At 38.1% G+C, this 127,968-nt stretch overlaps 2 protein-coding genes across 9 annotated transcripts in view; both read right to left on the bottom strand.

Annotated features, from left to right (window-relative positions):
* LOC135214455 (caskin-2-like) overlaps positions 1-5,949 on the bottom strand; it is a 57,197-nt gene extending 51,248 nt beyond the window's left edge. The window contains exons 1-2 of one of the 8 annotated variants that reach the window (XM_064248762.1): positions 5,858-5,949; positions 1,706-2,282 (exon numbers count right to left, since the gene is read on the bottom strand). In XM_064248762.1, coding sequence (XP_064104832.1) covers positions 1,706-1,777 — 72 coding nt within the window. In that variant the 5' untranslated portion in view covers positions 1,778-2,282; positions 5,858-5,949. Of the gene's footprint in view, positions 1-1,705; positions 2,283-5,784 lie in introns of all 8 variants that reach the window. The other 7 variants (XM_064248758.1, XM_064248761.1, XM_064248757.1 and 4 more) reach the window with 7 other exon arrangements.
* A 45,876-nt stretch (positions 5,950-51,825) lies between these two features.
* LOC135214122 (neuronal acetylcholine receptor subunit alpha-9-like) lies at positions 51,826-99,050 on the bottom strand. Its single transcript, XM_064248221.1, has 8 exons — positions 98,922-99,050; positions 91,690-91,813; positions 90,262-90,348; positions 79,439-79,573; positions 79,204-79,318; positions 63,033-63,108; positions 62,681-62,897; positions 51,826-53,051 (listed from the first exon to the last, which is right to left on the bottom strand). Exons 1-8 carry the CDS (start codon positions 98,928-98,930, stop codon positions 52,690-52,692), a joined length of 1,125 nt encoding a protein of 374 aa, XP_064104291.1. The 5' UTR covers positions 98,931-99,050; the 3' UTR covers positions 51,826-52,689.
* Positions 99,051-127,968: the final 28,918 nt, after the last annotated feature.

Here is a 127,968-nt window from a genome sequence, read left to right on the forward strand (position 1 = left end):
CTATTCATTAGGAACGTCAAGAAAGGATATATGTACAACACAAGAAAGAGGAAAGGATATGGAGATGAACAGAAGAGAGGAATAAAGCCAAATATTGACGAGTGAAATATTAAAATGGGATGTACGGGTGTACCTGAAAAGTGCATCAAGAAATATAAAAGGTCGATTGACCACTCTCGGGTCGCATACCGTCAGCAACATGAAGAATTTTATTGATTAGTAAACTATTGATCAAATTAACAGAAAAATTCCCATCTTTCGCAAGGTTTAAGTGATGGAAGATCCTGCACCCATAACCGGATCATTTTAATCCTTGATCGACATTTCCTAGACCCATACATCATCCAATCACAAAATTCCATTAAAATCCGTCCATCACCTTAAGATATTGTGTTTCAATTCCTGAATGGATCCAGACCTATCTAAAAATCGAGACAACTCCCCCCCCCCCCCCCCTAGAAAGAGCAAATCTCCCTAAGAAGAAGTTTCGCTGAAACACAGCAAAAACTTTCTGAAAAATCTCGTGGAAAGACAAAGGACGCCGGTGAACGCATAACCTCCTTCTAACTTCGCCGGTAAATGCATTGAGTAAATAAGTTGGAGAGAGAGAGAGAGAGAGAGAGAGACTTAACAACCAGTTGACGAGAAGGTCAGAGGAGCAGTAAGGAAATATGAGTAATTACGAAGGATGTCAAGGGGTAGGGGGTGAGGGAGAGCAGCTGAAGGGAGGGAATGGCTGATGAAGGGGGAGGTGAAGATAATGGGAGCTGGGAGATGGAAACGAAGGTAGTGTTTAAATGCTGACATCGAAATTGCGGAAGATGACTTCCAGGTTACGGTTTTTGTTGTTATTATTACTGTTGTCATTGTTGCTGTTGTTGTGAAATCCTTTATTTATCCAATCATGACTGATAGTAAAATGGAAGTAGTTATTAGTTATTGCAGAATTTGAGGAACAGGAGCAAATATTTTTATGTATCGAGTTTTTGATGGAGATAATGAGGGAGAGGAGGCAAGATGGAGAGAAACGCCTATCCATTGTAAAACAGTAACATGGAAAAATCAAAGGACTGTCCTTATGCTTGCCACTTCTACTCTCTCTCTCTCTCTCTCTCTCTCTCTCTCTCTCTCTCTCAAGATCTGGCTGTAAATAACCATCATTATGCTGTGGACGGTTTCTTAAAATAAAAAAAAGAAACAGAGAGAGAGAGAGCGAGAGAAAGCGGAATAAACAAGCAGGAGTTGCTTTGAATCCATAAAGAAACAACTAGCACCCAAAGATCTGAATTAGTTCAGAAATGTGACGCCAAGAGAGAAAGAGAGCAATTACAAAGAGCATAAAACCAAAGAATTTAATCCTAGTGCATTCACGTTAAAAAAAAAAAAAAAAAAACATAACTTACGATGCATCCAGTGGGCAAGCGTCAAGAAGATTCAACACAATAATTTGCACTTAGACATCTCTTTAGTGTTTTTGTTTGCATCTTGATGTTTGTAGAGCTCTCTCTCTCTCTCTCTCTCTCTCTCTCTCTCTCTCTCTCTCTCTCTCCGTGACACACACACACACACAGACACTCATAAAATATAAGATATCAAAGCCACTCATCTGCAACCCCGTTAGATTCACTTGTTCTGAAGATCAGCGAGACCTTACTTAGTAAACAACTGCCGACCGAAGCCACTGAATATAAACATTTTTCCTTACCTTCTGCGACAGCGGAATGTCTCTACAGGAGGCCGTTTTCGTCAGGGGCGCCGGGTATCGGCTTCTATACATTAATATGCAGCCGAGGGAAGTCTTCCAAGGAGAGCCATTAGGAAGGAGCTGCTGCTGTAACCTCCTCGCGATCTACAAGTTTGTTTACAAACACAACTTGTGCTCTTCTTGTTTTTAAAAGCGGGCGTTGGGTTGACCAATCCTCCTGATGTTTGCTTCTTCGTTTAAACGTGGTTCAAGAATGATCTTCTTGCACGACTACAGCTTGCTTTTGCTTACTGAACAAATCTCTTTTTACTCATCTCTTTACAGCTCTCAGCTGTGCTCCTACTTCCCCACCATGATTAAAAATTTCGCTTCACGCAACCGAATTTTCTGACACTGCTGTGGGCCAGTAGTCAATTCTTTACGTCTTGTGTTTCACAAAATGCATCTTTCGGACTTGATCAGTCGGTTTTGATAGTCTGGACCACTTCGTTTTTGAGAGGGAACGTGCTCTCATCACTTTTCATGGGTTTCGGGATACTCAACACTATTTACTTACATTTTGTTTTTACCTGTACTACTGAGAAAATAAGGACGAAATCTATATAATTATGTATATAATAATACTAATAATACACACACACACACACACACACACACACATATATATATATAATATATATATATATATATATATATATATATATATATATATATATATTAATTAAAATAAGTAGATAGACAGATATGATACGTAAACAACAAAATCAATGTTTCTATACTGAGCTGTATGATCAGCGTGCAAGGTCATCTGAAGAACCACTTTGTTCAGGCGGATATTGTAATAATGCATGCAGGTCTGGAAAATACTGATACGAGATAAAACTAATGGCTACCATAATCTATTCATTGGACGTCTAAGATGTTTAGGTCAGTTACAACGTCGGCGGAATGCCCTATCAGAACTGGTCATCTCTCCCGTGTCTATGGACTTGTTTGTCTCCTAAACTCTCTCTCTCTCTCTCTCTCTCTCTCTCTCTCTCTCTCTCTCTCTCAAGTAAACCCACAAAACAGTCACCGTCACAAAGAAACCAGCGGTAGCCGTCTCCCGCAAAATGAGCGGCTTTTTTTTTTTTTTTTTTTTGCATCATTTCAAAAGGTTATTTGATTTGCCAGTAGTAATGGCAGGACGAATGAAGGTCTTTTCCCGTAATTGAAATACAGAATGACGACAGCAACAGCGAATTGCGCTCTCCGAGTTCGGTCTACGAAGGTCGTTGTGAAACGGAGTGAGGATGGAATTCTAATGGAGCGTCATAGCTCGTCTGGTTCATTTTCAGAAATGAATAAAACTGTATTCATGTGTGTGTGTATGTAAATAGCAGATAATTATATATGTATGCAGATATATATCAATATTGACATTTACGTGTGTATACACACACACACACCGATATATATATATATATATATATATATATATATATATATATATATATATAGTATATATATATATATATATATATACATATATCTATATATATATATATATATATATATATATATTATGTGTGCGTTTGCGTGTTTGTATATAAATGTAGGTATGGACTGGGCATGTGCTTGGGCGTTTATATACTCATATACATAACGGTTCTAAGAGTGTATATATGTGTAATACCTAATTTATTTAAGTATGCATATTGTATTATTTCAAATGTACAAGTTCATGATCTGTATATGAAAACACCCAAGTATTTATTGGGAAGGAGACCCTTAAAGCTGCCCTTCCATTCAAGTCATAATAAATTCATACACAGACACACACACACACACACACACATACAGAGAGAGAGAGAGAGAGAGAGAGAGAAATATGTTTGCTCTAGGATTTATCAGATTGCACTCTTCGTTGAAGAGTACAGCCACCATCATTTGGCTTGGCACTTGTCTATAGTCTCTCTCTCTCCCTCTCTCTCTCTCTCTCCTTCTGAAAAAAAATATAAACTCCTCCCCCCCCCTCTCTCTCTCTCTCTCTCTCTCTCTCTCTCTCTCTCTCTCTCTGACGGTTGGTTGTAAATAATGGGAACAATTCGGTTTTTACAAGTCAGCTTTTTCAGACTTGGAAAGAAATGTAGGTCGTTTTGCGGTGTGAGGAAAATGGTTTATTTTTGTTTCCTTGATAACACGGATGTGAAGTGGTTTGCATCTAATGATTAAAACAATTGTTATTATTGTTCTACAGACGATTAGAAGTTTTTATTTAATAATAATAATATAGTAAATGCAAATGAAAAGAAAATTCATACACAACAAAATTAACATATGTCGAAGATAATAACTACTTTAATGACTGTCAGAATGTTAAATAGTATAATGACAGTTTTGATTATGATAATGATAACAAATTTGCTGCTAATAAGCTTAGTACAAACCTTCTCAGATTGTCGAAACCTTTGTCAATAAAGTTTGATCAATCTCGAGAGAAAAAATATTATGAGCCTTACTCTTAGTTGCAACGAAAGGTTGGAGTAATAATAATGATAATAAAAAAAAAAATAATAATAATAATAATAATAATAATAATAATAATAATAATAATAATAATAATAATAATAATAATAATAATAATAATAGAAGGTTAAGCTACAACACAAATAACCACAGTAAATGGCCGATAAGCGTAACGATATCTCCAAATGTTATCAAAGGATTTCAATTACATTTTGTGGGGAAGTTGGCGATGGGCCCAGGAAGATTTGGTGAGCTTTTGAGATTGATTCTGAATTAGATTCGAATGCAGGACTTTTTGTGTAGCCAGGCTGCTTTCTAGTTTGCTTTTAAGTGTGAGATCAAAACTATTATTATTATTATTATTCTGTATCGTGGATGGATCCATGTAGAACATTTCCAGAGCATTAGCCCCATAATACACCTGCACCAAGGACCCATCAGCAACGCGTCCAGACCTGCAAACACACATTGCGTATTTCACTTCTACTATCTCTCTCACTCTCTTGCCTCCTCTACGCCCTATTATTATTATTATTATTATTATTATTATTATTATTATTATTATTATTATTATTATTATTATTATTACTACTACTACTACTACTACTATTTTTAAGCCACAGCCCTTTTGCTTCTTCCTCCTTGGTTTCTGTATTAAAGAATCATTCATATAAAAATAAATATACTATAAGATAGATAATTGATATAAAACAAATAAATTGTATAAACTATGGCAGTGATATCGATATCAAATGAGATATATAAACTATATGTCGTCACCAAATATTGGGAAAGTTTCATGCACCTCATTGCCACGTAGAAGACAGAACGTGAATGGCTGTTATTACATATAGGCTGTTTTTTTTTTTTTTTTTTGGGGGGGGGTACTTTTTATTATTTCTACTCATTTTTGTCAGTTACTTAAAGGAAGGTAGCTGAATCACACAATCCCAAATCACGAATAAGCGTCTTCTTAGATGTCCGGGCGAACTATTTAAGTTTTGTCTTTTCCTGTCTAACTTCGGGCCTGGACCACACAAGAACATTGGGTTTGGGCGTCTCATTGGCCCTATATAGCCTCTCAGCAGATATGTTTAAGGTAACATAAACATTAATCAAGGTAAAACTTCGGTTTTGCCGACATGTAATTCGTGTTTCTCTTTCGTCACTGATTTTAGACTGACGCAGGCCATCTTGAAATTATATTGTCTGTCTACGTCAATAAGAATAAATGAAAACATTTACATACTAGATTCATGTCATATCATTCATATTTTATGCAAGTTATGAAAACCGAAACCAGTTTACACTCGTGCAAAACTGCCAGCACAGCACTGATCAAAATAAGAGGGTCGCAACCCTCCATTCCCTAAATCTCACGAACTTGAACTATTACAAATCTCGCCAAATCACAGCACTTTGGGCTCAACCACTTCCTTGGAAAACACCGTTTAATTCATTCGAAATGAATTTCTTGGGTAGATCATCAGCTATAATGCAGAAGTAACAAAGGAAAAGCACATATCACCACTGCTAACTATGGTGAAGACAGGAATAAGTTTTCAACAAACCACTTCGCGCACGCACCGTATAAAGTTGTCGGTGCTCGAGATATAATAATGGAAAGGGCCCCTCTGTACGGACCGGTACACTCCCTCCCCCGACCGAGACGCGTTGCCAATGAAGAACATAGACTAGCATAGCCAGTGGCACGGCACCGTCGCAACACGCGCACACACACACACATACACACTCGCACGTACTCACACACACACACGCGCGCGCGCGCACTCACATAAGCGCCCGTACTAACGCACGCACACACTCACATTCATCCTGGTCCTACCTCTCTCTGTCTGCAACTGAGTGAGCACCCGAAGTGTGGATCAGGTCGGTTGTCTTGCAGCTCGGTAACGCCGAGCCGAGAGGGCGGTGGCGGCGCATTCTTTTATTCCCTTCAATGTTAATGCAGACTCTTAACAATCTACTTTCGGATTATGCTGAGAACTAGATTGCTCTAACCTTCTAGCGCCACTCTTTCGGAAGTTTCTGGGGAGGGGGCGGCTTTTAATGCTGCTTATGTGAAAGTGTGTTACTTATTTATATTCCAGGAGTCATCCACACTTTTGAATTTTGATTGAATTAATTTTCTTGAATTTTGTGATAAATTAATTTTGATTTAATTTTATTTAATTGATTCAAGAATTAATTAAACTTTACTTTGTTTTCAAGTAACAGTAATTTTCCCTGATATTGTGAATTTCCCTTATAAATTTTGAGTTTAATAATAAATTTTTGTATTTAAAATTTTTATAAGTGTTTTCTTTATCTTACACCAGTATATTTGCATTTAATTATGATTATATTGATGTTAGGTAGAAACATAGAGTGGTAATTGATCTGTTTTCCTTCAGTTTACTTGAAGTGACTTAGAACCAGGGAAGTACTTAGACTTATGAAATCAGGGAAATACTTAGACTTTTAAAGTTGTTGATGGAGTGATGCCCTTTGATTAATTTAATTACTTACAAGATTACCTCACACCTGTTTTGATGAAGTTAGTCTGATTTTCTGCAATACTGGTAAGTTGTTAAGGGATCACTGTTGCCTTTAGAGTATTCAGTCGTTTAATACCTGTGATGAGGGTTCATGTGTCTGGCTTTTGTGACGTATCAGTTAATGAATGGTAAGTGTAGTAACCAGATCTCTGGCCACTTTCCCCCCAAGTAATTAATGGTAACCAGATACTTGGCACTTCGTCACAATATATATATATATATATATTATATATATATATATATATATATATATATATATACATACATCGAGCTACAAATGTCCTTTAATATCTAATTCACTCTACCTAGGAATTAATATATTTTCATATATGCTTAACCGAAGGGGAATTTTATTAGGCGATAATAGAATTGTCGGCGCCCAGGCGCGAACCCAGGACACCATACAAATCCAGGACGTTAGTGTGAACTTTCACCCACTCCACCACCACCGCAAGAGGCGGTGGTGGATTGGGTAAAAGCTTCACTGACGTTCCTTGATTTGTATGGTGTCCTAGGTTCGCGCCTGGGCGCCGACCAATTCTATTATCGCCTGATAAAATTCCCCTTCAGTTAAGCATATATGAAAATATATTAATTCCGAGGTAGAGTGAATTAGATATTAAAGGACATTTGTAGCTCGATGTATATATATATATATATATATATATATATCTATATTATATATATATATATATATATATATTATATATAAGTACAGGACGTTCGAAAATTAGAGCACCCCTTCTACAGCATAAACAAAAGTAATTTAAAACAGGTACCATTTATTTAAGTTCCTCTCTGAGTATTTAATATTTTGTGTGACCTCCATCTGCCTGTACCACAGCCTTCATTCTTGAGGGGTATGATTTCAGCAAATCGCAAAAAACTGAGACTCAAACAGCACTTCGATCACTTCTCTTCGCAGTTCATCGAGCCTTGATATACCATCGTAGTTCACTGTGCGTGCTTCAACACAATCCTTTAAAATGCTTACACACACATTAAGGTCAGGGGAGCTACCTGGAAATTCACTTGATGAAAAGAAATCGATACCACTGTTTCAAAGCAGCTCCTGTGTCTGAAGATCATTGAAACATGGTGCCTTATCATGCAAAAATATGACTTCTTCAACAGATAACATATTTTCAGGATCTTTGAGGAAAGGAAATACTCCACTAGTAAACACAGTTTCTCTGAAGTATTCGCTATTCCATTACTGACCTTTTTCTTTGACGATCCACATTAACCATTTGGCTGTGAAACAGAGAAAAATTCACAAACATTCAGGAAATTTCACAACTTGGCAATAGCTCATGTCATTGCTGATATTATCCAACTTTGCAACCCAAATGTCATTTTTATGATTTGGCTTCCTGAGTGTAAATGAAGAATTCATCTGATGCCAACATGGAGAAAGTCAGCTTCATCCCAATCTTCAAGAAATGAACCACAAAACCATGCACAGTCTTCTCTCTGTTGCTGAGTGATGTTGGGCTTGCTGATAACATGAAATCAACTCATGATTTACAGCACTTTAACTTCTCTTCTTTCCCCTTTTTGTTTCTAGTTCAAGCGTCAATTTACATAAAGACTTTCTCAGTCTACCCACTGCCTCATTTATGATGTCTTTTGACTGCTGAGAAAGGACTTCAGGCCTTCCAAGATTCTCACAGTCATATGGATTTTTGTTCCAGTTTCTTTTAACAAAGGATTCAACTCTTTTAATGTATTTAGCTATCCGTCTGATTTCCTTCGAGTCGTTAGCCATGGCTGTATCTAACTCCACCACTCAGTCTGAAAATACAAGAAATGTAAAATGAAAAATAGAAACCCATGATAATATACTTGGATATAGGCTATAGCAGAAAACTTCATAACTTTCCATTTATCCTGTGGATGGGGGGGGCGCTCTAATTTCGAAACACCTGATTGATATATATATATATATATATATATATATATATATATATATATAGTATATATATATATATATATATATATATATATATATATATATATATATATATATCTTATCTCCCGCTTGTACACTTAGTATAATGGTGTTAGACAGATTGTATGTCTTTTCTTACGACTGTTATTCGTAAGCTTTGTGGGTTCTACTTCTCTGCTCGTATACGTGATATCTAGTTGGTTCTTCTTTAGAATAAGGGAGATGACTCAAACGGATGATGTTTAAACTTAACAGCTTTATTTCTTAGCGCCATCACTGGAGTAGAGAGATAGTTTTGTCGGACAACCGATCCGTTGAGTAACTAGAAGAGAACTAACAATATATGAGCATCGTGTCAATAGTGGAACACTAGCTATCTCAGCGATTTACATATAAAATGAATACGTAGGCCGCCGGCTCGGAAGTCATGAGTTTCCGCTGCGGGTTAACAGGTCAACCGCTTCCCATGGAAGGTGTTGTGAGCTGTTGACAAACTACAGAAATAATGATATATCCAAATGCAAACCAGGCTACTGCAAGCATTGCACAGCGTGGTCCAGTTTCACATGGTCACGTAGGACGCTCCTAATTCACCAATGACCCCTTAGGTCGTGGGTTCTATTTACAGATATGTAATTTATCTGTATTATTAAATGTAATTATTACATTAGGCTCGGACAGCTACCATTCAAGCCTTGAATAACAAAAGTTACGTTAAACATGGTTTTTTAGGAGTGTGCCCGTAACATATATTTAGTCATAATCATAAACAAGTGATTAAGTGCATAAAAGGTTTTTTACATACACTTTTTGGACATATTCATAAATAAAGAAAAATGCATGGAAAATATAGATCCATGTTTGATATATATATATGGTATAATGTAAATAATGATTATTAGGTACCAAAAAATTAAAAGGTTAACATGTATACATGAAGATTATAGTAATAGGTAACCCGATTAAGAATAGTTGTTACCCTGTAAAGATACATAACTAATACATGATCATGGATAACTGTTCAAGAGTATTTGTTACTCTTTGTAAAGATAAAAAGATAACATATGATTGTGCACAAAATATAGATTCCTGGTACATACATGCACCAACAGTTTAATATATAGGGCTTCAATATTTTATTAGGTGCCCGAAAGATACTTTTAACTGTTCATATAAAAAAAAAATATAAATGCAAAGGCTTGGAGTCTCTTGTCCTACATATTGCCAGCGTACAGACCGCTTTTCACACATAACACAATTCCAGACAATTTTCCTCTGAGTCAGGTGAAATGGCCAGTTTCAGATGGCTCTGACCGTAAAAGCTTTTAACGCAATAGGAGTGTCGTCTGGACGCGGCAGAACGTTCCTCTGAAGATCCATCTGTGTTCGCCTCAACCTACGCCAAGCAAAGATGTTAACGGCGATAATAATAATTACTGTAACACAAAACACGGCTAACAGCACGTAGAAACGAAGATTTTCTCCTTCTGCATAAGTCGGTGACGTGTGGTCCATCTCAGCCAGTTGCGTCAAGCGATGAGCCACCTTCGCGTTGTATGGGAGAGGTAGTGATGGGATAACTGTAGTCGCCCACGTAAAGTTGCCGAAAAATGCACGTTCACGGATTATAGTGTTAACCCCTCGGACCGTGTAGTTCGTAGACGTCCCGGTACAACCGTCGGCTGCAACAAAGACCTGGGAGTGGGCCACGGTCCCGTCCGGACATGCCACTTCAAAGCCGTCCTTGTCGTATCGGATCCACGAGCCATTGTTCAGTCTGTAATTGAACTTATTACCGTCAAAAGGATAAAGTTTTTTCAGACAACCTTCGTGTGTATGGGAGAGAGAACCATTTAGCACTATGCCTAACTCACATGAATCCATTGATATAGGATGGAATTCAAAAGAGTCAGCCGTACAAACTTTATTATTCATGGCTTCTGAACAGTGAGTGAATTTATCTAAGTCTTTAATGATTGTATATGATTCCCTATCAGGGGAAATCAATACGTGTCCCGTCAAATTGGATATTACTGGACTTGAGTTATTCGTCATGAAAGTTGGGAACGGTGCTATTTTGTATGCTTGCCAGGCATCAGAAGAATCAAAGGGAATGGTAATCATGATCCTGTAATTTTCAACGCTTACCGATATTAAGCTATAATAAAACTCTATCTTATGGGCGTCTAACAAAGGAATATAACCTAGTTTCTCCCGTCCGTTCTCCAAAGTTAAAGTCAGATCTTTAATAGGCATAAGATGAGGGGATAAAACACCCTTTGTTGCTAGCGTAATAGCTTCTACATAGTCCTTTGATTTCTCAATAAAATGTGATATTTTGGTACGGATATGATCTATTTTCGAACTATAATAAGCTAACGTAGCCAGCAAGTGTTGTACTTCCATAATCTGATCGATATTACTAGAATTTTCGTTCACCAAACTCATTATTTGATTGACTGAGGATAACTGGCTATGCAGTAAGTTCGGACAAAGCTAATTCGGTTTTATGTTGCAAAAACTCAATTCTCTTATTTTGATCATTTATTTTAAGGCGATTTGAAATTCCTAAGCCTAAACTTGCAACAGATCCAAAGATGTTTAATCCAGCAAAGATAAGCGGGTTGCGACATTCGAGATTATTGTGCCGCACAGACCACATCAGCAGATCTCGAGCCAGATCTTCTGCCTCGGTGGTTTTATTTTGCAAGTCGTATGATAACATTTCCGCGACGCTGATTGTTTGAGCTAGCGAACCCTCTGAGTTAATGACGTCATCCTCAGGAAGAAAGATCGCCTTCATTTCAACTTCTATGACTATATTGCTTGCGGTAATGAAAACGTCTTCTGTTCTTTCTACAATAGTGCCATGAGTAAAATCTAATTTTTTTGTTTTAGCGCTCTTCCCACACGACAAAGATGTCTGAACGAACAATATCACCCCTAACAATAACAGATTCATTTTGGAAACCTGCAATGAGTAAAATATATGTAATAACTCATGTTAAAGAAAAATGTTTACATACAAATATTATATATATATAAGTTATTATACAAGTTTCATAGATACAAAAATTTCCCTCACTTCCTTCTACCCTTCTTTTTAATTTCTGATGTGCCCCAATAGAACGATTCTCATATCAGTGGGTTGGGATACGTTTTGAACTCTAAATCTATTGGCCGTTAATATTTCTAAAATGTTAAACGGGCCTTCAAACTTAGGTGTCAGTTTGTAGTTGATTCCTTTGCGTACGTATACTTGTATGTATACCTTATCGCCCACGGCATATGTTTTAGTTGGCTTAGCTATTTTATCATGATTTCTTTTCATTATGATTTGTGATTCTTCTAGATTCTTACGAAGTATATTATAGCGACTTATGCTTGCATCCATAACATCCTTTAGAGGATTTGATAAATTCGTTGTAGGCGTTAATACATGGAAAGGCGTTCTAGCTGGGGTACCGTACAGTGCCTCGTGTGGCAACATTTTAATAGATACATGATATGAGTGATTAAGAGTGCTTAGTACCGCAGGTATGGCAATGTCCCAGTTGGGGTCCATCCCCCCTAAGGTGACCCTTAAAATGTTTAAAACCTTACGATTTGCTCTTTCCACTAGCCCGTTAGACTCTGGGTGGTAGATCATGGTATTGATTTTCTTTATGCAAAGGAATTCACACAATGAGTTAAGGAAGTGATTATTGAATTCTCCGCCAGAGTCGCATATTATCATGTGTGGAATTCCATGTTTACAAATGTAGCACTCGTAAAACTTCCTAGCGCACTCGACTGCGGTTTTAGTTTTAAGCGCTATCAGTTCGGTATATCGAGTCAAGGCATCTATGATTACTAGGATGTGCTTATTTCCTCTGTCTGACTCATAAAACCCTGTTAATAAATCTAAGTGTACTCTTTCAAAGGGTTGATTGGGCACGGGATAAGCCCCTAGGCTGACAGGTGTCTTAGTGTGCCCTTTGTGTTCTTGATAAGTGCGACAATTAGCTATGTGCTTTTTTATATCTGTAAGCATCGTATGCCAATAAAATAAGGATTTGGCTTTCTGTGACATGATGGAGAAACCCGGGTGGCCATGCAATGGATTTGCATGCAACCAATTTAAGACCGTGGGTATAAGTGAGATCGGCACCACCACCTGGTCGTTATTCAGCTGTGGTGTGTTGCGGGTTTTCCTCGTCACGGATCTACACAGGATATTATCTTTGATTATATAATTCTGCTGCTTATACTTTATATATTCCTTTTCCTTAGGATTTCTGTTTAAAGCGTTAATGATTTTTTCTAATTGCTGATCTTTTCTTTGTTCCGTCTGTAATAGTTCAGCACTCCAGCCCAGATCTTCCTGTTCAGATATAGTTTTAACAATAGGCATGGATGTTGATATATCTATTAATTCAGCTAATGGTTCCGTACAAGATGACGCGGTGTTGCGTGATAATGCATCAGCAATGATATTTGCTTTCCCAGGTAAATACCCGATCCTCGCGCCAAAGTCCTGGATGATCATATGCCACCGAGTTCATTTGGGGCTGTGACTAAAGCCTTTAAAGAAGTCGGTTAGGGGCTTATGATCAGTGAGAACCCAAACGGGATAACCGTATATTATGAACTTAAAATGCACTAGTGAATTAACAATAGTGAGCCCTTCCTTGTCTATTACTGCATATTTACTTTCGGAAGGTCTCAGTTTACGTGAATAAAAAGCTATAGGGAAAAACTGTTTGTCATATTGCTGAAGCAATACCCCACCTACTCCTAGGTCTGAGGCGTCTGTTGCAATAAAGAATTCCTTACCGAAGTCAGGAAATTTTAAGATAGGGGAACTACACAGTTCATCTTTCAATGTATCAAACGCCTGTTGATGTTTCTCAGACCATATGAAATCTACACCCTTCTTTATAAGATCGGTTAGGGGAGCGGCTATGATTGAGTAGTTGCGTATGAAACGCCTGTAGTACCCGCTACACCCTAGAAATTGCTGTATTCCCTTGACGTTAGTAGGTGTCGGAAAATTACGGATAGCCGATACCTTATCATGGACTACTTTAAGACCTTGACTAGACACCGTGAAACCTAAACAGACTAGTTCTGTTTTGAAAAATTCACACTTACTTATCTTTACCCTTAGGTTATGCTGCCTTAGTCTTTGTAGCACTAGCTCTAATTTACGTAGATGTTCTTCTAAGGTATTAGAAAAGATTACAAGGTCGTCCATATAGGCATGTAGGATATCCCCTAACAAGTCTCCGAACACGATGTTGATCATTCTAGTAAAAGTTATGGGAGCACAACATAAACCAAAAGGCATACGCAAAAATTCATAATGTCCCCTGGCTGTGCTGAAGGCAGTGTATGGGATACTCTTCTTTTCCAACGGTATCTGGTGGAAACCATTGAGTAAGTCCAAACTGGTAAAATATTTGTTCTGACCTAATAAAGATAGAATATCGTCTGTACATGGCACTGGGAATCGGTCAGGGATCGTTTCCTCATTTAAGCGACGGAAGTCTACGCAGATACGCCAAGTTCGATCTTTTTTCGGTACAACTATTAACGGAAAATTATAAGGGCTGTTTGATTTCCGAATGACTCCTTCCTTTAGCATTTTACCTACTTCCTCATTTATCTCATTCTGGAATTTCATAGGGAGTCTGTACGAAGGTACATAGATAACTTTCTGCTTGTCTTTTAACCTTATTTGGTGTTCTATGACATCCGTTTTTCCTAAGGATCCATCCGTATTGGAGAAAACATCATGATATTTAGTTAAAAGATCAAGAAATTTCTGCTGAATTTCCTCTTCTTGAATGTCTTTATTGATTTTATTTTTTATAGATTGCAAAAGGGATTCATCCGCAACTGATTGAGCGTGATTGATCTCAGCTACGGTAAGAATGCGATGTTTATAAACTTCCACATCCAAGATATGTTGATTTTTGTGAATTACTATAGTGGTATTCAAATGATTACAGACTTCGATGTTACATTGTTGTTGTGAGCCGACTGTATAAATGGCTTGTGTGACGGATAATCCGTGAGTTTTCAGAGTGTCGGAAAGGATTGACATTTCAGATCCCGGCAAGGTTTTCTTTACACGCTCGAGAGTTTGCGTGCAAGCTGATATTACGGGTGAGCGAGAATTCTGTTGGGTCGCATGGATGATTTCTTGAGTCATGAGACAAGTGATTGGTTCTTCAACGTACGTTACTATCCTATTTGTTGTCTCCTTGTTATCTAAAACTGATTTTAAGGTGTTAGAAGACTTATAGCATTTTCCTTTGATATACACGCCGTGTTTTGCAGGGGCTAAGGTAATGTTTTGAGTACCCCTAGACGGGTATCCTATAATTACAGCGGGATACATATCAATGTTTTGTACAACGATAAAGGTATTGGAAAACGTGCGCTTACCGACCTTGTACTGAACATGAGTTACTCCTACCACATTTAATTCATTATTTCCTATACCCTCTCGAGAGCCTTACTCCGGACTTCTCTATAGGGAAGTTTGAAAACAATATATGGTGAGTCCGCAAATCCATGATATTACGTGGACTACCAGAATCAAAGAATAATGTAAATGACTTATGATCTAAATTTACTGCATGTAAGGTTGGGCGTAACTCATCTTGACTTATAATTGCGTGAATTTGTTGCAAATCTACGGGAACCTGCACTGATTTTTTGGATTCGGCCGTGTGTTTCATAGGAAAATCGATTGCCTCACAATGATTTGGTAAATGATTAAATTGATTATTTGATACAAAAGATGTTGATATGAATGACCCAACATCGTCCTCTCCCCCCCTGGAGCTTACTACATGGTATGTGCTTTCTTTTGCACATTCGGAAAATTCGTCTGACCTTGCGAGTTCTGGCTAGACGGCCCAGGAACAGTTACTTCAAGCACAATTTGTTTGTTTCTGCTGTTGAACAGCATTACTGTTCGCCTGCTTCTTTTTAAAGTACTAAGGACCCTTCTTTTTGTTTGCATTGGCAACTGTTTGCATGTTTTTGGGATTCTGCTGTTGATTCCGCGAGAAGCACCGATTATATGAATGAGTGGAACCGTTATGAATTGAACAAAAACGCGTCCGACAGTCTGAAATCATGTGACCTGGTCTTTTACAGTTATAACAAATCATCCCTGCAGCTTGATTATTATTGACCACGTTTACTTGTTGTGGCTTATCCTCATTTTTTGCAAAAACTTGAGTAAACAAGGGATCAAGGTCAGTACATTTAGATATGTGTTTTTTGATCTGTTTATACACATCTAGTTCTGTACTTTTGGGCTGTAGCTTTTTGTCAAAACACCGCACTAAAGCTTCAGGCAACATGACTGTCATACACGTGAGATAAATCAAACGTATGAAATCTTTCCCGGCGATACTGGATCTTGTAACCCATGCGGAGTTACTTAAATTAACTTGATATTCATTTAGCCGGTCGGCAATTACCGCCGCCCGTTCTACAACATTAAGCTGAGTCATAGAGGCTTGGTTAAGGATGTTCCTTAAAGCCAGCACTACATCTAAAGCCTCTTCACTGCCATATACAGCACGTAACCTAACTTTGAAATCGACCCATGTAACCGCCTCTTGGAAAGAGACTCCTCTAAGATATGCACTTGCGTCTCCTTTAGCAAAGTCTATGAAGCTTTTGGCTTCCTGTAATTGTACAGATGGGTCTGTGATACATTTTGCATTTAAATGAGCGTCTACAGATGAGATCCATGACTCATGTTTTGAGGCAGGAACCCATTGACCCGACCTTGAAAAGGGACTATTGCTGACCTAGCACTGACGAGAGTGACTACATTGGGGTTACCCGGTGCGAAAGAACCAGCCACAGTAGTTGCCATGTTAACTTTTACTTTTTTCTTACCACTACGATTTCTTGCGATCCTATCAAAATATTTATAAGAGTACACACGACCACTACGTAAACGCATATGCAATATAAAATAAAAATGTGTTGCAAATAATAGGAAAATCCCCCAAAAAAGATAATATTAATACAGATAATTTGATAAAGATATTTTCAGGAGAACTCCTGGAAGAAAAAGCGATTAGCAACAACGAGGAAAAGGAATCTGCGGGCGAGAACTCGTAGTTGAAGAATGATTCCTGTAATGAATGAAGATTAAGATTGCGGATAACTCACCCCAGGAATACTGGACGATTGACTCTTGATGTACAACACTTCACTGAAAAAACCTGAATGGATAAAGAATGTACTTAGCTTTGGTATATATGCGGAAAGAATGTTGACGTTCCGATGACGTCACAGCCTCTCTCTCTCTCTCTCGTTGCAGGTGGAAGTGGTGGTGTCGTGATGACGTCACAGCCTCTCTCTCTCTCTCTCACTTTGCTTCCTCTTGACCTAATCTCTACGTCTTTGCTTGTGATCGCGCGTTGTTTTCTATGATGGTTGATTCCTCCCCGTTGATGGTCCGATGCTGCTTCGCGTCCGGTTTTGATTCTTGGAGATATGTGATGACAGTCGTTCACTTAAACGTCGATGTTGATGCTCGAATTCGTCTCGATGAAGGACATATCTTCGTATTCATAGGATGTTTACAGTTGCATGTTGATTGAAGATCCCGTTTCCTCAGTTTATTATTGATTTATAGCTGGGATTCGATTATTCGTTTCTTCGGTAGACGTATATGGTTCTTGTGTAATTGTAGATTTGAGCTGCCACCATTTTCTTATCTCCCGCTTGTCCACTTAGTATAATGGTGTTAGACAGCGACAGATTGTATGTCTTTTCTTACGACTGTTATTCGTAAGCATTGTGGGTTCTACTTCTCTGCTCGTATACGTGATATCTAGTTGGTTCTTCTTTAGAATAAGGGAGATGACTCAAACGGATGATGTTTAAACTTAACAGTTTGGTCGGACAACCGATCCGTTGAGTAACTAGAAGAGAACTAACAATATATGAGCATCGTGTCAATAGCGGAACACTAGCTATCTCAGCGATTTACATATAAAATGAATACGTAGGCCGCCGGCTCGGAAGTCATGAGTTTCCACTGCGGGTTAACAGGTCAACCGCTTCCCATGGAAGGTGTTGTGAGCTGTTGACAAACTACAGAAATGATGATATGTCCAAATGCAAACCAGGCTACTGCAAGCATTGCACAGCGTGGTCCAGTTTCACCTGGTCACGTAGAACGCTCCTAATTCACCAATGACCCCTTAGGTCGTGGGTTCTATTTACAGATATGTAATTTATCTGTATTATTAAATGTAATTATTACATATGTATATATATATGTATATATATATATTTATTTATACATATATTATATATAAATAAAATATATATAATTATGTATATATATATATATTTATAAATATATTATTATATATATATAATATTATCTATATATTATATATCATATATGATATATATGTATATATATATAGTATATATTTATAGAATTATATACATATATATATATTAAAATATATATTATATATATATATAATATATATAGAATATATATATATATAATATAGATCTTATATATATTATATATATAATATATATGGATGGCGACGCATCCCTAGCCTCTCTGATTTCGAAAAACCTGGTATATATATATATATATATATATATATATAATATATATATATATATATATATATAATGGAACCGAGATACTAGGATGTATTATGCTAACATATGTATACACCAGGAACCTGACTATAAAGGAACGAGATTCGATAATGAATATGGGGTCCATAATGGAGATGGATTCGTATTACAGATAAAAGCAAACCCTTGGTTCTAACGAAAGAACCTGGTAGAATTTATGTCATTATGCCAAGTGGACAAATGAAGTCTTCCAGATGACCAAAACTTTCAAAACCATATCAGAGTGCTAAGATTAATTCGAACAGTCTCTTGGAAAGAGCCGCCTGGCGTATATCTAGCGTAGAGATTCAATACTCCTTTGTTTCAAAGGGGACGCGCTAAAACCTTAGGCGCCTCCTTCGAAGGGCAAGGCCTACCAGTCTTGACCAATCGGGGTCAGCAGTGCCAGACCCCTAAGGATGACCTATGGAAAGCCTTCACCGATGCCCTGCATGAGTACCCAAAGAGACACCTTCGAGGGTCGGAGTGAGGAACAAGGAGGCTTTTTCAAAAAGGAGAAATATCAAATGAACAACTTGGAGAGAAGACAATAGGTGTTCCAAGAACATGCCCCTCCCACAGTCAAAATAAGACATCCAGAAGAGGTGCTAGAAGGTTAGATGAAAATAAAAGGATCAACACAGAAGAAAAGGGGAGACTACTAGAACAAGAGAAAGGGCACCAGTAGAAAGGGGGAGCGTCCCAGTAGGCGAATCAAGTGATATTCGCAAGTCTCAAAAACTTAAAAGTTATTACCCGTAGGCCAAGAAATACTATGAAGGTACAAGTGCCTTTTCTGGAAAGACTCGGTCCAATTACCCAACTATAGTGGGAAGGATAAGATTTTAAGGACAAGAATTAATGCATTTAGGGGTCATATATTCCATTTTCCCCAAGACCAGCAAACAACTTAGTACGGAGGCAAAGAAAGGATCCCAATTACCAACACTGTTCCTATTATAGTACATATATATATATATATATATATATATATATATATATATATATATATATATATATATATATATATATATATATATTTATATATGTATTTATATATGTATACATATCTATACATATATACATACATATATATATATATATATATATATATATATATATATATATATATGCGTGTGATAAGAGGCCAGGATGAAAAAATAAATACTCTTTATTAAATTTTTAATAATTGTTTCCAGAATGAATGTGGTCGTCTTACTTTTTTTTATGATTACATGTTGCATTGTTACTTTAATGACGTAATGGTCCAAATTTTTCGAGATATTACTACTAATTTATTTAACTCTAAATCATTTGTATTATAACAAATAATTTATTACCAGCATTTTAATTTTGAGCCATTGTAATACTTTATAACTCCGCATTTAAGAGATCAGGACAGATCCTGTGATTAATCATATCGTATATCAGCATTACTGCTCATTGCATTAGCACAGATAATTCAAATTAGGTTCCTTGCAGCGCCCCTTCTGCACCTAGCTGCAACCCTTTCCATTCCTTTTACTATGCCTCCGTTCATATTCTTTTTCTCCCACCTTACTTTGCATCCTCCATTAACAATGGTTGCATAGAGCAACTGCGACATGGTCATCCCGTTACGCCTGTAAAACCACCTTTACTCAATTTTATTTTTAGCGCTGTATGACCTCATAGTTCTCAGTACTTGGATCCTTACCTGTTAAAAAAACCCGTCCCTGACAACAATGCTGCGAGTTTCCCGGTTGTATTAGTGCATGTTTCAAGGGGACTTTCGTTTGTTTGTCGTTATGCAAGTCATTTCTGGCTTTTCTTACGTAGTTCCTGTATTTGGATACGTAAATATGTGGGGTATTTCACACTTACTTCGGTGATTAAACGGATGACTTGGGATGTAGTAAATCCAACAATGCTTTTGTTACTAGTTTAATACAGGACAGGCTCTGCCTGTAGTAGTTTTGAGTTCTTCAATGTTGCTGTTGAGCGCGTGGTATGGACGTTATGCTATTTGCAGATGTGCGCGAGCTGAAATGCGAATGCCTTTATGTAATTTACAAGTGAACACGAGCTTAGTATGCTGTATTTACCCATATACTGCTTACGTCGGTCAAGTTAAATAGGACCATCAAATTTTCTGTTTTACGGCAAGGGATTGCCCTTTTCTAGTAAAACCATTATTGTTAAAGTGTTCCTTCAGTTTACACTTGGAGTTTAGTACATACTGATCCGTAGGTTAACAATTTTGGTTAAATTTTCGTAAGTTAAAAATGTGCTGTAGGTTAAACAAGGCCTATTAGCTTAAGTTTAAGTATGTCTTCCGATGTATTTTTAAAGGTGGCCCTGACCTGAAGAATTAGTATATGTATCGTTAATGAGTTTTTACCAAAATAAATTTCATTTTAAAGTATCATCTTGAAAGGAGACTAGCATTGACTTGTATTTTTTATTGTGTAGAAGTTATATAGGGTAGATATTCAAGTGAAAATGGTGGTTAATAGGTTGTGAACTGGTAGTGAACTGGTAACACCAAGCTAATTCTCAGGTTTATTGGGTAAATTAATCTCGAAGTAGCCTAATTTAAACTAAACATTAACCCTTGCATTATCCCTAAAAGCCCCATATACAGTCCGGCTAGATTGTACAATGTTGGTGATTATGCAATATCCAATATCGGTTTGGCCATACACTATTAATAGATTGCGCAAGCATCCGTTGTCTGTTACAGTATGAGCAGTAAAGATGGGCTCCTTCAGATAAGTCAGCATTTTCAGTGGACAGTGAGAGGTGAGGTCTGTCAGCTAGAGGAGAATGGAGCATGGACGACATTGATGAACACTAGCACAATCTTGCCTATTTAAAAGGTCCTTTGGTCTTTCTTGCTTGACAGGTCTCTTAATAGGAGCAATTCCATCTTATGGAATTCCTTAGTCTGGACGAGGACTGACACTTTGGAAATTAAGGACTCCTCCATTTATTATTAAAATGTTCTTGTAAGGTGCCTACAAGAACGGCAAAGGGCAAGGCAACCAAGCCTAACTGGGCAGCTGTGCCATGATGTTGGGCCGCATTAAAGGATTGGGGTCCCAACAGCTCTCTTCCTCAAGAAAGGGCCAGGATTCATCCTGGAACTTTCATCCCTCCCGACAGGAATTTGGCAGGAAAGGAGAGGGAATGAGGTAACTAAGAAAGTCAGCCCTTATCTCTTGTTGCCAAAAGTTGAGGGTGCCTGTCACCCCATTGGGCATTGGGCAGCATCAAGGGGCAGAGCCTGGGGTAGTCCAGGTCCTGTAGAATTAATACAGTCCACATTTCAAGGAGGACTACCTTTCGAGGAAGTGATGGAAAAGATCTTGGAAGTTGTAGATACCCATTTTCTAAGTTCATAGTCTTGTTATCCTAGTGGAGAAGTCACAAGAGGCTAGAGGCATGCCATTGACTTCTCTTCTCTGAATAATTTCACATGGTAAAAAACTGTTCAAGAAAGAACCCACTTATTCTGTGTTGGTTTTCATAAGAGTTGGAGAGTTTATGTTATTCATGGGTCTAAATTATGTGCACTTCCAGGTGCCTGTTTATTTTAGAGTTAGCTGTTTTTCTTCACTGGAGCATTGTCCAAGTTGTTTGGTTTGACCATTTTGTATGCTTACATATTTAGTAAATCTTGTTGGTTTTGCCTATTTATTGTTTGATACCTTTGATTAGGAAGGTTACGGTAAGTACCGAATCACTTTCGCATTGAAAGGACTAGGAATTTGGTTTATTCTTTTCAGAATAATTTCTTCAGGATGTCTGATCTTAAAACCTACTCTCAAAACACCATGTTATCAGAAGGTTATGGATATTTATAATCGTATCGAGTCTTTCTCGACTCCCATAAAAGGCTACTTATTGAACTGAATGATGAGATTTCTTCCCCTTAGAACTTTGTATAGGATCAGTGAAGATGCTAGGTGGCCAGAGATTGCAACCTGTAATGAATATTTTGATAGGATAGAGGTACCTAAGAGTCTTTTGCCAGAACAGTATAATAATTGGAATTTTTTTTTATTTCTCTTCAACTGTTAATTTGGGTCTTTTTGCCTGTGGGATGTAATAGTAAGAGAGTGATATTAATTTTCTATTAAATTTTGGGTCCAGGTATTTTTTATTTCTTTCTCCCTCCATGTCCGATGGAGAGCGTTTCCTGCTGTGTCAGTTGGGAGGATTTTGCCCAGAAAGTGCTGCGATGAGTTTTGGGGCAAAGATGGTACATCACTTCGTAGGTTTTTGTTCTCTCTCTCTCTCTCTCTCTCTCTCTCTCTCTCTCTCTCTCTCTCTCTCTCTCTCTGTTAGTGAATTAATGAGGTTCTTAAATTTTGAGCGCAAAGGGTAACTGCATCGTCAAGAATGATAGCAGTCCAGTAACAGGAATTGTCTTTACTGAGGAAGAATAGTCGTCATTAAATCTCCTGACTAGGACAAAAATAATACTGTGATACTTTTCAATCTGGTGTAAAGATATCATAAACGGTTTAGCCTCGGATACGATTTAGAAAACCCTGAATCCAAGTTAGAAATGGTGAACCACCTCTTAACTAGCCGTGATTTAATGCGGAGTGCAGTCAAGCTACAAGCAGGCAATTCACTTACAAAACTTTTTGACGAGAAATATTCACTCGCCACTTCTCCCACCTAGGGCCAATAGACTTGAGTCAATGCAATAAAAATGCCTCCACCAGAAGTACGTTCTCTTTGGATTATGCTTAAACTATAAAAATATTTATAGACATTATGTAAATCTAATGGGACATTATTGATAACATACACTAGAACATACAAGAGGTAAAGATTCAAACTGCAATATAAACTGAAGAGTCTAATCTTCGTTAAGCAGATTTTGCAGCCATGTCTGCCAACATAGTTCAGCCATTTTCCTTGCTCAGGAAAACAGCAACGATGTAGGTGTCTCACAAGAATCGTGTATAATAGGACCATCTACCGCTGTTTTATTTAAGATGTTCCACAGATATCTAGGTTTCAGAATTGTAAGTCATAGGTGTCCTGGTAAAAAAAAAAAAAAAAAAATGAATTTTCACATATCAAATTGTATAAATATGAGAAAAATTAGGGATGCCCAAGTAAGCATTAATGGAAATGAAATGGTCGATACAGCAGCTAAAGTTGCGCCTATGACGTGAAGATCATTTTCATGGTAATTGTGTAACCACTTAAATTCATAAACGACAAGAGTTTCTGGAGTTTGTCACTCGTTTGACTGATGGATTTTTTATGAACTGTCCTTATGATCTAAAATTCCTATGTATAGGAAGACTAATAGCTGAATTTTTAGGTGTGAATGTCCTAAATATAATCTATGATGAGTGTGAAGTTTGGAGATTTTTTTAGTATCATTCGAGTCAGACCATTACAAGTTCTAATCAATCCACTTCATATAATATTATTCATTAAGGGATTAGGTATAATTCCGCATATATGATACTTTCAATTTTATTAAAGGAAATGTCAAGAACCTTATCCTAAAGAAAAAAAAATCTCAGTTTTGCACCATCACTTAAAAAGAAAGTCGCGAGTAATAATTAAAATTTGGTGAACAATACGAACAAATGTTAAAATCTTGCACTCGTTTTCGAGTGATCAATATAAAATTGCGTTTTTCATGGTTTTCCATAGATGCGAAAAGACGAGAGGCATCCTAACTTGAAAACACCCGAGGGAGTGTTCCAGTCATATTACTGGATATTCTCCCCAATCACCTGCAATGGGATAAGTAAGTATATCTTAGTTTAACCAGACCACTGAGCTGATTAACAGCTCTCCTAGGGCTGGCCCGAAGGATTAGATATTTTTACGTGGCTAGGAACCAATTGGTCACCTAGCAACGGGACCTACAGCTTACTGTGGGATCATCCAAAGAGGGACTTGGCAAAATGGTCTACTGTCCTAGGTCAGGAAGACCTGAATGACCTTCATGGGTCCCAGTGCTTGGCCTTTGGCCTAAATCCCAAAATGCATTATTGACCAGTTACCACACGATGCTGTCACTAACATGGAGGATGTAGGCCAGAAGATGAGCCTGGCCCTTTGAACGAAGACCAGAGGATGACCTATGTTTTGAAATAGAAAATAGTTGACTTTTGTTTGGATTCCTTGTGAAATTTCTGTAGAGCTTTTGTCAGGTTCCTGTAAACATTTCGTTCAGAAACACATCGGAGAATGTATTTCACACTTTGCGAATATATATTGTAAACGAAAATGTATAAACTGGCATTAAAATTACCATCCAACCAAGCAGTCTTATAGTTTTGAATTAATAAACTTGATTTTGTTCAACTCAATTTTCAACCAAATATTGTTGATAATTGTCCAATACTTCAATTTTTAGAAAATTTTCCTTACATAAGCACTTTACAAACAAATAAGCAATATGTGATGAAATTTGCATGGAAAAGGTTATGCATAGAATTGTGTAATCAAACGAAGTCAGATGAGAGGATTAAGTGAAAATTTATTTCTGCCAAAAATTTCAACTACGTATGTCATAATTACTAAAATGCTTCCCAGTTGGGTAAGCGGCAATTTAGTGCACTGTAGACAGACCTCACGGTTCTTTTCCGCGTCCCTTCGGCTTCTAGCTGCAACCCCTTTCATTTCTTTTACTTCCCCTCCATTCATATTCTTACTTCCATCTTACTTTCCATCCTCTCCTTATAATTGTTTCATAGTGCAACTACGATGCTTTCATCCTATTACACCTTTAAAACCTTGTTACTCTTAATTCGTTTTCAGCATTGACTGACCTCATAGATCCCAGCGACATTTGGCCCGAGTTTTATATTCCATTCGATTTAACAATTCCACGCCTATGTGCCTACTTACTTGTACGAAAATCTTACCCTGATTCGCCATTGATTACCGGTGGAGAGGTGGGATTTATAATTACATTTTCGTCGCTAGTACTGTTATATATATATATATATAATATTATATATATATATATATATTATATATATATATATATATATTTATTATAGATATAATTTATATATAGATATATATATATATATTATATATATATAATATATATATATATATCTATATATATAGATATATATATATATATTATATATATCTATATCTATACTATATGTATGTATATACTTTTTTATATTACGAACTATAATTGACGATGTCACCCTTGAGATTTCAAGACCTTATCAGCTTCGTTGACTTATGGTTAATTTTTTTATTCGAGATTTTGCGATTTTGTATTGAAAGTCAACCATCAGTCCGTTGAAAAAAATTGATTAGTTTTATTTCCAAAGGAGCTCAAAGCGATGTGGGTCATCTACACCATAGAGAGAGAGAGAGAGAGAGAGAGAGAGAGAGAGAGAGAGAGAGAGAGATAATGTTCAAGATGTTGATGATTTGGTGCATAGCAAAGTCATTACAGTTTAAAACTTTTGTTCTTTCCATTGCACCCCTCCCCATTTATCTTCTTTTTTTTTTTTTTTTTTTTTTTTTGTTGAATTAACCCTTAAACGCGGAGCGGTAAATAAAAAAATGACTCCCGTGTGCCGGAGGGGTTTGAGAGTGAGCGCGTAAGCGGAAAAAATATATTTTTTTTTCATAAAATCACAGCGCGCTTAGTTTTCAAGATTAAGAGTTCATTTTTGGCTCCTCATTGCTTGAAGTTTAGTATGCAACCATCAGAAATGAAAAAAATTATCATTATCATATATAAATAATGCGATATATGATAGCGCAAAAACGAAATTTTTCATCCATATAATTGTATTCAAATCGCGCTGTGCGCCAAACGGTTAGAGGTAACAAGTTACTTTTTTTTTCGTTGTAATGTGCACTAAATTGCGATCATTTTGATATATAACACATTGTAAAATGATAAAAGCAACACAGAGAAAATATTATCACAAAATGATGCATGAATTCGTAGCGCGCGGATGTAAAAAAATATTTTTTTAAAAATTTCTTTCACCATAAATCGAAATATTGTTATAGAGACTTGTAATTTGTTTCAAAATGAAGGAAAATGATTGAATATTACGATACTGTAAGAGTTTTAGCTTACAAATGCAGTTTTTTACCATTTCGAACGAGTTAAAGTTGACCAAATGTCGAACGAGTTAAACGTTGACCGATGGTCGAATTTTTTGTTAAAAAAAATTTTTTGTTTTATATGCCAAAATCATAAGAAAAATGAGAAATGCTAACAAGACCTCCTCCAATAAACTTTTTGTTGTTATATTGTGCATGTTGTTTTTGCGCACATTTTCATATGTAAAAACTTTAAAAAAAAAGGGCGTAATATGAAAAGGCTCAAATAATTATAGGAAATAAGCTGACCTACGCGTTTTTCCGAGAATTTTCGGCCGAGAATCGGCGCGCGGACGGAATAAAAATATTTTTTTTTCAAATATTCACCATAAATCGAGATATTGTTCTAGAGACTTGCAATATGTTTTAAATTGAAGATAAAATGATTGAATATTACTAGACTGTAAGAATCTTATGTTACAAATGCGTTTTTTACCATTTCGGTTGAGTCAAGTTGACCGATCGTAGTTTTTTCGTACTTATCGTACTTTATATGCAAATATTTAAAAAATGATAAATGCTACAACTTCCAATATTTTTTTGTTTTTTGTTATATTTTGCACGTTTTTGCGCACATTTTCCATATATAAACCTCTAAAAAAGCGTAATATGAAAGGACAAATTATTAGGAGAATGTGACCTACGCGTTTTCCGGGAGATTTTCGGCCGAGAATCGGCGCGCGACGGAATAAAATATTTTTTTTCAAATATTCACCATAATCGAGATATTGTTCTAGAGACTTGCAATATGTTTTAAATTGAAGATAAATGATTGAATATTACTATACTGTAAGATTTTTATGTTATATATGCGTTTTAGCCATTTTCGGTTGAGTCAAGTTGACGATCGTAGTTTTTTTCGTACTTATCGTACTTTATATGCAATATTTAAAAAATGATAAATGCTACAACCTTCCAATATTTTTTGTTATATTGTGCATGTTTTTTGCGCACATTTCCATATATAAACCTTTAAAAAAGCGTAATATGAAAAGGCTCAAATATTAGGAGAATGTGACCTACGCGTTTCCGAGATTTTCGGCCGAGAATCGTCGCGCGGAGGGCAAAAAAATATTTTGTTCAAAAAAATTCACCATAAATCGAGATACTGTTCTAGAGAACTGCAATATGTTTAAAATGAAGATAAATGATTGAATATTACTAGATCTGACTAAGTATTTTATGTTATATGCAGTGTACTGTTTTTTTACTTTTCGGTTGAGTCAAAGTTGACCTGATCGTAGTTTTTTTTTCGTACTTATCGTACTTTATATGCAAATATGTCAAAAATGATAAATGCTACAAGCTTCCAATATTTTTGTTATATTGTGCATGGTTTTGCGCACATTTCCATATATAAACCTTTAAAAAAAGCGTAATATGAAAAGGCTCAAATATTAGGAGAATGTGACCTACGCGTTTCCGAGATTTTCGGCCGAGAATCGGCGCGCGGAAGGGAAAAAGGGAAAAAAATATTTTTTTCAAAAATTCACCATAATCGAGATACTGTTCTAGAGACTTGCAATTTGTTTTAAAATGAAGATAAATGATTGAATAATACTAGACTGTAAGATTTTTATGTTATAAAAAGCGGTTTTTTGACCTTTTCGGTTGAGTCAAAGTTGACCGATCGTAGTTTTTTTGTACTTATCGTACTTATATGCAAAAATATTTCAAAAATGATAATGCTACAAACTTCCAAGTATTTTTTGTTATATGTGCATGTTTTTGCAACATTTCCATATATAAACACTATAAAATAAGCGTAATATGAAAAGACACAAATAGGAGGAGAATGACCTACGCGTTTCGGATTTTTTCGGCCGAGAATCGGCGCGCGGAGGGAATAAAAATTCTTTTTTTCAAATATTCACCATAAATCGAGATATTGTTCTAGAGACTTGCAATTTGTTTTAAAGTGAAGGTAAATGATTGAATATTACTAGATGTAAGTAATTTGCTTACCCCCAAAAAAATATTTACAATATATATATATATATATATATATATATATATATATATATATATATATATATATATATATATATATATATATATATATATATATATATATATATATATATATATATATATAATTTTTTTTTGTACGTAAAATATATATATTACATTCTTCGATTCTGGTACAATACATAAATAAAAGGAATGCAGGTGACACTTCTCTTTTTGTTGCATACAATGAAATGTCTTATTATTATTTTATCATGCACACATTCAGATATATAAAAAATTGTAATAAATATAAACTAAATATAAAATAAATGCAGAATACTCACTCGTAATCCTGACTCTTCGTTCTATTCTTGTTTTCTCCCTCCCTCCATTGAAGAGTCTTGCATTTTTTTCCACTCGACATGACGAGGTACAGGTGGAGGAGGGAGACGCGCGCCCCTTTACTGCTGATGGACCCGGCGGCCCCGTTGCGCGCCCTCCGCTGTCGGTTTAGGGGGCGCGCTCCAATACATGACCTTAGTGTGATACTTTCGGTCACACTCCCCTATCCTGCAAAGAGCAACTTTGCAGAGACGACAGAAGAACCGGGTGTCTCTCCTTCTGCCATTCATATGGCACACCTGGCACCGTTTCTGCCTTCGCCCTTCTAAGGCCTCCAGTATGTGTTCCCCTGGCTGCAGCCGACACGCAGGGTCCACTACCCGACGAGAAGCGGTGATGGCGGGGCCGGCAGCAAGAGGGGCGGTCGTCAGCAGGGGCGGCGGCAGCAGGGCGTCGTCAGCAGGGCGGCGGCAGCAGGGCGCGGGGCATCAGGGGCGTCGGTCCCAGCAGGGGCTGGCGGCAGCAGGGTGCGGGGTCGTCAGCAGGGGCGTCGCCAGCAGGGGCGGCGGCAGCAGGGCGTCGTCAGCAGGGGCGGCGGCAGGTCGAGCGAAGTTGGCCCTCCTATCTGCCCTTTCCTCTAGGGGCAGATCTGCAGCTTGGGGCAGGGGGTCAGTTATGGAAGGCCACTCATCGGGATCGAAGTTGATGAGGGCATTCCCGGCTACCTGTAGGAACTGTATGTGGGTCAACCTCGGAAGATTGTCACCGCAGTACCCACAGTACAGTATGTAGGCATTTTGGAGGGCCAACTGAAGGATGTATTTGAGGAGCTTCTGTGTCCACCTTCTGGTTCTCCTGGCGAAGGGATAGTACTGGATGAGCTGATCAAAGAGATCAACTCCTCCATGTGCCTGTTGTAGTGCCCAATGACAGTAGGGACCGCTCGGTACGAAACTCCTCAAACACAACTCGGCCCTGTCGAACGGTGTTATTCTTCCGCTGTACGATCTCTTCTTGGATGGGTTCATGACTCGTCGTAATCATGGGGACCAAGTCGACCCAACCCTTCCAACAGATGACGAAGAACAGCGCCCTTCCGCCGCCACTCTGTCTCTCCTCTTGCCAGGTGTTGCGGATGACTAGCGAACCTCTTGAGGACATCGGGGCCCCACGCACCAACCGAAGGGTACCACTGACGTGAACACCTGCTTCATACAGTTCCTGGGCCAGGGATACCGAGTTATAATAATTATCCATAAACAGGTGATACTCCCTGGTTACGGAAACGTCCCACAAGGTTGAATACAGTGTCACGCAGCGTGGAGAAGACCCCGGTATACACTGAAAAGTCCACAACGTATCCAGTGTTGGCCTCGGTAATGAGAAAGAATTTCACACCATATTTCTTTGGCTTCTTCTTGGGGTTATACACTTTTATACTAAGACGTCCTTTGTAAGGCATCATCCCTCATCCAAAGACAGGTTCTTTCCAGGAATCACGAGATTACTACACCGCTCACGGATATAATCCAACACTGTACGCACTAAAATGAGGCGATCACTGTTATTCCGGGGTATGGCCCTTCGGTTGAAGGCGTTGAAGTACCTGTCCATCGCCAGGAAATTATCACGGGACATAACGCCAGGCACATTCGGCATACATAAAAAATAATTTCTCCTCCAATATTGCCTGACGTCGACAGCAGGTGTCAAACCAAAATAAATGTGGAGCCCCAAAAAATGTGCCATGTCAATGAGGTTGCAACCCGCCAGTAATACGACAAGGTCGTCTTCAGCTCGTACCGGCAGTACCGAGCGTAGTCCACCGTCTCGTGTACCAGGTATTCCAGCAATTCCCGCGTCAGGAAAAGCTGGATGAACCCCAAAACAGTCAGGGGTACTGGTACGGTCATCCCAGGGGTTGCCGTGAAGGGGTGCATGTTAGGAGGGGTGGGGTCCTCCGTCCACCCCTCGTCACTCTCCGACGACCGACCTTCACCTTGGCTGGCGCGACGAGCCGACCTTCTACGTGCCCGTGCGCGCGCACGCGCACGGGTGCGGGCACGATGCACACTACCCCCCCCGTTGGCCCATCACCCTCACTTAGGCCCTCACTTTCTGTATCGTCCTCTGCGATAAAACTTGAGCCCGTATCCCCACCCTCCCCCTCCTCCTCAGATTCCCCCTCGTATGCACTGAATTCGAGCTCACTTTCGGGATGTGAGCCTCGAACGGACAATGGGGGCAAATATTCATCCTCACTTTCATCGGGACTGATGTCCTCATCACTCGATGACCATCCGCCATCAAAATGAGGACTTGCGACATGTTCCCGATCAAGCTCCGAAAGATATTCGTCTATGTCCCTTGGTTGGAGGCCTCCCAAATGCCTACGAATGCCCCTAAGGACGCCCACATGCTTCCTAGGGGTAACCAAAGGCATACGATGTGTTCCCGAAACACTTTCAGCCACACGTGGCCGCACAGAACGGCCTTGAGGCGCGGGGTCATGCTGGGTGCTTGGCCCCTCGCCAGCATCCAGGTCCAAAACTCGCCTTACACGATCCCTTCCGACGGGTAAAACGCGCCTTTCACGGTTCACACGTCGTTGAGACATATCTAGGAATGTCCTATAGCAATACAAATGCTCAAAGTCTCGCACAAGTCCAGAAAAACACGCTTTTCACGAAAGATCGCTCTCGGATGGTGCGCTACTGATGCTGGCTGGAGCGAGAAGAAGGGATATCGCGCATGCGCACCTGGGTCACGCTTCAAAACAAAACAAGGCCTTGATCCGCGAACTCCCAGCATTCCCCAAGGCGCGTGATTCAAAAGTTTTAGGCTGGTAGGCCTATAAGTATTTTTCCGCGAATTTAAAAAAAAAAAGGGTTAATATCTAATTTGCTGTACCTCGGAATTAATATATTTTCATATATGTTAACCAAAGGAGAATTTTTGTTAGTTGATGATAATTTCGTCGGCTCACAGGCACGAACCTCGGAACCAAGAAATCAGGACGTGCAGTGAAGTGCTCCATACTACACGGCTATCATGAGAGGTATAAGTTAATGTTGCCTCTCATCTACAAATCCCTATTACGCTCAAGTATTTGTTGTTTTGGAGTTGGCTTCAACGCACCTCGGCCTTGATAACTGTGTATGCTTTGGTCGCACGTAGCCATATTATGAATCTCTGCCACATCATCGTGGTTCATTTATACTTTCGTATGTCGACGTAAAATACGTCCAGTCGGCACCCGACAGACAATTTATCTCGACGTAAAATACGTCCAGTCGGCGTTTAAGGGTTAACACTGACATATCAGAGCAAATGCCTGGCATGAGGTATACCTACTATTTGGTTGTGAAACGACTGGGAAAACGTGGCCTATTATAGAAGGCTGAGGAGTAGAAATTTCAATTATGGCTAAAGAGAGCGTGATGAAAAAAGAACAAAATAGATTGCAATACTGCTTCCATGCATTAATGGGTTTCTGGGGTAGTGGCTGCTGTCATGGCTAGGGTGACCATACGTCCCCCTTTGAGAGGGACAGTCCCTCTTTTTGACTCTTTATCCCCAAAAAATTGCGGTCTTGGGGGGACGCCCTAATGTCCCCCTTTCAGGCTTTCTTTTTTTTATGTAATTACTACAATTTTCCCTAAAAATTAGAGAATAATTTTTATTTGAAATGTTAGCAATAAATAACGTCTGAATAAAAACTATGTATTGATAAACCTAATTCATCATTACCTGTTATATAATATACTTAGTGAAGATCAAATCAAGCCAAAAATACGCCAAAGGAGGATGTAAGATTATTTCTTTTTCAATAGTCTGTAATTTTCCTTAAAATTTAAAGAATAATTTTCTGTTTAAAATGTCAGCAATAATGTCTGAATAAAAACACTGATTGATAGACGTTCTCATTTATCATCACCTGTAATTGAATATATTTATGTATTAAACTTCTGAATTTATAACGACTCAACATAAGTGCAAGTGCGAATGGGTTTACTATATACTTTTGCCCCCCTTTCGCAAGTCAAATTAATGGTCACCCCAGTCATGACTCGTGCGTCGAGGATTCGCCATCAATTGCCGTCGCAGAAGGAAGGGTCACCCAGGGCATCTGTGGTGTACTGTTTTGGAAAGGAAACTGCCAAACATTCCTCCGAGTACTTTGAGCCAAAGAGAAAAAATAAAACCAAGCAATGCTAACTTTGACTAGTTTGGTTGACCGTTCTCTGTTCAGCTATCCGTTGTCTTCTCTCTATTATTCTAGTTTTCTCATAAGTATTCCAGTTTTTGGCAGTTGCTTTGCTTTATAATACATTTACTGCAGCGTTACCATTAACTGTATAGGCTGAGCTCACAAAATCGAGGACATATCGCTTTTATTGACGACACATTTATACAGCCAATTTTCTTGCATGATGAAAAATGTTTAAGTCAGTCCTTTATTTCATTTTCTTTATAACTCAAAATTCCTCTTTTGAAGAAAATGTTACGAAAATATATGTGGGGGACAAAAGAAGATTTCATTTTCATGGACCCGCCACGTTCTCACATTTAGTGGTTAGCAAACTTTAAGATTGGTGACGTATATATTTTCACGAATACGCACACTTGCGTTGAGCGATCTGTTTAAAGGCAATTAATTTACCAAGACTCATATACCTGCATGGTCACCCGCAGCATAGGTATTTCCCAATATTTAGCAAATATATATATTATATATATATAATATATATATATATATATATATATATATATATTATATATATATAAAATACTGTTATATATATATACATCCTATATATATTATATATTTATATATATATATATATATATTATATATATATATGCAGTGGAACTGCAATGCCAATTAAGTGAACCAAGATGCGATCAATAAAAACATAGAAAGTTACATTGGCTTTTTTTCAATAGTCCCATAATACTGTTCAAATATTTCTGGAAAGGACAACACAGTTCTATACTGTATACAAATATTATACAATACATAATGCTGCCTTTAATTTACTTAAACTGAAAGATTACATTGGTATAAGCCACGAAGGAAAGACAAACAACGGATTTTCTTTCTTTTGTGGCTTATACCTTTATTTATGGATTTATCACGTTCCAAACTCGTGATTCAGTTATACATATACCTATTTTATATATAATGCCATATATATATATCATATATATATATATATATAGAATAAATAATTTATTATATATGATATTAATTAATAAAGATAAATGCCACGAAGGATCTTCCTGTCGGTATTGATGTAAATGATTTACTCTCTAAATTAAATAACCAGGTACCATCGATTAAGTTTACTCTAGAATTAGAAAAAGACAATTGCCTCCCTTCTTAGACGTTTTGATACATAGAGAACCATTTCAATGTAAATTCAGTATTTATAGGAAACCGACTAACAACTTAACTTATGTTCATTTCTTCTCAGGCCACCCATCTTAATATAAAAATATCAATTTTTTCCTCTATGTTTTTACGAGCATTGCGAATTGTCAGTCCACAATATTTGGATCAAGAAATTGAATACATAAGAAAAATAGGGAAAGATTTATGCTATCCTTCACATATATTAGACATTTGTTATAATAAAGCCCACAAAAAGTTTTATACTGAAAACAACACACAGAAAGAAAATTCTAAGAACATTCTCAGTTTGCCTTATTTTAACGGATTTGAAACCATTAAACCATTGTTAAAAGCTTTCAATGTCAACCTTGTTTCTTCCTATAATAACACACTAAAAAGAATGTTAATAAAAAATGGCCCCTGAGAAAGCAACAACATAATATATAAAATTCCATGTATGGATTGTCCCTCATTCTATCTCGGACAGTCCAGCAAGGGCTTAGAAGTAAGCTAGCCAGCTAAATACTCTGGTAAAAACTGGGCAAAAATCTAATGCATTATTTATTCATTTAAGTGAAACAACCACCGAATTAATTGGATTGACAGTTCAGTAATTGCACGGTCAAGAGATGTCTTATCACGAAATCTTTTAGAATCTGCTTTAATACAACTTACTTTTCATTGTAATTTCAATGTTAGTCGTGGCCTTTTTCATTTAGACCCTTGTATCTGTAACATGTTAAGAATGACCTCAAATATATAATTACTGACTTAAATAAAAATCAGTTGCCTTAGAGTTATTAAAAAAATTTTTTATTGTAATGTATGTCTGTCATGTTTTGTGAATATGGTTTTTGTTTACCGGGTTCCGTTTAGCTGTCACCTATAATCCTGTAATTGTCTGGAGATTGTATCTGAGATGATTGTCTTAAACCTTTCATTGCACCCTTTGTTTATGCTTGTTTGGGAAGGTTTCTTATCCTTCCAGGTGTGTCGGATTCTAGGCACTAATCCTTTTATAATCCCTATCTGTCAGTTATACGAACCTTCTTGTATTGTCTTTTCTCGTATTTTTGTCAGTAACTGCTTCAGTAAAGGGCTTTTAAGCCGAAAGATCTCGCAGACTCCTTCGTTTATTTTTCCTTCGTGGCATTTATCTTTATTTATGGATTTATCACGTTCCTAACTTTCGTGATTCTGTTATACATACATATATATCATATATATATATATATATATATATATATATTATATATATATATATATATATATATATATATATATATATATATATAAAGGTATACGTTTCTCATGCATGTCAGTTTGTCTGCTAAGTAAAGGACGTTGAGTCGAAAGATCTGGCAGCCACTCCATTTTTCTTATTCCTTCTTGGCTTATACCTTTATCTATGCATTTAGTTATATTCCAAACTTTCGTGATTCAGTTATACATACGTACATACATACACACACACACATACATATATATATATATAATATAATATATATATATATATATATATATATATGAATAACTTGATCACAAAGTATATAAAACGTGATGCTATGTATAAATAAAGGTTTTTTGCCACGAAGGAAAAAATGAAAAAGCGAGATAGCCAAGTAAAGGGTTCGAACAGGACCGAAAGTACTTGGCTATCTCGCTTTTTCATTTTTTCCTTTGTGGCAAAAAACCTTTATATATATATATATATATATATATATAATCTATATATATATTTATATATTTATATATATATACATATATCACACACATATATATATAATATATATATATAATATATATAGTATATATATAATATACTATATAAAATTTTCCCAATCTTGGAAAATATGCTGCGGACGCCCATGCAGGTATATGACTCTTGGTAAACTAACTGTTTTCCTTTTAAATAAATCGCTCAACGCAAGTGTGCATATTACGATACCACAGTTCGCCCCACCCCGTCACTACCAATACTACAAGATCTTGTAGGGAAGTGGAAACAACCAATTTATTTTAACTTTGATGAGGCAAATCTAAAGCAGTTACTATTAGAAATCATAATGCATGTTGAGGCTGTTTGTTATCCCATTGTTGCTGTTGTTTCTGACATGGGATCAGCCAATCTTCGTATGTGGAAAGAATTTGGCATTGATCCTCTTGTCAATAGGATTTCATACAAGAATGCTGACAGGGAGATATGTTTTTGCCGACGTTCCCTATTAGTTTTCTAAAAATAGTATAATCAAGGCCACCAAAAATAGATCAATCTTTCGGTGGTCTCGGTATAATGCTGTATGAGCCGCAGCCCATGATACTTTAACCATGGGCCACTGGTGGCCTGGCGTATATCGTTGCCAGAAGCACGATTAAGGCTAATCTTAACCTTAAAAATAATAACAACTACTGAGGCTAGAGGGCTGCAATTTGGTATGTTTGATGATTGGAAGGTGGATGATCAAAATATCAATCTGCAGCCCTCTAGCTTCAGTAGTTTTAAAGATCACGAAAAAGTGTGGACGGACAGACAAAACCGACAAATTCGTTTTCTTTTCAGAACACTAAACAGGAACACAGGGGGAATGGGATAATTAACTTCAGACGGATAACTGAAAGCAGACGAGAGAAGGATTAACAGGACAAAGGGGACACAGAGGGAATAAGATGATTAACTTCAGAAGGGTAACCGAAAGAAGAAGTGAGTAGGATTGACAGTCCTAAGGAGACACAGAGGGAGTGGGATGATTAACTTCAGAAGGGTAAATGAAAGAACATCAGAGAAGGATTTTGAAGGAAGACAGAAGGATTAACAGGCCAGAAGGGACATAACAGAAGTGGGATGATTAACTTTAGAAGGATAATTGAAAGAAGAGAGAAGCTTTAACAGCCCAGAAGGGACGCCAAGAAGTGGGATTATTAATTCTAAAAGGAACCGAAAGATGAAAGGCGAAGGATTAGTATGCCAGAGCAAATGTAGAAAGAGCGGAGTGATTAACTTGAGAGGGATGATTGAAGGAAGAAGAAAAAATAAGTATCAGCATAGGAAGAACAATCCAAGGGGTGGAACAAAAGAGAAACAAACTTTTATAATGGAGAGAAAATAAATGAAAGGTTGACATATTATACCAGAATAAAAGGGAAGTCGGAAGAAGGCGGAGACTGAATAAATTACAAGGTAGATGCAAGGAGGATAGAGGGTATGAAACACAAAATGGATAAAGGACATAGTAGAGCAAATGGAAAAGAAAAAAAGGGAGGATTTTAGATGCGGGCAAAAGGGGTGAATATGAGGGAGAAATACAAGATAGTGAAATGAGGAAAAGGAGAGGGAGATACAACGTGGAAAAAAGGAAAAGTGAGGACTGAAATACAGAGAGAGAGAGAGAGAGAGAGAGAGAGAGGACGGATTCGATGGAGCGAGAGAGAGAGATAGAGATAGAGAGAGAGAGAGAGAGAGAGAGAGAGAGAGAGAGGTCAACGATACAACCCTACAGGTACAGAATGGAAATTGAGAAGGAAGACACTACACAAAGGCAAAACTGCCAAATCGATATATAGGAAGAGCAGAAGGAAACCATAAAGAAAAGAAAATACCAATATAACCTGATGCTAAAAGAATGATGTAATGTAAGAGAATTAAAATAGGGTACAATAAGAGAAGGATAGGGCTCGGGAATATACTCAAATAGAAATACGTCAAAAAGATACATTAAGACAGGTATAAAAAGAGATACAGTATTTATTGATAAACAGGTATATAACAGGATCTAGCAGAAAAATTTTTTCACTGTTCAGAGAGAGAGAGAGAGAGAGAGAGAGAGAAGAAACCCAACGACTTTTACCCGGAGCACTTCCTCGACGAGGACGGCAAACTGTTGACAATAAGGAAGGGATTTCTGCCCTTCTCACTGGGTGAGTTCGGCTGTCTGGCAATGAGAACACTTACTGTGGAAACAAGATGTAAAAAATACATTTCGTTTCCAACTGTGTTTTCATATGTAATTAGGACTAAAAGATGTGGCTGTTTTTGTACCAAGGGAAATTCTCTTTGACGTCCAATCAAGATAAATATTTTTGGGGTAACTAATGTTTTTTCTTATGAAGTTTTGGCCAAAATGCAGTGCTATCCACTCTTTGGACTATATTCTAATCAATAATTACTTCCCATCATGACCACGGAGCACATGATATTATACCTAACTTTCTAACATTTTGAAATCACGGAACAATCTCAATACCTCCAAAAAATGTAGGTTTCTCGTCTCTGTAGTGTTTACATTACTTGGGGACACAGCAGTGAACTGTCCACGAGGCAAAACTTGATTTCAAAGGGTCAACTTTCAAAATGGCAATCAAGTATGTACAATTAAAATTATTATTCTTAGGGTCTTTGCCCACGCCAGTGAGGTTAAAGCGTTCTCTCAAATTTTAATGAACTATCTCCCGCTTTTATGCTCATTTTGAAGAGTTCTAACTTTCCTTGGATGTTTTCTTTCCATGTCACCGCTAATTTTTAGCCGCTGCGATTCCGATTTCCTTAATTAAATGCCTACGTTTATTTACTATGACTGGCCATAAGCAAGTGTCAGGCAAACTACGAGAGAAAAAAATAACTTTTTCAACTCTCGTTCAAACATACAACGAGGGTAATCAGAAGTGGAGAAGCTGTAAGGAGGGAAAACAAGTTAGACGGCGCAACTTGCCCATAGACCATGGGTAATCACACTCGAAGGAGCCAAAATAGTAGCAGAGAGGGCAGAACGCCCAAAACGTTCATCCTTTCTTAATAGTCTGAACCGGTTTTCCCCAACAGGACGGCGTCAGTGCCTCGGCGAGAGCCTGGCCAAGATGGAACTCTTCCCGTTCGCCACCTGTCTCTTCAAGAGATTTTTCTTTTCGGCCTCCGAGGGCTCGCCCATCCAGACGGAGTCCGATCCAGCGAACCTGATACTCAGGTACATCGGGTCTTACAAGGTCGTCATGGAGAGGAGGGAGTGACAAGGGCCGAGGAAAAGAGAAGAGCAAGAGGAGGGAAAGTAATGGAACTTTATGATTTCCTCTGTATTTACCGAACAACCGCCCGCCTCTCTTGCAAAGCTCAGAGCGATCGTGTCTTGAATGTCCTTTTCGACTTGAATATCTAAAAACACAGAGCCTTTATAACTTAAAAAGAAAACATAATCACTTGTAAAATAAAAGACATTTGAAGTTTAACAGGCACAGCAAATGAAATGCAAAGAAATGGTTGAAAAGATGAACAAATAAACTGATTAGGCACCAGTAAGAAAAACAAACAATGATACCGAAATAAATGAGAAAGTTTACCGTAATATCTTGACGTTCAGAGAGTTTTTCTAACCCACAAACCGCGTAATAAAAAACGAATCAGGTAAAACATTAACGCAAATGAAAACGCTACGACGTCCCCTTTTCTCACGTAAAACTTGAACCATAAACACGAGGGTCTGATAAAATGAGCGCAGCATAGGGTCACACCAACCCTGGGTAAATAGATGATTAAAAACTTCTACAAAAGCTTCAACTAAAAGCTGTAATTACAGAAGCGGTCACTTGTGAGGCCTTTCGAAATCCTTTAAAAGCTCGTCAAGAAAGTGTCACAGATTCAGTCCTCTTGTTCGAGAAAGCGAAGGCCACATTTTCCCACAGCACCGAAGAAGGTTAAATCCCGTTTGAAGGATATTAAAGAAAAACAGCAGAATTGTAATTTATTGTGACTGGCTGTCCACAACATGACTGGTCATTACAAAGACATCGTGTGGTGCGGTTGCTCTGTTTGTGCCTTGCTACACATATACCAGAAGAAGAAATACTCGTTTTCCTTATCCTTTTCCCAAATTAAAGAACTACTACTCACCTAATCACCAAGTACATCTAGTATTTTTGTTTTAGGTTGCTCGGGTTAACCGACACTTTAAAAAAAAATGTTCTGAAAGATGAGGATAACATTTCCAAACAGAAAAAAAACGTACAAAAATAGATGAAGCAAATGAAAACTTATCTTTAATTTGGTTTCCAACGTCAATGACGGAACAACCCGAATTCCCTGAAGTGCTACGGCCGCCTTTTCTTTATTATTATTTTTTGTTTATTTATTTTTCATTCTGGCAAGGGAGTCCATACATTCAGGTCAGTCCTAATAGAAGGTTTATTAGGAGTGTTGGGTCACAACGAGGCCTTGTACACACCAAAATTGTCTTAAAGTTTAGGACCACTGTCTAGTTCCGGGATTTTGTAAATTTTGTGAGAATACTTTCCACCGACGAATGAATAATCAAATCTCACATGCAAACAAAGAATCAGGACAAAACTGAACTAAATCAAGATTTGACACTTAGGAACATTTTTTGCAGTTGGATGAAATGTTTTGAAAAATCAATATTTTTAAAAGCACAGACAAAGGTGGAACAAATAAGGAATGAAAAAGAGGATAGAACATAAAAAAAAGGTGGGGCACTAAAAGCCAGCCGAATAAAAGGCGGAACGAAAAAAAAAAAAGGCAGGAAACGAGAACTTACCCGAGAAACTAAACAAAAAAGGTGGAAACAACAGAAGCTACTAAGAAACTATGGTGCACATGCAGCTAACAAAAGAATAAAGAATACAAAAAGGTACTCAAAAAAGGGAGAGCACCAACGCATACCTAAAATATTGGAGCATTGGAAGAAAATAAAAAATGTTTGGACACTAGATGTTACATAAAAAAAAAGATGGAGCACCAGCATCAACCTAAAATTCCTAATCATTTGGAAAAAAAAAAATTGGGACCATAGAAGTGACCCAAAATAGGTGTGGATCACCAAAGCTACCTAAAATTGTGGAGCATTGCAAGGTAACCAAAATCGTTGGGGCATTTAAAGTTACCTAAAACTTGTGCAGCACCGAAAGCAAAATAAAATTATGGAGCACTGGAAGATAAAAAAGAAGGGACACTAGAAGGTACCCAAAAAAATGAGCACCAAAATCTACACAAAATTGTGGAGCGTTGGAAGATAACCAAAAATGTTAAGACCATAGAAAGTACCCAAAAAAGATGGAGTACCAGAATCTACCTAAAATTGTGGAGCATTGGAATATAACCAAAAATACTGGGACACTAGAAGGTACCCAAAAAGTGTGGAGCACCAAAAGCGACCTACGATTGTGGAACATTGGAAGATAATAAAAAATGTTAGGACCATAGAAGGTACCCAAAAAAAGTGGAGCAGCAAAAACTACCTAAAATCTCGGAGCATTAGATGATAACCATAAACCGTTGGGAAACAATAAAGGTGGAGAACCAAGAGCTATTTAAAGCGACCTAAAATTGTGGAGCACTGGAAGATAACCTAAAACGTTGCAACACCTGAATGTACCCAAAGAGGGTGAAGCACCAAAAGCTATCTAAAATTGTGGAGCACTAGAAGATAACCAAAGAAGTTGGGACCCAAGAACGTGGAGTACCAAATGTTATCCAAGACTTGGAGCACTGGAAGACCACCAAAAAAGTTGTGATACTAAAAAGTACCCAAAAATTGTGGAGCACCAGAAGCGACCTAAAATTGTGGAACATTGGAAAGTAAAAAAAAAGGAACACTAGACACTACCCAAAAAAGGTGGAGCACCAAAAGCTACCTAAAATTGTGGAGCATTTGAACATATCAAAATCGTTGGGAAACTTGAAGGCACCGAAAGAAGGTGGAGCACCAAAAACTATCTAAAACTGTGGAGCACTGGAAGATAACCAAAGAAGTTGGGACCCAAAAAAAGGTAGAGAACCAAAAGCTACCTAAAATTGAGGAGTACTGTAAGACGACCAAAAAAGTTGTGATACAGAAAGTACCGTAAAAAGGTGGAGCACCTAAAGCGACCTAAAATTGTGGAGCAATGGAAGATAATCAACTAAAAGCTACCTAAAACTGTGGAGCATTGGAAGATAACCAACTAAAAGCTACCTAAATTATGGAGCACAAGAAGATAACCAAAATATTTGGGACCCCAAAAAAGTGGGGACCAAATGTTACCTAAAATTGTGGAGCACTAGAAGATAACCGAAAACCTTGTGACACTAGAAGGTTCCCAAAAATGGTGGCGCACCAAAACCCCAGAAAATTATATGAAGCACAATCAGCTAACCTAAAAATGCGTGCTTAAAGCTAACTAATGATAGAGAACACTAAAATGTAACCAAACCCAAAACTTGAGCACCAAAAAAAAAAAAAAAACAAAAAAAAAAGAAAAAAATATAAAAAAAAAAAAAAAAAAATAGTATATATATATATATATTATAATATATATAGATCTATATATATGTATATAAAGAAAGAAGACAGAGCAACATAAGTTAAAAAATTAACAGTAGAAAAGAAAATGTGGAGCTCTATAAGTAAAAATCAATTACCAGGAGATCTGTAATAAAATCAAATTGGGCATCAAACTAAAATTACAGCAGCTGAACATCCACCGTGAATAACATTCTAAGAAAAGTCTGACGGGTTTCATTAAGGGTTTCCACAGATGTCTACATATCATTACATTAATACGAAGGTTGGATGATTGTATCTTATCATATTACTTTTGAGTAACGAGGTAATCTGAAACACTTATGAATATACATTATGTCTGATTCCTTAATACACTTCCCCATACAGCTTCAAGATTACACATAGCAACTAGTATAATAATAAGAGGAACAAATAATATTTCAGTGTCTTTACGTGAAGTATGTCATTCCTTGATGGCAAACACTAAAATGTGGCAAGCAGAACTTGCACCTTACAGATTTAGGCAATGAAGCCAGCTTGAGGAATTAATTCAACCAAGGTCTGTTCAAGAATTGACAAAAACAAGAAAATATGCAACAAGGTTTGAAGTAGCAGCTTCAAGCTCGGCTTCCTATTGCCAATTTCATCAAGGGCCAAAACCTCAGTCTCAGAGATTACGGCATGAAAATATAGTACAAGTTCAGTGCCTGTATTTGACTGGCTTCATGAACAAGAGAGCCAGATTCTAAGATCGTGACGTTGAGCCTTTCAGCTAAAGTGCAGATCTAATTACTGGACAACAAAGTACTGTATGTGATACAGAGACATTGATAGTACAATAGCGTTTGTTATTTGAGTGACATTTAAGTATGTCTAAACTTTACATATATTTGCCTACATCATAGGTGAGGGGAGATTACAGCTTTAAAGGTATTTGAGGAAAGTGTACCATGTAATTGCTTTGTTTCTCAATAACGCTACAGAAAACCCATCACAATAAGCGGGTAACACACAAAGATAAAGTTGGAGAAAACATAAAAGATATGTGTAATGTCTAGTAGATGATGCGACTTTGAAAGACAGCAAATTACTATAAGTGTAAAGTGAATTTTAGTCAGCATGGGGATTTATATTATATAGCATGAGTGTTGCTGAGTCTGTGAATACATAATCAAACATTGGATTAGAGAGGAAGACTGAACCTCAGGGTTGATAGAAAGGCAAATGAGGCAAAATCATTCAGGCAACAGGTACCCTCAAAGCCTATAAGTTCACGACAAAAACCCTGAAAAATGAACCAGCCTTCAAAACATGAGTTGGAGATGACTTACTTACCAAGGAGATGGACAGAGAGGCGTTTCCCCATTTGAAAACTATGAGACAGTTTCAGAAAGACGGAAAAAAGCAATAAAGCAAAAAGCTATCGAAACTGAGTATCACAGGATGAGGAGTACATCACAGAACTAAAATGACATTTTTATAATAAAATAAGGTTTTATATATGCTCACAAATTAATTACATAGCTATAAGTTTTACTTTATGTGGCGGCTCAAAATTCGAAAATTAATGTAGTGCTCTTTGGTTTTGTGTGTAGATAGTTTGACCAGCCCACGACCAGAGAATAATAAGTACACCACAGCTATTATCTAGCATCGTGAAATGGTTGTTGTAACCTTACCTATTGAGGGAGCTACAGTAGACATAGTGCCTCTGGTTGATGCTCCTCGCAACTTGTGGTGCGACTCTACTTTAATGAGTACTTTGCAATGTGGGAGTGAACTGCAGGTTGCCAAAGCTAACAATAATATATATATAATATATATATATATATATATATATATATATATATATATATATGTATATTGTCATGGTAATTGCTCTATAGCAAGGAATTAAATATTTAAGGAAATGAAAATGCATTTTCTTTAAGTAGGTCTGCAGCCAGGATGCATCCGTGCACATGTTGGAGGCGCCTGTTCTCCTGATGGTTCGAGAATCCCCAGGTGTGTCACAGAAACTCAACAGGCACCAACGTGTCGTCAGAACACACGACGAAATATGATGCAATATTTCTTCGAGATCCTTCTAAGACGTTCCTGTTATCTCGGGAGCCTGTGACGTTCGTTGGTAGGCCCCGCCCCCAGGTAGCCATATATGTATATACGACTGACAAAGTAGGAGAGATCAGATCATCAGTTAGAGACCAACAGAGCAACAGAGATCATCAGTGAAAGATCATCAGAGAGAGAGACAAGAGTAGAAGGAACAGACGAAGGATAAGAGTAGAAGGCACTCGAGAAAGTGGTCTGAGTCGAGTCAAGTCGTCCACAGTGAGAGAGAGAGACAGAAGTTAAGTCGTCCGTAGCCGGAAAGGGAGATATTTCGACGTTGAGCAAGTCTTCAGAGAAGAAACGTTCTACAAGGGGTTTCGAGGAGTTCCTGCCCTTCGAGTATCAAGAATAGACATTGTTTTCTGCAATTCGGAGTCAAGAAGATGTCTGAAGTTACAGTTCTTCTTTTGTGAATCCATCACTTCGAGCATTGATTTCCGACAGCGGCAAAACTGGCCAGCAAGTATTTTCATTACCTCACTGTTTCCCAAGTTCACGCATTGTAAGATTTTACCTTTTTATGTAATTAGGAGAAACCATTCTGCATTTACCTTTGTTAGTAAGATTGTAAATAAACCTTTGTTCTGTTCGTAACATACATATATATATATATATATATATATATATATATATATATATATATATATATATATATATATATATTATATATATATATAATATATACATATGTATACATATATATATATATATATATATATATATATATATATATATATATATATATATGTATATATATATATATATATGTGTGTGTGTGTGTGCACGTGACCTTGTCTGTGTGCAGTACAACAACAAACGACGAGGGGTTGGGGGGGGGACTCATAACAGATAGTGTTCACAGGCTTCCCATGAAACACAGCAATCCTCAAACAAGAAGAGGGGATGGCAAAAAAATAGGATTTCTCGTATCCTTTGTTTCTCATAGACTGTTTCAATATAGTGAAGGTAATGCATAGCAAAAACCGACTTGCATCACCAAAACATGGATTGCAAGATCATGGGGAGAGAAAGGTTCCACTTGAAAGCCAATGAAGTGCAACTGCTCTTTTTTCATGAGCCTTGACTCTGCACTAATGGAGAGTATTCTCTTGAACTTTCTCACGCTCTTCTGAAATCACGGTTCTTAAAAAGGTTAAAGCATTCTGAGCATCAAGGACTTTGTGAGGGACCTCTAATCCCTTTAGATCTCTCCAAACAAATCTTCAGCGATCTCACTGGGCAAAGCACTTTCTCCTGATCTGCTGGGCACAGGATATCCACTAAATTCTTGATAAAATGAAAGAGGCCAGGGTTAAGAAGGATCTTCGTTCTTAGCTAAGGAACCTAAGATCAAAGAACATGCTGCATGCCCTTGAGAAAAACCTACCTTTTTATTAAGGGCTTGCAACTCGCTAATTCTCTTAGTCATGGCTAATTGATTAAAAATAAAGACTTCCTCATCATATTCCATAGTGAAGAATAGTCTAAAGGTTCAAAAGGAGGGCACAAAAGCCATCTTAGGACCACGTCCAAGTTCGAAGCGATTGATGCAGATTTCTGTTGTTTCAAAGTATCCAGACAGAACTTAACATAGCCCTGTACCTTTTGATAGCAGATGAAGTCTGCAGTTTGTGTTACAATGGTCTTAGAAGGTGAGATGTTATGGTCTCAGCACGATACTTTAACAACTGACCACTTTGCTTGGTAGACTGCAGCAGAAGATTGTCACCTACAATTCACAATTCCTTCTCAGCTTTTCTTGAAAATGCTTTTGCTCTGACAAGCTCCCTGACAGTCTGAAGCCTGTCAGAGCGATAGTGGATAAGCCTTGGGGAAACCTGTGAAAATGGGGTTGTCTGAGAAGACTTTTCTTCTGAGGTGGAAAAGATCAGGGAACCAGTCCTTCTGTTGCCAAAAGGGAGCCACTAGAGTCACCATTGTGTTGCTGTGAGATGTGAATTTCTTCAATACTTCCCTCACCAAGCTGAATGGTGGGAAGGCGCAATCTTGCAACATTGCATCCATTGCTCATGCTTGCAGATCCAGGGACGAGGAGCAGAACAGAGGGAGCCAATGGTTCCTTGATGTTGCAAATAGGTCTATTGACAGCTTTCCCCACCATTTCTGCGGGCTGGTGCACACTTGTGGATTCAGTGTCCACTCCATTGATAGAACCTTTTTGCCACAACTTAATTCATCCATAAGACATTCAGCTTTTTCTTGAAAAAACCATGTCACAATGCTGGTCCAGTTGTCCTGTGTCCACATCAGGAGATCACTGGCTGTTTCGTGCAGCTAAAAAGAGTGGGTGCCTTCTTGATTCCTGATGTAGGCCAGTGTGGTCATGACTGTCCTGTTGCAAGTTGCTGCTGAGAAGTTCAGAAGGGGCAGATGTATTACCTTTAATTCCTTCACATGTATGTGTAGATTTCTTTTGGCAGGGGACCATTTCCTGGAAACTTCCAAGTCGTTGAGTAGAGCTCCCCAACACGGATCTGACACACCTGAATACAATGTTAGGTTGGGGTTCAGAAGGTGTAGTGATCTTCCTACTGAGAGTCTGTCTTCTACCAACCACCACCGATGGTCCTTCTTTATTTCGGGAGTGATGGGGTAGATGAATGAATCCGGGAGGTTCTTTCTGCACCAGTTGGCCCTCAGGAAGAATTATAGTAGTCTGGTGTGTAACCTTCCCAGTGGCACAAACTTCTCTATGGGTGGCAGTGTTCCCAAAGGCTCATCCATTCCTTGGCTGAGCAAGACAGCTGAGAGATGAATTTTTGGATTTTCTGGAGGCATTCTGGATCCTTTGGTGCAACAGAAAAACCCAAAAATTCAGAGAATCGATCCTCATCCCAAGACAGAGGACTGATTAAGTAGGAACTAGTTGTAACTTCTTGCAATTGATCAGTAGCCCTAAGTCCTGGGCAAGATGAATCGTCTTCTGAAGGTTCTCTGTACATTGGGAATTTGATGGGGAGCGTAAGAGCCCGTTGTCCAGGTAAAGACTTATATTGATTCTCATCAAATGAGGCCATTTCATTAATGGGGCGAGAACTATGGTAAATACTTGAGGGGCTGTAGAGAGGCTGGAGCACAGTGTCTGAAACTGGAACACCCTGTAAATATGCATCTTGCATAACTATCATCACCATCCAGTCCCTCTGATGAATGGCTGACAGGACTCACTGGTTCGTCACCCATCTGAACTTTGTTGTTTGGACGAAGAAGTTCAGAGCACTGACGTCCAGGACAGGTCTCCATCCCCACAATGATGGCAAAAAGGCGATTGTAGAAACCCTCTTTGTTGAGATCTTCAAGCACCTCCACAGCAAGTATGGCTGAAACTTCTCGAGACAGGGTGGAAAACCTCTCTGACCTATAGAGGAGGCTTCCAAATTGATGGAAGAGGTTAATGAATGTTTCTCCTTGTAAGAAATCATAAAGCCTTCTTTCAAAATTTCCAAAATCCAAGGTTCCTCATTAATGATCTTCTACTGGTTCCAAAAAAGAAACAGTCTTGCTCCCACCTGGCCACAGAGGACAGCTCTGCCTCTTTGAAAGGGATGTTGAGATATGGGGAGGATGTCTTTACAGACGTTGAAACTGAAGGAGTTCTTGCTAGCACTCTAGTCCTCTTAGCTGACTGAGCCAGTAATTCCCAAGTTGACCTCTTCTGAAGTTCGTTGTCACTTCCTTCAGAATAGCATGAGGGAACAGGCTAGTCTTGTCTAAAGGAGTGAATAAAAGGTATGACCTCTGTAAGGGAGTTACACCTTTAGATGTGGACAGACACCATACATCCCTCTTCTTAAGGACTCCTGTTGTAAAAATGGTTGCAAGTCCCTGTGCGATGTCTCATATAGCCTTGTTGGCGTATGCCAGCACTCCTAACCACCAGTCTGTTGTGAAGTTATGCTACAAAAAAAGTACAATCCTCGATCTTTTTGGCCAACGCTCCTACCATCCAATCGACGTCTTTAGGCAAATGGTCCAATTCCGAGGTGGTAAACAAAATCCTAGATAAGGAAATTGCTGAGCAACGTGTTGCATCAATAGACTAGAGGTCCCCTCAGGAGGAGGCAGAAACTCCCATAGAACGAGCTTCGCCAATGACATAAGATATATATATATTTGACATATCAAAGCAGGGGGAGATGTTCAAGAAACTGCCTAGCCTGCATCTCTCTTCACTACCAACCATGCATCAATGAGTGTCAATGCTTTCCTGGAGCAGAAAAGAACCATCTGAGGTAGCTTGGACGTCCCTGTAGGTTGATGCATCAAGAAGGCAGATCCTGGAGAAGACAGGGCTGCTGGAAAGAAGCAATATGGAAAACAACCAAAAATCATTTAACAGCACAGAATAATTAAAAGCAGGGTGGTCCTCCTCAACAGTTTCTTCATCTGAAGAAACTGATGACACCTGAAGGTTTGAGGGATCTTGTGACATCAAAGTGGGTTTCTGCAGAAGAGTAAGGATGTTATCCAACTGTTGCTGAACTGATACCAAAGGTGGATCCTGAGTGACAGGAGAAAAACCTGTTGTGCCAGTTACCTGTGACACCAACCACTTGGTGGCTGGTTGGGGAGCCCCCACAAGCGAATCCACTGAAAAAGAGCTGTGGAGCATTGGGTGCTTACACACCGAACAACCAGACACTACACTCTTCACAGGCATCGATCGATCCGTAGACACTGGTTTAGCAGACAATGGGCGCTCATAATTCGGGTAACCTGGCACTGGGCGTTTATACACTGTATGTTCATACACTGGGCATTCATATGGTGATCTTTCGAATTTTGGAAGCTCGGGCTCTGGGCGCCCAGACACTGGGAATCCATGTGATAAGTAATTGGGCACTAATTGCTCATATTCCAGGAGCTCAGACACTGGGGCCTATTCACAGAACTTTCATATCTGGGCACACACACTCTGGGCGTTTCGACACTGGGCGCTTAGGATACTCCTAGAAACTACAGGAAGGAAGTGGACTATGATCTCACTCCACCGTTTGTTTACAGATAGGAGGTGAGAAGTTTCCAAAGAGAAACTATGCCTTTTCAATGACCTAGACACATTAGAAAAACACCCACTACACCTCTTGGCAGAAACGAATTGTCCACTTTAGCTATGTTGTACTATCAACAAGAAAAAAGATGATACAGTTTTCTTATATCTTCGGAAACATATTGCTCAATAATACCACACCTGGCAACTCTAGAAAAGGGGCAGAGCTTCAGTGCCATCATATTTGTTGCTTTTAAGATTTACAGTAATTTTAAACCATAAAGATTGTGTAGAAGTCCTATAATAAATTATACTTGAATGCAGTAACAGCCTCTTTATTATTCGTTAATGTTGGTTTGGTAACATCAGTTTTGAGTGGAATATCGATCATCCTTCTTTAAAGCCTTCTGTGAGACCTTACGTAAACTACAAAATTCATGTGTAACAGGAATGTATGCAATATTATGATGATGATGAAAGAAAGAAAGAGAGAGAGAGAGAGAGAGAGAGAGAGAGAGAGAGAGAGAGGCATAAGCCTATCTATAGAGACACTTCATTCATTATGTTTACTTTGAGTTGAGTTATATATCTTTAAAATAGGTTTTAGAATTGGAGAGAGAGAGAGAGAGAGAGAGAGAGAGAGAGAGAGAGGAGAGAGAGCGAGTAAAATCTGCTTACGTGAAAGCATAGGCCTATTTATAGCTACCTAATTCACTAAATTTCCTTCGAGAGATTGGGTGATAATATATTTTCAAAGTATGTTTTAAAAGTGGATAGAGAGAGAGAGAGAGAGAGAGAGAGAGAGAGAGAGAGAGAGAGAGAGAGAATTATGGTATTGGTGGTGGACTTGTGATGGGAAATGGCAAGAGGAATGAGCGGTGAATATTCAAGTTAATTCTCCAAGAAATTTATATTAATCCACAAACAATATTATTGTATTGACTTATTTCAAATCAATACAAACGACAGTGACTGACTTATTCTGCACCCTACCATCTACTTAAGAAAACGTTATGTCATATTTACAGAGAGAGTTCTTTACTATTATTCATCCTTTCAATTGTTAGCATAGCAAACTATGATTCACTTAAGGTAGATTCTCGGATGAGCCTTATTCTTACGAGACGTTTGTTTGGTGGTTGCTGATTGGCTGGTACCGGGAGGTAGGCAGCTTCCAGCCAATCAGCGGCCGCCAAACTAACGTCTCGTAGGCATAGGGCTCACTCAAGAATCTACCTTAAGTGAACCAGTTATAGTGTTATGTGAATGGATGTTGATCAGTGTTAATATTGTTTGGTTATTGACTAGCTAGCATATATAAACACACATACATTTAGTTTATGGTTGCTATCTCAATAACGTACGTGAACTAAAAATTTTGCCAATTTGCAGCTGTAACTGTTAGTTCTTTTTTTATTTTAAGAAGTGGCTTGTTGTTGAAATGTTTTCTATCGATCTTGTGGACAGTCATGCCTGTTGATAAGATACGATACTCTACAGGAAATGGTTACCCATGAATACTGACTTCCTAAGCATTTTTATTCTCATATTCATTTTGCATATTTCCTTAACTGCACATTTTACACTCAAAGCCAGTACCGTCAGCAACAAAAACTTTACGATAACTCCATAACGATATTACAATTTGGAAACTATGCCGTATGCTCAAGGAAAATACCTGTTTCCCTCTCCTCCTTCCTGTTCCCATATGCCCTCACAGTGCGACATCTGGTGGGTCTTCCATTAGTTACTTGTTCAACTGCTTCGGGGTTTCATAGTCTTTGGATTATTGTTAACTCTCTAGATGGCTAAGGGAACGGCAACGGATTTTTGTGCGCAATAGTATACCTATTCTTCCCCAGTAGTTTGCAGGACAGACTGTCTAATCCCAAAACAAAAGAGCGCTACCGCGACTTTCGAATTTTGAGCTGCTGCCTACAGTAGAAACTTATAGCTATGTAATTATTTGGTAAGTTACTTCCATAAAACACTAAAGCATGGACAAGTCACTGACTTAAAAGATGGAGGAAAGTGAACTGGCTAACAAAAGACCTAAAGAGTGACATTAACCCTAGTTACATTTTTCAAGTTACTATCGAGATATTCATATGGTGAAAAAAAATTGTAGAGGGATACAGTAGAGGACCTTCATTGCTCTATGAAGCAGTGATTTACAAACTGCTAATTGCAAACACTTGTGTGGTACCATGATGTACCGGTACATTTTACTCTTCAGGGGATACACTGGATCTGAGAGAATAGCCAGCACTGCGCAATTTATGATGTAATGTGCATTGGGATTGCACAATGTCGTGTCTGTTTTCTTTTTGTTTTGTTTCGTTTTAGTAAGCAAAACCTTTACTCAAGTTATATCATGAGTGGGGTGAATACCATTTGTTTTTCACTAGTATGGAACTTTCTGTGGTTGTAATCTGTATCCGTACCGAGACTGAAAAGAATTGTTGCTTCATAATACTTGAAATTATGAATTTAGTGAGGCTTATGTGCTTAGTTTATTGATATTATGGATAATCACAAATAAAAGATATGAAAGTGATGCATCACAATATTTCACAAGTTACCTATTTAGTATATTGAAGTTATTACCATCAATATTCTTATGCAGTCTACACAAAACTTTTATAATAAAATTATATCACAATACCAATTTCATTCATTTTTAAGGGGTACACGGGAATCATTAAGAATGTCCATGGGGTACAGAAGAACAAAAAGGTCGGGAACCCCTGATGTACATACAGTGTTTAAAAATTTAATTATTATATGCAATATAAATTTGTCAGTATTAGCTCATTTACTATACCGATTATAGTACCATCTTACAGGGGATGAGTTTCTATTTGTACCATTTATATCCTCAGTGTCAGGTCAATTATCTGAGTACTTGGGGCAATTACAGAGCAAAGGTTGATAAACTATAACCTCAAGTGTACTGTGTAAGGTAAACTACGGGAAGTACATCTTACATGAAAGATGTACAAGAGAAGCTGTTAGCATATGATCTCCAATCATATTCTCATATTTTTCATTACTGCAGTTTCCTGCTACAGAGAATATGACAGGGACGACTTCCCAAAGATGGTATGACATGCTAGTGCCCGCCTCCACCTGCTGCTCCTCCTCCTCCAGGTAATGTAATATGGTAATTGGCGGCCATTTCAACAGTCAGCTGCTTGATCTCCTCGAACGTCATTTCATCACAGGCACCTTCTCCCTCAAGAGGGCAGTAATCGAACCTTTCTCTGAAGGGAGAGGAGGTTAGAATGAAGATGTTGAAGAGGAAGCAAACAGTGGTGAAGACGACGAAGAATGCCTTGTCCAGGACGCGAGCGATAAACTGCCACTCATCAACCAACCTGGATCTGAGGTGTTTCTTTGCTGATACCTTGTCGTCGTCTCTCATCATCTTATATAAGGACTCCAAGGCTTTAAGCGCTCGTCTTTGAAATGGATCTGGAAGGAAAGATGAGTAAATTTCTCACCAATCTTTAGGAGACTGAAACTCTTTAAAACTACGAATTCTTGAACCATGGTTTGATTAATTTGTGAATTGACAACAGTATATCAAAATACCACGAAATACTAAGCATTTAGCACAAGGTCACATAAATGCTGTTGAAAGGTTGCATACCCTTACTGCAATAATGAGAACAACGTATACTATTTAATAAATCTACTTAATACAACACAGCCCTCTCTGACTTTGTCTCCAGAGCTTTTTGGTCCTAGGGAATTTCTTGTAACATTCACAATCTAGTATACAGTGGATCTCACTTAGAATTGGAGTACTGCAATATTCTAATATTTAACACTCCATTGCCCGTAATAAAAACACAAAACATACTCTCTCCTTATTCGTAATGTAACAAATAAGAAAAATATATATGACAAAGAGGCTGGTGCTAGCACACATCCTTGCTTCACACCACACTACAGCATACTCATCGGACTTTTTTCCATCATATAATACCTTGGCTTTCATATCCCTCTGGAATGAATTTGTAAATATTTAAAAGTTTAGGTGGACAATCTGCATTTTCCAATATTATATTTTTTCTTGTATTTGCCTTAACTTTACAGTCATGTCTACAGTAGAATTGTCAGGTCAAAAGTCACACTGGGTCAGCAGGTTATGTGTTTTTAAAGTAGTTGTGGTCTAGGTAAGACCTGCACTGTTGAGCATTTCTGAATTCCCTACTTTTTTCGAGTTGCACAAATTTAAAATCTTTTAGATCTTGACACAGCTTCCTTTCAACAGCAAAATTTAATAACCTCATAACACTTCAAGAGTGAGTACTCAAATCTAAAACCTTATATTTCATCATAAATTCCATGGAATTTACTATCTGGGATTTCTTTGATTTTCACTCTAAGATCACTTGGATGAAAGGTAAGACCTGTGGCAATTTTTTTATCCCATTGTGCAATTACCCTGTTGCCATTGTGAAAACTGATTTGAATTTATGTGGAAATATTCTCCTTTATTGATTTGCAGTCTCTGACAGCCCTCAGAAAATTATAATGGGAAGCATAGCACATTCAGTAGAACGCAACTTGCAAGATTTTTATGCTGGGTCTGCTTAAGATTAACAATAAACAGGGCAGCAACAGAACCGGAAATCATAATCTTTTTAAAGACAAGCTCGTGGCCAAGTTGGTTCTTCCATTTTTTGCTTTAGGATTCAAGACACCAGTAAAGTCGCAAAATAGAGCCATCACATTTGCTATGGACATAACTTACCAGATTTTTGTTCCTGGCAAGCTTAAGTTTATTAATAAACAAGGGTAGAGAATTCAACTGCTGAAATCGAAGTCTGGTGCAGAGGCACTAAAAACAGATTCCCAAAGCCTTTAGCAGTTATGATTACGTAAACAGGGAAACCTCTTCTCACACCATCTCAGTTTCCTTGGAAACAATAACATTTAAAGTAAAATATTCAGTCTTTGTATTAGTTCCAGTAACGTAAATTGCATGTGAAATTCGTCCCTACAAAACACTCTCACCACACCCTTTGAGGATTAACTCTGCTAACTTCCCTTGTCCTTTTGACTGTGAGACCTTGGTTTGCAGGTGCTGGCCCAGGAGAAAGTTAACCTCGCCCAAGGGCAAACCAGTGCCAGACAAAGCGGCAGGACAACCAACATGTGCTGAGTGCTATATTTAAAGGGATGAGTCGCACTGACCTTATGCTGTGGAGAAACCTTGTGCATGACACAGTTAGGCCAACCACGAACACTACCTATCTGGACACCCGAGCGTAATCTCCATGCAGTATAACGGGACCTTGCAGGACCCCAGGGCCCTCAAAAACTTATGAGATTTCTGGAACACAGACTGACCGTGGCTGAGTCGGAACCTTGCTCTACCAAGCTGACCCATTTATAATGTGGCTGTTGTTGGGCCTTAATTAAGTTCTTTTTTGTGATTTTGTCCATGTCCCTCTGATGCTGGTGGCCCAGCGAAGAAGATGAATCCAACCCTTGCAGAAGGTAAAGTGCCACATTTCGAAGTTTCATTGGTCAGCACGTCTTAATTCTGCTACTTTATCTTATTTTGTGACTGACATACATTATGTCTGTATGAAAGCCCTCAGTTTTAGAACTCTAAAAAAGAAAACATACTAAATGTGTAAAGGAAAAGTCAGAGGCCAGTCCACACAGGTTGGCGTATGGGAGCTGCATTTCCCCACTCCTTATTCATTAACCATTTGTGGACAGACATGATCACATGAGTAGCGATAACAGGTTTTGGGAGCATGGTGGAGTGACTTATGGTGAGTAACAGTATTATGCGTAATTGATTCGCAGGAATCGGACGGGACAAAGGTGCCATTACTTTTATAGCCGATAAATTCACCAATGACAACTTTTATACTGGTAAAATCAACTGGGCAGCTCATGAGAAAGTTAGTTGGGATCTTGACATCAAGGGAGGATGTAGTGTCTCTCTGTCTCCTATGAGATCTTTTTATAAATTTGCAAATAAATATACCAAGGGGCTGCTGTTGGTTTTTTAGTTCTTATCTTTTATGATAGTATGTCAATTATAAATGTAATTTTACAATGAAAAGTTCAAAGAAATATTATAAAAAACATGTATAAATCTAAAAAAGTTATTACATCTTCATTCTCAGTAAATTTACGTAAATAATTTACAACAAATATGCTCAGAATCTGTTATTACTTTCATTTATTATCTTTTTTGATATTGTGTAAGCTATAATTATAATTTTAAAAATAAAATAAATTTATTTATTATAAATCATGTATTCCTCCGTAAAATTTACGATTGTGTTGTAAATGAGGCCCCACAATGGGTTGTAAATATTTATTTTCAACTTCTCATGGAAGGTACGGAAAAATTGTTAAAATTTTTATTCTGACATCATGTGCATTTGCATATCTTCCTCTTTCCATTGAATTGCTTTTTTTCTTAAATTAGCCAACCTCAAAGTTTTGTCGGCCTTGGGTGCTGCATACCCCAGCTCCTAAGGGTTCAAGTTTGGTCACAGTAAATTTTCACTTCATTCCCCTTCAAAACTTCACCTCTTCTACAGCTTAACGAGCCTCTTATTGTCCTGTATCTTTTTAAATCTGTTGTGCTGTCATCTCAAATTTCCATTCCAGGCCGACTGTCAGTAAACAGGAGGAAGCAGCCGATTTTCTAACAGTAAATGCCCTAAGAACGCCCCTATATGGAGAACAAGGAAGCTCGGGACAGCCAACCCCATATAAGGCAGTGAAGCGGCTCCCCCAGTGCATCTTAACTGAGGTCAGGTCACTGTCAAGACAGTCTCGGTGACCAGGACTCTGCCCATCACCTCCTCCCTTTCCCTGCCACCGACTGTTTTACTTTGTGGTGTTGATACATTTCCCAACAAAATCCTGTAACTTAAAAGCCTGGTACTGTGTTCAAGACTTCGATCATCCAGAGGACAAAGAATAGGAGACTGTGTAGGTTGTATGCGCCGTCTGTGCTCTCATGGTGCCAAGGTGTTTCTACTGTTGTCAGTTATCAAGTCCCAGGGTGAAAGATTGAATAGCTGTTATCTATAATATTGTATGTTTCATGCTTGTTGACATAAGCCTTTCCTTTCATCGATTATTCCCCACAGAGGGCTAAATATTTTCTGGGTTTTGCATAGTGGCACTATTTGGTTTGTGAAGTAACGTAATCCTCACTGCCAAGGAGTTAATGCTTGTAGCTTCTGTGCATATATCTTATGATTCATATAAGAATAACTTAATTGAGTGTAACAGTGCCTTTCCCTGAACTCCATCAATTTTGTTACATTTTCCCATGTTTTCTGTTGTTATCTGCATGGCACCCAGTTTTGTCAGATGTTAGTTTATTTCCAAATGAAATTGTAGACCTTGCACAGCCATGCATGTAACAATTTCTGTATTATTTGTGTATTTCGTCCCCTAAGTAACTCAAGCAAGTGTAGTAATGTAATATTAATTCAGTGCTGTGGGATCAAGTTGCTAGGTACCTTCTGTACACCCCTCGATCCGCTGCCACATGTTGCATTGGAATCAGCATGACCACATGCATTTTAATTGCAGATTAGGAGTAACTGGCTGTTGACCTTTTCTTCATTCTGTGTGCACAGTGGAATTCCCCCACTGGATTTCCTTCCCAGAGCCCGAAGTGGTGGGCTTGTGTTTAGTTCAAAATTTTTATTCTTTTGTTACTACCCAAGTTACCTGACAGGACCTTGTCGCCTGTCCCCCCCTTTATGTTTAAATAGTCTTCTGATGTGTATCTTTATTTGTAATATAATTATTTAAGTTAAACCTTAGCACATACCTAATTATTCCCATTCTGAAGAGGCCCTTGAGCCATATGATTCTTTCCTAATTCAAGGCCATAGCCAAATTTGCTTCCTTTTCCCAGGTAAGTTGCTCACACCCTCAGTAAAAATCATATCACTGGCAAACTGTTAGCCACTGATATTAAAGGAAAGGAAAATGTATCTTCTTCGAGTAGGTCTGCAGCAAGGAGGCATTCCTGCACGTGTTTAGGGAGAGAGAGAGAGAGAGAGAGGACGTAAGGAGGATCACATCATCAGAGAAGGCTCAGAGGTAAGAGAAGAAGGATAAGAGAGGAAGAGGGAATGGAAACGAGAAATTAAAGTCCGTAGTTCGTAGTCGGAGAGAGGGAGAGAGAAACCCTTTCCGTGAAGTAGCGTCCTGCAAGTGGATTTGAGAAGTAACCCGCGCTTAAAGTTTCAAGACTAAGTCATTCCTTCCTGCAGTATGAAGATAAGAAGAAGCCTGCCTGAAAGTTTTACTGTCCCCTTGTGATGCCATCACTTCAAAGAACCAATCTGAACAGCTGTTTCACAGACCAGCAAGTATCTCATTACCACACTGTCCCGCTTTTCACATAAAGTCAGATTTAATTTTCTTAAGTAAATAGGAGAAACCATCCTGCATTTATCTTTGTGAATAACCTGTAAATAAACTTGTGTTATGCTTGAGTTTCTTTCTATATTCGTATCCCGTGTTTCAATTGTTGGTGTTGAATCATTTTTTCTTATTATACTAAAGAACCTGAGCGATCCCGATCCGTAATTGGCCCCCTTTAGCAAACCCCTTTGCAAGCAACTATCAGTTGAATAGGATTGCTAAAGCTGGTTGCAAGAGTAGAACGAATCTGAAAGTCTAGCGTAAAAAAGTGATCCAGTTCCACAGTAAATAAGGTGTTGTTAGATTTTTTAGATATTTTGTTAGGTGTGACCCAAAATCGTGACTATAGTCAGAGATAGGAATATTCTAGGCCACATGCATGCCAAAATGATCTATAAGGGGAGAGAGAATTATTAACCAAATACCCTAGCTTTTAATAGCTACTGCTTGATAGCTTGCATGCCATTTCATAATAAGTGAGCCAGGAAAGTGGATAAGGAAGTTAGGAGTGTTTAAGAGGAAATAGTGCTTGTAATTCCTCTGCAATTTTTCTTCTTTTTCTTATGGAGATTTTGTGCCCTGAAATAGCAAATTTTAGCTAGGCATATTAGGAGCCACATGGGCTTCGTATCCAAACAGAATACTTGTATTGCTGGATTTCTCTCTCTCTCTCTCTCATATAAGGTATCGATAGCAATATTTTAATTTTCTTTCGTCATTCCATTTTGATGGAATACCCGTTTTACTAACAAAACAAAGTTATGGCCTACGTGGGCACGGTAGGAGTAGCATAAACAGATAAAGCACCTGTAACGTTGTGATGATTAATTAAAACAAGTTACCTGCAACATGTGATACAATCCCAATTTGCTTATTTCATAGGTGCTACAGAAGAACTGTACCCATTCATTCCAATAGGGAAAATTCCACTAGACAGTGCTGGTAAACAAAAGAGATATTGCACTGTCCCAGTTGTCTCACCAACCTTGAAGTTGCCAACGTGCTAAATATACCATCTGGTAAATCGGCAAAATCCTTGCATGTTAGTTCTTTTAGGATCATAAAATATCTATTTTTGTATTTTGGTTTAGCTGCAGAGATGCCAGGTTGCCATGAAATTCAAAGTAGGTCACGTTGCCAGGTTAGTGATTTCTTTCCTTTTAATTAAACAAGGTCAGTTAGACCCTTGTAACATATGTACTAATTATAGAAAACTTAATGCAGTTACAGAGCCCAAAACTTTCCCCCTCCTGTGAATCAAGACCTGCCTTGATAGCATCAGCAATGGTCGTTATCTAAGTAAAATCGATCTGGAGAAAGGATATTGGCAGGTTCCATTAGCAGAGGAGTCGCACCTTCTCTCTGCTTTTATAATTCCCAAGTATTTCTTTAAATATAGTTATGTCATTTGGGATGAAAAATGCCCCAAGATGTTTCCAACGGCTGATGAATAAAATATCAAAAGGCATCACAACAAAGTAACTTATGCAAGCTCTTGGGAGAAACATTTGAAGATCCTAGTAGTCCTTAAGAAAGCTAACCTGGTGATTAACCTACAGAAGTGCATATCAGGGGTTGCTCAGATCACCTATCTCGGTCACCGTGACAGAAGCGGAGTGCTAATGGTGAAGGATGCGAATATTTCAGTGATCTGTAGTAAGCCATACCCCGGAGCGAAGTAGGAGGCTCAGCAATTCATCAGGATGATTCATTATTCTCATTGGTTCAACCTGAACTTTGCTGATGCCTGAACTTTGTTGATGCCGCACCCCTAGTTATATTTACAGATCACAATCCCCTAAAGTAACCTTACGACCTTCCACAACCGAATTAAGCGATTGATGCACTGGTGTATCGACCTCCAAGTACAATTGGAGGATCAAACACATTAAAGGGTCAGATATCAAGATAGTGGGTGTTTTATCCACACACCACCAGCCTACCCTTTACCTGTTAGTAATGTCCCTCAACGGAACGTGGCACCTCCTCCAGAGTAAGTGTCATGTTACCAGTCGGCTGTAAATGACCTTTGCCACTATAAGATACTCCCTTCTTTGTAGTCTTCTAGCGGTTGGTTCATGAGAATTTGGCTGAAATGCATTACGTACTTTACAGTTGGTGTACTTTATGGCTGGCACTCCCTATATGTGATATCCTCACAGAACAAAGCCTTTGCTCGAAATAGCACACAAAGTAGCAGAACAGCCAACATGTACTCATGCCATATTTAACGGAATGAGTCAAACTGACCTTATGCTATGGAGAAACCTTATGCACAGCATGCAGTCAGGCTACCACGAATGGCACCTATCTGGATGTCAGAGTGTAATCTCCAAGAAAAATAAAGGGACCTAGTAGGATCTCGTGGAATTCAGAGATCTATAGAGATTTTGAGAACATAGACTGACTCTGGCCAAGTTGGACCAATGCTCTACCGAGCTGCTCCTTTTATAACATAGCTGTTGTTGGGCCTCAAGTGATTTTGTCCATTTTCCTCCCCTGCTGGAGGGTCCCCCTCACACCGAGGAAGGCGAATCCAGTTCCTGCAGATGGTAAAGTGCCACATTTCGAGGTTCTTGTCAGTTGACTTTATCTCATTTCCATTTCTAAGCGTGAGACCTGTATTATTTGTGTATTTCATGCCCTAAACATAGTCAACCAAATGTAGTAGTGTAAAATTAACTCAGTGCTGTGGGATCAAGTTGCTAGGTACCTTCCGAATACCGATTGATCCACTACCATGTGTCATACTGCAATCGGCATAGCCATTTTCATTTCAATTGCAGATTAGGAGTAACAAGTGCACAGTGGAATTCCCCCGCTGGATTTTCTTTCCTGGCACCCCTGATGTAGCGAGCCCCTTTGTGTTTACTTCAAGGTTCTTATTTTTTTTATATATGTACATTACCTGACAGGGCCTTCTCACCTGTTCCCCCAGTTTATGTTAAATAATCTTCTATGTTTTTCTTATTTGTAGTTAAATCTAAGCATTAACCTAATTATTCCCATTTTGAAGAGCACCTTTAGTCGTAATATGCATATGATTCTTACCTACTTCAAGGCCAAAGCCAGATTTGTTTCCTTTTCCCGGGTAAGTTGCTCACACCCTCAGTAAAATTCATATAATTATTGATGAGAGAATCTTTAGTGTGTACCACACTGCCCATAGTTCCATGTTGGACAGATCGATTTCGCGCTCGGCTTACAATCCGATGGTCCGAAGTTCGATTCTCGGCTTGGCCAGCACGGAATCAGAGGAATTTATTTCTGGTGATAGAAATTTATTTCTCGATATAATATGGTTTGGATCCCACAATAAGCTGTAGGTTCCATTTCTAGGTATCCAATTGGTTCCTAGTTACGTAAAAATATCTAATCCTTTGGGCCAGCCCTAGGAGAGCTGTTAATCAGCTCGTTGGTCTGGTAAAACTAAGATATACTTAACTTCATGCCTTTTTAACCACACTGCCCAGGCACAGATGAAAATGAGGGGCTCTTGACTACGAAGACAAGCCCTTCTCTTTGTACAGTCTGCCTTCACCTTAGCAGATCTCAGAAAGCAATTCATTATCAAACTGAGTTGGGTAGTCAAGGTAATTATGCAAGCATGCAGTTCTGATAATATTAGGGATAACTTCAAGTGTAGCACGACCTTTACACCACCTTTGAAAATGCCCTCTACTGTATGACAAGTAGGCTACCTGGAAGAGGGGGGGTGCTGGGTGCATCAGCAGGACCAACACATTGGCTAGTATAATGAGATCTTTGGCATGAATACCTAGGCAAGAGCTATGGAGACTGGTACTTGCCATGAGCAAGACTGAATCCCGCATAAAGCTGTCAAATCTGATTTTTTGTTGTTGCGGGGAGAGTCGAGGATACTCCTTGTAAATGTTGGTGAAAGCCTGAAAGGCTGAGGACTCACCCCCTAAAGGTAGGCGAGCTTTCTTAAAACTGTAAAGGGTGGCAGACTCATAGGAGGAGGAATAGTTCCTTAAATGTAAGGAACTTTTTGCTTCATTCCACTTCAATGCTACCAGGTATACCAAAAAGATGATACTTGAGTTTTATCACTGACTGCAAGGCATATAAGGTGCCTATGGGCTAGGTTTCCCACTGTATAACCCGGGTAGTTTACAGTTTACCGGGACAACCGTGCAACAGCCAAATCCCTCCGCGTAAGTAAGTAGTTCGACCTCGATCCGACCACACCACCCAGGTAGGATTCTCTTGGTTAGGTTACTACATCACAAATAACTAGATGTTAGGAGTAAAATTTTGTCCCTTGTAACCCCAGTGGCAAGTGCACGCAGCACAAAAATTCCCACTTGCCAGAACATACGTACTTCCAAAGAATCTTTAAAAAAATATGGATAAGGCACGAAGTGTCATTCCTCCACGCTTAAACTGAAATCAGGAATGTGTAAAAAATAACAGCTAAATTTTTTTTATTAGTTTTCGTCTTGTCACCATTTTTGTTGTGTATCCCTCAGCCAATTTTCTTGTCAGAGCTTACTACCATAGCGGTAGGGTATGACTGGAAAATTGGTCGAAGATAGGGTTGCCCCAGTAAACTGCAGCTGCTCCTATAACCAGGTTTGCTATGATGAATAAACAAAGAGGAAAGGTACTGGTGTAAGTCTATGCCATCAACATACAATCCACATTACCTTTGAGGGTATTGTAGTTGAATTTTTCTTCTTCCTCCTCTTGTCTCTGAAAAGGCTGCACCTTTATCCGAGAACCTTTGGCTTCTTTTTTCGAATTCTTCTCTTTATTAGGAGGAGGGTCGTAATTTGGTGGATTGAAGCCATCTTGGTCCAAGGTGAACACTTCCACAGGGGTTTCGGGCATTTCGTCAATGTTAGCAGGTGGGGGGTTCTTGTCCTGAAAAGAAAATCACTTGACAAGGGTTTATTCTGAAGGTGCGAGTAAGCATGAATTTTCTTTCTTCATTAACTTTTTAGTTCTTTATTTATTCACTTAACAATTTCATTGTAATTATTAGTTTTTCTAACTTACGTCTAATTCCCAAGTTTCTTCAATCATGAAGGGAATTTGGATAAAAATGATCTTCGCCACAAAGAGAGTAAGAAGCCTGCATGGATAAAAGACAAAGATTTAATTCAATGGCTTATGAACTGGAGGAAGACATTCGGGATGATACATATGGAATGAGCAATTTGCTAACACAGATATATTCACATTTATATACAAGTAAACAAGTGCACATATATAATACATATATGCATTAAGCTGTGAGGACAAGGGAGGGGGACAGGTAACTGGGTATTGATGTATATTACAGGTAAACATAGGTTATAAAGGAGGCTGTGGACGGATATGTAGTATCCAACCCAAAGCGAGAGAAAACTGGGTCTGGGCCAGTCGAGTTGTGTTTTCTTACAGACATATATACCTAAATAAGTAAAGACGCAGTGTGTTCATACATGGTAATTATATCGGTGGAAAGGCCAGAGAATTCTACACAAGATGATGTACATTAGAATTTAGCATTTTATAGTGAAATGAAAACAGTGTAAGGACATTGTCCTTATAAATACACCCCCCCCCCACAAGACAATTATTATGGATTAATGAGTGGATGATAAAAATATCTGGAAGGCAGGAGGAGACGCCGTGTCCCTGTGATCACTTGTTGTGGGGCACCATTGATTGCTGAGTCCTTCGGCATTGCTGGCTGACAGGATGCCTACCCTGGTGGTTGCCTGGGGGGTTCGACTGTCGACTGTGGGTGACCTTGGTTGCGGAGGGAGCTACAATCTGTGTGGTGGCGGCATGGGACGGGCTAAGTGGACCCCCAGGTGCAGCAGCGGTTTCGGTTGGGCCGAGGAAGTCCCCAGGTGCGGTAGCGGCGTTGGGTGGGCCGAGGGGGACGGCAGGTGCAGCAGCGGCATCAGCAGGTGGAGGAGGCCCCTAGGTAGCAGTGTGGGGCAACAGGCCCACAGGTGCGGCAGCTGTGTCAGCGGGATGAGGAGGACTACAGGCGAAGGTGTCAGAAGGGCAAGCAGGTCCACAGATACGGCAGTGACATCGGGAGGGATGAGTGAGCCCCCAAGAGCAACGGCAGCGACGCAGGGAGGGGGGATCAGTCAAGGAGGCCCATAGGCAGCGGCGTCGGGCAGGCTGAGCAGGCCCACAGCTGCAGCAGCGACATCAGGTGGGCAGAGCAGTGGTGTCAGGAGGTTGCCTGGGGACTCACAAGTGTGGCATTGGCATCGGGGTAGGTGCCGAGGAAGTATCTGGCACCCCCATTTGAGGCAGGGAAACCCACAACGTTGATGTGGATGTGTCCGAAATGTTGCCTGATTTTGTGTGTGGGCTGACCAGTACCCAGCTCCCTGTCTTCGTGCCTTGTCTTACACCAAAACGGTCGACACTGGTGTTGCCCGCAGAGAGGAACTTTCAGAGACATAGGCTGTGGCACGCTAGTAAGTTCGTTAAAAGTTCTCTGAAGGTGAGCGGCCATAATAAATCCGTTAATGGCTGAGCCAAAACCACTGTGTCACTGTCCAATCCGGGTGTCACCAGTTGTGAGGACGAGAGAAGAAGACAGAACACTGGGTACTTGTGATGGTAATTGCTTCATAGCAAAGGAAGTTAAAGGAAAGGAAAACGCATTTTCGAGAAATTCAGCAGCAAGGAGGTTTTCGCGCCCGTGTTGGAGGCACCTGTTCTTGCGGCTGTTCTGGAATCGTCGGGGGTGTTGTGGAGCGCAACACGTGCCTAAGTGTCGGGAGAAATGCAGCGAAATATGATGCATTATTCCGTCGAGAGTCTTCTACGAAGTTCTAGTAATCTTGGGAGCCTGTGACATTTGCCGTAGGCTCCGCCCCCAGAGTGCTGTACAAATACGACGGTCGTAGCAGCAGCAGCAGAGATCGTAAGAGAGAGAGATCACCAGTTAGTCACAGAGAGATATCCTCAGTAAGAGCCACAGATCAGATTATCAGTGAGAGATCAGCAGCAGCAGAGATCATCCGTGAGAGATAAGAGAGAAAATGGACCAACGAAGGATCAGAAGAAAAGTTGCTTGAGAGTTGGTTGGATACTGGTCTAGTCGTCTTCTGGAGTGGACGACTGAGTTAGCTCGACATTAAGCAGACTTCAGAGAAGAAAATGTCCTGCTAGAGGTTTTAGGAAGTTCCTGACTTTCAAGTATCGAGAGTAGACTTTATTTTCTGCAATATGGAGTCAAAAGGACGTCTGGAATCGCCGTACTCCTTTTGTGAAGTCATAGCTTCGAGTCACTAAACCGGCCAGCAAGTATTTGAATTACCTCGCTGTTCCCCCAGTTCATGCAGTGTAAGATTCTGTTTTTTTTATGTAAATAGGAGATACTATTCTGCATTTACCTTTGTTAGTAAGCTTGTAAATAAACCTTTGTTGTGTTAATGTTTCTTTCTATATTTGTATCCCCAGTTTCAGCTGTTGGTGTTGAAATATATATATACGTATATATATTTTTTAAAATTTATTTCATATTGAACCTGAAGCGGACCTGTCTAACAGAGGCTGTAAAATTGTGGTGACCTTGCTTAGGCTATCAACACTTTAACAGTTTGAAACAGGGAGGATATAGAAAGAACCAGGATGAGTGAGATGGTGAAAGAGTTTATTGAGTCAGGTAAGCTACTAGGTCTAGAGGGGAATGATCTCCGTGAGTATGTTGAAAAGAAAGAAAGAGAAAAGTATGAGAGAGATGAAAGAGCAGCTGAGAGAGAGGAAAGAGCAGCTGAGAGGGAAGTACAGCAAGCGAGAGAAGCAATGAAAATGCAGTAAGAGAGAGAAGCAATGAAAATGCAGCAAGAGAGAGAAATGTTGGTAATGCAGCAGGAAGAGATAGAGAAAGAACGTATGCATGTGTTGGAAATTGCTCGGTTAAGGGAATGTACTCGTAACAGTTGGTCAGGCGAGAACGAAAACGAAGCTGATACGTTAGGTATGAGTGCAGTGCTAAAATTAGTACCAAAGTTTGATGAGGAAGATGTTACGACATATTTCATGTGTTTTGAGAAGTTAATGGAACGAGTAGGTTCTCCTAAAGAAACGTGGACTTTATATTTGCAGTCAGTCTTGAGTGGTAGGGCACTTACTGTGTAGTTGCATGTCTAAGGAGGAATGTGATAATTATGATATCGTGAAAGAAACTGTTCTTAGCGCGTATAGGCTAGTACCGGAGGCGTACCGTAAGAAATTTAGAAATTTGAGAAAGGATGAGAATATTACGTATGTAGAATACGGTAAGAAGTTAGAAAGGCTGTTTTTTGATTGGTTAACTTCTGCTAAAGTTGATGATTTTGATAGTTTGAAGAACTTGGTGTTGTTAGAAAACTTCAAAGATAACGTATCTCTTGAGATTAAACTTTATATAGAGGATAGGCGAGAAGTATCTTTTGCAGGAGCAACTAGGCTAGCTGACAAATATAGTCTAACTCATAATTTGAGTGTTAGTAAGAAACGAAATGATCCTTCGTCTGGTAGAGTACAAAGCAGTAAAGGTTTCAGTCCTAGTAATAGCAATGCGAGTAAAAGTGACTATTCCTGTTATACATGCGGAAAACCTGGTCATACGTCTAAGGTTTGTAAGAGTAAAGTGGCATCTAGTGGTTCAGAATTACCTTGTTTCCGATGTAATGAGAAAGGGCATTTAGCGAGAAATTGTGCAGTAGAAAGGAAGGACGTTAAGAAACCAGTATCGCTAGTTAACCTTTCATCAAGTAGGAATGATGTGATGAAAGAAACTAGGAAGATTTTTGGTGAATTTCTGGCAGAAGGCTTAGTTTCCTCTCTTGGAGGAGTATTTTCAAGGGAGGTAGTCTTGCTTCGAGACACACGAGCTGCTGTCTCACTGATTAGGAAAGTGTGTGTGCCAAACAGGGCAGAAATCAATATGGAAGAGAAAGTCATGTTAGGTGGATTTCCTAACACTTGTGTTCTTTGTCCCTTGTTGAAGTTGAATTTAGAAATGCAGGTAGTGTCAGGAGAAGTGAAACTTGCAGTTGTGGACAGTTTGCCCGTCAACGGCGTTAACATTATTGTCGGTAATGACTTAGCTTTATCCAAGAATGTGAATCCTGTTGTGAGGGATATTCCAGTGCCTGAAATGGTAGTAACTAGGTCGGGTTTAGATACAGACATAGACTACAATCATAATTTGTTTGTGGATTCGAACGAGTGTGAGTTCGTGGATTAGAACGTAAGTAAGTTCGTGGATTCGAACGTGAGTAAGTTTGTGGATTCGAACGAGAGCAAGTTTGTGGATTCGAATGTGAGTAAGTTCGTGGATTCGAACGAGTGTGATAGAGGTAGCGAGATTGATCTTGGCATGAGTGTAGCTGAGAGACTGGACTCTATCAATGTTAACAGTGATAGCCAAACGGAAGGCGTAGCTGTCGAGAGTAACGTAGTAAATGTATCAGTGTCTAGTCCTAATTACAGTGATGAATTAGACTCTAACATTTTGGATAAGGATGAGCTAGTCAAGTTGCAGAGAGAGGATGAGACTCTAACCCGAATTTTTGAATGTGAGCTGGATGATGATCTCGATGATGTGTGTAAGGAAACTTTTTGCTTAAAGGACGAAGTTTTGTGTCGTTATGTTCGTCCTAAGTCAGGTAGTAAAGGGGAAATCACAGAAAAATTAGTAGTTCCTAGGGAGTTTCGTGAGCTAGTTTTGAAGTTAGCACATGATGAGCAAGGACATTTGGGAGTAACTAAAACTTTCAAGTGTATTAGTATGGCGTACTTTTGGTCTAAAATGAAAAATGATGTAAAGAGGTATGTTTTAAGCTGTCATGAATATCAAATTGCCGGGAAACCGAATCAAGTAATTACCAGAGTTCCGTTGAGGAATATTCCTTCAGTAGGAGAATCTTTTGAGAATGTATTTGTAAATATGTTCGGACCTTTGCCTAGAAGTAAGAGTAGAGATGATTGCATAACTAATCTTGAGTATTATAAAAACAATTTAAGCGTTGGTTGGCAACTAGCGGAGGAGAACAGAAGCCCGAACGGAAGTCAAGGGGGAACTGAAGGAAAACATGATCTTAGAGCAAAAGAGAGAAGTTTGTGTGTAAGAGATAAAGTTTTAGTACTAGTCTCGAGAGAAAGTCCCTTTTTACCTTATAAGTTCGAAGGTCCTTTTTCAGTGTTAGAGAAGAGGGGAAATATACATTATAGAATTAATGAGGGTAAGAGCAGAGCAAAGGCAATGAATGTAAATTTGCTTCAGAATTATAAAGAACGCCCTGTACCTTGGCCGCCGCCCGTGCCCTTGGTAATTGTGTCCCAGAAAGAGAGATTAGTTTTGAGAAAGACGCAAGAGGTGTCTTAGTCTTTCAAAGTTTTAATCAGTTCAGAAAACGGAAAAAGTAAGAGGGAAGGATAATGTGATGGCTAATAGCCTCTCTAGAGATTTCTCAGAATGAGTAGCCTAATAACCATTTTCTGTTATCGCATGAGTGAGTGTGAGTGGAGAAGAGTGCGTGTTTGACTGGATTAAAGCTTTATGCAGAATTGTTCCCTGCTGTTTAATTCTTGTTTCTCTTTAGAAAAAGAAAATAAAATCAGTTGATTTCATTTTTTTTCTCTTTTGGGGGGGCGTGTGATGGTAATTGCTTCATAGCAAAGGAAGTTAAAGGAAAGGAAAACGCATTTTCGAGAAGTTCGGCAGCAAGGAGGCTTTTGCGCCCGTGTTGGAGGTGCCTGTTCTCGCGGCTGTTCTGGAATTGTCGGGCGTGTTGTGGAGCGCAACATGCGCCTAAGTGTCGGGAGATAAGCAGCGAAATATGATGCAATATTCCGTCGAGAGTTCTATGAAGTTCTAGTAATCTCGGGAGCCTGTGACGTTCGCCGTAGGCTCCGCCCCCAGAGTACCATATAAATACGACGGTCGTAGCAGCAGCAGCAGAGATCGTAAGAGAGAGAGATCACCAGTTAGTCACAGAGAGATATCCTCAGTAAGAGCTACAGATCAGATTATCAGTGAGAGATCAGCAGCAGCAGAGATCATCCGTGAGAGATAAGAGAGAAAATGGACCAACGAAGGATCAGAAGAAAAGTTGCTCGAGAGTTGGTTGGATACTGGTCTAGTCGTCTTCTGGAGTGGACATTGAGCAGACTTCAGAGAAGAAAATGTCCTGCTAGAGGTTTTAGGAAGTTCCTGACTTTCAAGTATCGAGAGTAGACTTTATTTTCTGCAATACGGAGTCAAGAGGACATCTGGAATCGCCGTACTCCTTTTGTGAAGTCATCGCTTCGAGTCACTAAACCGGCCAGCAAGTATTTGAATTACCTCGCTGTTCCCCCAGTTCATGCAGTGTAAGATTCTGTTTTTTTATGTAAATAGGAGATACCATTCTGCATTTACCTTTGTTAGTAAGCTTGTAAATATACCTTTTTGTGTTAGTGTTTCTTTCTATATTCGTATCCCCAGTTTCAACTGTTGGTGTTGAAATATATACATATTTTTTAATTTATTTCATATCGAACCTGAAGCGGACCTCTCTAACAGAGGCCGTAACAGTACTGAAGTTTATTACAGGTAAAAATGGATTCTAAAGGAGGCTGTGACAGATATGTAGTATCCAACCCGAAACAAGAGAAAACTGGGTCTGGGCCAGCCAAGTTGTGTTTTCTTACAGATATATATACATAAATAACTACATATGCAATCTGCATTCATGCATGGTAATTATATCGGCGGAAAGGCCAGAGAACTCTACATAAGATGTACATTAGAATTTAGCAAGTTGTTTTAGTGGAATGAAAATAGCGAAAAGACATTGTCCTTACAAAGCTCCAAATATCCTTTAATATTCAATTCACTCTAACTCGGAATTAATGTATTTTCATATAAGTTAACCAAAGGGGAATTTTTTAGTTGATAATAATTTCATCCTCTCGTGGATTCGAACCAGCTCACAAAGGTGAAATCAGGACTTCAGTGACATTACCGACTAGGAGTCGGTAATGTCACTGAAGTCCTGATTTCTCCTCAGTGCGTTGGTTAGAATCCACAGGAGGACGAAATTATTATCAACTAAAAAAAAATCCCCTTCGGTTAACATATATGAAAATACATTAATTCTGAGTTAGAGTGAATTGAATATTAAAGGATATTTGTAGCTTAATGCATATATATATATATATATATATATATATAGATATATAGTATGTATATATATATATATATATATATATAGATATATATATATATATATATATATATATATATATATATATATATATATAGTAGATATATATATATGTGTGTGTGTGTGTGTGTGTGTGTCTGTGTGTATATAAATATAAACGAGAGGTTAAAGCACTTGACTTATTACAAGGGGGGGTTGTCAAAACTGGATTCCGTGCAAGAAAAAGTGAATTAGCCACGTTCTGCTCGAAGCCATTGTGCTTTTACAGACTAAGCAGGATAGCAAGTTGACTGTGGTGGGTTACATGTGGATGCAGGCCATATACACACATTCCACACACATACACACACACACACACACACACACACACACACACACACCATTATATATATATATATATATATATTTATATATAATAAATATATATAGATATATATTATATATATATATATATATATATATATATATATATATATACATATATATATATATCATATATTTATTTATATAATATAAACTTATATAAAGGTATAAGCCACAAAGGAAAGTGAAACACTGGAGTAGATACAAGATCTTCCGACTCAACATCCTTTACTTAGCAGACTGACTGACATACATGAAAAACAGAGAGGACAAGGAAGGGTCATATAAGTGACAGATAGGGATTATAAGGAGATTAATACCTAGAATTCAACATGCCTGGAGAATTAGTAGTCTTCTTAAACGAATATAAACATGGGTACAATTTAAGAGGTTTACAAAAAGATTAAGTCCAACTGCTCAGACACAGGGACAAGACAATTGAAGGATTATACAGGGCGGCAACTGACCACATTCAAACCTTTGGTAAACGAAAACTTATTCACAAAACATATTATGTATTTTTAATATGTTTTGAGTCGAAAGACCTTGCAGCTACTCCAGTGTTTCACTTTCATTCGTGGCTTATACCTTTATTTATGCATTTATCACATTCCAAACTCTCATGATTCAGTTATACATACACACACACACACACACACATATATATATATAAATATATATATATATATAATTATTATATATATAGATATATATATATATATATATATATATATATATATATATATATATATTTATGTATGTATGTATTTATGTCACAGTATGCATACCAGGGTTTGAAAAATAAAACTGAGCAATCAAAATTTTGAATCTACTCAAAATCTACACCTTGTGTAAACACGTGGAAACTGATTAAGAGGGCCACACAGGGGCTATGAACAGAAAATGTGAAGATACCTTTTATAGAAAACACTAACTTACTTCAAGGATTGAAAGTACACATAAGTTATCCACAAACGAAATATTATTACGAGTCACCTAAGTGCAATAACAATAAAAAATGTGCCACCAAGTTGCAATCAAGAGCACTGTTGAAATACTGGAGAAGGCACACAAGGGGGGCAGGCTGTATTGATCTAAAAAGCAGTAAACGCTGATACAAATTTCCAATGTTAAATAAAATATGCTAAATGCAAAAACACAGGAATTACTCGAATTCTATATCACTTTATTTCATGTACGTTTAGCGGGTTAGTAGCAAATTGAATATTACCTATGTTCAAGATTAAGCTGGAACCAAGGAAAGAAATAGTCTAATACCCAAGTTTAAAGAATCTATACAAGTTGCCCCTTCGACTTTGGAGGAATCCATTCTCCTGTCTTTTGAAAAATGTTTAAGCTATCTCCTCTCCCATTGGTGCTTGGAATTATCCCCTATAGGGACTGAGAAAGCTTCAAAAGGCCTTGAACCCAGTAGCGGAGTCCTCAAAAGAAAACCAGACCTCGGCGAGGTCAGACCATTGGATTCTTACCAGATGCCGCTGCACCACCCCGCCATTGGGCCTGGCTTTTCCATGCTTTGGGAAGCCTAAGAATATTTTAAAAGTCCATAGTGTCGAGACTTCAAGGAGAAGAAACCAGCATCATTACTAAGGTACTGAAACGGAAATTCCATTTCAACCAGGGAATTGTTTTTATCTCTGTATTTCATTTCCTTTTTCCAAGGCGACTTGTGCAGTGTTTCATTCCCCCTTGCCATCAGGGCTCAGTTCTGTAATTACTCCCCTGTGATACTAGTAACATTCCCCTAGTGGATTTAAGCCACGAAATAGTTTCTGCTGTGTAAATTTCCCAGTCATTTCATTCCCCCATGAGTTGCCTTTTGATTGAGAGAAAATAGTGAGTAAAGTTCGCCCTTGTGTGCCCCTGCCTCCCGCCTATGTCCTCTATTTGCTGACAAACGCTGTGCCTGGCTGTGGTAGGACTTGGAAATCCTTCAAAGCTTGTAATTTTGATCCGTTGCGCAATTTCCCTAAAAGCGTGGCCAGACTGCTCCCACCACGTGTTCGGGGGAACTGAAAAGCAGTTTCACCTGCCCTTGTGTTCCTGGACCTCTGTAAATTTATGTAAATATAGTGCTTTTAAAACTAGAGTCCAGCTTTTATGTACATTCCTATCTCTTCAGTAAAACTGGCCTTATGCCTTAGTTTTTCAACTTGTTTTAGTTTAGTTTAGTTTTTCAACTTTTTTTTTCTTTGTTCAAACCCCTCGTCCTCTAGTCAAGGCCTAAATTTTCAATGTAATTGTATTTTCTGGGAGGAGACGAGGTGGAATTTTGAATACCTATCTAAACTAATTCCACAAGTATAAATGCTCACACAAGTCTCTGATGGAGATGGGAATGTTTAAGGAATGGGAATAGGAGAATACAGTTGAAACAGGGAATGAGTGCTAGGAATAGGAGGTGAAGGGCCAACAGAACAACTGGGGACAGGACAGGTGTAGTCAGGGACAAGGCATCGGTGGAAAGATGTAAGTTGTTAGCAGACTTCAATAGGGAGAGCCAAATGCTTCTCTTCAAGCAGCGTTGTATAGGAACTCTTAAGGGCTTGTGGCAGAGCGTTCACGGCGATGTCCAGGCAGAGTCTGGGCTGAGGGATAGCAGATTCAGGAAGAGACTAACCGGGTCAGCATCAAGATAAAGGTTGGAGATAGCGGAGGGCCCAGTTGTAGGGCGTGATACCACTTCTTGAACAGTCTGGAATCAAGTCAGGTTAAGGTGGACTGCAGGGTATACACCTCAGGTAGTGGATAGGGCAAAGTGCAGTTTGGTAGGCCAGGTCAGGCCATATTTTTACCAGTTGAAGGAGGAGCCAGTCACATCTAGTTCAAGCCAGCATCATTTTCCCCGGGTGCTTTCATCTTCCCCACCAACCCTTGTTAATTGCCTGAAAGACGTCATTGGATGCCGGCAGAGAGGTGTGGAAAATGTGATACATTGGAGGCTATCATGGGTCGAGAGGTTTAGGAGGACCGTCATTTCCCTCTCATGCATTTTTATTCTTTTAAAATATTCCTTCAGTTTTCAATTTGTTTAAGGAAAATAAAAATGAAAAGAAGGTCCAAAAAGGATGCTCGTAGCACCTCCCCACATCATGAAGATGTTAGACCATCTTATAACTGTCAACCTCTGAGATTTTTTTTCTGAGAACAAATTCTTCATATTTCTTTCTCCACGATAACTTGGTATATAACAGAATATAACATAGTCTGCATCAAAGTTAGTTATGCAACTTTACACAGACTTGCCTGTATCTTTTACTTATAATTCGGAATTTTCCCATACAAACTCTAATTAGGTTTATACTACAGTGCTTGCCTCTCTAGGATTTGTAGCCGGTTAGGACGTTTTCTTTAGGGAGCAAAGGGGATGGGAGTCATCTTGTTGGGAAATATTCTATAAGATACAAATTCTGAATGAAAGGAGTTCTTTAGCTTCATCTCTGGATTACTTGGCTAAATACTTGGGATAGATTGTGAAGAAACTTCTGTAAGGACCTATAAACCGTCAGCTAGTTGATCCTTAATCTCAGGAATTTTCTGTTTATGGGCAGTAATGGTGATTGTGGGGCTGGGCACCAGCCTGGCTCGTCGAATGCTTTTTGTGCCTGAGTGGCTGGTATTGAGTACGGAGTTATCCGTGGTAAGGTTGTGTAATCTGACCTGCTTCTAACAGTAGGCTTTAGGGGCGGCACCTGAGTGTCCCATGGGTATGTAGTTATCGGTGGGGGGGGGGGGCCGGGATGAGTAGCTCTGTCCCGTACTTGCATGTCGTAGGGCGGTACAGGTGGTAGTTCACCACTGCTCTTGTAATACCTCTTTGAAGATGAGCATGGTATAGGGGGTTTATGAAGTTTATCCCACATTCAGGTAAGGGTCCCTCTGGGGAGAGTCCTAAAGGGGAGGGAGCACTCTCAGTTACATGAATTTCTCACTACATACAGGTGTGGGTCAGGGTGGCCATTGAGGGACCTCTCCCCATCTTCTGTGGCATGAACTAGAGCTTTTTGATGGTGATATTGTACCCTTGGGACTCAAGGGATGTGGTGATGAGGACTTAATTTCTGGGAAATCTGCCTGTACGGTGTCTGGGAGTTCCATGGCTTGGGAAAGGTCTGGGTTGCTGTTTGAGGGGGCACGGGGTTCTTTCTCGCCACCCGGGAGTGTGGCCTATTAGGTGACGGGGAGCTGGGTGAGGAAATCATGGCCCATTACCAGGTCGCAACTGTTGAGCATGAAGTTGGCCACTTCCACGGTGCAAGTCTATTTGGGGTCCCACAATAAATAATAGGCGTGTTGAGGATAGTTTCATCTTCCTTTTGTCAATAGTGGTGTAGGTTACAGCCCGCGTCCCACGGATAAGCGTCGCTGGGGAGGCAATCCTCCCAAATAAGAGTGGCCCTAATGGAGGTGTTCGCTAGGGTGGTGATGGACATCCTACTAGAGGGAGTCTCAAGGGCACTCACGCATACTGTCTCATTAATGGGAATTTCAAGGTATAGGAGCGCCCGTTTGTAGGGTGCCAAGGGCAGTGCTGGAAGCAGTTGCCCAGCCATTGGGTGATGGCAGGCCAGAACTGTTCCTCAAAGTGCCCTGATCTTGCTCCATAGCAGTGTAAAAGTCCACTGCAGCATCACAGGTTGCCATGATGGGCTTGCAAAGGGGCCTAGCTTTGGTTGGTCACTAAGCACTTCTGGTGCTGATCGGGGGAAGCACTGCAGTGGCACATGGAGTTTGGAGTGTCGACGAAGGTGGCAATCATAGGTTAGAAGATCAGCAATGGTGATCCTCGTAGTTCTAAGTTTTTGAGCGGGCTGTCATGCAAACAAGCCCGGGGATGGGGGAGGGGGGGCACAAAAGTGCAATATTCCTTGAGAACTGATTTGAGGCGAGGCACTCGCAAGATACAGGTGAAAGTTAGGTGATCACTCTCATTTTGTGGTCAGCTCGAATGAGTAGGTAGATGTCTCAGAGATGGTGATACTCACAAAGTAGGGGTTCTTGCAAGAAGTAGAAACTATAAATAGTGTGTGAACAGGTAGCACACCAGTGGGTGTGCTGGTTCCTACTGAGCGCACAGTGTCTTCAGACACCCAAGCTTCAAGTGGAGCTTTGCAAAGCACATGAACAGATGGCACTCTCAAATAGTGTGGATGCATAACAGGTGTGTGACTGACATTCTCACCAGTCTAGACTCTAGGTGTGTCAGCGATGGTGACACTTGCATGGGGGGCACTGAAAAGTGCATAAGTAGGCACTAGCACTCTCACCAAGCAATCAAGCACAAAGGTTTCCAAGGGGCACTGTAAAATGCGAGGTAGGTACTGGCACTCTTACCAGGCAATCAAGTGCGAAGGCTTCCAGGGGGCACTGTAAAGTGCAAGGTAAGGTACTGGCACTCTCACCAGACAGCAAGGTGCAGTGACACTCACGCATGGGCATTGAAAAGTGCATAGGTAGGCACTGGCACTCTCACCAGGCAATCAAGTGTGAAGGCTTCCAGGGGGCACTGTAATGTGCGAGACAGGTACTGGCACTCTCACCAGACAGCAAGCGGAAAGGCTTGAAGTGTGTCAGCGGTGGTGACTCCCGCGTGTAGGCACTGAAAAGTGCATGTTAGGTACTGGCACTCTCACCAGTATCAAGCACTAAGGCTTCCAAGAAGCACTGTAAAGTGTGTAGCAAAACAGTTTGCTATGACATGGAAGTGTACATATGGACGGGTTCTGACACGGGAACGAGCAGTGTTTTCCAAACACCGAAAACAGAAAAAATCTCTCTGACTTTATAAGATGTTTGGATGGTTACACACCGTCTGTCTCAGATTCCAAACAGGAATCTACAAATCTTCGCTGACAGGTCTGTGATAGAGACTGCAGTAAAACAAGTGTTTGTATATGTTCGATGGATATAAGCACAAATTAAATAGAACTGTTTTCTCGAGGGTAAGAGGGCTAGCTTTACTAATTCAGACAGTTTTTATAGAAATCTCTAAAGCATAACAAATAGGAGCATTATCGCTAACCCTCGGCTGCAAGCTAGAGGTAAGCAGGAAGGCAAATACTTTTACTCTGGGTATATAAGGTGAACAGTCAAGGTCACACCTTCTACAACTAGGAAATAATACGGGCAAAGACGGGAATGCATGAGACCTCTACTCAGAGTTGTTGGCCAATATTAGCTAGGCTCAAGTCCTCATACATTATGATGTTACACCATCACAAATTCATACGAGTTTATGTTAATCGGGGAATGGCATACGCTAATTCTTAACACTTTGATTATGACTTACTAAAAGATGCACTGTTTAATACGTCAAGTACACTAATGTAACATTTGAAGTAAAAGTAAAACTTTTCAAATGTGCGAGTTGGCTCCTTAAAGTGTATGTTAATCGGTGAGACAGCAGTGAGTCACTGAGGAGTTGCCAGAAATGAAATCTCTATGGCGGATGGATATCGTAATCTTAACAGAGAACTATGCACCTCCCCGGAGAAGGAATATTTTCCCTATACTACAGAACTGTTTTAGCACTCAATAACACATTTAAGACATATGGTCTCGTAAATAACATGTAATTTGCACTCAACAAAGTTACACTGGTAGTGGTAAATGGAAACTCTGTTTTCAAGACTACAAGTGCTGGCATGAGATATAGGTTGACTGTCTGGGCATTCGCTGTCACACTTGAATACGTTATGACACTTAAAAATGACACTAGACGAAAATTGTAACATATAATCAATCTCACTTACCGTTGTGTGCTTTAGTCAACAGATCCCAAACCAAAAATGCCAAAAGGAAAGTATATCATCAATTTTAGCCAGTCAAGACTGATCTGCTAATTAACTGAATGATTCAATGTTGTCTAGCAATTGCTAATAAGATTACTAGTTGCAGCAGAGCTCTAAGATTATGGCAAGGTCACCACTGTCATAGTCTGTGCGCTGTGCTTTGAAAGAAAAAATAAGCAAAAAAAATTTTGAATCTACTCAAAATCTACACCTTGTGTAAACATGTGGAAACTGACTAAGGGGGGCACGCTGGGCTACGAACAGAAAATGTGAAGATGCCTTTTATTGAAAACCTTAACTTACTTCAAAGACTGAATGTAAATGTAAGTTATCCGCAAATGAATTATCATTTCTATGATGAAAATCAGAAGATATAATATAGAAGCATTAGTTGGCTCCGTGGAACTCTCAGGACTGACTCTACTATGTACAATAGCAATGACAAATGTGCCACCAAGTTGCAATCAAGAACGCTTAAGTGAGGATTTAGACCTTAAGACTACTAAATTGAATAACACTATGAGTGTAGCACTGTAAGCAACCCTTTGTTCTTGCTGGTATCCTGGGCTTCAACTCAAGATTGGCACTGGCAGAATACTTTCTATTTATATACATATTGTTGCGTTTTCTTATCTTTTCGCAAGATTTTGCCAATTTGAATAGATGGCAATGGAGTAAAACCTATTCAAGAGAGAGAGAGAGAGAGAGAGAGAGAGAGAGAGAGAGAGAGAGAGAGAGAGAGAGAGAGAGTTACAATGATTACGATGTTTCAAAGACTTGCTAGTCCATCCGTTATCTCTTCAGTTCTAGTTTCCATCCATCAATTCTTGTCTGGTTTTCGTTTACCATAAATAGGTTACTGTCTTCTTTTGTTATGCCTTCCAGTATTTTGAATGTTTCTATTAGTTGTCCTTACAATTGTCGTGTTTCTAAGCCATACATGTTCAGGCTCTCTAGTTATCTTTGGTAACCTATTTGCATAATGGATGGATTTAACTTTGAGGCTCTTGCTTGTACCCCTCCTAATCTATTTATGTCCTTTCTTAGTGTTGGTAACCAAAACTGTACTGCATATTCAAGATGAGGTCTAGCTATTGATGTGTAGAGCTGCAGCACCGTTTTCTTGTTTCTGTATGTGAATTGCCTCTTTCTGTGCTTTCTTTTCAGCTTTTATGCACTGTTTTGTGGATTTTAAGTCCTTGGTATTAATGACTCCAAGGTCCTCTTCTTGTTCTACACTATTTATGCCATTCCCAAGCATCAGGGTTGTTTGTTCCTATTTGTAACACTTTACACTTACCCAAGTTAAAAGGCATTTACTATCTATTTGGCCACTCTCCTATCTTCCTTAGATAATTTCTTAAACTTTCCACTGTATCTGGGTCTGCAGTATTTACACCTAGTTTGGTGTCATCTGCAAATTTGGCTATCCTGCTAGTTGAGCCTACATCAATGTCATTAATATATATAAAAAACAAGAGCAGGCCAAGGACAGAACCCTGAGGAACTCCACTTGTCACATCTGCCCATTCTGATTCTTCACCGTTTATTACGACTGTTTTCTATCAATCAGCCAGTCTTCGATCCAGTCTGTTGTTTCTCCTACAATTCCTAAAGCTTTAACTTATGTCATTAGTTTCTTGTATGGAACTTTGTCAAAGATCTTTTGGAAATCTACTACTGTCTTACTCCAAAGCATGTTATGGAAATCTCCCAGAAGTTTGATAAGTAAGATCTGTTTTGTCTGAAATCGTGTTGACTGTTTAGCAAGAGAGAGAGAGAGAGAGAGAGAGAGAGAGAGAGAGAGAGAGAGAGAGAGAGAATGCTCTTGTTACCTACTGGATCCATTCTGGAACGTGGTATCCTTTTAAGCCCATCCCGTTCACACTGAGGACGAACACAGTGGCAGTAATGTTTGCGGCGATCAGGGAAATACAACTGCCATAGTAAACACCTGTGGAAACGAAATAATTGCACTTAGGGATCTGCCCATAACACTTCTCTCAAGTTCTTTCATTTTTCTCAGATTCAAAGGGATCATGAAAAAGAGGAAAATAACTTTCAGAAGCCTTACCTGCCAGAGGGAGTTTTTCTGTTGGCGGGAGATTCTCTGTCATAGCCATCAAGAACACTATCATGGCCAAGAGGGCATTGATGCCAAGGCCTACCTTCTCTCCGCTATCAGCAGGAAGCCAGAACACCATCAAGGCTGAGGATGAAAAAGGGGATGGTTATTATAAAATCTCTCATGATGAGCACAGAAATAACGGACGGGAGATGAAAACAAAACGAGAAGTTTCTCTTTTCTGGAAGAAGAAATGAAAAACCCAAGTCTTGTTCACGTCCACCATTACTTGTGATGACTCGTTATCGTTATTGAGGTACATGGTACATGCTGCATTTCTCGCCAGTGGCAGGTCTAGAAAGCTTTCAAGGGTAGGGGGGGGAGGTTATATAGTTATATATGATATATATATGTATGTATATATATATATATATATATATATATATATATATCTATATATATATATATATATATATATATATATATATATATATATATACATATATATATACATATATATATTTACATATTTATTGTGACGAAGTGCTAAGTATCTGGTTACTACACTTACCATTCATTAATTGTTACCTCACAACAGCCAGACACCTGAACCTTCATCACACGTAAAATACGACTGAGTACTCCAAAGGCAACAGTGATTCTCTAAACAACTTGCCAGTATTGCAGAAAATCAGACTAAGTTCATCAAAAAAGGTGTGAGGTAATCCTATATGTAACTAAATTAATTGAAGGTCATCACCTCATCAACAACTTTAAAAGTCTAATGGACATCACTCCATCAACAACTTTAAAAGTCTAAGTATTTCCCTGATTTCAGAAGTCTAAGTACTTCCCTGGTTCTAACTCACTTCAAGTAAATTGAAGGAAAACAGCTCAATTACCACTTAATGTTTTTACCTAAACAAATCACAAATCTACAGGTGAAAAAGAAAACACTTATAAAAATTTTAAATTAAAAAAATTAATTCTTGAATTAATTAAGTAAAATTAAATCAAAATTAATTTATCACAAAATTCATGAAAATTAATTCAATCGAAATTCAAAAGTGTTAGGCAATAATTAAAATTTGGAAATTAATTTACAAGTGCTAATCAACACTGAAACTTGAAAAGAATTCTAAGTAAATGCAAATTAATTCACAAGTGTTCAATTCAATTAAATGTGTAACGATTAAGTAATGAAAACGACCAAGTTAATCAAATTGTCAATGCAAATGAAAACACAGAAAAATGTGGAAAATACCAAAATTGTAAAACACACCAATCACACAGTTTATAAAATAAAAACACACACTTCAATAAGAAAAATGGATAAATGCAAAAAAAACCATTTCAATAAGAAAATAGATGAATGCACAAAAAATCACTTCAAAGGAAAAAACACAAAACACAAAAATTTGCAATGTGTAAAAATTTAAACTTGTTTCATGAAACCACTGTAACTATTAGTTGCAACTAATAAACTTTCAATAACACACATTACCTTGGTACCAATTTTCTTCCTGCGGCAGCTAACTCCAAAAATTTCACCAATTCACAAAAGGAAAGGTGCCGTTACACACTTGTACAATGTTTGTTCAGATTCCACAAAAAGCACTAAATAATACTAAATAACTCTAAGAATCCAAAATCTAAAATTTACGAGTGACCATTCAGTAAATATTAAAATCTTTGCGTTACGTTAATATCAAGTGTGGTGAGGGAGAGAGAGAGGGAGAGAGAGAGAGGAAATGACCTATGAACGCCAGAGATTCAAAGTCTGTGATATCTTTCTCTTTTCGTACGGAAGCTGAAAACAGTGGATTTTGCACAAAATATTTTGGGAATGCTAGAGATGTTGCAATCTTTCTAGAAGCTTCTAATATGACGTAACTTTACAGAAAAATCGTGAAATCTTCACGTGCTATTCTGCAAACCCATACACGTATGAAACCAGTCATGTACGCAGTATGCTCAACAAAGACACGTACTCAGTCGAAACAGAAGTCCCTTACCAGACGTGATGACATTTATTCAAAACAACACGGAGATCTCGAGTTCCTCTAATCAAATCTGTTGACAGGTTTCCAAAACATTTTCTATCTTGGAACAGACAAAGTTATTCGCTCTCTCCTTACATTCTACGTTATATTAACTTTTACTTTATGTTATGCAAAATCAGAACATACATTTTAGACATCCTATAACTGTAAGCAAAATAAGGAATCTGAAAATGTTGCAAAACTCTTTCTAACATTTCATACAGTCAAATAGAAGATATATGTGTTATAAATGTAGAAGCATATAATATTTCACCCCTCAGTAGATTGGTTATCACAGTGTTGAATCCAATAATTTGCAACGAGATAAATAATCAGCAACTACATGGTTTTTGCCACTAATGTGCTGTACTCATAAGCTATACTGTTGCAAGCACAAAGACCACCTGGTCAGTCTATGATTATGATTTCTCATTCGCTGGATAAATGATAGTGGATTGTGATCAGACAACACTAAAATTTCTTCATTCCTAGGTCTGTTCACATGCACTTCAAACTTTTTCAATGCTGTGATTAAGGCTAAAGTTTCCTTTTCGATTGTCGAGTATACTTTCTGAAGTTTTTTCAGTTTTGAGGACATGAAGCAAACAGGATGGTGGATATTATTTTCATCTTCTTGAAGTAGAACAGCTCCAATGCCACAGTCAGAAGCATCAACTTGTATCACAAATTTCTTGTTGAAGTCTGGAGCTTGAAGTACTGATCTTGAAGTTAAAATGGCTTTTACTTTCTCAAAAGGATTCTTGACACTCTAGAGTCCAAACAAACTTAGCTTTGGGACTAGTTAAGTCTGTCAAGAGAGCTATTACGGCTGAGAAATTTGGGAGGAAACAATGATAGAATCCAGCCATGCCTGAAAATCTCTGTAACTGTTTCCTGGTAGTAGGTGGGGTAGCCTTACAGATACCTTCTACATTAGCATTTACTGGAGCGAGAAGGCCTTTCCCAACTTCAAACCCAAGATACTGCACAGTTGCCTTTCCAAACTCACTCTTCTCTAGGCTGACTGTTAGTCCTGCTTCATGTAGCTTCTTGAAAACTTTCCTCAGAATCTTCAGATGTTCTTCCCATGATGTAGAGTAAATCACTATGTCATGTATACACCTACTCCTTCTACAGATCCTAGCAGTTGATCCATCACATGTTGGAATGTAGCAGGTGCATTCATCAGACCAAACGGCAGAACAGTATACTGATACAGTCCAAAAGGAGTAATAAAAGCTGACAGCAACTTTGCATTCTCATCTAAGGGAATTTGATAATATCCTTTCAAAAAGTCTATCTTGGAAACAAACTTGGCTTGCTCAATATTATCAAGTAACTGACCTATAAGAGCAAAGGATAATTGTCAGCCACTCTGATGGAATTCAGTTTCCTATAATCAGTACACATTCTAAATGAACCATCTGGTTTCTTTACTAACACATATGGAGAACTGAAGTGACTTGAACTGGTTTCTGCTAATCCATGTTGCAGCAAATACTCAACTTCTTTCTTCAAAACATCTTGATGATAAGGTGATAACCGATAGGCTCTTTGCTTTGGTTTTCCATCTTCTTGAATCTTGATCTCATGTTTGGTCAGATCAGTACGCCTAGGTACATCTGCAAACATTTCTGGGAAACTTCTAATTACTTCATTAAGTCTTCACCGTGTTCAACACTCAGATGTTTTCATTTATCCTCCAAATTTTCCAAAATTGAAGAAGTATTCATCTTGCTTTCAGCTCCCAATTCATAGCCATCATCGTCTTCTGTAGATGAAGTTGTTTGTGTTATTGACACAGTTTCGGTTTTAGTTTCTGAGAAATAAGGTTTCAAGAGGTTTACATGTATCTTCCTTTGTTGTCTTCTTCTTTCTGGTGTTTCAATCGTATAAGTTCTATCACTCAACTTCTCAATTATTTTATAAGGACCTTGAAATTCATTAGTGAGGGGAAATCTCTTGACAGGTAAGAACACTAACACTTGTTGACCAACACTAAAACTTCTTAGCTTAGTCTTAGCATCATATCTCCTTTCATTTTCTTTTCACTCACTTTCAAATTTTCTAAAGAGAATTTTCTCATCTCTTTCAACCTTTTCCTTAAGTTCCTCACATATTCACCTTGGCTTTCCTCTTGATTTTCTTCCCAATTTTCTGCGAGAATCTTCAACGGTCCTCTCACTTCTCTACCAAAAATCATCTCATTAGGTAAACATCCAATACTTTCTTGATAAGCACTCCTCACTTCAAACAATATTAATGGTAAACCAACATCCCATTCTCTTCTGACTCAGAACAATAATTTGTCAGCATACTTTTCAATGTCTGGTGGAACCTTTCTAAGGCACCTTGAGTTTCTGAATGATTACCAGTGGATAACTGTTGTTTCACTCCTAACAAATTCATCACATCCTGGAATAACTTTGAAGTAAAGTTGGTTCTTCTATCACTCAGTACTATTTCTGGTATACCAAACCTTGAGAAAAACTCCACATGTTTTTCAGCAACTATCTTGGCAAAATATGTTTCTAACAGGGATTGCATCTGGATATCTTGTCACAGGACACATTAAATGTTAACAAGTACTCATTTCCCTTCCTTGTCTTCGGCAGCGGTCCAACCATATCTATAATCACTTTGCTAAAGGGTTCTCCTGTAACTTCTATAGGTTGTAGGAGGGCTTTCTGGATGGTTTCATTCGGTTTTCCAACTATCTGGCAGGTATGACACTTACGGCAGAACCTGCTAACATCTTTGTGAAGTCCAGCCGGAAAAAATATTTCATGATCTTCTCCACAGTCTATCTGATTCCCATATGTCCAGACTCATGAGCTACTGCTACCACTTGCTTCCTCAATGGATATGGAATCAAAATTTGATGATATTCGCCCCATACAGCATCTCATGGTATATCTGTAGGTCTGTACTTCCTCATCAGCAAAACTTCCTTCAGATAATAACAGGAAGGAATTTGTTGCATCTCTTCTTGATCAACAACTCTGAAGAACAAATCAGCTACCGATGCTTCCTTCTTCTGCAAGTCCATTAACTTCTCTCTTGTCACTTGACCAACTTCAAGGGTTGAATTCTCAATATCTGTTAACTTAGCTACTGTAGTTTCAGTACTGTCTTCAGTAACACTTTGACTTCTCGAAGTCTCTTCAGGAACATCAGGTTCTTCTTCTTTGTCATCGTCATGGGAAATCTCTTCTTGATCAGCATTAGGGGGAAACATCACTTCCCTGGAATAATTCTTCTAAGCACAAAGATCCTTCACTTGATCCTTCTTGGGTGTGTAAATCCTCAGTTTCTTCACTTGCAGTCATAGTCCTCTTCATACTTCTGGTAGTTACACAACGAGAAAACAGGTGGGGGTTAGTCTTCTCCAACTCTACTGTAGGACTAATCCTCAACTGTTTGTCTGTCACAACAGGACAAGGAGTAAATGGCACACCACCAACTTCATTCCCCAACAGAACATGTACACCTTCCACAGCCAGTGAGTCCTTTACAGCAAAATCAACACTTCCTGTTATCAATTCACATGACAGGCGTAAGCGGCATATAGGAGTTACTTCCTCTCCTCCTATACCCTTCAAAATAACTCAATCTCCTGTGAGACTCTTCTCCAGCTGAGGGTGAGCACCACGTACTACCACACTATGGTTACTCCCTGTATTACGTAATATTTTGACTGGTACCTGCACACTTCCTCCTTGAGCTGACAGCATACCCTTATAGATATATGGCTTAAAAGCCTCCACACTGCTAAGCCGCTCACTGCTTGAGGTTACATTTCCACTGGTTGCTAAACATTCAGCTTTTTTAGTTTCAGTCTTATCTGGAGTTTGATTCTTTCCCACACTCCTCTTTGTAGTTTGTCTCACCTGGTCACCTTTCATAACTTGACCAACTGGCTTTGTCAGCTGTTGATTCCGGTAACACTCTTGACTGAAGTGTCCTGCTCTTCCACACTTGAAGCAGACAACATTAGGTTTCTGTAACTGTCTTGAAAAATTGGATGAGGATTTCACATTAACTTGCTGAGGTGTAATAACTTGTGTACTCTTGGTAGTATCACTTGTAGGCTTCCCATAAAATTTGTTCCTGATACTTGGATAGACTTAAAACCTGGGCATTGTTGATTCTGGTGCTTGACATTGTAATTGTGTTTGCTACTAATTATATTGCAATCTTCACTCAATGTAGCAGCTTTGTTAAGTTTCTTAACCTCTCTCTCTCTCTCTCAAATAGGCTCTTATATGTTCAGGAATTTGCCTAAGATACTGTTCAAGAAGAAGCAATTCTAACTCATCAAAAGTTTTAACTTTAGCAGCTTCTAAACAACGTTGAAAACACCTTCTTACTTTATAAGCATAATCTAAGAATGTTCCTTTCTCATCTTTTCTTAAATTTCTGAATCTTTCATTGTAGTACTATGGGGTCATCTGGTAAACTTGTAGCAAACTGTGTTTAAGTATCTTGTAGTCTTTACACTGATCAGCTGTTCAGGCTAGATAAGCACTTCTCCCTTTACCAATTAAGACACTTATTGGCAAAACTGACCATTTATCTTCTGGCCATCCCATACCTGAAGCCACTTTCTCAAAGTGATCAAAAAAACTCATCTGGAGCTTCTTCAGTAAACTTAGGGATTAACTTCTGTACTCTTACTACATCATATACAAGGTCTTGATTACCTAGGGTAAGGTTAGACAGTGTCACAGGTATTGTGGATCTAGCTCTTATCAATTCTATCTCCCTTTCATGTCTTGCGAATTCTCTTTCCTCTTTTATCCTTTCTCTTTCCTCTTCTGCTGCTTTTTCTTCTTCTCTTTCTCTTCTTTCTCTTTTCTCCCTGTCTTCTCATTCTCTTTCAGCTTGCATTTTCAGCTTAATCAAATTCTCTTCTGCTTCAGTGCGTCTAAGTTCTAACTGTGCATCACTTTTCTCTTTCGTTTCTTCTTGCTTATTTATAAGATCAGCACGTGCTACATTCAACAACTCTTGAGCCAATTCTAACTCATCTCCATCAGTTATTCTACCAGAGTCTATCAATGATTTCATAGCAATACATCTTATTTGTGTCTTTACCATACTAGTAGACACATAACCACCACATGCCACTGCTAAAGCGCTCCACTGTGCCTTGGTCAGAGTGGTTTCAGATAACACTTGGAAGGGGCTGCTAAAAATTCCTGAACCTTGAACTGAGCCATTTTCTCTAAGTTATCAACTTACAATTCAATACAATAAATGCAAAACAAAAACTATGTGGTCACTCTCCTAACAAAATATATCTCTAACACCACCAGTATATACTAGAGTGATAATGTAATCTGTTTTCCCTGGTCTCTGGGCACCATTAATACTTGTGACGAAGTGTCCAGTATCTGGTTACTACACTTACCATTCATTAATTGTTACCTCACAACCTTCATCACAGGTAAAATACGACTGAATACTCCAAAGGTAACAGTGATCCCTTAAATAACTTACCAGTATTGCAGAAAATCACACTAAGTTCATCAAAACAGGTGTGAGGTAATCCTATATGTAATTAAATTAATCAAAGGGCATCACTCCATTAACTACTTTAAAAGTCAAACTGAAGGAAAACAGCTCAATTACCACTCTATGTTTCTACCTAAACACATCATAATTATACTGGTGAAAAAAAAACTTATAAAAATTCTAAATACAAAAATGTATTATCAAACTAAAAATTTATAAGTGGAATTCACAATATCAGGGAAAATTACTGTTATTTGAAAACAAAGCAAAGTTTAATTATTCTTGAATCAATTAAGTCAAATTAAATCAAAATTAATTTATCACAAAATTCATGAAAATTAACTCAATCGAAATTCAAGTGTTAGGCAATAATTAAAATTTGGAAATTAATTCACAAGTGCTAAACAACACTAAAACTTGAAAAGAATTCTAAGTAAATGCAAATTCATTCACAAGTGTTCAATTCAATTAAATGTGCAATGATTAAGTAATGAAAACGACCAAGTTAATCAAATTGTGAATGCAAATGAAAACACAGAAAAATGTGGAAAACAGCAAAATTGTAAAAAGCACCAATCACACAGAATATAAAATAAAAAACACACACTTCAATAAGAAAATGGATGAATGCGCAAAAAATCACTTCAGTAAGAAAATTGGATAAATACACTAAAAAACCACTTCAAAAAGAAAATAGACAAATGCTCAGAAAGTCACTTCAAAGGAAAAAACACAAAACACAAAAATTTGCAATGTGTAAAAATCTATACTTTTTTCATGAAACCACTGTAACTATTAGTTGCAACTAATAAACTTTCAATAACACACATTACCTTGGTACCAATTTTCTTTCTTCTGCTGCTAACTCCAAAAATTTCACCAATTCACAAAAGGAAAGGCAATGTTTGTTCAGATTCCACAAAAAGCACCAAATAATACTAAATAACTCTAAGAAATCCGAAATCTAAAATTTATGAGTGACCATTCAGTAAGTATTAAAATCTTTATGTTACGTTAATATCAAGTATGGCAAGGGAGAGAGAAAGGAAGTGACCTCTGAAGCCAGGGATTCAAAGTCTGTAATGAATCTTTCTCTTTTCGCACGGAAGCTGAAAACAGTGGATTTCGCACAAAAGGTTTTGGGAATGCAAAAGATGATGCAATCTTTCTAGAGGCTTCTAATATGATGTAACTTTACAGAAAAATCATGAAATCTTCACGGGCTATTCGGCAAAGACATACACGTATGAAACCAGTAGTATGCTCAACAAAGACACGTACTCGATCAAAACAGAAGTCCCTTATCAGACGTGATGATATGTATTCAAAACAACACGGAGATCTCGAGTTCCTCTACTCAAACGTGTTGACAGGTTTCCAAAACAATTTCTATCTTGGAACGGGCAAAGTTAATCTCTCTCTCTTTACATTCTACATTATATTAACTTATACCTTATGTTATGCGAAATCTGAACATACATTTTAGACATCCTATAACTGTAAGCTAAATAGGGAATCTGAAAATGTTGCAAAACTCTTTCTAACATTTCATACAGTCAAAGAGAAGATATATGCATTATAAAAGTAGCAGCATATATATATATATATATATATATAATATATATATATATAATATATATATATATATATATATATATATATATATATATATATATATATATATATATATATATAATATATATATATATATATATATATATATATATAATAACGAGATGGTCAATCTCGTTATCACTTTGGTAGCGATGGACCAAGAGCGGCGAGCAACTGGTAATTGGTAACACATTCTCTCGCTCTCTCTCTCTCTCTTTCTCTCCTGATACCCAACAGCTCTCTCTCTCTCTCTCTCTCTCTCTCTTTCTCTCTCGTTCCTCATCGTCTCTCTCGATATACCTCCCCCTCCATTATCTAAGGTCATCAAATCAGAGTCGTGAATTACAAAAATATGCATTTATTTAAAAGCAAAGTATTATCTGAATAACTCAGATTCTTAACAGAATGATTGAATGAAATGTTAACTCAGAAGCCCAAATAACTCAGATAACCCTCGGTAATTAATCAAACATTAACATTAGTTTAGCCATAACACTAGGCACAGTCATCACAGTAATTTTAGTCTGTACACCATTTCTCCATGAACTACATGACTTAGATTCTCACCTGATAATGACGTCATATAGAACATTCTGGAACAATTTAGGTTGTTCGCTCATCCAAATATCAGAAATGCATGAAGACAAGCGTACGTGCGTTTGTACGCCAATCAAAGCGTGTGCAAGACGGAATATATTCTGTTAGTGATTCGAAGGCGATTCATATTATAGCAGACCAGGAGAAGGCGTATGTAGTAAAGACGAATTATGGAACACTGAACAATTTACAGGTGCCCGAGAGAAGCTAAAGGCAGTGAAAAACATTGAATTTCTCATAAGTTTTTCTCCCATGTATACAGTAACATTTTTTAATTTTCATTCCCTATATTTTATGCTCATCCATTTTTATTTTTGATTTGTGAAGGTTACGATTTCTTTTCCCTCTGGTGGATTCATGTTGCCAAAATGGGAATTCTGACTTTCATTTACTGACATTTCTGAGTTTGGGGAAAATTGTGATATCTATGTGAGCTATCGTGACTTAGTGTGGGAACTAGCGAGGTAATCCTTAGGGATGACTTTACGTCATTTTTAGTTGCGTTTTCAATTTAATTTTCTTTATCATGTTAGTTTTTAGGGAAATAAAAACTAATGGTTTTCAGAATAGTAGCAGGGATGCGGCTTGCAGTCTTCCTTTCAAGGAAAGGTTCATTGAGGTCGACGTACTAAGTTGTCTTTTTGGACAAGGACAAACCTTGGACCTCTTATATATATACACGCACAGTAGTTGTAATTGTTATTGTTTTTGTTGTTGAAATAATCATTAAGCAAATTTCTGCTACTAATAATGATTTATTGAAAGAAAACTATGTTCTATTATTTATATCCATGGGGTGGAGGGGGGCACGTGACCAGGTGCCCTCGCGCCCTTAAATCTGCCACTGTTTCTCGCAATGTACCCACAAGATGGGATTTTCCATTTTCATGATACAGTTAAAATTCATCTTGACAGATTTATCAGTTTACTTAATTATCTTATTTCACCTATAGCTTTAAAGCACCAACGAACACTCATGTCAATACCCACTAGCAAAAAATATACAACTTGCGATATCAGATGCATTTCATGTCTAAGGTTCCAAGCACTCAGAAAACTCACCACAAATATTGATCAGAATTCCTGGCATGATGAAGAAGAAGAGGGAGAAGACCGTGCGCCTCTGCAACTGTACCGTGTAGGTCAGAGCTGAAATACATGAAAGTTGTAAATTAATGTTTGTCAGTTCGATTCATTGCTGTAAGAGGTTCTAAGTTTTTGTAACTGTATTCTGTGTGACTACGTTTTTTTTTCCGTAAAAATGCAAGAAAAAAAAAGCACTCCACCATTCCAAAGTAGTTGAGCTTTTTCGTTAAAACCCAGGTAAATTAGGCTTTTACTCTATCCGTTATGACGAACAGAGTTTGTCATTCGACACCAATATTACATAACACAAGAGCAATTACCTATAATTATGTAGCATATGACTTACTACAGTTTTTGACGTAAATAGGAAGTAATTATTTTGTGTGATGAAAAGGAATGAAAGGTAACCATGGAGAATGAAAACAATTTGTTGAACTGGTTACTGTGGAAACAACCAAGTAAACTATGAGAGGTGGGAACAACCATGAAATTGGAAAACCTACTATACTATGAAATGTTGAAATAACCTATTAAACCATGAAATGTGGATGCAGCCTAGTAAACTATGAAATATGGAAACAACATATTAAACTATGAAATTTGGAAATAACCTATTAAAACTATGAAATGTGGATGCAACCTAGTAAGCTGTGAAATATGGAAAGAACATGTTAAACTATGAAATTTCGAAATAACCTATTAAACTATGAAATGTGGATGCAACCTAGTAAACTGTGAAATGTGGGAACAACATATTAAACTATGAAATGTGGAAAAAGTTACTAAACTATGAATTGTGTAAGCAACCAAATAAACTAGGAAAAGTGAAAACAAGCTATTAAACTACAAAATGTAGAAACAACCTATTAATTCATGAATCAAGATAAGCTGGTATTAGTTGCAGACAGACAACTGGTAAGAACTGTGAAATCATTCACATTTTTGGCTTGCTTAGGAAATTCTTGAAGGTTTGCATATACCTAACCTGACCCTTGCCTAACCTAAACCTGTGACACAATACAAACTGGCCTAAAAACTAAACTCCTCTTACCAGATATCGTCTAATCTAACACTGTTTAAGTCCACCATACCTTATTAACATATATTGTCTAATCTAACAATGCCTACCTCCACCATACCTTAGTATTAAGTTAATATTACTTATACAACCATACCTTAGTATTAAGTTAATATTACTTATACAACCTTAGTAAACCTTATATAGCTTTACCAGACCTAACCAAACCTAATCTATATAATTTAACCTAATCTAACCTATATTTAAATGACTCGACCTAACCTAATTTAATGAACTTAACCTTGACCAACTTATTATGCTAGACTGGGGACCTGGAAATGAGTTAATCCCAGAAAGAGAGGTCTCAGATGAAAGATATCACCTACTTGGAATCATATTCTTGCAGCAAGGGTTGTGAACCTCACGTAGCTCAACTTTAAAATTCTCCAGGAAAAACTCTGGGTTGGAATTATACTTTGACAAATCGGCTGGACCTGGGACTAGTTGGATCTGGAAAAAAGACAACCATCATAATTATAATTACGTTATTTCATTTCAAAAGGGAAATATTCAGTACGTATCATTTAGCTCTTATTCCAGCGAACTTTCATGAGTCTGGTAAAATCTGTTTTCAAACATGAATTATAATAATTATCATTATTATATGCTGGAAGACCTTCATTGATACAGGTTTTATTGAAAATAATGACTATTTCAGCAGTGTTTATTTTGTATAGAAGTTCCTCTATTCTTCTTATTACTGGCTTTTCTTCTGGACTGAGCTTCCCAAGCAATTGTTAGCAACGGGTCTAATAAGCTCATTAACCATGAGATCAAGAAAGCTCTTGAGAAATGGTATAAAAATGAAGAAGTACCTGAAGAAGAAAAAGGAACCATCACCTTATACTACAAGGCCTTTATGCCCTCAAAGTACTGGGAGGAGGAGAACGCCATTAAGAAGATTGTGATGGAAAATGTCACTCCCAGCGTGGAAAGAAAAAGCATAGAGCTTGTTGTATATAACAAGAATAAAAGAACTCAGGACTTGATAATGGGAAACAACCCCTCACCCCCGCCAGGAGACCCCCTGAAGCGTTCCAGTGTAGTATACCAATATCAATGCCCTATCCGTAAATGTCCCGGAACATATATTGGCATGACTACTATGCAGCTCGCAAAGAGGATCTCACGTCACATATTAGAATGTGCTATTAAGAACCATGCCCTCACCTCATAATTATGCTCCATCCCATGACAGCATTATCAACAAAACCATCATTATTGGCAATGCCCCAGACCCAGGAAAACTACGCTTGCCGGTAGCCATCCTCATCCTACACAAGAAGCCCTCTTTGAATACCACTCAAGAGGCCCTCCTACTCTCTACTAGCATATGGAGAAGCCTAAACCAAGATGACATGGTATTAATAAATAATACCACACCAGATACGACCACCGAACAAGACACCCAGATCAAGAAACACCACACTACGCCAGGCATAACGTCAAACAACAGCAACGTGCCCTATGGGAAATAATCAAGAACCACGTTTCCTTGACCAATAGCAGCAAGCAGATCAACTTGATCATCTTCTACAGGAGTAAGAATACATGCAACCTTATCATAAAGAATAACCCTGCACTGCCACAGGATCCCTTGAAGAAGACGAACGTCATCTACAGATATTTGTCCAATCTGAGAATGCCTTGGAGCTTATATTGGAATGATGTCAATGCACCTCTCCAAGAGGATCTCCTGTCATGCGTAGGAAGGAACAATATTCAATCATGCAAGGACTGCTCACGATGAAAGAATCTGCCACTGCAACATCATTAGTAACTTCGAGGTTTTTGACCAAGCACCTGATCTACGAAGTCTGCAAATCTTAAAAGTGCTGCACATCGGGATAGAGAAACCTGGGGTGGTTTCCTCAGGTGAAACCTGTTCTCTCATGCTTATGTTCGGGGCTTGTCTTGCGTGTGAGCATTATTGTAGCACTGGGGATGAATGGGAGAATATTGATTTTCAGATACAGAATTCTGATTTTCTTGCTGGCTATGGGGCTGCTCGGTGCAGCTTTCCTGGCGGCCATGGGGAGGAGAAAGGTTTCCTGTGTAATGTTGAGGGTTGGTTTCTCCTTCCCAATGTGTAATGCTTCCAGGAGGCACAGGCAGTAGTGGGCTGTAGTCCAGTCAGTCATTTCTATATTCGGGATTATGTCTTTTCTTGTAATTCTCTGGTTATGGGCAGTTCTAGCGTGGTTAAAGATGACTCCTTCTTGGGCATGACGGGAAATTCTCTCGGAGAAATGCATAATGAGCCAAGCCATCCTCAGAAGGGACATGAGTACTGGTAGATCACCATGGTTTTCTTCAGGGGATCCTGCTGTGGGGCGGCTAGATTGTTATGCATCACCAGGCTGCTTGTCTTTTTACTTTTGTAGTAAATAACCAGATGAATATTCCTATTGGGGTCTGTGGGGCAGACATTATCATCTATGATCTTCTTAAGGACATGTTCATCTTTATATTTCAGATGAAACTGTCCTTTATAGAAGAGCTCTATGCATTTAGTGACATTGGGGTGAGGTTCCTATCACTACCATCCGTCGATGTTCCTCTTGATAGACCCTTCTACATTCAGGTTTGATGTCCATTGTTGACGAGGACCTGGGCGACACATAACAGTTCTTTGTGTGTGTCATTTCAGGAGGAGCTATGCAAGTGGGCCCTACTGGCATAGTAGGTGCTGAAGATGGAACCCTTATAACTCTCAGGGCACTTACTCGCTCCGTTCATACTCATGCCTAGGTTCATCAGCTTCATGTGGACCTTCATGTAGACCTTCAGCACCCTATGTCTTGAGGGCCCTCTCGCACTGCTCTTCTTGGAATGAGAGACATGAAGAACTGGAACGTGTGGTCCAGGTCTTCGTTGACAATGGACATCCAAACCAGAATACAGAAGAGCCTATCAAGAGGAATGGCAATGGATGGTACCAGCAGGAGCCTCACCCCAACATCACTGAAGCACAGAACCCCTCAATAAAGGACATTTTCATCAGAATATAAAGAAGATGGACGTGCCCTCAAGAACAACATCGGGAAAGTTTGCCCCACTGACCCCAATAAGAATACTCATCTGGTTCTTTACTACAAACACAAAAAGACAAGCAGCCTGGTGATGCATAACAATCCAGCCACCCCTCAGCAGGACCCTTTGAAGAAAACTAACATGGTCTACCAGTACTCATGTCCCACCCGAGGATGCCTCGGCTCATACATCAGTATGACCACTACGCAGTTCTTCAAGAGGATTTCCTGCCGTGTCCAAGAAGGAGCCATCAATAACCACGCCAGGACTGCCCATAACCAGAGAATTACAAGAAAAGACATAATCCCAAATACAGAAATAATTGACCAAACTACAGACCACTACCACCTGCTCCTCCTGGAAGCATTGCACATTGGGAAGGAGAAACCAGCCCTCAACATTACACAGGAAACCTTTCTCCTCCCCATGGCCGCCTGGAGACCTGCATTGAGCGCCCCCATAGCAAGCAAGCGAAGGAATCAAAATTCTGCATCTGAAGATCGAAATTATCACATTCATCCCCAGCATTACAATGACACTCGCACGCAAGACGAGGCCCGACAGAACATCAACACGGGAGAGCAGGCTTTGCTTGAGGCAACCCATCCCAGGCAGCCAATCAGAATCCAGCACTGATCAAGACTTGCCTATAAATAACAACCTGAGCATCTTGTTTCTCCAGATCTTTCTCAACCACGTCCAAAGGATGACCATTGAGCTGGTCGAAACATATCGACAGTACCACAACCTGAACTTGGAGAAGACCCAGAATCCAGACCACCGAACAAGACCACATAGGAATCCACAGATTTCTGATTGAATATTTTCAACTGAAATATTTCCCGGATTCCATGCTGTCCTTTTCCGATATGAATATTGACCAGTTCCTGACCAACATCACTGAACCTGAAAAGCTAATTATAAAGAAAATGGAAAAAATCCTGTATAAGATTAATTCGCAAAATGCAGCAATCCTTTTCATATATTATTATTATTATTTTTTTTTTAATTTTTTTTTTTTGCTCTATCACAGTCCTCCAATTCGACTGGGTGGTATTTATATTAGGGCTGTTGCCTTGTATAATAAGGCGCCCTATGAGGTAATGTTAGACTTGCGATAATCTTACGCTAAGTCGGTTGGTTATGCACTTCCATACTCATTGGAGTGTCTTGGGGTTTCATGATAACTAACGAAGTAAGTATCTTCTTTCGTTATGACGACGATGTGTTAAACTCATGATGATATCTTTCTGATGTGAGGTTCTAGTAGAAAACACGAAGTATAAAAAATAGTTCTATTCTCTGAGATTACATGATGAAGATCAGATATGATTATACAGGTCAGCCAATGACGATGGCTTGATCGCTTCTGCCAATGATGATGGCTAATTCTGTTCTGACTACTATCTCGTTTACAAGTCATAAAGGAAGCAGACAGTAGCTCGAACATATGAACATACATACAATTGACACACATTAGAAATCACGTAGGCCGTTTGAATTATAGGTCGCGGTAGTTGTCTCAAGCAGGAAGCTTGGACTAATGTTTCAAAACAAATGAATGACCACAGGTGACGGCATGTCAACTTAGCCTACTTTATTGTATACGCAATCTTAGAATACTTTATCGTCTCTGGTCTGATCACATTCCTGCAAGCAATCTGGTTGACCTCTTTAGTTTTAGTTTTTTATATATATGGAATAACATTCCATATTTTTATTATGTAATCACTTACATAAAAGCTCGGTTAGCTACAAAACCAACCACTGAATATTACTCAAGCTTGACTTGCATTTGACTTATAGGAGTATGATACAGACACTATGTGAATATATATAGATATATAAAAAATACTTATAAGTAAAAAAAAATTCATGGTGTACACAAATACAGATTCAAGTAATAAGATATAAGACACAATATGCATATGATGATATTCGTAAATAATAGTGATCACATGATATATACTGATACAGTTTTTCACTTAATCTCTTTAAGATACATATGCTACAGAAAATACTAATGCACTGTGATAATTGCATAGGATAAAGATTAACATGATAAAAATCATATTGTAACTGATAAAAATTCATATATGAATTGATAAAAATTATTAATGTTTATGCTGATTGATTCGTTGATTTTTATGCTAACTGTTATATATCTGCAGTTATTGGTAAGATAAAAGGTAACAGATTGATTATAGGCTACCTGATTTATTTATACATATGTATATGGATTCATATAATTATGATCAATTTATGTGCACTTTATACAACTGATTCACATAAACGACTAATCTAATAAGTGATTAATCTAGGTGCACTTTAAATAGATTCCTAGTGCGTACACGCAAAGATATATTTCGATTCTGTTATTCATGATCATTTATATAATAGATTCCTAGTGCGTACACGCAAGATATATTTCGACTCTGTTATATCCCACCGCTGCCACCAATATTAGGGCTGTTGTCTTGTATAATAAGGCGCCCTATGAGGTAATGTTAGACTTGCGATAATCTTACGCTAAGTCGGTTGGTTATGCACTTCCATACTCATTGGAGTGTCTTGGGGTTTCATGATAACTAACGAAGTAAGTATCATCTTTCGTTATGACGACGATGTGTTAAACTCATGATGATATCTTTCTGATGTGAGGTTCTAGTAGAAAACACGAAGTATAAAAAATAGTTCTATTCTCTGAGATTACATGATGAAGATCAGATATGATTGTACAGGTCTGCCAATGACGATGGCTTGATCGCTTCTGCCAATGATGATGGCTTAATTAGTCCATTGATGACCTAACCCATTATTATTATTATTATTATTATTATTATTATTATTATTATTATTATTATTATTATTATTATTATTATTATTATTTATTATTTAATAATGACTATGACATATTCCAATACAAAGTTCATGTTGACTTATTCTTCATCATCATCGCTACTACTTATATTGCACAAACGATATTATAGAACAAAACATGATGATTAACTTCACCGCATATTCCGAAAGGAAAAAAAATGGTCGAATTACCATTTTATTGTTTAGAGTTATTTAGTGACAACCGCCATGCTTGACTCTACTACTCTATGAAAAAAATTATGAATCATGCCCCTTTTTGTTTGTCTATTTACTGACAAAACGGTGATCACAGCTCTAGCATTATAAGGAAGCCTCTTGCAGTGACAGGCTCTATAGCAATGACATACGAGAGAGAGAGAGAGAGAGAGAGAGAGAGAGAGAGAAGAGAGAGAATCATTTCTCCTGTGGGGTGAAGGTTACCTCGTTGAGAAACCGTTTTTAGTTGAATAATGAGTGTGTATCTCTCTCTCTCTCTCTCTCTATCTCCCCCCCCAACCGCGCCCTTCTTCTCCACCACCTCCTACCCTCCCCCTGCCCCGCACCCCCCCACACGTACCCCTTCCTCTTCTCTCTATTATATATATAATTATATATTATATATATAATATATATTCTATTATACTATTATTAGCTTTTATTATATGTATGTAATACTATATTAATTGATTATAATATATATATAATATTATATATTATATACATATATGTATATATATATTATATATATATATATATATATATATATATATATATATATATATTTTCTGGATTCCTTGGAGAGAAAGAAAATTAGTACTGGAAGTACCATCCGGAATGGGTTTTTAATACACACACAGAAAGAGAACTGAGAAAAAAACAACAGACATAAGTGTCATTATCCGTAAATATATATATATATATAATTATATATATATATATATATATATATATATAATATATATATATATATGCGTTATATGTTGTAGGAAACAGTAACAACCCAAGGCTACAGGTTCAGTATGTGAGACGGTTCAGATGGAAGTGGAAGCCTGATATTTCTTGGGGAGAAAGAAAATTGGTACTGGAAGTACCATCCGGAATGGGGTTTTAATACACACACATAAAGAGAACTGAGAAATAAACAAGACATGTGTCATTACTCAGTAAACATTTTCTTTCTCCCCAAGAAATATCACGCTTCCACTTCCATCTGAACCGTCCCACATACTGAACCTGTAGTCTTGGGTTGTTACTGTTTCCTACAACATATAACGCAAAGTGAGCGAGCGAAGTCAGTCATCAGATGGTAATTCACATATGGTGCCAAGACTACTAGGATCAGCAAAGGCACTTGATATTAAAACCAGGAATTCTTTGCACTTTGCTACACCAATGACCGAGGATCATGTATGAATTTCTTAACTCCACGATTTCTTACCTATAGAAATTCCCAGAAAATCAAAGACGTTTACTTAAAATATTAAGGATGGAATTTTTTATAAGCACCAGAAACAGAGACTTGAATTCAACAAACGTTTCTCCCGACTCTCCTTAGGTATCTTTTGGCAGTGATTTCATGTGTCGTGAAGGTAACCTACTGATAAACCATAATTATAATCTGCAGGAATAAAAATATGGGTAACAAACAACACCCAAATCAATGCACCTGCTTCATGTCGTAGGTCCAAGAGGCGAAGTGTAGTTTACAAATTTGTTGATCGAACGGATAGTACTGGGTGTCCACGACACAGATGGACTCAAAGATCCCATGAGACACGAGCTGCACCTCGCCTGAGTAAAACACAATCGCATTTGTGTTCAGGATGGTACTGTAGTAGTCTGCTTGGGCACTGAAAAGATAAGAGGGGATTGTTATCAGACGTAACGGTGAGCCTTTCGAGTTGAATGCAAGTTGGAGAGCACACATGAGACTACATGGTTAGACAAAATAGTGGCTAGTGGAGAAAGATGGGGTTCTTCAACATTGTTTACTGGACACTTGCAAGAGAGAAGAGCCACTGAACTTTACGATGCTGAAGATTTTAAGGGACTCATTGCGACGCTTAAAAGCAACGGAGATGTTAAAAGAAATAACTGAATGTCCAGGCATGCTCGAGAGAGAATGTGATGGTTAAAATATATGACCTTCGTAGAGGTTAATTTTATTGCAGGTACTTATTTCAGCATTACTACTGCAGTAATAGTAAATGCTGTTTGTGGAGCTTTGTAAATTCCTCGGGCTCCTCTTACCTCCACCGTAGTAAAAACAGTGTGCTAGTAGTGCTAGTAAAAAAAAAAAAAAAAAATTGGGCGTAATGCATGTACGGAAAGGAAATTGCCGAACACTTACATCGCTCAATTCATGAGCAATAAAAAAAAACAGGCATCCCAAATAAATGAGACGATATCTAGATTGCATTTTCTGGCTACGGTATAAAAGGGATGAATTCCACAATCGGGCAGTAAACGGTTTGAAGGATCGACCAAATCGCCTAATTGTCGAGCTTGCAACTTCCACACAGTACAGTGATGCTCAAATCTCATGCGACATGACTCCATAGGATTTCGTTCAAAATTCACTAACAGGCAACCTAGCATGCTCCATATTTATCTAATATTTCAATGCGGAAACGCGATTATTGCATACAATATGGACATAATATGTCTCATAAGAGTGAAATCTGTCATATATTTCAAAACTGTAAGAAAATGTCATGTGTATCAAATTTCAGAAAAAACTCTTTCGAAATATTTTCAAAACTTCCGTTCACACATTGCTGAAGCATTTGACCAAAATGAAGTCGTCATCAAGCATCAGTTCAAATCAATAAAAGAAACACGAAAAAAATTGTCATAACATTAATAATACTTCCAGAGCCAACATAAAATTTGAAATAGTCCTATTTGATTGCTTTTACACGTCAATGCTGAAAAAATTTAAATATGTATATACAAAAGTAGAATGCGCCCACCGATATCAACGTGTGAGGGGAGCATATGTGACGTATCTATCATTAGTGTCGGTGCAACAACAGCCACCCGGTGTAACATAAGTAGGTCTACACTGAGTAACGACAATGAAATTATCTTGAAAACACTTACTTTATATGTGTTAGAGGACTATTTGGATTTTCATACATAATTAATTGTTATAATTCTTAAATATTTAAAAAAAATTGTGGCATACTAGCAAATATTCGCCTATGCAATTATTCGTTTTTCAAAGCCAAGATATTGTTCCTAGGCCTAGGTGTTAGATTTCTTTAGTTTACAATTAACAGCCACATCTCTCTATTAACAATTTCTGTCCAGAAAGCAAATGAGGTTATCAACCCATTCTTGTTCTTCAAGTTACCTTATGAAAGAATAAATTATACACCAAAAGCAAGTGTTCCATACGCCTTGATATTAATACTTATGATATTTCGATTAATAGTCATCTTCTCCATATAATTAAAATCATCATCTTTTATTCCTCAAAGAACAGGTAATCTCTACAAATAGAAACATTAGTAACATTACATCTCATAAGGCTTAGATTATTCTTTTAGGCCTATAAATCATTTTACAACATATAGGCAGCTTAAATGTAGCCTAAAACTTCAACATTCAAAGAAAACTGGTTGTAATTCAAATTCATATTACTATTGTATTCGTCAGATTCCTACTTTGAAAATGTTGTTATGACTGTTGAGCTTAGGTCTACTGTCATAATGCAGACGTAGTTATGTTGATCGGTCCGAAGAGCATGTTAAGTGTGCTTTCGTTGATGGTACCGCTAACCTTATCACACCGCACTTTGAACTTAGCAGCGTAAAAAAAGAAAATCAGTTCAAATCTCACAGATTACGAATTATACCAATGCATAAAATTGATCATATTTATATAGCCATAAGGAAAATAGGGCTAGCTGTGAATTCACAAACTTTTCGACATGTACGACATTAGAAAAAAAAGTATAACACTACTTGGCAACATCACGTTGAGTCTGAGAATCTGGACGATACAAAAAGAATCATGTCGCATGAGATTTGAGCACCACTGTACCTGCGTACTTCCCTTCAGCATTCAAACAACACCATCATAACTTAGAAATTAGCGTGGTGCACGTATTATGACTGATTATAATAACAATGGTGTGACTTAAACTGTGTTGGATTATAGCAACTCAATCACCTAAATATTTTTTTGAGAGAATTATAGTGACTAACATTCTTGTAGATTAAACTCGTTGTACTTTTGGAGAGGTACAGTGGGGCTCAAATCTCATGCGACATGATTCTTTTTGTATCGTCCATATTCTCAGACTCAATGTGATGTTGCCAAGTAGTGCTATTTTTTTCTTTTTTTCATTTGTAATGTCATTCATGTCGAAAAGTTTGCGAATTCCCACCTAGCCTTATTTTCCTTATGTTTAAATAGATATGATCCCTTTTATGCATTGGTATAATTCTTAATTTGTGTGATTTGAATTTATTTTGTCATTTTTCTTATCTTTACGTTGCTCAGTTCAAGTGTGGTGTGATAAAGTTAGCGGTGCCAGCAATGAAAGCACACTTAACATGCTCCTCGGACTGGTCAACATAACCATGTCTGCAACATTATAACAGTAGACCTAATAAGCTCAACAGTCATAACAACACTTTCAATGTAGGAATATGAATTAAAACAAGTTTCATTAGAATGTTGAAGATTTGGGCTGCGTTTAAGCTGCCTGTATGTTGGAAAATGATTTATAGGCCTAAAAAAATAATCTAAGCCCTCTGAGATGTAATCTGTTACTGATGAATTTATTTGTAGAGATCACCTATTGTTTGAGGAATATGAATTACAACCAGTTTTCTTTGAATGTTGAAGTTTCAGGCTGTGTTTAAGCTGCCTGTATGTTGCAAAATGATTTATAGGCCCAGAAAAATAATCTAAGCTCTCTGAGATATAATCTTTACTAATGTTTTTATTTGTAGAGATTATCTGTTCTTTGAGGAATAAAAGATGATGATGATTTTGGATTATGGAGAAGATAGTTATTAATCGAAATATCATAATTATTAATATCAAGGCAAATGTAACACTTGTTTTTCAACTGGTTTACAATATTATTTTCTTAAAAGTCCTTCTGCTCGCTTTTGGTGTATAATTTATTCTTTCATAAGGTAACTTGAAGTGCAAGAATGTGTAGATAACCTCATTTGCTTTCTGGCCAGAAATTTTTAATATAGAGATGCGAATGTTAAGTGTAAAGTAAAGAAATCTAACACCTAGGCCTAGGAATAATATCTTGGCTTTGACACATAGACGAATATTTGCTAGTATGCTATAAGTTTTGAAATATTTAAGAAAGATAACAAATAATACTGTATGAAAATCCAAATATTCCTTTAACACATAAAGTAAATGTTTTCAAGATATTTTAATGGTCGCTACTCATTGTAGACCTACTTATATACCAGGTGGTTGTTGTTGCACCGACACTGATACGTCACACATGCTCTCCTCACACGCTGATATCGGTGGGCGCATTCTACTTTTGTATATACATATTTGCATTTTTTCAGCGTTGGGGGGAAAAGCAATCAAATAGGACTATTTCAAATTTTATGTTTTGCTTTGGATGCATTATTAATGTTACGACAATTTTTTTCGTTCTTTTTTTATTTATTTAACATTTGAACTGAGGTTTGATTGCGACTTCGTTTTGGTCAAATGCTTCAGCAATGAGTGAACCAAAGTTTTGAAAATGTTTCGTAAGGGTTTTTCTGAAATTTGGCAACACGTGACATTTTCTTACAATTTTTAAATATATGACAGAATTCACTCTTATGAAACATATTATGGCCTTAGTGTATGCGATACTCGCGTTTTCGCATTGAAATAAAAGTTAAATATGGAGCATGCTAGATTGCCAGTTAGTGAATTTTGAACGAAATCCTATGGAGTCATGTCGCATGAGATTTGATCACCACTGTACAAAGCTCGTCTGATTCACATAATTTGGAACATTACAAAATTGGCATAGCGTATGCATATGCATTCTGGTTGATTATACCACATATTTTTGAGGATTACAACATACATCCGATTCACAAATTTTGGCGGCACATCTAGAATTCAGGAATGCTAGAGTATTGTAACTTGTATTATACGAAAGGAATGAACACCTGTACAATTCATGTCTTCTGCATGATTATAGCAGGCATACCTCACGTCTCATGAATCATTTAACACGCTTGCATGACTCATGGACTAATTATAACACCCAAATGACTCCCACATACTAGACCCTTATAAGGCGTGCATGACTCGTATATTCTTGTTGATGATGACATCCATAGAACAAAATACATGCGTCCGAGGAGGTAATATTATAATATGCGCGAACCTTTGCATCAAGAAGGATTTTATGATTGTATGACTCAAGTATAGTGCAAGATTATAACACTCGTACGACTATTCAGCAGTGCAGAGTGACTCAATCTGGTATATAAAATCGCCTGCATGGCTTTTGTATTCTAGAAATATAAGACCTGCATGATTCATATATGATGGAGTATTTGATAAATATGACTCACTTATGAATTATGTTTGATTCCTGCATTTTGGAGTACTGTGGTGCTCCTCACGTGGCTCATGTATTTTAGAGGATTGTATGACAGATATTACTCAATTATGAATTAAGGAGGATTATACTTACTATCTGACCGACCCAGCTCTGCTAAGGATAACTCCGAATGAAAACTGATAAGACTTGCTCACTCTCTCTCTCTCTCTCTCTCTCTCTCTCTCTCTCTCTCTCTCTCTCAGTGCCATTTTGCTTGGTGAGAAATTACCGCGCACAGTCTGATTAATCAACAGATATCACGCGTTTAACATTCGTCTGGAAATTTATAAATATCTAGAAGTATTCGTGATAAGATTAGTGTGAAAATAGTAGTATAAAGCGTCTACTAAGTTAGTTTATCAAGTGAAATACTGTAAATCAGATCAAGATGGCAGTAAGTTCCAACTGTGGAGAAAAAAGGCGAAATTTAGCGTGTTTAGCAGATTCGCAATATGATGAGGTAGCAGGAAGGGAGCTGGCATTTCTCATCTATGAGATCAACAACAGCCCTAACCAAAAAGCTACAAAAGCATTCATAGATATATTAGAAGGATATGATCCTTCAAATTGAATAAGGTGAACATTGTGAATATCCTAATTGATGCAATAGGAAAAAGAATGCCAAAAGTATGCAAACTGTGTAAGGTGTGGTATAGCATAGTTAATCCCCAAAACCTGATCAGAAAATGTTCTGCATGCAACATTCCGACGCATCTGCAATGTACTGAAGTAATGCAAGATATGAGAAAAGATACCAGAATATTTTGCTCAACATGTCTATCATGGATAGACAATGTTATTAAATCAAGACTGAATGTACAAATAGTTGAGGATGAAGAAGAAGAGGAAGAGGAAGAAGAAGAAGAGGAAAACGGAAGAGAAGTAAACAAAACTGAAATGACAGAAAAAATAAGGAAAACAAAGAACAAGATAAAAGTATGGATGCAGAGATACTCATTGATACTACATATGAGGCAATCAAGCAGCATACATACGAAGAAATAAATTACGACATGACAACACAAGAAAATCCAGAAGAGGCTCTACCCAGATCTGCACAATGATGGGAAAGAGGAAAAAATAGACAAGAAAGACAAAGTCTGCAACCTTTTGAAAAGAGGGTATTGCAGATTCGGAGAAAGATGTTACTACAAACATCCTAAGGTATGTCACAACTATGAAATATATGGTAAATGTGCATACGTAGACAGCTATGAGGATGATTGCAGAGATCTACATCCAAAAATATGCAAAAACCTAAAAGAAGGAAATGGATGTAAGTTCGAAAAAAAATGTAAATATATGCACCCTGTAGCCATGAATCAAAATCAAATAAATAATCAATCAAATAATAAAATCCAAAATAAGAAAGAAACAAATAAAGAGAGGAACAAAGAATATCAGGTGAAAGAAAAAAGCAAGCCATCACCACGATATGCAGTGTCAGCAAAATATTTCCAAGCATCAGCTCCCAGATACAACTCAAGAGATAAGAACTGTATTTATGATGCAAGAGGATATTGCAGATATGGAGAAAATTGCGGATTCAGACACAAAATGAATAATTATGATGAAGGAAGATCAAATAGTATGGAAATGTTGGATTTTTTTATGTCAGAATTTCTGGAAATGAAGAAAAGAACAACATACCAGAACAGGAAAGAGACATGGGAAAATCCTTATTATTACCCATATTAAATGAGGGAGAAAACACACAAACCATCATAGTGATGAATGCGCAGGGTTTAGTTATGAGTAACTCAAAAAAAAAAAAAAAAAAAAAAGAGTACTTTGAAGAACTAACCCAAATTGAAAAGAAAATAGATATAATGAATATAAGTGAGACCTGGTATTCCCAAAAGACTGGGAATGACGATCAAATAAAAGGGTTCCAAACTTATAGATCAGATAGAAAAAATAGGAATCAAAGGGGAACCGCAACATATGGGAAAGACAAAAAACAAGGAAAAATATATGAGAAATATAGTAACTCAGAATATGAACTAATAGCGGTAGAATTTGAATCTGAAAAATTAATGAACATAGTAATATACAGACCCCCTAATACTAAAGAGTTTGACACAATAATAGAAAAATTGGATGATATATGTAGAAATCACAAGGACTGGACTATTCTCCTATCTGGAGACTTTAACTTTCCTTTCGTAGACTGGAAAGAACAAATAGGAGATTGTGGTTGTATTTATACATATAAAAAAGAGAGTAATAGTAGTGCAGAAGATAAGAGGCAATTCAAAAAGCTATTAGATATGCTACTAGATTACAACATTCAACAAATAAATCACCTGCCAGCAAGAAAGGAAATTACTTTAGACCTAGTATTTGTGAACAAGGTGAATTATGTTAAAGAAATAATAGTTTATAATGCGAGTATTTCAGACCATAATGTCATAGAATTAACAGTCCATTCCAAAGCAAGTGAAAACAGAGATAAGCAAGAAATGAAAAAAGTGGGAAGGATATGGAAAATACAACTTCTACTGTAAAAATATAAAATGGTCAGAAATAAATGAAGAATTAAACAAAGATTGGGATAACATTTTCGTAAGTGATGATATAAGGGTAAATACTGAGATATTATATAAAATATTAGAGAAAATAGTGGATAAATATATACCGAAGAAGAAAAGTAAACATCGGTCATGCATACCAAGAGACAGAAGGATCTTGTTCCAGAAAATCAGAAAGTGGAAAAAAGGACTTGCAAAAGGAAAAAATGCATGGAAAGTTATAAAACTAAAAAGTAAGATAGGAAATGCAGAACAAAAGATTATACAATCAAAAGAAAATTAGAAACGGGACTTGGAAGAAAAAAACCCTAGTAAATATCAAGCAAAACCCCAAACTATTATACTCGTACGCGAAAAAGATGAATAAAAGAAGAATAGAAATAGGCCCTCTAAGAATTGAAGGAAGATTAACGAATGAAAAAAAGGAAATATGCAACATATTGGCAGAACGATATAAGAGAGAATTCACCCCTAGAATTGATAATGAAGATAATGATATAAAAGTAAGGGACCAAAATAGTGAATATTTAGCTGACATAGATATTAATGAAGCTGATATTGTGCAGGCTATTAATGAAATTAAAAATGGAGCTGCTGCAGGGCCTGATGGTGTCCCTGCTATTTTATCAAAGAATATAGTTCATTCTATCGCAAAGCCACTTGCAATATTATTAAGACAATGTGTAGATACAGGCAAGATTTATGATGAGCACAAATTAGCATATATTACCCCTACTTTCAAAAGTGGATATAGACTAGAGGCAAGTAATTTTAGGCCTGTGAGTCTAACATCACATATTATAAAAGTGTATGAAAGGGTAATGAAGAAAAATATTATGAAACATTTAATAAAAAATAATTTGTTTAAATACAGGACAACATAGTTTCATACCCGGAAAAAGTACACAAACTCAACTGTTAGTCCACCATGAGAACATATACAAAAATGTTAAAAGCGGAAATGAAACAGATGTGGTTTATCTAGACTTTGCAAAAGCTTTTGACAAGGTAGACCATAATATATTAGTGAAGAAAATTCGAAAACATAATATAGTGGATAAAGTAGGAAGATGGTTAAAAGGAAGATGGTTAAAAGAATTTTTACACAACAGAAAACAGATAGTTATTGCAAACGATGAGAAATCGGATGAAGCTAAGGTAATATCCGGTGTGCCACAAGGTACGGTGTTAGCTGCATTACTGTTTGTTATTATGATTGCAGACATAGACAGTAATGTTAGGGACTCGGTAGTGAGTAGTTTCGCTGATGACACAAGAATAAGTAGAGAAATTACTTGTGATGAAGATAGGAACACGCTACAAAGAGACCTTAACAAAGTATATGATTGGGCAGCGGTAAATAGGATGGTATTTAACTCTGATAAATTTGAATCAATAAATTATGAAGACAGAGAAGGAAAGCTATGTGCATATAGGGGACCTAATAATGAGACAATCACAAATAAGGAAGCAGTTAAAGATCTTGGTGTGATGATAAATAGGAACATGTTATGCAATGATCAAATAGCAATTCTATTGGCAAAATGTAAAGCAAAAATGGGAATGTTGTTACGGCACTTCAAAACAAGAAAAGCTGAACACATGATTATGCTTTATAAAACATGTTCGTAAGCCACTTGAATATTGCAATATGATATGGTACCCACACTATCAAAAGGATATTGCACAAATAGAGAGTGTACAAAGGTCCTTTACAGCTAGAATAAAAGAAGTTAAGGACCTTGACTACTGGGAAAGACTACAATCCTTAAAATTATATAGTCTAGAAAGGAGAAGAGAATGCTACATGATAATTCAGGCATGGAAACAGATAGAAGGAATAGCCAAAAACAACATGGAGCTAAAAATATCAGAAAGAACAAGCAGAGGTAGATTAATAGTGCCCAAAACTATACCAGGAAAAATAAGGAAAGCACTCAGGACATTAATCCACTACGCACCAGCATCGATAATGCAGAGTCTATTCAATGCGTTGCCAGCTCATCTGAGTAATATATCAGGAGTGAGCGTAGATGTGTTTAAGAATAAGCTTGACAAATATCTAAGTTGCATCCAGACCATCCAAGATTGGAAGATGCAAAATATACCGGAAGATGTACTAGCAACTCTCTGGTAGACATTAGAGGTGCCTCACACCGAGGGACCTGGGGCAACCCAAACAAGATGTAAGGTCGGTAAGGTAAGGTCTCTCTCAAACTTTTTCCATCTTTCTTCTACCTAACATCCCCTCTACTCTCTCTCTCTCTCTCTCTCTCTCTCTCTCTCTCTCTCTCTCTCTCTCTCTCTCCAACCATCTCTCTCTCCCTCTTCTCACTAATACCAACTCTCTCTCTCTCTCTCTCTCTCTCTCTCTCTCTCTCGCTCCTTTCTCTTGCCCTCTCTTTCTCTCTCCAATCATTGCTGTCTCTTTCCCTCTTTCTTCTCACTAAAACCAACTCTCTTCTCTCAAACACCTGCTCTTCTCTGTCTCTGTCCCCCTCTCTCTCTAACCCTAACCGGCCTGTTTTCCTCTTTCTTCAACTCTCTCTCACTTCCTCTCCCTCTCATTCTCTCTCTCTGTCAACCCCTTTCTCAAACTCCACCCTCTATGATCTCATTGATGTTTACCCTATTCGTAAAGTAACTAAGTCTACAGGCATAACTAACCCCGTTCCACGGGCAGAACCAGCTCAGTTTCAGGGAATCCCTTCTGAACACCATCCCCTTCAGAGGTGGGGGAGGTAAGATGAAACTCAATTATTAGTGGGGCAGATAACAGAAAAATCGTGCAAATGATGATACAAGCATCAAATTTGGCACAAGTGTCCTCCAAGGTTTGCTTAGAAATATTTGTAGTCTGATTTGCATGATCTAAGTGTGGAATCCTATGTTTTGAAGCCTGCTGAATTATATTTTCCTGTTTAAAAAGCACTCTGAGACATATTTCTCAAGATGACCACCTAAATGTTTGTCTTTCTTTACATAAATTTTGTCCCGACTAGCACATTCTCAAAGTTATGCATACTGTGCTGCTGTTTCTCGATCTGCTACTGTTCACATATGCAGCTGCAGAGTAATGTGCAGGGAAGCTCTGCACTTGCATCTTTCTTTGCAAACCTTCTTACCAGAGCACTTTGTCAATTCTTGACAGCTTGCTGCAATCGGTGGTAGTGTTGTCCAATGTATCTGCCATGCTTCTCCTTTCTGTCCACCCCCATTCAGCTGGACTGCTCATGTGTGGATTACAGTGGGTTGCCTAGCCCCAGATGATTCCAGCCTGGTTGGCTGCACGCTTTGCATATTCTCTGATGGCTACCTCTGTTGGTGGAATCGAGTTGTATGGCCTCTGCTTGCAGGCAAACAGATCTAGTCTTGCTTAGTCCACACCAGCCTCTGCATGTAAAGATCACGAATCAATGTTGGATGATGGCTGAGATTGATGAATGTTTCAGTAATATCATCAAATACATTCCAAGTCTGCCATTCATATTTCTTCGCTTTCCCACGGAAGGCAGACACAATGTCACATCCAGTGAATGCATGAAAATAGGGGATCCCTCTAGCTTTCTCAAGCCCAATTGCAGAAACTACCTCATTGACTGGAATCCATCGCATATGGGCTCCTTGGCCAAAGGCAATCCACATTTCCTGAAGACCTAGTTTCTGGAAGGATGGTAGTACAGATATTATTATTACTAGCACATCTGTGTCATTAGCCTTGATGATTATAGACTTGCCCCCTTCAGTTGTTGCATCCCTAGAGTGAACAAATATTTGACTGTCAGCTTCTTTGTGACAACATGGGGACACAGCATCCAGAGAGTTTATTGTGTTGCTAATGGCATCCTCTCCTTTTGTGACGATGACTGTGCTTGTCATTTCTGCTTCACACATCTTTTCAGCCAGGAAGTGAAGCAGTTCAGTCTTGTTGCTGGGGTCACGAAAGAAGCTTTGCCAGTTTCCTGGTGTCTTGCTTGTTCCTGTCACTCTTCTTCTGATTCCTTTCCCCCTTTTTGACCTCGTCTCTAATTTCAGACTTGATTTCTTGTATACATCAAAGACTATGTCCACCCACTTGTACCAAGCACCATAGAATTCCACCTTTGGGATGATGTCTTCTTTGGCATGGTCATTAAATGTCTTTGAAGTACGTGGAGGTGAGGCATTGATAAGTGCCGAGTTGTCAATGATGGTTGCATCTCCCTTTGGTTCTCCCACTGGGACATTCACTTGGGCTTCAAGAATTTCAACCAGCTGTGACATCTGACACGTATGAAGCTTACCGCTGTCACTAAGAGATGCAGGGTATGACTGATCCTTGTGCTTGAAGAATTCTAGCCAGTCACACTGTCTGTTCTGGCTTGAGATGAACAGTCATGAGAATAACTGACAGCCATCTTTTAGGACTTTCTCTTTAGAAATTCCTTCAGCCTGTTCTTATTTGAAGAATGAAACAGGGTTCTTCTTGATTGGATGATAGAAAAGACTTTCAGCTTCATCCTCTAGCCCTTTCATAAATGATAGGAACTGCTCTTTGCCTCGGCGGTGATGTGTAGCTACCATTTGAGCTAGAGTTGGGTCAGCAATGTTCTTTGTATCTAACACCATCAGGTCAGCTGATTCTTCTTGGAATGGGTTACACATCTCCTGCATTACTGCAGAGAGTGATTTCACCTTTTCAAAGAAAGATTTCTGGGGACTCGGTGTCTGCTCGTGGTGTCTACTGCTGTATGTTACATCCTTCATACCAGACATGGCCTTGTATCCAGCTTCAGGTCCAGCGACCATCCACCTACGAAGTTCTGGAGGGTCTTCTGTCAAGCAAATTGCTCCTCCATCACCTTCGATCACTGCATTATTGTGCTCATGCGCTTGATCAATCACCACACCAGAGAATTCTCTTCTCAACTTGTGGATGACAAAGTTACCATTGTGAAACTCCTTGGCTACGTCTGGATGTTGTTGTTCGAGTGACATCATATCTCGGAGGTGAATAGTGATCCAATGGGCATAGTTAACATTGTTATTTGCAAAGAAGTAAGGCACCAGTTCTGAAAGTGCTTCACGGTACAAGTTGAAGTCTCCTTCTCTGAATGAGCGGATGAGGGTGAATATCGTGAGTTCCATGTCCAGCACCAGACTCCAGAATTGGAACTGTGGACACCCTTTCTTCCATTTTTCACGCCAATCGTCAAAGGTTATTTCTGATGTGCTAGACTCTTCAGAGCAGAAATCATGATATGCCTTCTTCATCAGTTTGTACAAGCTGCATGCCGTAATCTGGTGTGCTTGTCTTGTCTTTGCGACACTGGATGCAGATAGGTAAGACTCTGATGTACCAGATGAGGCCACCACTGCTTCCACAATGGCACTGGTCCACCCACTGTCTCGTTATAATGTTCCTATCGATCTCAGTGAAGCCTTTTCTATATAAAGGCCTCCAAACATGACAATAAACTTGTCCTCTCCATATTCTTGTCACTTCCACTATATTTGTTTCGCCAGAGCATACAACAGTTGGTCAGCAACAATTACAGGTGTCTGCTGTGGGTTCAAAAAAGCCACTGTAGTAACAGTGTGTGGCTGGTCTCGCCACATAGGCATCATTGCCAATATGCTCACTTCAAATGGGCAGCTCCTTTTCTGTGTTGCATGATATGCTGACCATGTGATGCTGAATGCATCAGCCACATTCTCAGAGAGGAAGACTTCCTCCAACCAAGAATATTCTTCTTTCAAATGTGACCTGATCGACTCTGGTGCTGGTAAGGATTGGCTTGCAACTGGAGGAGGATTGGGGTTTTTGGTGATGTATGCTGGTCGAATATTGGTGTATGCTTCTGGAAGCTTTGGAACTTTTTTAACCTCCATTTTTTACTCTATAACTAGTTTGAGTGGCTCATGTTCATCACCAGGATTTCCTGTGTTTGGATGCTGAAAAATGAACACACTTGTACCTTGTAAAGATGTTTCAGCTGTGAACGTAGTCGGATTATGATCTATGTTGTCAACTGCTCCAGTTGTGAACAAATTCTTTCTCAAGACTGGGGGACAAATTACTCCATCTTCCACACACTGTGCAACAACTGCTTCTCCTAACTGTGCTGAGATTTCTAGGACTCGGTCATATGATATGCTGAGCCCATTCTCATGGAGCATTTCAATTATTTGTCTCTTCCTCGTCATGGCAAACACACACAGGCCCACATAGAATGCCAAATGTGGCTCCCGGTCCTTGGAATGCCTGTGGACATCCGTTCCTTCCTTGTATTTGGCGAAGCAGTTGTACTGTAGAAGTTGTGATGTAGCAAAGTCTGATTTTGACGCTCCATAATGGAGTTGGGACTTGATGTCTGCACCATGTTCGATCATGCATTCAAACTGATGGTGGCACAGCCTGTTCTAAGTCTTCGTCATGTAAATAGCTGCAGAAATTCGACTTCTGACGGAGCATGTCTTGTCTTATTATCCCAGCGGCTTTTGCTAGATGGATCGTTTCACCATAATGGGATACTTCTGATAGATTGAACCTACATCAGTTTCAACAGCCAACAGAAATTCTCGTCCTTGGCAATTAGCTTGCAGCTGTGGAATGTGCAAAAGCAGCTGATCCTTGAGTCAAGTATGATGAACATCAGGCGAGTCAACACCAAGCTGTTCCAGCCTCTGCTTGTAAAGCTGGTCAAATCAGCAAGCTGGAAAATCGGTGGCCTCTCATTGGCATTTTTCATCTTGCAGATGTAGGTGACTAGTTCTGAGAAAGCAATTGGATATGCATCCTTCCAGTGTTCCTGTGATTTTTCTTGCTCCCGCACCTTTAGGTATGCCCGTTCTTGGTTATACAATGCCACCAAACAGCCAGAGTAATATTTCACTTCTTGGGCTACGACATCTCCTGCCTTAGTTTGGCAAGAAGTTTTGTATCGCTGAGTGTTTTGGCACATTCATTTATTCTCCTATTCACTTGCATTGTCATTGCTTCTCTAAGCTCCTCTCCTTCAGTTTCGCAGAAGAAGCATTCTTTTGTTTTTATTTTCTTGGAGCTTTCGTGGAATCTTACTTCTACTGCCCTCATCACTAGTACCTACATGACTTTCTCTTTTTTCAGCTTGGTGTAACTTTGTGTTGTTGAACAGAAGCCTGCACCTCTCATGATATTGTGCCTTATTATTTCTCAACATTTCCTCTTTCCCAGAACCTTCCTCAAGTCTTGCAGGGTCTAGCATGATTGGTAGCGCATTGAGTGAGTGAAACAGAGGAATATTCTTTGCCAGGTTCTAATATCCATCATCCCCTCTTCTGGCAGGATTGGCCTGGGGAGATTTTATATCTTCTTTCTTACCTCCTGACATAGGCAACACTTGGTCCAGTCTGTTTTCCATGATCGTCCAGTAGAGTTCGCATCAATGATTACAATGACGTTCAGGGTCAAGGGTTTATCCTTTTACCACCCTGTACATGTAATAGTATAATAGCCATCTTATGTCCTGTAATATACAATAGGCACCTTCCTGTATGGGATACAACTAGGTTCTTGCACTGTGCCATACACCTAGTCCAATCGTTCATCCAGTGTCATAAGTCCTGAGCGATCTGTACACCATCCAGATAACTAAAACACTATTATCCTTGGTTCGGCTCTCCTGCGCTGGCACATCTTGTCCATTCAGGTACGGCTGCCTAACTGATTTGGGGTTGATTAGGCAGCACTTGGGATACTAGTAGGTTGTTGCAGAATGATGCCAACATAAATTTCTTACTTAGCTGACACTGAACCCCATGCTGAGTTTCACAGCAGTGATGTCACCAATGTGCCTTGGAGTGCCCGACAATCACTCCTTTAATACAGTGACTTAACCATGTTATAAACTAGAAAATATACATCAGCAGGCTTAAAAACATAGGAATCTACACTTAGATCATACAATTCGGACACCTACAAATATTTCTAAGCAAAAACTAACTTCGGGTGGGTATTTTCTGCCATCTTGAAAAATGGCCGCCATTATGGATTTTCAATTGGCCAATCGGGCAGATTTGATTAGTATCCCTTAGAGAACAATTGTGCCAAATTTGAAGCTTGTATCATCATTTACACGATTCTTCTAAAAACTTACTCTTATCTGCCCAACTATATAAACCATAGGTCCCCCTATAACCCTCCCAAGTTTCATGCCCATCGGACCAGCCGTTTGGCCGTGATTGATTGACAGAAGAACGGACAGACAGACATAACGCCCATTGTAGTAAGATGTTTAACTTCGAACATGTAACATACTCTCAGAAATTGTAACTTGTGTATGGCTCCTGCAATCTGGTAAATTACAATGACCAAATAAGTCTTCTGGAGGATTGTCATAATCACATGACTCATGCATTCTGGAGGATAAAAAGGACCACATAAATCAAGTATTCTGGAGTCTTATAATGACAATATAACTTACGTGATCTGGAGGATAATAACTGCTACGACAATGCCCATAGAACTCTCGCATTCTAGATGACTATAATAACAACATAACTCATGCATTCTAGATGGCTAAAATGACTACTAAAATGCCTTCATAACTGCACAGTTCAAGTGTTCAGTAGGATTATACTGACAACATACCTCATGCTACAGGACTATAATAACTAATGAAACACCCACATAACTCACGCAGTCTGGATGATTATAATGACCACGACCACTTAACTGACATTCAGGAGTATAACGACTACTGAAAAGCCCAAATAATTTGCGTATTCTGGATGATGATAACAACAACATAATTCCCGTATTCTGGATGATTATAATAACAACATAACTCCTGAATTCTAGATAATTATAATGACCATATAACTCTCATATTCTGGAGGGCTACAATAGATATTACAGTGCCCAAAAAATTCACGTATTCTGGATAATCATGAAAACCACATAAGTCGCGTACTATGGATGATCATAATGACTACATAACTCATGTACTTTGGAGAATCATAATGACCACATTACTTAAATACTTTGTAGGCTTATATTGAACACATAATGGACGTACTCTGGAAGATTATAATGCCCACATAATTCACATATTCTGGAGGCTTATAATGACTACATAACTCTTGTACCCTGGAGGATCATAATGACCACATAACTCATGTATTCTGGATAATTACAATGACCACATAACTCACGTATTCTGGAGGATTTTAATGACCACATAAGTCACGTATTCTGGAGGATTTTAATGACCACACAATTCACTTATTCTGAAGGCTTATAATGACCACGTAACTCACGTATTCTGAAGGTTTATAATGACCCCATAACTCACGTATTCTGGAGGCTTATAATGACCCCATAACTCACACATTCTGGAGGCTTATAATGACCATGTAACTCACGTATTTTCGAGGCTTATAATGGCTACATAAGTCGTGTATTCTGGAGGCTTATAATGACCACTTAACTCACGTATTCTGGCGGTTTATAATGAACACCTAGCTCACGTATTCTGGAAGCTTATAATGACCACATAACTCACGTATTCTGGAAGCTTTTAATAACCACATACTCACACATTCTGGAGGCTTGTAATGGCCACGTAACTCACGTATTCTGGAGACCTATAATGACCACATTACTCACCTATTCTGGAGGCTTATAATGACCACATTAACTCACGTATTCTGGAGGCTTATAATGGCCACGTAACTCGCGTATTCCAGAGACCTATAATGACCACATTACTCACCCATTCTGGAGGCTTATAATGACCACTAAACTCACGTATTCTGGAGGCTTATAATGACCACTTAACTCACGTATTCTGGAGGATTATATCCGGAAACCATACGTCATTGAAGGGAATTCGGACGGAAACTGTGCCGTTGTAATCGTTCGGGTCCCACTTCATATAATTGTCCGTCCACTTCATGATCATCTCTGTATTCGTGATGAGGATTTGGCGCCTGGTGTCCTGTGTAGGAGGAGGAGGAGGAGGAGGAGGAGGAGGAGGAGGAGGAAAGGAGGCACATCTTTGCAGTTACAGAAAACAGACGAAACATTTTCAGGAACCCAACAAGATATGAAAAATGAAAACTGAAATGTTTCAATACTTCACTGTTAGGAAAGTTTTAATCATGACAAGGCAGAGTGAAAATTGAAGTTGTTCCACGACTGCAATGGTATGTTAAGAATAAAATTTGATTTTATTTCTAGACTACTAGAATTTGCTGTAAAGAATGTTATCACTTCTGCCAGCAAAGTTAGGAGGAAGTTATGCTTTCAAAGGTTAAAGATACACAAGATACATATACCACTATATGCCGGTAAAATACTTTCCATAAAAAATAAATAATCATAGGTATTCCACATCAACTTTATGATTTATGAAGGCTGAACTATAAAGGTCAGTGGTCAGGGTCACACATTTCTGGTTATCTGAATGGTAGTACCCGGTTACATGACTATAGCATTCTTTCCCTATTTCTACACTATCAAGGTGCTTCCATGAAAGTGATGCCCACCAAGCTTGCTTTTTCACAGTTGAGGTTTAATGGTCAAAGTTCCACAGAAAAGGCTACAGTTTCAAAACATATACCTCATGAAAATGGTATCGATTTAATTTATTCACAGTTCATTGGACTCGGTGAAGATTTCTTTCCTCTGTTGAATGCTTTTATCTTATAAAAATGTCAGAAATAAAAATAATGGACACTTCTGAAAGTTGAAAGACTATGTCAAAACAATGATGAAAATACTGGAATCCTTTTTCAACACATTGATATCCTACAAAATGATAATTTCATTTTTTCAATGATGAGAATATTAAATATGAATATTTTTCAAGATTATCAAATGATTTGAAATAAAACATCACTATGATAGTATTGTTCGTACAACAAAACTAAAACTTTACTAATATTAATACTATTTTTTCAAATGATGAGGGAAAGCAGTTTTGTGTATATATCTTGTTTGGTAAAAACTTTCATGGACTGCAATCATTGATAATAAAAGAAAAGTTGAAGTTGTTAAACAAATTTTGGAAAAAAAGGGAGGGAATTTTGTTGCTGCTGTTAACAAGTTGATAATTAAAAACATCTTATGGAATTACGGAATTATTAGTGATTAAAGTGCATATAGCTTCCCAAGCAGCATGAAGTTAATTAAACATTAAAATAAAAGATTTTGCTGGTAATTTTTTTTATACTGGCACATGAAAATGAAGAGAATGTAAATTAAAACTTTTTACAATTTAAACTGAGGGGAAAAAATTAAACTAGAAATGTTCGACAAGCAAATTCATAATTGAAGATATAAACTTGGTTACAAAAGAGGAGAAAGTCAAGTCATTTCAACAATATAGAAATCATGAAAATATTATCTTCAGATTTCATGAGATAAAATCATGAAGATAACTAAAAAAAAGATTGTATTCTTTTAATAATGTTGAAATAAAAACGAATAAGATCAAAATATTTTATGAAAATTGATCTTTCTAAGCCTTTAAAATTCAAGTTTGAAACGAATCTCGGAAGATCAGAAAACAAAATAACTGGTTGAAAGACGAGAGACTCGTCACTGGCCTTGTCACTTTTGCAGTGAGAGACCACTCACCAACGACACAATATCGAAGAGAGACAACTCGAAGAATACATAGGTGATCTCTCCGTGTTTCTCGATGGGCCGAATGTGCTTGTTGTATCTGCTCATGAGATTCGCGTAGAGCCTGTGCTCGGCTGCGGAGCCCTTCACTTTCCCGCTTACGTCTCCTTCGTCGTCGCCGCCTCCGCCTTTGATAATCGGGATGGCTGAGGGAGAAAGAAGATGAGCTGACCTTTGACCGTTGCGGTGCGCAGGCAGGAGAAACGATGACAGATGAGAGAGGCTGGATTACCAGACCGTGTGCGAAATGGGATGGCTTAGACAGAGAAATCATCATGACTCGGATGGGTCACGGTCTAGGTATATACCTAGACTGTGGGATGGGTAGGGGAGAAGAAGAAGAAGAAGAAGAAGAAGAAGACGAGCGATGATCAATCTCTTGTTGGCCGAGATGGTTATGGAATCAGGCTTTTAGATGAGTGGGGTGGTCGGGGCGGAGAAACAATATCAACAGGACTTTCATAATGAGATGATTTAGGAAGAGGAACGGTAATATAATGAGGTCCTCGAAGCCTGGAAAAAGTATGGAAGAACAGTAATAACGCACTTGATAACTAGGATGGTTAGAGAAGAGGAACGATTATGAATACTCTGATTCCTGGAAAGTAAAAGGAAAAGGAAATGTGATAAAGTCCTTGATAATATGACAAGTGATGATAATCTGACGCTGACAACCTCAGTGGATAAACAAGAGGATCAGTTATAAAGTCCTTTATGACCCGGTAAGGATCCACTTTAGGAAGACAAATTATTAACAAGTGTCTGATGCCCCAGTACATTGCCAGGAAAGAGGAATAAAAGTCAAGTCTATGATGACTGAGATGGTTAAGTCAGACAAACAATAATAAGGTCCTTGATGACTGGGATGGCTAATGGCTAAAGGAGAAAAACAAAGAATAATTAGGTCCTTGATGACTGGGATGGCTAATGGCTAAAGAAGGAAAACAATAATAAGGTCCTTGATGACTGGGATGGCTAATGGCTAAAGAAGAAAAACAATAAATTAGGTCCTTGATGACTGGGAAATGGCTAAATGGCTAAAGGATGGAAAAACAATTAATTAGGGTCCTTCCTTGATGACTGGGATGGCTAATGGCTAAAGGAGAAAAACCAATAAATTAGGTCCTTAAAGAATGGAAAACTGGGAATGGCTAATGGCTAAAGAAGAAAAACAATAATAAGGTCCTTGATGACTGGGATGGCTAATGGCTAAAGAGGAAAAACAATAATAAGGTCCTTGATGACTGGGATGGCTAATGGCTAAAGAAGAAAAACAATAATAAGGTCCTTGATGACTGGGATGGCTAATGGCTAAAGGAGAAAAACAATAATTAGGTCCTAGATGACTGGGATGGCTAATGGCTAAAGAAGAAAAACAATAATAAGGTCCTTGATGACTGGGATAGCTAATGGCTAAAGAAGAAAAACAATAATAAGGGGTCCTGATGACTCGAGATGGCTAAATGTACAAAGAAAGAAAAACAAAGAATATTAGGTCCTGTGCTGGAGTATAGGCTAATGCTCAGAAGAAACAACAATAACAAGTCTTGATGACTGGGAATGCTATGGGCTAAAGGAAAAACAACGAATTAAATTAGGTTCCTTGAGACTGGGATGCTAATGGTATAAGAAGAAAAACAAAGAAATTAGGTCTTGATGACTGGGATGGGCTATGGAAAGAAGAAAAACAATAATAAAGGTACTTGATGACTGGGATGGCTAATGGCTAAAGAGAAAACAAAATAATTAGGTCTTGATGACTGGGATGGCTAATGGCTAAAGAAGAAAAACAAAGAATAATTAGGTCCTTGATGACTGGGATGGCTAATGGCTAAAGAAGAAAAACAATAACAAGGTCCTTGATGACTGGGATGGCTAATGGCTAAAGAAGAAAAACAAAAATAAGGTTCCTTTAATGACTGGGATGGCTAATGGCTAACAGAAGAAAACAATAATACAGGCTCCTCTTATCGACCCTGGGATGATGGGACCCTAATGGCATCAACAGAAGAACACAAACACATAAGCAAGAGCCTTGATCGACTGGGATGGCTAATGGCTAAAGAAGAAAAACAAAGAATAATTAGGTCCTTGATGACTGGGATGGCTAATGGCTAAAGAAGAAAAATCAAGGTAATAAGCGGTCTGCTGATGGTTTAGACTGGGATGGCTAATGGCTAAAGAATAGGAAAAACAATGGAACAAAGGTCCTTGATGACTGGGATGGCTAATGGCTAAAGAAGAAAAACAATAATAAGGTCCTTGATGACTGGGATGGCTAATGGCTAAAGAAGAAAAACAATAATAAGGTCCTTTATGACTGGGATGGCTAATGGCTAAAGAAGAAAAACAATAATAAGGTCCTTTATGACTGGGATGGCTAATGGCTAAAGAAGAAAAACAAAGAATAATTAGGTCCTTGATGACTGGGATGGCTAAGAAGCAAACATAATAGGTCCTTAGACTGGGATGGCTAATGCTAGCGTAAGGCCAACTTAGCATCTTTTTCTACTTGTGCTGAATTGCCCTTTTTGATTTGTTCATAAATTATTAATCATATGTGTTACATAGTACATATGTATACATAAAGGTAATGCCACAGAGAACTACCGGGATCTTTTAGCCTTAACGACCCTTTACTAAAACCAAGACTGATCAGAACAATGAGCAATGCAGTACAGGTAAGCATATACAAATGTACATTACAGCATTAACAAAAGGTCCAGGTCACTTTAAAGAAACGGGAAAACGCCCGTGGGATAGATTTAGTCAGAAAACAATACATTTTGTTTTAGGAACAAAGAGGGATATACAAACGAACACTACAAAATTAGCAAAATCCTGAAGGATAAATTAAGGATTCAAGAGCGGTCAAACATACTGGTCAAAGGCAAGTTAAAACGACACAACACACTTTGTATTAGTAACAATATGAATTTACAAAAAGTTTTCAGAAAATGAGTGAGAAACGAACATACGTTAAAAGTATAGTGATCATGAGAAAAAATTAATAAATAAAAAAATGTGCGACTAATTAATTAGTAGTTAATTCATATAATTTTACAAATATATGGGTCCAAATGGTATAATCCCAGAATAAGATTTAGGGTTTTTTAATAGTAATTTGTATAATTGTTGATTCCAGTAAATTTCTTGAAACATGATCGTTACACCTAGCAATTACAGACCTATCGCCCCAATTTATACAATGAGATTTTTCACTCAGATGGGTAAAAAGTACATTTGAGGTCTGGGCTGTTATAACTGAATACGTGTGCTGCTTTATTCGTACATCTAAATCTTTGCTAGATTGACTGATATAAAAAGAATGGCAATCCTTACAAGGAATCTTGTAAATGATGTTATTTGTTACTGGATCATTCTTAATTAGCATACCTTTAATGGTATTGTTATAAGAGAAGAGAACATTAACATTAATACATTTAAATATTGATATTATGGTTTCAAATCCACGAAAGTAAGGCGAGCTAAGTACATTATTAATGGTTTCATTTTCATGACTAACAACACTATTAAACTTTTTGGGAGCTTTTTGGTAACATAAATCAAGTATATGAGGTGGGTAGCAGATCGTTTCCTATCTTTTTAATGTACTCTATTTATTGGTCAAGATATTGTGGACTTGCAATCCGCAAAGCACGTAAAAACATGGAAGAAAAAATTGAAATTTTAATATTAAGATGGTGCCCAGAAAAAAATGTACATATGTTTTGTGGGTTTCCTATAAATACTGAATTTGGATTGGACAGACTCTCTATGTATTGATACATCTAGGAAAGGGATGGCATTGTTATTTTCAATTTCAACAGTGAATTTTATGGTTGGCACTAAATTATTTAATTTAGACAATAAATCTTTTACGTCGATATCAACAGGTAAGACTATTAAAATGTCATCTACTTAACTGAACTATTTTAAGTGGACAAGTGTGATATTCGGGAGGTGTATTTCAAAGAATTCCATATATAAGTTTGAAAGGAGAGGTGATAAGGGGTTACCCATAGGGCTCCCGGACATTTGGCCTACGGCATTTGGCCGATGGACATTTGGCCGATGGACATTTGGCCGACAGACATTTGGCCGATGGACATTTGACCGAAGAACATTTGGCCGAAAATGTAGTAGACGTGCCTACATGTAAGTACCATCTCAATTGTTGAATTGAGATGGTAAACTTTGCTTGAGCAAAGAATGACAATCACCCACCCTTCAATATGCCGTCTAATTTCAAAGATAAGGAAAGAGCAATCAAATTGGTAGTTAACAATCAAGATGGTAAATCCAGGGGTTGCATTGAGATAATCGAAGACGAAGTACGAGATATTAAACACAAGGCTCATGTCTGTCACTGAGAATATGAGCAGTACCAAAGAATAGATTTTCTGAGAGCTATTGCGCATATTTTTAAATGTCCGTCGGCCAAATGTTCTTTAGTTAAACGTCCGGCCACGTACCCACAGCCATACCAAATAGAATTTAAAAAAATATATAGGAAATGATCTCTGCTACCCACCTCATATTACTGATTTATTTTATTAAAAAGCTCACAGAAACTTTTACAGTATTGTTAATAATGAAAATAAATCCCTAAAAATTAACTTAGCCTGCCTGACTGTAGTGGATTTGAAACCATAAAATCAATTTTTAAATCTTTTAATGTTAATGTTCTGTTCTTTATAACAATGCCACTAAAGCTTTGCTAATTAAGAATAGTCCATTAACAAATAACATCATTTACAAAATTCCTTTTAAAGACTGCCCGTCTTTTTATGTCGGTCAGTCAAGCAAAGATTTAGATGTACGAATAAGGCAGCATATGTATTCGGTTGGAACAGCCCAGACTTCAAATGCACTATTTATCCATCTGAGCGAAATATCTCATTGTGTAAATTGGGGCGATAGCTGTGTAATTGCTAGATGTAATGATTATGATTATATTTCAAGAAATTTACTGGAATCCGCAGTTATACAAATCACTTCTAAAAACTGTAAATCTTAGTCTGGGATTGTACCATTTGGACCCATATTTTTGTAAAATATTTATGAAGGACGTTAAATTGGTTGAATTAACTACTAATTAATTAGTCCCACATGTTTCTATTTATTAATTTTCCTTATTTTATTATATTTTTTCTCATGCTCTTGTATCCTTAATCTAGCATTCGGGATTTTGCTAATTTTGATCCTAAACAAAATGTATTGTTTTCTGACTAAATTACCTGTGACCACGTGTGGGTAGCTGCTAAATCTTTAATCTACCCATGGGTGTTTTTTCGTTTCTTAATTGACCTGGACCTTTTGTTAATGCTTCAATGTCCATTTATATATGCTTACTTGTACTGTGTTTCTCATTGTTCTGATCAGTCTTGGCTTTAGTAAAGGGTCGTTAAGACCGAACGATCTCGGCAGCTTTCGTTTTTTATTTTCCTCCATGGCATTAACTTTATTTATTCATAGCATCATGTTTTATATATTTCGTGTTCAAGTTATTCATACACAATATACAATGTATAGATAAATATATATATATATATATATATATATATATATATATATATATATATGTGTGTGTGTGTGAAGTGTGTGTAGTGTGGTGTGTGGGTGTGTGTGTGTGTATATATATATATATATATATATATATATGTATATATTATTATATATATGTGTGTGTGGGTGTGTGTGTGTGTGTGTGTATATATGACTGAGTAAAAGTGTTCTGTAACAACAGAATTCCATCTAATAAAAGGAGCCCATAAAAACACCAAAAAAATTGTAGAGAGAAAAGTACTATATTTCAGAGACTGCTGTCTCTCTCTTCAGGTATATGAATGAGAAAAGTTACAGAAAAGGTGGTATTTATACAAGAGATTCGTCCACAAGTAAGCCAATTTAGGTCACCCCAAAATTGGCTCCCAAATTGGCTTACTTGTGGACGAATCTCTTGGTATAAATACCACCTTTTCTGTAAACTTTTCTCATTCATATACCTGAAGAGAGAGAAAAAACAGCAGTCTCTGAAAATATAGTACTTTTCTCTCTACATTTTGGTGTTTTTATGGGTCTCCTTTTATTAGATATATATATATATATATATATATATATATAATATATATATATATATATATATATATATAATATATATAATTCCGGTTTTTATTCCACCTCCTTACAGGGATCTAATAACGGAGGTTTGATGTTCTTTTATCAAATCATGAGCAATGTTGTCTGTATTTGACACGTATTTTGTGTAGTACTTGACGTCTGGTCAGTTTTGAGAGAATATCTAAGCTGTTCTATTTTGGCGACAAGCTTCGAGTAACTATTTTGCTTGAAACATAGTGCGAAATTATTTAAAGTTTTGCTTTGCGCTTCCACCTTAATTGCGGTAAATTCTTGCCACATCTTGGTCTCATTCATTACAACTCTGACTGTCTTACAGATTTACCAGCAGTACTGTTATGCCTACCTGTATGTCAAACAACAGTGTTATTAGAAACAATTGCAAATTGCATTTACCAAAAGTGATCATAACGCTGTTCTGTGTCAGACCCGCCAAAGGAAATCCTGTTTTAATTTTACGTGTTAACTTTAGAAATGAGTTCTACTTCATTTTAGTTACATCTACTCGTACCTGGTGTGGCCCTAAGTAGTGTTTGCAACTCTGTTTAACATAGCCTACAGTGCTACGGGGCTCTATAGAAACCCCTGTAATATCCCTTGCAATTTCAACTAAATTATACTAAACTAGCAATTTACCAATCCTTACTAAATCTATTATGCCACTGGTGTTTACCCTATAGTATTCTTTTCCAAATAATAAATCATATGTATACAGAAATTATGTATGATAAATTCGTAAAGTACCTAAGTCTACGGGCAGAACCAGCTCCGTTTCAAGGAATCCTTTCTCACCCCCAACCCCTTCGGAGAAGGGGGAGGAGGTAGGATGAAACCGCATTATAAACCATTTTAAGGGTTCCCACTATAACCCTGCCAAGTTTTATGCCCATTGGACCAGCCGTCTGGCCGTGATTGAATGACAAACATACGGACAAACGGAGACATAACGCCCATAGTATAGTAGGATTTCAGCTGACACCTATTTTCTTTTGAACCAATTTTGTAGCTTAGTATACTTTTCAAAGCAATTACTTGACTTCTGTTCGCTGACCCCATTTTGTTGGTCCTTTGTAGTCACTGATTAAGGCAAAGGCATCCATATTAAGCCAAATCTAGTCAATCCACTTAAATCTTTTCCCTTGAACTCAATAAAGGGAGCTGGAAGACGACATATGTTTTAAAGCTGTTTCAAAGATTTTGTATTATTCTTTTATAAAATATATTGGGCTCGAGTTTCATCCAAGAGAAAGGGAGAAAGAAACGGAAAGCAGGGAATGAAAATAGAGAGGTGAAGATTGCAAGGTACTTTTGGGAGAAAAAGAAGCTTTTTAAAGTAAAGGCGGAGAGGAACAATAATATGCAAATGGATCTCAGTGAGATCCTGTCCGAAGAAAATTCAGTTCACGGGCCGATAGATATTTTGTAAATGTCTTAACGTTGGAAAACTAAAGGGAGGCGGTATAAGAGTTAGGTGTAACTCTAAGAATGATTGCGCAAGTGACAACTGAGGATGTAAACAGGGAAGTATTCCTGCAACCGACTGGATTAACAGTGAGATGCTACTGTATGGTGTCGATAGTGCGGTTAAAGGGCTGTCCAGCATATGCATGGAATGCCTGGATGAAGGAGAGATTCTGATGGAGGAGGCGAGAGGACCAATTCATCGTTCATTTGCATAAGGGCAGAGTTGACAGAGGAGAACAGGAATTACAGGGGCCGAACGTTATATAGTCTAGTATACTAATGAGGGTGTCAGGTAAGTGTCTGAGCAAGTACGACAGGTGACAGTGGGTGGAAAATTGAGTAGGTTTTAATGTGGAAACGCGTATATGGATATCAAGAGTTTGTTATGAATAAGTTATGAATGAATCAGTCATATTAAGAATTTGAGAGCAAAGGGAAAAGCTGTGCATGGCACACATGGACTTGGAAAAACCTTTAAAAAAGACGTGATAGATACGAAAATGTGGAGGTTGCTCAAAGCGCGTGTACAAAAGATAATTTGTTGAGATATATTAAAACTTTTTATGAGGAATATGTAAATGGGAGTGATGAAATCCAAGATAAATCTAAAAAAAAAATAATGTGCGGACAGAGTATGCAAATTATCACTATAGGGAGTGAGAAATAATGAAACTGAATCTTCCAAAAATGAGCTTCTCTTGAATGGAAATTTAGTCTCAGATTGAAAAAAGGTCAAATAAACAATGGGCAACCTGAATCAAATTTAGAAATACAAGGATATTTTTTATTAGGTGCAGGCCAGAGAAAAACCAGTTGGCAAAAACTGCCAAGACCCTGAAGGAAGCAGGAAACCATCCTCTTGAAAGAATTGATTGTAAAGGAATCGGGAAAAACAGGAACAAGCGGAGAATTCCAAAGCTTTACATAGAGGGAAATAATAGTGTCAGCGAGCAAGACAATCCTATGATAGTTTGTTCGTCGAGGGTACCCATATCTTCTTATCATAAGGTAAACTATCTTACCTGCCTGCAATAACAGGAGCGTCACCCAAATTAGGCCAACTGATTTGGACAAAACCATCTTCTAGGTGCTGGATGACCGGAAATCACACTAGAAACAGGAATACTGGAGAGTCTGAAAAAATGGTTATCACACTACGAAACGCTCTTTCCTTAGCAATGACAATTTCTTCAACGTGTCCTGCATTTTCTCCACAAATAATAATAATAATACTTGTTTCCTTTGAGAGCAGCGTGATCTCTCGTGAAATACTCTCCTCTTCTTGTTATCTGAGCGATTTATGGACACGTTAAGACGAAGCTCTTCGTATACATGAATGCGGAACCTTACTGTGAAACTCAGTCTTTCCCAGTTCAATTTCCTGATTTACACCAAGTCTGTCTCATCTCGTTGCTGGCCACTTACTTGTAATGCTGTTACTTCGCTCTTCTAGCAACGGAAGCTACGAAACATCTAATATTACAGTGAATCATTCACCCTCCACTTGCAGTTTCCAAGCATTGACCATTAACGTAATTATTATCTTCGTACAGCTACAACTCTTGATACAAGTGTCAGAGCTCACCGTGTAACGTTAAATTCTTCTTCTGCAAAGTTCTGAACATTCATTTACTCACTTAAAAGTTCTTAATAATCTATTATACAGCTACCATCCACCTTAATATCTTACGTACGCAAGTTGGTTTGGTTAACTGGACACTACAGTTGTGACTTAGTTTCCTTCCGAAAGGTCGATTTTCGTACCATGCGCAACTTCCCTTTGAAGTTCGGGGAAAGTATTTCAAATGTAAGCTCGACGCTTTACATAGACCTTTAAAACATTTTAAACGGCATTTTCCTGCTGCAATCGACCTTACAAGTCCACGGAAAACATGACTGCGAAGCCTAAGCGAGCAATCAGTGTTATAACGAACAGCCACAAGAATAATGTATTTTTCTGCGAATTCCCTTTCTACGTAGACATTCTTCACAGCAGAGCAGAAGCGACGACCGACAGACAAAAGCGACGAAAGGACGACTAACAGCGCCAGTCTCCTATACGGTCTAATCAAGGGATGTCCTCCTTCCCACGGACCCAAGCCTTAGAAGGCCAGCGACGTGACCCTCCGATTATCAAAATTTAAAAAAACATTCCACTTCGAAGACTTAAGGAATTGACACGGTTTCATTGGTCCAGCAGTGGGCCAATCACGACGTCAGAACATGACTAATCATCGACTAGAAAACCCTAACCAATAAGGTGGGTTCATTTTCGGATAGTGGATACTTTGTGTTCCCGTTACAAATGTATATGAGCTTGTTTACGCCG

Source organism: Macrobrachium nipponense, chromosome 45 (genome assembly GCF_015104395.2).
Source record: "Macrobrachium nipponense isolate FS-2020 chromosome 45, ASM1510439v2, whole genome shotgun sequence".
Lineage (NCBI taxonomy): Eukaryota > Metazoa > Arthropoda > Malacostraca > Decapoda > Palaemonidae > Macrobrachium > Macrobrachium nipponense.

What these genes read in the sequence shown, in the direction of transcription:
- LOC135214122 (XM_064248221.1), bottom strand. An exon ending in AGAAAAACTCCCTCTGGCAG is followed by an intron (nt 79,319 to 79,438) that starts GTAAGGCTTCTG and finishes TCGTTTCCACAG; the next exon opens with GTGTTTACTATGGCAGTTGT. An exon ending in CACGTTCCAGAATGGATCCA is followed by an intron (nt 63,109 to 79,203) that starts GTAGGTAACAAG and finishes TTATCCATGCAG; the next exon opens with GCTTCTTACTCTCTTTGTGG.